Source organism: Pipistrellus kuhlii, unplaced genomic scaffold (assembly GCF_014108245.1).
Source record: "Pipistrellus kuhlii isolate mPipKuh1 unplaced genomic scaffold, mPipKuh1.p scaffold_m20_p_2, whole genome shotgun sequence".
NCBI classification, from domain to species: Eukaryota; Metazoa; Chordata; class Mammalia; order Chiroptera; family Vespertilionidae; genus Pipistrellus; species Pipistrellus kuhlii.
This window is the reverse complement of record NW_023425515.1, coordinates 99395968-99540146: the sequence shown is the minus strand read 5'-3', so window position 1 is coordinate 99540146 and position 144179 is coordinate 99395968. Positions and strand designations below refer to the sequence as shown.

Here is a 144179-nt window from a genome sequence, read left to right as displayed (position 1 = left end):
TTAGAGGCCCAGTGCATGAATTTGTGCATGGGTAGGGGCTGGCCAGCCTGGGTTGGGGGTGGCGGGGTGGGAAGGGAAAGGAGGGGGGGAAGGGGTGACATGGGCAGTTGGCCAGCCTGCCTGCTGGTCGAACTCCTGGTCAAGGGGAAAATTTGCATATTAGCCTTTTATTATATAAGATATATCAAATACACTGAGTGGCCAGATTATTATGCTTTCAGAGATCATAATAATATGGCCACTCAGTGTACATTCTCTAATTAGTGTTTGTGCTTGGCCAGAAAAACTAGCAAACACTCATAATCAAGCACAAAACCATCCCTACATTCTAATGTCAGTTTGAAAACAATTCTGTCACCTTGAGCCAACAGTATAACCTTGAAATGAAGATAACTCCTACTGTAACTCTTTTTCTATAGCTTTGTATGGGTTAACTGAATTGTAAAGAAATTTGAAGATAAAAATCTGTTTTTAATTGCTGTTACCCCTCAGATTAAGCGCCAAATCAGGAAAAAATATATAAAAATCACCCAATTCCCAAATTTTGCCTTCTTAGAAATGATTGCCCTGAAGTAGCATAATGACTTAGTCAGTGGTTAGCAAACTCATTTAGTCAACAGAGCCAAATATCAACAGTACAATTATTAAAATTTGTTTTGAGAGCTGAAAACTGACTTCTGCGCATGGGCCACAAAGTTTCCTTTGCACTGTACATGTGCGCCCGCACGTGGTGTTTTGTGCAAAAGCCACATTCAAGGGGCCAAAGAGCCGCACGTGGCTCACAAGCCGCAGTTTGCCGACCACTGACTTGAGCTAAACAGTTTTTTTAAAAATATATATTTTTATTGATTTTTTTACAGAAAAGAAGAGAGATAGAGAGCTAGAAACATCAATGAGAGAAAATCATCGACCAGCTGCCTCTTGTACACCCCCTACTAGGGATGTGCCCGCAACCAAGGTACATGCATGCCCTTGACCAGAATCGAACCTGGGACCTTTCAGTCTGCAGGCAGATGCTCTATCCACTGAGCCAAACCGGTTTTGGCTAGCTAAACAGTTTTTGACTGCAAACACTTGCAGGCAGGATTTATGAATGGAGACATATGAAGGCCACTCTGACCAGCTTTGAAGCCCCATACTTTCTTCTAAGGCTATTTATAGAAAGTGGCTAGCCAGTGGAAAAGAACACACTTATTTTTACAAGCCAGTCATGACATGACCAAAGAATTCACTTCCTCTCTCAGGGAAGGCTATCTTCTTCAGCTGAGGATATAGCTTCAAGGCAGGGAGTAAAGGGACCCCTGTTAGTCAAATGAATCAGCCTGTCAGCCCCAGAGACCAACCACACAGGGTGATAGGCAATAAGTCAAACATCCTCATTTCCCAGGTATGCCTGTATAATGCTGCTCCTTGAGATGTCATCTAGATTATGACAAACGTGTAAAAATAAAATGCATTATATAATATACTTTAAAATTCTATGCTTTCAAAATAGGTTTTACAGAGATAAAGAAGTACACTCTTATTTATCATTTATCCTACATTTCAAACAGCTAAAAGTAAAACTGAATTTTAAAGGAGGTGGCAAAATGGAGAGTTTGGAAAATATTTTAAAGCTATTTTATTCTGATAGCCATATTACCCCTGAAATACGTAATATACCTGAATAGTCCCATGCAAATTTGGAGACTTTGTAAATATTTGCTGATTCTAAAATTTCATCATTTACCTTGACAGAAATCTGATATAATTTAGCAAATAACATATATAGTTTTACAAACGCCCCTGAACTTGTGTAATGTTCACAGTACCTGTTTGCAAATATGAAGTGAAGTGAAACCAATGTTTTCAACTAGAACATCCTGTTGTCAATGGTATATGTGGTGTATAAAAATTAAGATAGCATGGGAAAGGGAAAGTGGAGAAAGGAAACTTTTGAAGAGAAACTGGAATCATAATCATTTGATAAAGATGTGGGTGTAATTTTATCCTTTACTGGCTTCTTTTTAAGAACAAAGACACAGGGCAAGAAGAAAATTCTGTTTGCAGACTTAGATCTACAACAAACAAAAATTTTAAATGACAAATACCAGATTTATTTCTTGTTCTCAAACTCAAGCCTTTTTAGAAGGCTGTCTCCTTAAAGTTCCTTCTGAAAAGGGAGGTCCCATTTTACACAGAAGCTAGAAAATACTCATCAAGTTGTCTTTAGCTTCTTTTGAGACTCTAGAAGAAACAATGATGACATGCAAATAACTTTGCAGGTGGAAATATCCTGTCCCTGAATGCATGTACTGAATTAAGTAACAGGTGAGGAATGACATCTGTATTAGACACAAATTTTCTGCCTCTGTAACTTAACAGAAATCTCCTTGCATGTTGCAAAAGTTGAGATACTGTCACCCATTAGCAAACCTGCAAAGATGAGACACAATCCCCATTAAGAAGCTCTAAATTAAATATAGACATATACAAAGTTAACTTCTATGTGAAAAGTTACATGCCAACATACTGGTTTCTCCAGAGAACTGTGCCAGCAGTTTATAAATATAGTAGTGATCAAAAGCACAAACAAAAGCAGCAATATATTAAGGGGGCACCAGCCTATCAGTGCTGAGGTGAATGTTCACCTACTTTATGTGCTTGATCTAAATTATACCATGAGATCAATACTTCCCAATCAATGACTTATTTGGCTCCTAACCAAGAGGACTTCTCAGGAAGTGTGATGAGTATTTAAATAAGCTACCTCAGTGGTTTGTGTTAATCTAAGAATGCCATCTCAAATACAAATTAACGTTTATGAAAATGTCTTAAATAATACTGGCCAATGTGAGTTTTAGAAAGGATCTCAGGAGCATGTTGACTCATTTCTCCATGATTTAGGATGACCAGCGTTCATTACTATATTCTACATCCAAATGAGACTTCAGTGTAGTTAATTAGGCAAAGGTAATTCTATTTAACTCAAATATTTCAGTTACAGTTTAAGTAATATGCTTCTGCCTGTTACACTATAACTACTTAATTTATTCCTGAGTATTATATTTTAAGCAACAATAGATGGCATCAGTCTAGAACAGTGTCCTCTCACCTTCCCCATCAGCTTCAATAGGAACTACAGCCACATTAGTGGGTTGGCCCCTTTTCCTAATAGAAAAGTCAGATGCTCTGCATGTCCTAGTAAGCTACTTCCGGTGCTACCAAAAATTTGAAACCAATTCCATTTTCCTTCCTTCCTGGGTGGAATGTTAAACCCTGATTTGCAGTACAGTAAGACAAAGTTTACTCCAACTGCTCTACCCTATATTTGAGGACCAGTCATTTGGGCATTGCTTCAAAAGGCACATTTATTCCAGTGGTAATTTAAATAAGTAGAGAAGGAAAAAATCAGATTAAAAACAAAACAAAAATAGGATAGGTTTTGTGGAATACATTACAGTAAATGGGTTACTGGGATCTACCCAGACCACTGAGTTCCTCACCAGTAGTCTAACCTGAGTCCCTATAGTAGAATAATTCACATTTAAGTCATGGCACACAGGCCTTCATTAAACACTGTTTAAGAAAGTAGTTGAGAATGCTCAAGCAGCTTGCCCTGATGTCCAGTTCAAGTGTATGCAATGCAGAAGGGCTGCAAAATTCATAACTATACCACAAAATTCAGTGCATATCACAGGCTTATGAAAATTATTGTATATATTACTATTTAAATAACATCTGAGAAACATTTTGAAATAATTAACTTGTGTTGTTCACATTCCATGCATTTTCTAGTATGTTAAGCCCTGTACTTATGTCTTTGTGCCCATTTCCAATAAAGCTCCATTCTTTTTACAAATCCAAGCACTCCTGAGACTGTAATGGAAGTACCCAGGGATTTTGTCTACTTACCCTCTTTAATGCATACCTGACCTCACAAGGGCTACTTGTTATTACAGCTGGCACAGAAGACGACTGGAAAATATAACTGTTTTGGGTTTTATTTGGGATTTTATTTACTACCTTCAAAAACTCCCTGGATGTCACAGACACCATCTGAATGCTGTCCATGGGCAAAAAACCATGGCCTTCTCCCTCCTGCTTGACCCACTTCCCTCATCCATAGCCCCAAGTGCAGTGGACCCCCACCCTCATCATATTGGACTTTTCCCCTGTGGCTCTGCAGCACCCTTCTTGCGCAAAGAAGGAAACAACAAAACTGGAAAACAAACCAACAACAGTAACAACAGAAAGTACAAACAGGTGCAAACCAGCAGCCTTCTGCAAGGCAGAGGCTCACTTTTTACTGCTGAATTCAGAGCTGTTCAGGAACTTCTTGATGACCAGCCCCAGACAGATGACCAGCAGCAGCATGTAGCCCACGGTGCCCGAAAAGGTGGGAGCGGCAGGGGGCTCCTTGAGGAATTGACGCAGGCCCTCCTCGACGTAGTACACCTGATCGTAGATGCTGAGGAAAGTGAAGATGTGGAAAAGCTGGTGACTGTGGCCTATGATGTCAAACAGGCCAGGTTGGATGCGCTCGGGGATCTTGCTCACATTGAAGAAGGCGGCCACCACCAGCCAGAAGTAGCGTCGGTAGAAGTGCACGAAGAGCGTGGGGTTCTCACCTCGTAGATCAAAGAGCCAGCTCTCAAGCATGATGGGGCAGGCCATACTGAGCGGCATGACGAAGACGAAGGTGCGCAACGCGAACGGATAAGAGCACCAATCCGTGCGGCTCTTGCAGCAGGCCACGGTGCAGGCCACCGCCAGCACAAAGGCCACAGGCAGCACGAGTGCACGGTAGGCGGCGATGAGGCGTGTGCAGTCCACATGCCAGCCCAAGCGCTGCTGCACGTAAGGGGTCATCACTCTGGCATCCAACAAGCTGAGGCCCGGCAGAAGGTAGTAGTAGTAGGCCACCGTGCTGCCGAAGCCATAATAGCTGATGGAAGCATAATCCAGGTAGAAGAAGGCGGCTCGCAGGCGCAGTGACAGGCAGCTGAACACGTGTGCCGTGCAACTCATGGCAAAGGTCAGCAGCACGCCCGACGCGTAGCACCACAGTGGCAGCAGCCAAGGGTGGTGGAAGGGTACGTCGCGGCCGCTCAGAAAGAACAGGCGGCAGAACTTGCTCAGGAACAGCAGAAGGGGAATGAAGTGCGTCCAGAAGTTGAGCGTCTCGTTGGTGGGCTTCAGCACCGAGGCTAGGCACTCCTGCACAGTGCAGGGCAGCCGCCGGTAGCCCGACAGTATGAAGCACTCCACGAAGTCGTCGGGCACCTCGTCCCAGCGCAGCAGCGGCTTGGTGGAGGCCTGAGAGTCCACAGAGGCTGAGGGATGGGGGCGCGAGGAGGCCTCCAAAGTCGCCTCTGTCGTGGCCCCTGGGCCTTTTGTGCCCGCGCTCCGGGGCTGTAGGCGTCGCAGCATGGTGCCCCGGGCTTGGCTAGGACGCCAACAGGCGACCTCTGGCGCGGGCTCCGGGGAACAGGCGACCTCTGGTGCCTTCGTCCGCGCACTCAGCAGTCCCCGCCGGCTGCTGTCGGAGTCTTTGTGTTAGCCCAGGGGCGTCGCTGTGGGTTCAAGAGAAGACCTGAGCCTCTAAGCAGCCGTTCCTAAAAATAAGCAAATAAATAAAAACAATCAGTTTGTAAGCAGTCAGCGACTGGCAGGAGCGCGCGTGGCTTGGCGACCCCTTCACCAGGCTTCCTGCTTTCGGCTCCCGGCGGCCAACGCTGCTGCAGCTCCAGCAGCGGCGCGGCAGACTGCTGCGGCGGCTGCGCTGCCCCGGTGACTGGGCATCGCGTGGTGCGGGAGCAGCCGCCGCCGTCCCCAGCGCGGGAGGCGGGGATGTGGGAACTGAAGCGCTGGAGGGAAGAAGGGAGGGACTGGCTCACCAAGGGAAGGCGGGGGGCCTCCCAGGCTAGTGTTTCAGGGCCGCCTCCGGGGATAGAGTTGTCCCCTGTCTCAAGTTCCTTACCATCCCCCCTCCTCGGGCTGCAGCAGGCGAGTTGGCCCGTTAATGATTGATGAGGGGGCAAAGGCTGCGCCAGCTACTCGGCTTCGGGTGTCGAGGGCGAGGGTCGGTGCTGGGGTTCCAAACCCGACAGCCACGCCGGCGATCAGCGATCGGCGACCGAGAGGACACTGGGGAGCCGCATTTGCTGGGGGCGGAGAGTTGTGGCTGCGGTCGCGGGGGCGGGGTAGAGTGGGGGAAGGGATAGCACCAGTCGCATCACAGCTTGGCGGGGCGGGGAGATGCGCTATTAGTCCCGAGGTAGCAGGAGCAGAGGCACTCTGGAAATCGGGGAGAGCTTAGAGACCGTGTCCGGATCAGGGTGTCACTGTCAGAAACCTGGGACTACCCCTCTTTTATCTTGTGTGTCCGTGCGCGCGCGGGAGCGCGCACGGCTCTCGCTGTGTGTACCACAGATCCTTAGTTTAATCTCCTTTCGTGTAGCAGACTTACTCGAGTGCGTCATTAACCTCCCTTTTCCCTAGTCCTTGTCTTATTCAAGCCCGTAGCTGGCCTCTTGTCGCATTCACCAACCGTTGGGGCCCGCAGTTCCCACATCCTCGTGTTCTTGTGTCTTTAAATGGGAATCTTATTTGGAGCTCAAAGTCCGAGAGAACTCAAGACCAGGCAAGTCAGAAAGACTGATGATCTGCGGAATTTATTAAAAAGGGCTTCACTGGCAGAGCTGTGCCAGAGTCGAAGACTTATCATAGTGGAGGGCTAGTTGAAGGAGGACTTCAAGGACAGATGAATGAACTGAAAAGAGACAGAGACAATTTTTAGAGACTGGGAGGCAGTAGCTTGGGAAAAGCTTATGCATAATTGACCAGAAGAACAGGCGGACTTGGGTGGCTAGAGACCAAAATAAAGGAAGACTGAAAAATGGAAAAATGGTTTGATACACTGCATTTGAAATTATGCCTTTGAACCTTGTAAAAGAGGGAGCTAAAAAACCTGCCTGCTCTAAAATGTTCACCATTTCACTAAAGTTTATCTTAGTGATTTCCTGGGGTATGACTGAGTCTACCTGCAATATAGTAGTGTCATGGCAACAGGGGCTAACTATAAGGGATCAGACACTGTTCTGAGTACATCACAGCTTTTAACTCTTTAATATATTACTAGAGGCCTGGTGCATAAAATTCATGGAGAGGGGGGAGGAGGTTCATCTCAGCCAAGCCTGCACCCTCTCCAATTGGGAACCCTCACGGGATGTCCAACTGCTGGTTTAGGCCTGATCTACTGGCAGTCAGACATCCCTATCACAATCCTGGACGGCTGATTCCTAACTTCTCACCTGCCTGCCTGTCTAGTTGCCTCTAAGTGCCCCCCAGCACTCTAATCACCCCTAAATGCCTCTGCCTGCTGGCCTGGTCACCCCTAACTGCCCCCCCAATCCTTTTCCAGTCTGGTTGCCTCCAACTGCCCCCTCCCCCGCTGGCCTGGTCGCCCTAACTGCCCCCCACTGCCAGCCAGGTCACCCCTAACTGCTCCTGCTGCTGGCCTGGTCACCCCTGATCACCTCTAACCACCCCTGATCACCCCTAATTTCCTCTGCCTACCAGTCTGGTCACCCCCACACAGCCTGCTGTTCAGTCATTTGGTCACCCCTCACTAACCTCCCTACTGGCCTGGTCATCCCATGCAGCCTGTCCAGTCATATGGATTTTTCCCATTTTTTTTCTTTTTTTTTTTTTTACAAATAAGGAAATGGAGGCACCATGACCATAAATAACATGCCAAATTGGTAGAAGTGGGACTTGAACCTACACAAGCTGCCTCTATCTCATGTACTTAAACCAGAACATTCAACAAGCTTTTTTGCTCAAAGGAAACTGGAAGGACAGTTGTATTTAGGAAAAGGCTTCCATTTTATAAATGAAAGGATATCTTCATCATGACAGCAAATCTTATAAGTAGATTAAGAAAGATTTACTTAGTATGGCTCCAGGAGGACTTAAGTTGTGGGAAAGAATCATTTATTTATAATTAAGAAATAATTCAGTATTGTAAATATCTAAAATTACTAAAGGTAATAGAAGCAGTCTTGTTAGAAGTTTTAGCCTTCTCTGTGAAAAAAAAAAAAAAAATGTTTTCCACTTAGCAAACTCTACACAATTAGGCCAAAGGTACATTGCATCTTATGCTTTTATGAGCTATTCATAAATTCCTGGTTGATGGATTTTAAATTAATGCTATATTGCTGCAGTTACTTAGCTAGTATTTTTTTTTAGTATTTTCTATTTTTCCACTTCCATAGCTTTGTTATTTTAAAGAAAAATCTAATTTCATTTCACATCTGGACTAAAGACCAGGCTAATTTGTAAAAGAGAAAGATTCAGGCATTTATAAATCAGGCCTAGGAATGATAAACCTGAATAGACCAGATCAGAAATTTTTTTTTCATATTCTCTTTGTTACTCCACAAACAACCTGAACAGTTATCTGTAAAAAATGTTCATCCTTCAATAATTCTCATATTTGCCAAGCTGTTAGTTGCATAATCAGCTCACTTACATAATTGGGAAAAATATAATAGAAAGTTTAAGTAAAATAACAGAATTAACTGTAAATGAATGTATAAAACTCTAGATAGATAAAATAACATCTTATCTAATAAAAGAGTAATATGCAAATTGACCATACCTCTGCTAACACCCACAAGCCACATCCACCAACCATGTTCACCAGACAATCAGAGCAAGTATGCAAATAAACCCAACCAAGATGGCTGTGGCCACAGAGAGCAGGAGGGAGGCTTGGGTTTCCCAGGCAATGGAAGAAGCCAAGCTTTCTGCCTGCCCTAGACACCTAAGCCTCCACTCAAGACTACAAAGTTTCAATTATAGAAGGTAAACAAAACCAAACGGAAATTGCGGCTACCAGGGAGCAAGCAGAAAGCTTGGCTCTGCTCCAGGTTACAAAGTTTCAAGTGTAGAAGGTAAATAAACTCTAGATACCAGGGCCTCTGCTTAGGTCGCTCCGGTCATGGCTGGCCTGGAAACCACCACAGGTCCCTCATCTAGGCCGCCCCATGCCCCAAGGGAACCCCCACCCTGATCCGGGACATCCTCAGGGCAAACCAAGTGGCCCCCACCCATGCACCAGGCTTCTATTCTATGTAATAAAACAGTAATATGCAGATTGGCCATCATTCCAACACACAAGATTGCTGTCCCCATGTGGTCAAAGATCCTGCCCCCATGTGGACACAAGATAGCCACCACAAGATTGCCATCAGGGGAGGGCAGTTGGGAGGGACCAGGCCTGCAAGGGAGGGCAGTTGTGGATGATCAGGCAAGCAAGAGGGTGGGGGGGAGTTGGGGGGGACCAAGCCTGCAAAGGAGGGCAGTTGGGGATGATCAACCTTGCAGGAGACAGCAGTTAGGGGTGACCAGGCTGGCAGAGGAGGAAAGTTGGGGGCAAACAGACCGGCAGGGAAACAGACATCAATCAGGCTGGCATGGTAGTGGTTAGGGGGTAATCCGGAAGGCAAGCAGGCTAGCAGTTGGGAGCCAGCAGTCCTCAATTGTGAGAGGGATGTCCAACTGCCCGTTTAGGCCCAATCCCATTAGGGGTCAGGCCCAAATGGACAATCAGACATCCCTTGAGGGGTCCCAGATTGGAGAGGGTGCAGGCTGGGCTGAGGGACACCACCAACCCTCCCTCACCTCACCTTTCCATGCACGAATTTTGTGCACCGGGCCTTTAGTTTATCTTTATAACTAAGAGCACTGAGACTACTATAATATGGTGTTGTTTAAAACACTCAGTATATTACAAAGTCAAAAATCTGTTGTAACCTTAATATAAATTTTTCAGAAAGGCATTGAGATTTCTTCTTTTTTCTTTTCTCAAACTTCTCCCACCCACCTCACATGAGGCACAACTCAGTCAATGCCATGAAGTGGGATGGGGTTCATGAAAGTTCTTTGGTGTCAACCCAGACAGCTGTTCTTGCTATACCTTGGCAAATACAAGTAAAAATGAACTGAAGAAACAGGAAAACTTATTTTTTATTTATTTTTAATCCTCACCTGAAGATATTTTTAAATTGATTTTTGGAGAGAGTGGAATGCATGGGGAGAGACAGAGAAATATCGATTAGTTGCCTCTCACATTCTCCCCAGGATCTAGCCTGCAACCAAGGAATCGAACTCAGGACCTTTTAGTCTGTGAGCCAACTGAGCCAAACCAGCTAAGGTCTAATTTTATTTTTTAAAACTTTAGCAGTATGACTTCCTTAATTGCTATCATAGAATAATTTTTTCTTATGTTTTTTTTTATATGTAAAAATATGTTAAAAAAAAAAATGTGTCCTCCAAACCCTCAAGCTGGGATTTGTAGTTTGTTGTGTAACTCCAGTAAACTAACTGCCTCTTGTCAGTGAGAACCATGCTCACCTCCCCTGGGCTTGGCTAAACAGATAGAAGCAGCAGGCTTGCTGCCATTCCCTGAAGGTACACTGGGAGATAAAGCATCTCTGAGACAACTAGGGCTGCCTACCAAGTTCTTGGCAGAGAAGAATAGCCAGGTGACATTGAAAAGCTAGTACCAGCATTTAGAACCAGAAACCAGCTAGTTATCTCAGTTGAAGGCTTATTAAACCAAAACACAAAATGTGGTTTGGGTACTTCTGTGGAGGCCCTGTACAGTTGGGAGCTGAGGGACCCTGCCTGCAAAATACAGTCATATATAAGAACTAGAGTAAACAGGACAAATAGTTTGCTTTGATGATGTTCTTACAGGCCAATGATAGGTTTATTTGTACTTCTCTATACAGTAATAACACAGCACATATATTAAAATACCACAGCAAATTTGATGTTCTCTAATAGGAACAATGAGCTATATGTAAAGTCTGCATTAAAAATATGCTATATAACATTTACAGATAATACACCTGTTTTAAGAGGAAATAATTTTTTCTAGTCTCATATATAGCCAAGACCAACCAAACAAACAAAACTCAGTGCTCTATTGCACCCATAACTCTATACAAAGAGAGCTCTATAAGGTTCAGTCCCTCTTCTCAAAAGATAGTTTAAACAAAGTGCTTTTCTTCTCCCCAAATTAAAAACAGCCACCACCTGAATAATGTTATCATCCAAACTGTTTCAGATCAGATATGATTACTACCAGATTATGGAGTCTGAGTTTCCTAACTGTAGAAAACCTCCTAGCAGTGGCATCAGGTATAACTATGGCAACCTTTGAGGAAAAAAAAGGAATCCAAAAGGCAAGTAGAGGGCTGGAAGCTAGAAAGAGAGTGGTGGGCAATATTCCTGCCTGTTTACTGAAGTGATTATAGCTGTTCTTCTTTTGAAGAACAGCCAAGGAAAACTTGTTTGGTTGTTTTTTCCTTTTGAGATTCTATGTAGGGAGTAACAACTCCATACTCCAATCCCTCCCAACAGTTCATTTGTCCTTTCCAAAGCAGGGTACACACAAAGACTGTTTAAGATGAAAAATAAAATGTTACAACTTCTTTTTAAAAAAATATATTTTATTGATTTTTTTACAGAGAGGAAGAGAGAGAGATAGAGAGCTAGAAACATCGATGAGAGAGAATCATCGATCAGCTGCCTCCTGTACACCCGCTACTGGGGATGTGCCTGCAACCAAGGTACATGCCCTTGACTGGAATCGAACCTGGGACTTTTCAGTCCACAGGCCAATGCTCTATCCACTGAGCCAAACCGGTTTCAGCTAAAATGTTACATCTTCTGTTTCAATAGATATCTTTTTAAATTCTATAGTCTGTGAAGGTTTTCACTTAATATGCAGTACATGAAGATAACTTATAAATAATACGTTAGAGCAGGGGGGCAGGCGTCAAAACCCTGGCAGATAAAAGGTGTATGATAAAAACTTCATTGACTTCTTCCTACAGTCCATTGCTCTGTTTGTCCGATCTGCTTCCATATGTTCTCATGGATCCAAGATGAAATTCCCCTTTCCTGGCCCTCAGGTTGTTATAAAAGGTGTTTTGGAGTCACCATCTGTCAGCCAACAGTCCCTAAGCTCTGATCTGATCTGCCCCTGTCTTCAGCCTCTCCCATAGCTTTCCTTTCCTGCATATTCTTTTCTCTAAATCCTTGCCAACATTGTTTCTTGTCTCTTTGATGATAGCAACGCTAAGAGTGTGAGGTGACATCTCATTGTGCTTTTGATTTGCATTTCCCTGATGATTACTGATGTTGAGCATCTTTTCATGTGTCTGTACATTTATATTTTAATATGATGAGTTTCCTTTTCTTTGAGCTACAATATCTGTTGAGCTACAATATCAGCATAATTATCTAAATGCCAATCACTAAGCTAGTTGAACGATATATTATATACATTGAATTAAAAAAAGAAAAAAAAACAACAACAACCTTATGACAACACTGAGGAATAGAAAGTTTCATTAAAAATAATGTTTTTTCTTCAATTATAGTTGTACAATTTTATATTAGTTTCTGTATATAGTGTACACCAGTAATTAGACATTATATAAATTATGAAATGATCACCCTGCTAAATCTAGTACCTACCTGGCCTCATACATAGTTATTATAATATTATTGGCTATAATTCTCTATGTTGTACTTTATATCCCTGTGACTGTTCTGTAACTACCAATTTGTGCTTCTTAATCCCCGTGTGGGGCATGCAGAAGACAGCTGATCAATGATAGTCTCCTCATTGATGTTTCTATCTTTTTCTCCCTCTCCCTTTCTTTTTTACCCCAACTCCAAAACATCCCATTTTCAATTTTAGGGGTAATGGATCCACAATGTTATATTATGTTATGCTATTTTGACTGCATGTATGTATGTATTTATTTATTTATTTTTCATCACCATTTATCCCCTCTACACAGTGATAGAATATAACCACTTTGAGATTACTTATTTAATATAGTCATTTTGAAATGAAAAGCATTTCAATGCTACTTCAAACACCATTAAGCTTTCAGTGGTTTTCTTTTAAGTAATAGATAGACACCCTCACCCCATATTTGACCCCCCCATCCAGGGAGTGCAGGGTTTGGGTGAGGGTTAAGCATCATCTGACAAGCAAACCATGTAAAACTAAGCAAGTCAACTGTGCTTGTTTATCTCAAAGATTTGTCAATCTTGGATTATTTATCTATCCTTCGACTTTTGTCTCACTTTTTCTGATTTCTCTTTTCCCATAACAATGCTTATGTTCACTGACTTTTGATTGACAAATAGATTTGAATGCCAGAGAATGGAACTTAACTTTGTTTTATTGTTAAACTGGGTGAGTGTCCATGGCAGTATCTTGGAGGCTCCCCTAGTTCAGTTGGGTCTGTGTGCGGAGTAGAAGGTAGTAGGAATGAAGCAGCTCTTCGAGCTACATTTCTATCTCATATGCCCAGCTCCAGACTGCAAAAAAAAATCCTCAAATAACACTTCTAACAGGTTTTTCAGCAATGTACATATCCTCTCTACAGTCATCAACTCTTTTATAATAATCACTTAAGGGAGATAGGCTAACTAACCAAGGTCTAGTAGATGTCAACATCATACAGCAGAACAACTTTGTTTTCTCAAATTATTTTTTAAAATAATATTGATACTCAGATGTGAGCTTGTCAAAACAATAGATTCAGAAAACATTTAAACAATCCAAAAATAAAGCAGAAAATAAAAGTCATAAAAAAAGGCATTAAAGATCTCAGAAAACCAAGATGGCAGCATAGGTAAACAACTAATCTGCCATCTCGCACAACAATTTCAAAACTACAACTAAAAGGGGGAGAGGACAAAATGGCAGAAGAATAGATAGCGGATTCTGAGCCTTGTCCTGAAGCAGAAAGAAAGAGCAGCTGAGGGTTGTGCTGTGAGTGTTTATTAGCAACCCAAGAGACAGACAAACACCAGAAGAAACTGCTGGGGTGCCGCTGACCAGGGTGCCCCTCACAGGGAAGCAACCATGGCGGGGCTAGGTCTCTTCCCAGAGCTACCTACCGGCTTGGACGGGGAAATCTCATCATCTTGAGAGGAAGATTGGATTGTGTCAGAGGCCTGAATAACCACAGCTGCAGTGACCACCAAGCAGCTGTGACCCCCAGAACCCTGATCCCAGGCGACGCGAACACTTGGGCTCACAGGAGTGCCCCACTGCACGGCAAAAACGTCAGATTTCGCGGTGAGAGGGTGAGTGAGCACTCGTGGCGAAGACAAAAGCCTGTGCACATAGGGCGTGTGGAAACTGGAGGACAGGGGCAGTGATTACAAGTAGAAACCCCGGCTGTTGGGCGGGAGTCACCCATGAAAGTGTATGGGGCTCCTAACGGGAGATATCTGAGGAGCAACACATTTGGATCTGACTCAGAGGGATATCGGAGAATTACAGGAGATTACAGTTGGCTCGGACTTGCCCTCTCCCCCCCTCCATAGATCAGTGCCACAGAGAGGGGGGAAAAAAATTGGAGAGGCTTTAGAGCAGGGGTGTCGAACTCAATCAGAGAAGGGGCCAAAATCTAAAATCCAGCCTAAATCACGGGCCGAATGGTTTACTGAACAGTCATAAACTGACAATGTTAACCAGAAATGTGAATTTAAAATGAGTGGAACAATCTTTTCCTTAACAGTGCTGTTAACCAACTCACATGCTATCAAGCAAAACAGTAATATTGGTATCAAGCAAAACAGTAATATTGGAATGTACCTAAAATGCTCATTGTTTTGTTTTCTGGCTAGATGTCTGACACCGTTTTCCCCGGATCAATGAGTCAATGTTCAGTTTTATTTCTTGGGCTGTAGAACCCGCAAAACAGCATGGAGGTTGTCATCGGTAATGCGTGATCTGTGCTTGTTTTTGTTCAGATTCATTATTGAAAACATCTGTTCACAAAGATAGGTGCTCCCGAACATGGATAGAATACGGGCAGCATGAAGTCGGAGCTCTGGCATTGAGTCAGGGGCCAGTAGAGGGTAGAAGTCCTCAATTTCAAAATCCTGAAACCTTGATTTCAGGCCACTGTCAGACTGAAGCTCGATTATCTCCATCTGAAGGTGATGGGGCACATTGTTGACATCAACTGTAAAAGGATTGGCAAAGATGTCAAAGCCTGAGTGCTGTGTTCTAAAGTCAGAGAAGCGCCGCTCAAATTCACTTAGTAAACGGCTAACTTTGGTAGCCAGCCGACTGCAAGGAAAAGTACCAGAAATAGTGGTTGAGATACTCAAACAAACGGGAAAGTGGGCAAGATTGTCCTGTTCCAGTTGGGACTTCCATAGTTGAAGTTTACGCTGGAATGCTGTGATCATGTCAGACATCTTCGTGATGACTTGTTTGCGTCCCTGCAGCTTCAGATTCAGTTGGGCGAGATGCTCGCATATGTCACACATCATAGCAAAATCACATAGCCAGGCGGGATCCGACAGTTCAGGCAAGGGCTTTCCTTTACTTTCCATGAAAAGAGCAATTTGTTCTCTGAGCTCAAAAAAATCTTTTGAGGACTGCGCTCTTGCTCAGCCATCTTACTTCTGTGTGGTATGGCACGTCTCCATGCTCTGCACCCACCTCCTGTAAAAACTGCTGGAACTGGCGATGATTCAGGCCACGTGCCCGTATAAAGTTAATAGTTTTAATGACTGTGGTCATTATGTCATTCATGTCCAGAACTTTTCCACACATAGCCTCTTGGTGGATAATGCAATGATAAGTAATCAAGGGTGTGTGGCAGTGACTTTTTTGCATTCTTTCCTTCATTAGTCCAACCAAGCCTTTCTTTTCTCCGCACATTGAAGGTGCGCCATCGGTAGTTAGCCCCACCAACTTTTCCCAGGGTAATTTAAAATTATTTATAGATTTCTCCACAGCCTCAAATATATCTCTACCAGTCGTCGTCCCATGCATGGCAGCTACATCCAAAAGTTCCTCAGTGACAGAGAGGTCAGTCTTCGTAGCATGTATAAAGATGGACAGCTGCGCTGTATCACTGTTGTCTGTGCTTTCATCGATAGCAAGTGAAAAAGCGAGATAACTGCATGCCTGTTCGGCCAGCTGTGATGATAGATTTCCTGAGAGTTCTTGAACTCTATCTGCAATGGTGTTTCTTGACAAACTGACATTTTGAAAACTCTGTATCTGGTCTGGGCATACTTGCTCACACACTTTTAGCATGCATTGCTTCAAAAAGGCACCCTCTGAAAAACACCTTGAAGTATGGGCAATTTCTTCAGCCACTATAAAGCTTGCTTTCACTGCAGCATCATTTTTCGCTGTAGCCTTTGTAAACATTTGCTGCTGTGATTGTAGTTTGCCTTTTAGTTCTTTAACAATTTTATGCTTTTCTTCCAAAGTATATTTGCCATACTTAACATTATGTTTGGTGTCAAAATGACGACGTATATTGTACTCTTTCATCACCGACACTGTCTCATAACACAATATACACACTGGTTTGCCCTCTCTAAGCACAAACATGTATTCATTTTCCCATTTGTCATTAAATTGTCTGCCTTCACAGTCAACTTTTCTTTTCCTGGACATTTTGGGATCAATATTGGCAGTAAAAGATGTAGTTTATTGGAAATCTGTGTTAGAAGGAAAAAGTTGAAAACTGCACAGGGATAGCTTGATTTGGCAGATGGAGTGGAGAAAAAAAAAGTCAGTCAATAAATGCTTGGCTGGGTACAGATAGCAGATTCTGTTGCGATTTTTATGCCTGCACTTTATGCCAGGAACTGGCAGCTTCTGCTGTGTATTTTTTATGCCCGAACACTCACTCTCTCCTCTGCTCTGCCACCCGCACAACCACATCAGATGCCGGACTATAGGTCATGCCTCCTGAATCTCGCGTGACTAGTTATCTATGCGCATGCGTAATAGATAGCAAGTATGGTGGCTGGCGTGGCGGCCGGCGAGATCACAAGCCTCCTATGTCACCGCACGTCATTGTGATGGAACGCAGCGGAGTGCAGTGATGAAAGTGCAGTGCAAGCCACATTGCAAGACCTGGCGGGCCGGATTTGGCCCGCAGGACTTGTGTTTGACATGTGTGCTTTAGAGCCTGGGAAGTCAACCTAGAAACACTGCTACCCAGAGGCTAACTCACAAATTGACTCTAGTGTAATAAAAGCAAGAACTGCTTAAAAATCAGGACTGGATTACAACAGAGGAAGCGAATGACCTGCATCACTGCAAATTTTATTTAAATTAAAAAAAAAAATTTTTAATTTTTTAATTTTTGTTTTTTATTTTTGTTGTCATTATTTGCAACGTTTACTCAAGAAACTATTTTTTTCTTTTTCCTCACTTGATTTTACCATTACAATTATTACATTGTATATGTAATCAACATTACTACTACTATTTTACCTTTTTTATCTTATTTTCTTTTGTTTATTTTTATTATTTTTATTTTATTTTATTTTTTTATTTCGGGATTACAGTTCTACAGTTTATATCTATCTTTTCTTCTCCAATGCTTTATTCTATCTCAAACTTACCTTTATGCCTTCACTATCATTCTAAGCTTTTCCTTTAGTGCCCTGATTATCTTAACCCTTTCCTGCTCTAGATTTTCCCCATTCTTTCTATTTACCCTCTCCTAAAATTTCACCCTACTTGTGTATATATAAATTCTAACCCCTGCTTCAATCCCATTCACAACTCCCTCATCACTGTCTTTAAAAAAAAAAAAATTATTTCTCTCTATCCCTTTGTACTTTTATGTTGAATGTTAACTATATTGAAGTTTTATGCTTTTTGTGTAAGATTGATTTGCCTATTCTTTTTCTTTGATTGTGTGTTTTTGTTAGCTGGGTTCTAGTCACCTTTCTTGGAGGTTATTAATATCACAAACACATTTCTACTCAGTGCCTTGTGTGTTGTACCTGGTTGTGTTGTATTTTGTGCCTTTAAATCAAAGCAGGAGAGAGAGAACTAAACAACCAGACAACTTAAAAAGAGAAATCATGGGCAGACAAAGAAACAGCCCACATATGAAAGAAAAGCAGGCATAACCAGAAAAGGAAGTAAACGAGTTAGAGGCAAGCAATTTACCAGAGCAAGAATTCAGAGTAATGATCATAAGATGGCTAAAAAGAATGGAAGACAAATTTGACAATATGAGTAAGACCCAAGAGTATGATGAACCAAAAATAAATGAAAAATGACATCTCTACTGTAAGGAACTCAATAGAAAGCATCAAGAGCAGACTAGAAGAAGCAGAGGACCGCATCAGTGAGCTAGAAGACAAGATGGAAAAAAAATACCCAATTAGAGCAGCTTCTGGGGGAAAAAATTAAAAATTAGGAGGAGAGTCTAAGGGAACTTTTACAAAGCAAAACAATATTAGAATAATAGGGGTTCCAGAAGGAAAGGAAACTGAGGAAGACATGGAAAACGTATTTCAAGAAATAATGACAGAAAACTTTCCTGAGATAGAGAAGAAAAAACCCACACAAATCCAAGATGCTCGCAGAGTCCCAAGCAAAATGAACCCCAGAAGGCCAACCACAAGGCACATTATAATTAAACTGGCAAACACCAATGACAAAAAAAGAATTTTAAAAGCAGCCCGAGAGAGTCAGAAAGTTACATATAAAGGAACCCCCATCAGATTAACAACTGATTTCTCCACAGAAACTTATCAGGCCAGAAGGGAATGGGATGAAATATACAAAGTCTTGCAAAGGAAGGGTCTGAATCCAAGAATACTGTACCCAGCAAGGCTATCAATCAAAATTGAAGGTATAATCAGGAGCTTCACAGACAAAAACAGACTAAGGGGATTTATCTCCACCAAACCTGAAATGCAAGAAATGCTAAAGGGTCTATTGTAAAATTAAAGAAATAGAAAGTGTAGAAGGAACACAGGGGTTATAGAATAAAAATGGCATCAAATAAGTACCTATCAATAATAACTTTAAATTTAAATGGATTAAATGCTCCAATCAAAAGACATAGGGTAACGGATTGGATAATAAAACAAGACCCAGGAGGGATAGGTGGGAGAATCCAAGATGGCTGCACGGGTAACACCTAGCCGCAGCTGCAGACAATAATTTAATAAAATATAACTAAAATATAAAATGGACATTACCCAGAACTACAGGAAAGTTGACTGACTGGAAATTCTACAACGAGAAGCAAGGAGATAACCAGAAGGAAGAGCAGAGGAGCTGTAAAAACCCTAAGGTATGGAGGCATGTGGCACCCGCAGAGAGGACAGAGCCAGAGAGGAGGGAGGCTGAGTGCCAGGCTGTCATTCCCTAGCAGGAAGGAGATAAAAGCTCCGACTGTGCTGGGCCCCAGTTCCGACTGCTCTGAACCCCAGTTCTGGGCCAGACCCTCGGGACTCAGGCTCAAACAGAGGGAGCTGGGCTTTAAGGCAGAACCCCGGGGGAGCGGTGAAAGGAGGTCCCGGAGGTGCGCACATTGAAAGCAGAGAAGGGACGGTTGGCTGTGCCACAGGATTGCCCTGGCGGGAAGGAGACAGGGGTTCTAGACTGCTCTGAACGCTACCTCCAACTCCACTTCCAACTGAACTGAACCCCATTACCAGGCTCATTGGGGGAGAGCCTAGACTGTTTGGTAGCAGGAGAAAATCAAGGGCAACTTTCTCTCAGAGGCACTTGCAACGAGTATTGAAGGGCCTGCATAGGGTGGGGCTGATGGAAGCCAAGGCTGTAGGCTCCACCCTGAAACCCCGCCCCATCAGGGAAGCTGGGAAAATGCTGAGAGGAAATAGATCACAAAGGAAAGAAATGGAGGACAAAAAGCAACTGGATATAGAGTTCAAATATACGCTTATAAGGTTTTTCAAGAATTTTCTAGAAAAGATCGATAAGACCTATGAGGATATGAAAAGGGATCAACTAAAATTAATAAGGAATCAACAAAAAATGATAAGAGATCAACAAGAAATAAAGAATACATTATCTCAAATAAAAAAATATTATATAGAGTCCTAAAAACAGAATGAAAGATCACAAGAATCAAGTAAAAGATCTGGAACATAAAGAGCCAGAAGACACTCCTCCGCAGAAGTTAGAAGGCAAGAGAATCCAGAAAATTGAAGATAATGTAAGAAACCTCTGGGACAACTTCAAGCGAACCAACATCAGAATTATAGGGGTTCCAGAAGATGAGAGCAAGATATCGAAAAAATACTGAAAGAAATAATGACAGAAAACTTTCCCAACCTGGTGAAAGAATTAGACTTACAAGTCCAGGAAGCACACAGAACCCCAAACAAAAGGAATCCAAAGAGGACCACACCAAGACAAATCATAATTAAAATTCCAAGAGCAAAAGACAAAGAGAGAATATTAAAAGCAGCAAGAGCAAAGCATGTAGTTGCCTATAAAGGAGCACCTATATGATTGTCAGCTGATTTCTAAACAGAAACCATGCAGGCCAGAAGGGAATGGCAAGAAATATTCAAGGTGATGAATAGTAAGAACCTACAGCCAAAGATAATCTATTCAGCAAAGCTATCACTCAGAATCGAAGGCCAGATAAAGAGCTTCACTAATAAAAAAAAAAGCTAAAGGAGTTCATCACCACCAAACCAGGATTATATGAATTGCTGAAGGGGGTTCTTTCAGAAGAGAAAGTAAATAAAGATAAAAAATTATGAACAACAAATACGTAACTATCAACAAGTGAATCTAAAAACCAAGGAAATTTAAAAAAATCTGAGGAACAATATTAACTGTTGAATATAATAGAATCAGAAGTATGGAAGAGGAGTGAACTGATGATTCTCAGGGAAAAGGGGAGAGGGTGATGTGGGAAGACACTGAACATAAACTGTGCACCTATGGATGAGGACAATAGGGGGTGGGGAAAGGGCAAAGGATGGGGTGTGAACATGGTGGAGGAGAGCAATGGAGGGGGGTGGGGGGAAAAAGGAACATTTGTTAATATTATGAACAATAAAAAGTAATTTTAAAAAATAAAAATAAAATAAAACAAGACCCATATATCTGTTGTCTACAAGAAATCCTCTTCAGAAAAAAAAAAAATGCACACAGACTGAGGGTGAAGGGACAGAAAAATGTTTTCCAGGTGAAAGGAAATGAAAAAAAACCTGGGTTAGCAATACTTATATCTGACAAATTAGATCTCAGAGTGAAGGACATAAAAAGAAATAATGAAGACCACTTCATAATACTAAAGGGAGCAATCCAACAAGAAGAAATAACCTTTGCAAATATATATGCACCCAAAATGGGAGCACCCAAATATATAAAAGAAAACACACACACACAAACAAACCAAAACTGCTGGAGGACATTAAGGGAGAGATTAATAGCAATACAATCATTGTAGGAGATTTTAATACACCACTGTCACCTTTGGACAAATCACCTAAACAAAAAATCAGCAAAGAAATATCAATCTTAAATGACTCACTAGACCAGATGGAATTAATTGACATCTTCAGAACATTCTACCCCAAAGCCACAGAATATACATTCTTCTCAAGTGCACATGGGTCATTTTCACAGATAGATGACATGTTGGGACATAGGCAAAGTCTCTTCAAATTCAAGAAGATAGGAATCATATCAAGCATCTTCTCAGATCACAGTGGCATAAAACTGGAAATTAACTACAATAAAAATAATCCAAAGAAATCAAACACATGGAGACTAAACAGCTTGCTATTTAACAAGGACCAGAGAAATCAAGGAAGAAATTAAAAACATCCTGGAAACAAATGATAATGAAAACACAACAATCCAAAATCTATGGGACACAGCAAAAGCAGTTTTGAGAGGGAAGTTCATATCCTTACAAGCCTATTTCAAAAAACTAGAAAAAATGGTTACAGATCATCTAACTCTACAACTCAAAGAGTTAGAAAAGGAGCAACAAGAAAAGCCCAGTGTAAGCAGAAGGAAGGAAATAACAAAAATCAGAGCAGAGATAAACGACATAGAGACCAAAGAAACAATACATAATATCAACAAAACCAAGAGCTGGTTCTTTGAAAGAATAAACAAGATAGATGGACCTCTAGCCAGGCTAACCAAGAAACAAAGAGAGAGGACCCAAATAAACAAAATCAGAAATGAAAGAGGTGAAATAACAACAGACCCCACCGAAATACAACGGATTGTTACAAAATACTACGAACAACTCTATTCCAACAAACTGAACAACCTGGAGGAAATGGACATATTCCTAGAAAAATACAAACTGCCAAAACTCAATCAGGAAGAATCTAAAAATCTCAATAGACCAGTGACTTGGGAAGAAATTGAAACAGTCATCAAAAAGTTTCCAGCAAACAAAAGCCCAGGGCCAGATGGCTTCACAGGAGAGTTTTACCAAACATTCAAGGAAGAACTAAAACCTATCCTCCTCAGACTATTCCAAAAAATACAAGAGGAAGGAACACTTCCAAACTCCTTCTATGAAGCCAGCATCACCATAATACCAAAACCAGATAAAACAACTCAATGAAAGAGAATTACAGGCCAATATCCCTCATGAACATAGATGCCAAAATCCTCAACAAAATTCTAGCAAATAGACTCCAGAAGAACATCACAAAGATCATACACCATGACCAAATAGGATCTATTCCAGGAATGCAAGGATGGTACAATATCCACAAATCAATAAATGTGATACATCACATAAACAAATTGAAAAATAAAAATCATATAGTCATATCAATTGATGCAGAAAAAGCATTTGATAAAATCCAACACCCTTTCCTGATAAAAACTCTTAACAAGGTGGGAGTACAAGGATCATACCTCAACATAATAAAAGCCATATATGATAAACCCACAGCCAACATTATAGTCAATGGGCAAAAACTAAAACCATTCCCTCTAAGATCAGGAACAAGACAGGGATGCCCACTCTCACCACTCCTGTTTGACATAGTACTGGAAGTACTAGCCATTGCAATTAGACAAGAGGAGGAAATAAAAGGCATCCAAATTGGAAAAGAAGAAGTAAAGTTATCCTTATTTGCAGATGACATGATATTGTACATAAAAAACCCAAAAGACTCCATTAAAAAACTAATTTACTTAATAAATGAATTTGGCAATGTAGCAGGATACAAAATTAATGCCAAGAAATCTATGGCATTCCTATACACCAACAGTGAAACTACAGAAACAGAGGCTAAAAAAGCAATTCCATTTACCATCGCACCAAAAAAATTAAGATACCTAGGAATAAATTTAACTAAGGAAGTAAAGGACCTATTTGCGGAAAACTACACGACACTGAAAAAAGAGATAGAGGAAGATTTAAGGAGATGGAAGAACATACCATGTTCATGGATTGGTAGAATCAACATCATCAAAATGTCCATACTTCCTAAAGCAATCTATAGGTTCAATGCACTCCCCATTAAAATACCAATGGCATATTTCACTGACCTAGAAAGAACTCTCCAAAAGTTCATTTGGAACAATAAAAGACCCTGAATAGCCACAGCAATCCTGAGAAAGAAGGGTAAAGTAGGAGGGATCTCAATATCAGACTTCAAACTGTATTACAAAGCCACTGTTCTCAAAACAGCCTGGTACTGGCACAAGAACAGACATATAGATCAATGGAATAGAATTGAGAACCCAGATATCAACCCAAATCACTATGCTCAATTAATATTTGACAAAGGAGGCACAAATATACAATAGAGTCAAGACAGTTTCTTCAATAAATGGTGTTGGGAAAATTGGGCAGACACATGCAAAAGAATGAAACTAGATCACCAACTTACACCATACACAAAAATAAACTCAAAATGGATGCAGGACTTAAACATCCGCTGGGAAACCATAAAAATAATAGAAGCAGCCACAGGCAGCAAAATCTCAGACGTATGCCAAAAGAACTTCTTCACTGATACTGCCCCTAGGGCAATGGAAGCTAAAGAAAAAGTAAACAAATGGGACTACATCAAAATAAAAAGCTTTTTTACAGCAAAAGAAACCATCAACAAAACAACAAGAAAGCCCACTGTGTGGGAGAACATATTTGCAAATAACACCACTGATAAAGGTTTAATCTCTAACATCTACAGACAGCTGATACAACTAAATAAAAGGAAGGTGAATGATCCAATTAAGAAATGGGCAATGGACCTACGGTAAATAGAATATTTTCAAAAGAAGACAGAAGGAAGGCCAAAAGCCACATGAAAACATGCTCAAAGTCACTAATTATCCAAGAGATGCAAATCAAAACAACACCTGTCAGAATGGCCAACATCAACAAATCAACAAATGACAAGTGTTAGCGAGGTTGCGGAGAAAAGGAACCCTCGTGCACTGCTGGTGGGAATGCAGACCGGTGCACCCACTATGGAGAACAGTGTGGAATTTCCTCAAAAAACTGAAAATGGAACTCCCATTTGATCCAGTAATCCCACTCCTAGGAATATATCCCAAGAAACTAGAAACACCAATCAGAAAGGATATATGCACCCCTATGTTCATAGCAGCACAATCTACAATAGCCAGAATTTGGAAACAGCCTAGGTGCCCCTCAGCAGATGATTGGATCAAAAAACTGTGGTACATCTACACAATGGAATACTATGCTGCCATAAAAAAGAAGGAATTCTCATCATTTGCAGCAACCTGGATGGAATTGGAGAACATCATGCTGAGTGAAATATGCCAATCAATGAAAGAGAAACACCACATGACCTCACTAATTTGTGGATAATAAAGATCATTATAAACTGTTGAACCAAAAGATAGATATAGAGACAGTAAAGCAACAAGCAGATTGTCAAATTTCAGCAGGGAGGGGAGGAGGATCTGGGGGAGATAATAGATCAACCGAAGGACTTGTATACATGCACATAAGTACAACCAATGGACATAAAACTGTGGGGAGGGAGGGGATGTGTGGGAGGTAGGGAGGGGGGCAAAAAAATCAATAAAAATATGTAATAAATAAATAAATAAATGGTTTAAAAAAAACACAAAATAAAATAAAATAAAATAAATTTGACTCTGCAACATGAGGTAGCGTGGCCGAGCAGTCTAAGGCGCTGGATTAAATTTGACTCTGCAAAGTCTAGATTTAGTTGTGTGGATAACTTAATTAAATTGAAAGCAGAAAACTAAACTCATTTTAATGTGCTCTAAAAGAAAGGATGCATCATAAAGTAAATAGCCATTGGGATTGGTTAATAAAAGAAATGGCTGATTTATTAAATGATCTAAATTTATACAAAATTTTCAGAAACTGTCACAGGATATGATGATCAAGGTCCTTCCTTTGCAGGGTGTCCTTTGGCCTGGTCATGGTAAACCAAGGTCTCTGATGAGGCCTGGGAAGCCCTTGGAGAGTTGGGAGATTATCTTCTGAGGGCATTTTTTCCCAATAGGACTGGAAGTTCAGGTCAGAGTAGGATAAGTCAAGAGATCTGAAGACTAGACTGCCCAGCCATGCCCAGTCCAAATTTTGAAGACACAGAATTGTGAGTTACATGAAATGGATATTGTATTAAGCTACTAAGTTTTGGGTGTTCTGTTATGCAGCATTAGGTGTGAAAACTCCCCATCAGCAGGCAGTATCAAGCTTTTTAATTTTTACTCATCTTACAGGTAGGTATATACTAGGTATACTAGTAAATGATATCTTAAGTTGGATTTCTTTAAAATTTAAATGAAATTAAGTATCTTTTTATATGGTTGGTAGACTTTGGGCTTCCTCTTCTTAAAGTTGCTATCTTTTTCTTGATATATTCTAAATGTTAGTACCTTTCCATTTTAGGTACAACAAATATCTTCTACTACCCTGTAATCTATGGTCTTTGCTCATGATGGCCTTTGTTGAATAAAACTCTTGAATTTTTATGTAATCAAACCTATCAGATTTTTGCCTTATGGTTTGTGTTTGTAAAGTTTTATTTAAGAAATGCTTTCCAACTCTTAGGGTCACAAAGATATCTTATTACAATTTCTTCCATCTTCCTTAGAGTTCTTAGACCATTAGATCTTTCATTCATTTTGATAGTTTGGAAAGTGCATTCTCGAAAGGGCATTTTTCCACTATGTGATCATGATCCCATGGTCTTGCTTTGGCACATGGTGTTAGATATGGGTCAGGTTTTCTTTTTCTTCACAGTGAATCAGTGTATCATCTATTGTACAATTCACCCTTTCCCCCCATTGATTTGTTGTGAATCAAGTTCCCTTTGCAAATTGCACTATGTTAGAGATCTTTCTTCTATCTAATTGGCAAATCTGTCTAGGGAGCTTAATGTCTAAACAGAAAAATGACAGTATAATAGTTGAAGATCTATATGGAACTAAGTATAAAATACAGGCATAGTCCAAAGGAGTGAGAGACCAATTTACCTGGGATGCATATCCAGGAACAAAATTTCTGGATTCAAGGGGCAGGAATGAGAGGGGGTTGGGGTAAGAGTGGGCTGTGTCAGTGGAAGAATTAGGGAAGAAACCTGGGAGGATAAATATTCAAGTTGAGAGGATGTTTGAGTTAAGGGACAGAGCTGGAAAACAATAGGCTCCAGTTGGGGACTGGAACATCGGTGAGGTGGAGCACAGGGTTGTAAGGCCAAGAGAGGCAGATGATGAGGCTGAAAAGAAGGCATTTTTCCTGTTTTCCCAAAAAAGGTAAAAGAAAAGAGAGTCTCTTTTTTCATGTGAAGTGATGTGATATGTACCCAAAAATTTATTTGTGAGTAATTAACAAATGCATGTAGATATAGAAAAAAATTAATATGTGAATGTTAGAAATAGTCCTTTAAAATTACTGTTTATTGGAGGGATTTAAAAATGTAATTTTTTGAATAAGCATTATATTAAAAAAGACTAAAGAGTATACAGTAAAAAGTAGGTTTCTTCTTACCTCTGATCCCCAAAATTTTAAATTTCCTTCCCCAGTGGCAAGCACAATGGTCAGTTTTTAAGGACACATATTGCATAAACAAACATAAATCTTATACTAGTTACCTACTGCTGTGCAATAAATTGCCCCAAAACTTAGTGGTTTAAAACAACAAATATTTACTGTCACACATTTTCTGTGGTCAGAAATCCAGCAGCTTAACTGAGCCCTCTGGCTCAGGATCTCTCATAGGTCTTTCAGTTGTTGGCTGGGGCTACAGTCACTTCACAACTCCACTTAGGAGGATCTGCTTTCAGGTTCACTTAAGGCAGGGGTCCTCAAACTTTTTAAAGTGGGGGCCAGATCACGGTCCCTCAGAGAGCTGGAGGGCCAGACTATATGAACTACTAATTCCTACCCACACTGCACATATCTTATTTCGCAAAAAGGTAACAAATACAATATAAATAAAATGAAGAACATTTATAAATAAACAGATCACTTACCAGTATTTCAATGGGAACTGTGGGCCTGCTTTTGGCTGGGGCGGCATGCTGTCAGTCTCAATTCTTCCACAAAGAGACTTGGTCCAAGTCCCCCCCCCCCCCCCTCACATGGCAGAATTTTGATTTCTCATATCAGCACCGAACACCTTCCCCCCAAAACTGGCAGAATTTTCCATATGGGCAATTCAGTACCGAAGCCCTGACCTCCCAACCACCCCCCACCGCCCACCCCCCAACTGGCAGAATTTTGATTTCAGCACCGAACGCCCCCCCCCCCCAAAGGGGAATTTTCATATGAGTCACCATCCCCCAACCCCCCAATCGGGCAGAAACCCCCCAACTGGCAAAAATTTCTTTCTATGGCACTTTCGACCGACCTTTGGTGAAGGCAGTGGAGGGAGAGGAGGAGAACCTCACTGACAGGCAGGCACAGCACACAGACACCACGTTGCCTGGGGGTGAAGCGGGCGCCTTTTTACATCATTGCCGCGCAGCACAGCACAGACGTGCCTGTGCGGCGGCACATCGCACGCTCTGAGCCCAGCAGGCACTGTGCTCTTAAAGAGGCAGAGGGGTCAGAGCGGCCGTGCAGTGACAGTGTATATGCAGGTCCTGGCGGCCGAACTGTAACACCTCGGCTGCGCTCACTGCCCAAAAAACCTGGCGGGCCGGATCAGACTCCTCTGCGGGCCGCATGTGGCCCGCGGGCCGTAGTTTGAAGACCCCTGACTTAAGGGGTGTTGGGAGATTTAGTTTCTCACAGGCTATTGGCCTGAGGCCTCCTTCAGTTTCTTGCCACATGTGCCTCTCCACTGGGCACCTCACAGTATGGTAACTGATATCATCAGAATAAATAGGTGAGAAGAGCTAAAAAAGTAAGGGAAGAAAAGAAGCCAATGTTTGGGGTTTTTTTTTGTTGTTGTTGTTGTTGTTGTTTTTAATATATTTTATTGATTTTTTTACAGAGAGGAAGGGAGAGGGATAGACAGAAACACCGATAAGAGAGAAACATCGATTTGCTGCCTCCTGCACACTCCCCACCTGGGATGTGCCCTTGACCGGAATCGAACCTGGGACCTTTCAGTCCACAGGCTGAAGCTCAATCCACTGAGCCAAACCAGTTTTGGTGAAACCAATGTTTTTTTATAACCAAATCTCAGAAGTGACATCTCACCTTTGCTGCAGTCTTTTAATGGACTAGATTGAGCCCACACTCAAGGAGGAATTACATAGGCCATGGTTACCAGGGCTGAGAGATCTTTAGGGGCCACCTTAGAAGCTGCCTAACACACATGTATGCTGTATTTCTACCTATAGGTACCTTTTTATTTTTAAGCTCAAAGATTCACACCTTGCTTTTATCATGCAGCAGTGTATGTTTTGTAAGTCTGTCCATAAAGATCTTTCTCATTCCCCCAGCAGTGGCAGGGCTTTTTAGCCCTGCTTCCATACTGACATTCTTTGAATGGGCCGTACACCAGTAAATAGCTCCTTTCTGATAAACCTACATTTAGGGCTTTTTTGTGTGTTAATCCCCACTGGAGGATATTTTTTCCATTGATTTTTAGAAAGATTGGAAAGGAGGGGGAGAGACAAAAAGAGAGGAACATCAATGTGAGAGAGACATATAGATTGGTTGCCTCTCACACATGCCCTGATGGGGGCTGGGGATCCTGCCTGAGTGCCTTTGACTGGAAACAAACCAGAGACCCTTCAGTCCATGGGCTAACACTCTAACCATTGCAACTGGCCAGGGCGATTAGGGCCTTTTTTTTTTTTTTTTTTTTTTTTAAGAAACATTCTTTATCTTTTTTAAAAAATATATTTTATTGATTTTTTACAGAGAGGAAAGGAGAGAGATAGAGAGCTAGAAACGTCGATGAGAGAGAAACATCTACCAGCTGCCTCTTGCACACCCCCTACCGGGGATGTGCCAACAACCAACGCACATGCCCTTGACCGGAATCGAACCTGGGACCTTTCAGTCCGCAGACCGACACTGTACTGTTGAGCCAAACCGGTTTCGGCGATTAGGGCACTTTTTATCTTTTGCTACAATGACTTGCTGTACATGTTCTTTATTGATGTGAGAATGCATCTGGAAGGCAAATCCCTACAAACAGAGTTGCTGAGTCTAAGGGTAGGTGCACTTTCCATTTTGATAATTGGTTGAATTACCTTCCAAGGGAGGTTCACCAGCTTATTTTCCAACCCCAAAGTGTAAACTTTGTCTAATTCACCACACCACCTTCATTCATTGTTTTCACAAGTTTGGATGAAAAAGAAAAAGAGGAATGAGAAAAACTGAAAACAGAAGTTTAATAAATAGCACAAATTGGAACAGGAGCCTATTATTTGCTAATTTGATCTGGATTTACCAAGGTATTTTCCTAGTGTAATATACAGATGAGATTAGGCCCCAGTGTACCTGGAGACCTGCTGTGGCTACTATCACTATTATCTCAGAGAGTATTTCCCTTCTGAGGCATGCAGTTCTCTAAGAGCTCTGAACAGTTCATCAGATTCCAACTTCTTCTGGAGGAGATGACACAAATGTCAAACAAAGTTTATACTGATTTACTTTGGACACTATAGCTTCGGTAATTTTTGTCTTTTCTACTGATATACTTCAAGCATCAGAAAGACAAAGACAGTCTTGATGAAGTCCTGCCATATCCTGCTTCAACAATGCTTGTAATATTAATGAAAAAAAATCATTGAAATGTGTATAGAATTTTTGTGAGTTTATTTGAGCCAAACTGTCAACATATGCCAGGAAGCAGAACCTCAATGAATTGAGATAATGCTCCAGAGAATGGAGGGTTACAACTGTATTTATACATTGCAATCCAAGAAAAGGAACCTAGGTGAGTTACATGAAATTCATTGGTGATAGTTAAGAAGGTGGGATAAAGCAAAGCTGGAAAACCTGTGGGATAGGGTAAAAAGTGAAATGATGGACAAATACTTTTTTCAAATATTTTCTTCACCAGTCTCATGAGGAATACATGAGAAACTGATGAAGCTGCAGGGCCACTGATGTGGTGAACCTTCCTTCAGGTTCTTGGAACCAGGCCCCAGGACTGGAAAGGGGGCTGGATGTCATGGGGTGTGCATTACAATAAATCAAATAGAACAGAAAGACAGTGTTGGGGTAAAAGCAGTTTTAGAGCCTAAGGATAGCTATCCTCCAACTCCCTTCACAACTCTGGAAACTTTTTGATAATCAGCCAGCTTCTGTCTATATATTTTCACTGAAATACTGATTTCATGAAGGTAGATTGTTCCTCTGTAAAACAGTTTAGAGGTTAAAAGTTATTTTGTACATTGAGTTGAAATGAGAGAAATCTTTGCTCTTTGTCTGCATCCAGTGCTCCCTCCCCAGCACAAGCACAGGGAAGTTTTTGTTCTCTGAAACAGCTCTCAGAGCCTCCTCTAGGCTGCCTTCCCCCAGGCTGCCCACTTTACTCTGCGTTATTCCTTGTTCTCAGGAATTTATTTTCTGCTAATCCCCACAGGATAGACATGTGCTTTTAGGGCCATTGGTTGAGAGTTTGCATGACAAAGAGCTGCTGTGATTTAAAAAAATGCTATGACAATATTCATAGCAGCACGATTCACAATAGCGAAGAGCTGGAAGCAACCCAAATGTTCCATGCATAAACAGATAAACAAATAGTGTCATAAACATAGAGTGGAATATTATTTAACCTTAAAAAGGAAAGAAATTCTCACACATACTACATCACAGATGAAGCTTGAGGACAATATTCTAAGTGAAATAAGCCAGTCACAAAGGGACAAATACTGTATGATTACACTTATATGAGATATATAGAATTATCAAATTTATAGAGACAGAAAGTTAGAATGGTTTCTGATAGATCCTGATTTGTAAGTCCCTAGGTCCCTAATCATAGGCCTTACATGAAACCACCAATCAGCATGAGCTGAGTACCCTAAACCCCGTCCCCTCTCTTTCTCTGGAAGCAGCCGGCAGTGGTACTCTTCTCTTCAATAAAGCCTGTGTCCTGGCATCCTGATCTCGGGCCAACTCTGTTTCAGTTTCTAACCTCTTATCCAACCATCCAGGTCCCTGGCTTTCACTACTCCTTTCCTTCTTTTTCCCTACCACTTTAACTTCAGTAATCTTAATCACTCATCTGTCACCTCTTATTGGTAACACCATGGTGACTACTCTCTCAGCTAGGAGTATGGAACTAGAAAAAGGAATCTCATACCCTTTAGCCCACCTCTTCTTCTTATACCTTTCAGCTTGTCTCCATGCTAGAGATTTTTCTTTCTCTGTGGGAAAAACACATACATCTGTCTCCCCATCAGCTGACAGGAACCTGTACTCCCATCTATCTCTCATCCAATGTAGATACAGCCTCAATAATCAGTCTTTACTGTCCCCGTATCCATCATATCTGTCAAAAGAGGATTCCAGATCATCCCTCTACTTCTAACCCTTGACATCACAGCAGGAGTTGGAACTTCCATAGGGAGCTTAACCACTGCTCTACTTACTCTGAAACCCTGTCTTAGGACTTACAGGAAACATGTGGATTCCCAGCAAGGGGCAAAACTGGGAAAACAAGAACCTTACCACCAGGGCAACCTGTTCTCCCCTTTCATATCACTGATAAGGCAACTGAGACCCCTACTCTTTTCGCCCTAAAAATAACATCTAGGTCTCAGTTGTATTTTAGCTTTTGGCTCAGAAAAGTAGCAAAACCAGACAAGTGACACTGTGGCAGCCTCAGGACCAGCTTTTATGTCCCAAATGACTCAACAGGATCGCTCTCAAGAATTCACCAACCAGTCTCTTGGAGAAATCATGCTGCTGCACACCCCAGCACGGAAAAACTACCTGTTTTTAGCTCACTTACTCCATGGCTCCTCCCACTATTAGGCCCATTAGTATCTATATTCATTATCTTGCTCTTTGGCCCATGTCTCATGCGTTGTTTCACTAGTTTCTTGCAGAACAGAATGCAGGCGTTCACCAACCAGAAGGTGGGAGAGATCTACCTGGCACTGAATTCAGAACTGAACACCAGAATCTTTGAAACCTTGGGTAGATGCCCTTGACGACGCCCCCTCTCAGCTGGAAGCAGTTACGGAAGATTCACCTTCCCCCCCTGACCTTGCCCGGACTCTCAAATATTTTTTTTTTAAATATTACCGGAGCCTGGAATGATAGATCTTCCCTTCCTCCAATTGATGGACAGACATAAACTCCACCTGCAGCCAGACATTCCTGAGCACTGAACCACCAATCAGCACCTGCCAAATACCCTAAGCCCCTAGGTCCCTAGTCATAGGCCTTACATGAAACCACCAATCAATGTGTGCTGGGTGCCCTAAGCCCCATCCTCTCTCCTCTCCTTAAAAAGTGCATGAACCCCAGCCCTTGCTCTCTTTCTCTGGAAGCAGCCGGCAGTGGTACTCTTCTCTTCAATAAAGCCTGTGTCCTGGCATCCCGGTCTCCTGCCCACTCTGTTTCATCTTTCAGTTTCCTGGGGCAGTAGGCAAGGATGAGGGTGAAAAATGGGGAGTTAGAGAGAACCAAGATGGCGGCCTAGGTAAGCACCTAAACTGCTGCCTCCCACAACAATTTCAAAATAACAACTAACAGACAAAACAGACATCATCCAAAACCACAGGAAAGCTGACTGAGCAGGAAAACTACACTAGAAAGAAGGATAGAGGCTCACGGATCAGATTAGGAGCTGCAAAGTGCTGAGGTAGGGAGATGCTGTGCAGAGAGGAAGGGTTGCTGAGTGTCAATCTGGTAGGAGGGGAAAGGAAGCCCCCAACTACATTGAACCCTAGTTCCAACTGCACTGAACCCTAGCCCCACCTGAAACCCCATGTAACTACGCTCTTACAAGGGGAATCTGGACTGTGAAGCGGAAGCTTAGGGGATCCATGGAAAGCAGAGGTCTGAGGCATGCACAAGAAGACTGTCGGCTCAGACCTGAGATTCTGCCCCATCCAAGCTTAGCTCCGAGGCTATTACAATTTTGCAAGTCTGATCCTATAAGACTGTCTCCAATACAGAAGGTATCCTGGTGTAGACACAGCTGATACTCACATCCAATAGGCCTGGAGGTCAATCCCTCCCAGTGACACCAACAACAATCAAGACTTAACTACAACAAGGCTGTACACTCAATACACAAAGAGGAGCACCAAGAGTGTCTACCTTAGGTAACTGGGGAGGCTGACCCACTAGGCCATATAGGACACCAAGCACACAAAGACACCCTACCAACTCAGGGAAGCAGTGAAAATGCCGAGACAAGGGAAGAGATCTCAAACAAAACAAAAAAATGGAAGAGAACAAAAGACTGGATATAGAGTTCAAAACCACGGTTAGAAGCTTTTTCAAGAATTTCCTAGAAAAGGCCAATAAATTTAATGAGACCCTCGAGGAAATGAAAAAGGACCAACTAAAAATTAAACATACACTGATGGAAATAAAAAATATTATACAGAGACCCAACAGAAGTCTAGATGAACACAATAATCAAGCCAAAGATTTGGAATATAAAGAATACAAAAGCAAGAAGAGAAGAGAATTCAGAAAGTTGAAGATAGTGTAAGGAGCCTATAGAACAACTTCAAGCGTACCAACATCAGAATTATGGGGGTGCCAGAAGAAGAGAGAGAGCAAGACACTGAAAACCTATTTGAAGAAATAATGACAGAAAACTCCCCCCACATGGTGAAAGAAATAGACTTACAATTCCAGGAAGCGCACAGAACCCCAAACAAAAGGAATCCAAAGAGGAACACACCAAAACACATCATAATTAAAATGCCAAGAGCAAAAGACAAAGAGAGAATCTTACAAGCAGTAAGAGAAAAACACTTAGTTACCTATAAGGGAGCACCCATATGATTATCAGTTTCTCAACAGAAACTATGCAGGCCAGATGGGAGTGGCAAGAAATATTTAAGTGATGAATAGCAAGAACCTACAATCAAGATTACTGTATCAAGCAAAGTTATCATTCAGAATTCAAGGGCAGATAAAGAGCCTCACAGATAAGAAAAAGCTAAAGGGGTTCATCAATACCAAACCAGTATTATATGAAATGCTGAAAGGTATTATTTAAGAAGAGGAAGAAGAAAAAGGTAAAGATAAAAATTATGATCAACAAATATATATCTATCAACAAGTGAAACTAAAGATCAAGTGAATTAAAAAGCTGAGGAACAGAATAAACTTGTGAATATAATAGAATCGGGGGAAAAGAAAGGGAGTGGCTTGATAATTATCAGGGAGAAAGGGGTGCTGGGGGTGCAGGAAGAAACTGGACTAAAATCGTACACCTATGGATGAGGACAATGGGGTGGAGGAGGTAAGGGCAGAGGGTGGGGTGGGAATCAGTGGAAGGGAGCTATGGGGGGGAGAGGAGAAACAATTGTAATAATCTGAGCAATAAAGATTTATTTAATTAAAAAATTAATAAAAATGGGGAGTTAGTGTTTGAGGGATCAGAGTCTTTGTGTGTGTGTGTGTGTGTGTGTGTGTGTGTGTGTGTTTAATCTTTATTGTTGAATTATTACATGTGTCCTCCTTTTTTCCCCATTGACCTCTTCTAGCCCATACCCACTCTCCACCCCAGGCCTTTACCACCCTATTGTTTGCTTAATCTCTTTCACCAATCCACTCACCCGACCTTTCTTCTGAGATTCAACAGTGGGAATAAAGTTTTAGTTGGGAAAGATGAACTAGTTCTGGAGATGGATGGTGGTGATGATTGCATAACAATGTGTGTGTACTTAATCCATTAAACTGAACACTTATATATTATCAAAATGGAAAATTAAATTGTATATGTATTTGAAACCCATTTCTCATATACTGAGTAATTTTGGCTCACATTCCCTGTCCCAAAAATATTCATTCATTCTGGTAAGTCCCTGGGAGCCACTTCCCTGAGCTCAGATGATTAGACCAAGAACAAGCATCTAACCTGAGCTCAATTATTCAGAATCCATGGCTGCAATTTTGGAATTTGGTTTCAGGAACTTCTTGTTAGTTTCTGTGTGGGGTGAGACAGAATGTGTTTTATATAGGTGGGAGCTGCACAGTTGCTATCTCCATGTTGATTCATTTTTTATTTCATAACTAGGGGCCCCATGCACAAAATTTGTGCATTGGGGGTGGGGGGTCCCTTAGCCCAACCTGCCCCCTCTCACATACTGGGAGCCCTCAGGGGATGTCCTACTGATGGCATAGGCCCGCACCCCACAGGAAGTGGGCCTAAGCCACAGTCTGGCCTCCCTTTGTGGGAGGCAACCTGGATGATCAGGGGAAGGCACCAGCCCCATCACCCCGCTGCTGCAGCCACTGCCAATCAGCGCAGCCACCAATGTGTTTTCATCAACACGGACTCCAGTCCCTTCACCAAGAAAAATGACAGATTTCTTTATGCATTTTCAAGATGTGTCTTTCATAGAATATGCATTTCTTTTTTATCCTCACCTAAGGATATGTTCCCATTGACTTTTAGAGAATGTGGAAGAAAAAGGGAAAGACAGAGAGAAACATCAAAGCGAGAGGAACACTTTGATTGGTTGTCTCCTGCATGAGCCCTGATCTGGTCCCCTGCAACTTTGGTACATGCCCTTGATCAGACTTGAACCCAGACCCTGCTGTCTGCAGGCCAAGGCATTATCCACTGAGTCAAACTGGCTAGGGCAGGATATGACATTTCTTAGCCCTCCAGCAGCGAACCTTCATTTTTTTTTTTTTTTTCCTCCAGAAGTGTGGTGGGAAAACCCTAGATCACCTTTTTGGATTCTTATTACCCAAGTTACTAAGAATATTACCAGTGGCGCTAAAACCGGTTTGGCTCAGTGGATAGAGCATCGGCCTGTGGACTGAAAGGTCCCAGGTTCAATTCTGGTCAAGGGCATGTACCTTGGTTGCAGGCACATCCCCAGCAGGGGGTGTGCAAGAGGCAGCTGATCAATGATTCTCTCTCATCGATGTTTCTAACTCTCTATCCTTCTCTCTTCCTCTCTGTAAAAAACCAATAAAATATATTTAAAAAAAAAAAGAATATTACCAGTGGCATACAGGAAGCTTCGCCAATGTGCCAATGTGCAGTCAGAAAAGGCGTTTCCTCTATAGTTCACACCAATAGAGGGCTGGGCTCTGCCCAGGCCTAAAGCCTCTGGCAGAAACTTTAGGCCTGTGCAGGGCCCCTCCAGCTCTCTCTGATCACCGGCTCAGCCCCTGCCCAGGCCTGCCCAGGCTGAAAGCCTCTTGAGCAAAAGCGGACCCCCAGCTCCCTGCAATCAATCGCAGGGGGTACCTGGCTGCGATTTTTCCCAGGCTGAAAGCAGACCCCAAACTCCCTGCAACTGATCACAGGGAGACTGCTCCTGCCCAGGCCTTACCTCACAGTAACCTGTGTGCCAGGATGTTCCTGGGATACAGGCCCTGGGTGCCTCTGTATGCAAATTAACCGCCATATTTTTTGGTTAATTTGCATAGTCACTCTGATTGGCTATAGGAGTAGTGAAGGTATGGTCAATTTAGATATTTGTCTATTATTAGGTAAGATGTTTACTGTTCACCTGTTGTGTGCCGAGCATGCTAATATGTGCTGAGATTCAGCTCCATTCTTCCTGGAAAAGCAGAGTAAAACCTGGTGCAAAAGTATTATCTCTGATGTTATCTATAATATTTCTATTATCTCAAATATTTTGTTCTTACCTAAGTGAGCATCATAGTATACCTCCTCTTTTTCCACATTTAACTTACCCTTCTAAATTATTTTAGCACATTTTTCAGACCAGCACTAGCACAATCAATGTATTGGTTGACAATGACAGGATATTAGATTTAATTGTAATAAATGTGATAAGAGCACTAAGATTATTCATGGAAGCTCTGCATATATTCACTGGACACGAATAAAGGATGGTAGGTGTTTTTTGCTTACCAGTGGCAGCAGCGCCACCATGTGGCAAAATAATAAACCACATTTGCCGTCCCTGGAACCTGCCTGCATAGAAATTCCACAATTAGTTATTTTTTTAATTTGAAGATATAATTAGTTTTTTTTTAAGTGATTCATGGATTGGGCTACATTTCATCTAGCAACTAAAAGGGCACTCCCAAAATCACACAATTCTTGGGGGAAAAGTTTTTTATTGGGGGGTTGAGAAATGCACATTATTTCAAAATTTGTACAGAAGGAAGACTTTAAAATCTGTTTAATATTAGCAAAATTTTCATTTTTTTAAAACTAGACAACACTGTGCCAAGGTTTCTATCCTCCTCTCTGAGCAGTTCTAGTGACTCTTAGAGTCAGCCCCAAAGGAAGACTCTTATGAGCAGAACACACCCCTCAAAGGTTCTACAGCATCCTTTATGCAGTATCATGACTTTTACTAAGCAGTACCAATCTTTTGTGCTCCCCCAAACCTGCCCCTGATGTAGGATTTATTCATCAACAAATATTTATTGAGTGCCTACATGGTGCTTACTCTGCTCTTGACTCTGTAGATACATCAGTAAACAAACTGAATTAAAATTTCTCTTCACTGCTTACTCTCTGATTATGACACATCTGTTTCCTTTACACCTTGGAAGTCAAAAGAGACCTGTTTCATCCCACCTTTACTGGAACCACACCATCTACCCACTGAAAAATTTCAGAACTCAGCTGATTTGAAATGATTGCATTTATTAGGAGCATCCACCTATCAGTTTTATTGTGGGATCAAAGCTGTGCCTGTCAGCCAGGAACAAAATACAGAAGTAGAAAGTTCATTTTAGACCCTATGGCCAGTAAATAATAGTCCTTCAAAGAGGACCACATCTTTATGCCCAGAACCTTTGTACATGGCAAAGGGACTATGTGAGTGTGATTAAATTAAAAGTCTTGAGATAGGGAGATTATACAGAAATGCCCTGGTGAACTCAAAAGTAATCACAGGGTCCTTTTTAAGAAGAGGGAGTAGAGTGAGTCAGAGAGCAGACAAAAGGATGAAGCAGAGTCAGAGAAGAAAGGAGATACTATGTTGCTGGCTTTGAGATGAAGAAGGGGACTACGAGCCAGTGAACTCTAGAAGCTGGAAAAGGCATGGAAATGGATTCTTTTCTAGAGCCTCCAAAATAAACAGGCCTGCCTGAACATTTGGATCTCTGACCTCCAGAACTAAGTCAATTTGTAATGTAATGTACATAAATTTTATATAATAAAAGCCTAATATGCTAAATGTCTGATCGACCTGTTGATTGTTCAACCAATCAAAGTGTAATATGCTAAGGCTGCTCAACCGCTCATTATGACGTGCACTGACCACCAGGGGACAGATGCTCCAATTGGTAGGTTAGCTTGCTGCTGGGATCTGGCCAATTGGGATTGGGCGAGACAGGCGGGACACACCCTGGAACCCTCCCATGGTCCCTCCCCAGCTGGCCAATCTCCTGCTCTCTCTCTGCCCCAGGTCCTGTGCCGGTGTGGTTTCTTGGCCTGGCCTGTGTCCTCTCACAATCTGTGATCCCTCAGGGGATGTCAGAGAGCTGGTTTCAACCCAAACCTGCAGTGGGAGCACTGCTCAGCCAGAAGCCAGGCTCACAGGTGACGAGCGCAACAGTGGTGTCAGGAGCCTCTCCCACCTCCACAGCAGCACTAAGGATGTCTGACTGATAACTTAGGTTTGCTTCCCAGGGAACAGGCCTAAGCCATCAATTGGACATCCCCCGAGTGCTCCTGGACTTTGAGAGGACACAGGCTGGGCTGAGGGACCCCACACTCCCCAAAACATGAGTTTTGTGCAGTAGGCCTCTAGTGTTTAAATATAAGCCACTAACTTGGTGGTAATTTGTCATGGCAGTAACATTACACTAATACACATATTTACCTGTCCTCCCCTAAATAGGTCCTTCCTGCTGCCCACTTTCTCTGGTACACAGAGCAGGACACTTCTAATATGTTCCTATTTTCCAAAATAATGGAGTTGTCCTGCTTTATCTCAACACAAGCCAATAACTGTGCTTCTCTAACAGGGTTGTCCTTTGGCATTCTTTGGCATATACCAGAGACTTTGAGTTTTCTTTGAGAATTAAAAATTCTGTATATTCAGTTACAAAGTTAACTAAAACATTAATATATAATTCAACTTAAAACCCAGAGTCAGCCTCACCTTTATAAGAACACTCAAAGTGTTCTCATGAAAGTCAGAAACAAGATAAGGGTATCATAATCAGCACTCTTACAGCCATGCTGGAAGTGCTGGCTAATGTCATCACACAAGGAAAAACAAAAGATAGAATGGGACAGAGGAGGTAAGCTTGTATTTGTTTGCAAATGATATAATTATATACCTGAAGGTCCAAGAAGAAAAAAACTAAAAACAATACAAACAATAAAAGAATTCAGAGAAATGGCTTGGTACAATACTAATGTATAGTAATCCTATCTAATAAATAGGGAATATGCTAATTGACCCTCACACTGTCACAAAGATGGCAGCACCCATAGCCAGTAAGGAAAGAATATGCTAATTTACTGCCACACCTTCAAAGATGGCGGTGCCCACAGCCATAAGATGGTGGGACCCAGTTCCTTCAGCCCCACCGGGGTGGCAGGCATGCAGCAAGGATGGGCTCAGCCTTGCCACAAGTCTGCCTCTGGAGTCCCCTGGTTCCCTCAGTCCCCCAGTCATCCAGGGCCAGCCCAAGGTGCAAGCAAGCCTCGGATGTTGACTGCCCAGCTGACACCCGAGGGGCAGGCAAGCCTCGGATGACGGCTGCCCAGTTGCCCAGGGCTGCTCGAGGCTCAAGTAATCAGGGCCAGCCAAGGCTTGCACTGCCAGCAGTGGCAGCAGTCTGGTTGTGGGGCATTTATTTGTTCACAGCATGTGTGTGGTGTCAGACATGTGAACTGGAGTGCTCAGCCTGATTTTTCCATTTTTCAAGAAAAGTTGGAAATCCTGAGTATTAAAACAAGTAAATTCTCCCAATTTAAAAATGCCAAGTCAGATTTCAAAGAAAACAAAATCTCACTGCTTGAGCCAAGCAAAACCTCTGGACTGCATCTGGCACTGCTCTGTGGTTGATGTTGAGCACAGATGCAGGGAGAACCCTAAACAAATAGATGGCAGGTGTGGGGCAGACAAGTGACTTGGTTTTAGTGCAATTGTGAAAAAGTAATGCTAATTGTAGTAAATTGTATTATATCCTTACTATTTATGTATAGTCCCTTGGCAACAGTAGTTTTGAGTCTAATTAAAAATTTAATATTCTGTAAAAATTCCACTTGTATATTCATGCTCTCTCATCCTCCTTAATTTGTGGTTTGAGTAATAGGGACAAGGTTTCATGATATATATATATATATATATATATATATATATATATATATATATATATATATCTATCTATCTATCTATCTATCTCCAGGGGAATTATGCTCATTGCTGTGACTCTGAGTTTTTATAAGTATACTTAATTAGGCCTTAATAAAGGCCTAGGTATTACTTCTAGTCAGATCACATGTGTCTGACTTCCTTCAGGACTTTATTGTATGAAAAAGAGAGGGAAGAAGTTTGCAATAACTTTAACTCTTTTGGGGTACACATTTAGTAAATATTATTTTTATGAGAAGCAGGATTTTATCCAATAGGAATCTGAATGAAAAGCATGCATATCATATACTTTATAGAGACCAAGTTTGATGGGATAAGTTCTGTCAAGTCCTAGAGGAAGTACAATCTTCAATAACAGTAGTCTTCAATTAGAGGCCAGCATGAGGATGGGAGATGAAGCTCAAAACTGAAAAAGCAAGATCTGAGATTGAAAATAAATTCAATTGGACTGGAGGTTTCTAATTATTTGTTTATAATTTTTTCTATTTGTTTATTATTTGTTCTTCTAACCCCTCCCTTCACACAGGAGCCCTAGCCCAGTGGTTGGCAAATTGTGACTCGTGAGCCACATGCAGCTCTTTGGCCCCTTGAGTGTGGTTCTCCCATACAATACTACCACGGCCTGGCGAGTCTATTTTGAAGAAGTGGCATTAAGAAGAAGTTTAAAAATTTGGCTCTCGAAAGAAATTACAGTAGTTGTACTGTTGATATTTGGCTTTGTTGACTAATGAGTTTGCCGTCCCAGACCTATTTTCGGAATTTAAGTAAAATCCTGTCCAGCTGATCAGTGCCTTTCTTCTTTAAGGAGTTGTCTCCTCCTCTCCAGGAAGCAGAACCCGCTCGCACCTATCAGGGATTGGCACTTGAAAAATAGTTAAGTATTGGCAGTCCCTGAAAGCCAGAACCAGAAGCTTCTTTAAATTCCTGGGTCCAATAACATACCCAGCAACCGAGACAACCAGAAAAACCAGTATAGTGGGCGGTGCCGGGAAAAGGAGAATCCGGAAGTCCTAGGCACAGGAGACTGAATACCATCTCCGCAGTTGACTATCCAGCCTTGCAGACGTTCTGGCGGGCTCCGCTGCGATCCACTCTTTCGGCGCTCGACTCGCCCGCGCTGCCGCCGCAGGCCGAAGGAGGGGCAAAGCTCAAGATGGCGGACAAAACGCTAGGCGGCTCTCAGAAGGCCAGTTCAAAGGTAATTTCTCAGAGGACTGCGTAAGTCAGCGAGTCTCCCCTGGTCGTCTGGGGCCTGCAGATGCTCCAGGGCGGCGGGAGGGGTTGGGTGGGATTCTGCATTTCGGTTGCAATGGCAGGCCGGGCGCCGACGCTCCGTGGTGCGCAGGTTGAGAGGCCTGGCGTCCCTCCTAGTCCCAGCTCCGACTCGGCTGGAGACTGGTAGGCCCCGGGGTGGCTAGGGCTGCCGTGAGGAGTCCGGCCTACGCCTGGCACTGCATGAAGCCAAGTGTTTAGATTGGGGTCTGAAGCGGCGAAAATGCTCCACGGTGTCTCACCTTGCGCGCTGAGGCCGCTGATCACAGCTTGGGAGAGGTGATCGCTTCCCAGCGATTACATCCCTGCCCAGCTTTTCGGTTCTTTGGTTTTGGGTCTCACGGTGCCAGCCTCCCTTCATTTCCTTCAAGTCCTCCGGTGCGACGGGCAGTTGCGAGCGGAGGACCCACCGGAGGGCGCGGGCGGTAGGCGCGGGCCGGGCGCAGCGGGGCTGCCTACCGAGGTTCACGCGCTGCACGTGGCCTTGCCGGCCTGAGGCTGAGCTGAGCGCGTATCTGGTCGCCGCACTTCCGCGTGCGCTTTACTGAAAGGGGTACTTCCTGGGTTCGAGGCTACCTGGATTAGAAAGTCGCCTTGGAGTTTGCAGGGAGTTGTGTGCGCCAGTTGGGAAGCCTTTGAGCTGGAGACGTTTGGTGTTAGGTTGTGTTTAGCAGCATCTGGTCTAAGTTGCCACATTGGGCGGTTTTTTGTTTGTTTTTTAGTTCCTCATCTCGAACATGAATGATATAGATATTGCCTGCAGTAGCTGTTAAGTTTTTAATGGTGATGTAAGAAGTTTAACACTTAACGCTCTGTTACATCTTAAAGCCACTTATTTAGGAAGTTAAGTGTATGGTAGACCGGGCGGACGTGCCTTGTGTTTATAGTTTGTTGTGACAAACATTAATAACCAGTTTTGTAGTTGCTGTCTCAGTTTATAATAAATAATAACCTTGTGTCATTTGAGGAATGATGTTAACAATTAGTTTGCAATTACAGTGGCTTTACCAGACATTTTTTTAGTTCTGTAAAACTATGGTAGAGGGCCAGTTTTGGTTCTTTACATTATGCATTTACTCTTTGTCATTTTCTTCCCTCCCTGGTACATTTCCCCTTGGGGATTAGGGGATAAGTTGGATACTTGACTCACTTTCTAGAAACAGTCTCCTGACAAAAACTGCCTTGCTTACTATAGGGAACTGTTGCTAAAGCTAGTTAAATCTATAATAATTTACACATAAATGTCACAATTTTTTGTTTCTCCAAATAATATTTTAAGTATCTCCTAGTTTGAGGCCTTGGATACATTTTAATATCTGTTTAATCTTCCTTCTATATAAAATAGGACTTCTCCTGCTTGTGTGTGACTGTTACCTATAATTAAATTGTTGGATCTTCCAGTAAATTCTTTTGTTTTATTAATCCTTACAAGAGGATATTTTTCCATTGATTTTTAGAGGGAGTGGTTAAGGGAGGGGGAGAGACCGAAACTTCGAACTCACAAGGATTGATTGCCTCTTGCAAGCTCTGCCTGCTGGGGATCAAGCGAGGGTCATGCCCTTTAATGAAATTGAACCCACCACCCTCAAGTCTCTGGGTCTGACACTCTATCCACACCAGCTAGGGCAAATCTTTTTAGGTATATTGTTTTTGTTTATCATCGGTTGATATCATTAAGAGATACTCTGATGACTGTAAAAGGAATTAATATCTCAGGATTCAAATAATGTTATATAACATGATTTTCTCTATTAATATAGAGGCTGCATGATGTAAAATATCTTGGATTTTGATAAAAACAAAACAAAACTAGATTTGGTTCAGATCCTGTGTTGGTAATTAATTTTATTTGCAGTTTTAGGCAGATTTTATTACCCCCCCCCCTTTTTTTTTAAACTTGACCTTAAGAAGGAAGGGAGAGAGAAAGAGAAATGTCAATGTGAGAGAGAGATACATCAATGTGTTGTCTCCTGAATCCTCCCTGATGGGATTAAATCTGAAATCTAGGTATATACTCTGATGGAATCAAACCCACAACCTTCGAGGACACTCCAACCAATGGCCATAACTGGCCAGGCCAGTTGCATAAGCTATTGAGTCTCAGTTTCTTTTGTAATATGGGTACAATTCATCGCTTTTTTACGAGGTTGATGTAAGGATTAAATGAGCTAATGTTTATAAAGTACACTAGAGGCCTGATACACGAAACTCATTGCAAGAGTGGGCTTCTAACACCTGGGACCAGAGCTTCCCTCGTAGCCCCAGCTTCGTCTGGAAGGTTGTCTGGACTGTTGTCTGGACATTGGTCTAATTAGTATATTATACTTTTATTATTATAGATAATACTAGAGGCCCAGTGCACGAAATTTATGCATGGGGAGGGGGGTCCCCTCTGCCCAGCCTGCACCCTCTCCAGTCCTGGACCCCTTGGGGGATGTTGGACTGTCGGTTTTTGGCCCGATCCTTGGGATCACTGGCTCCTAACTGCTCATTTGCCTGCTTGCCTGATTGTCCCTAACTGCCCCCCCTGCCAGCTTGATTACCCCCAACTGCCCCCCTGCCAGCCTGGTCGCCCCAACTGCCCTCCCCCCCTGACCTGGTTGCCCCTCACTATCCCCCTCTGCCAGCCTGCTCACCCCTTACTGACCCCCCCCCCCCCCCCCTCCAGCCTAGTTGCCCCCAACTGCCTCCCCGGCTGGCCTGATTGTCCCTAACTGTCGACCTGCCAGCCTAGTTGCCCCTTAGTACCCCCCTGCCAGCCTGTTTTCCCACAACTTCCTCCCCACCCTCAGCCTGGTTGCCCCCAACTGCCTTCCCCCCCCCCCCCCCCCCCCCCCACTCCCCATGCAGCCTGCTGGTCAGTTGTTTGGTCCTCCCTTGCTAACCCTCTTGCTGGCCTGGTTGTCCCATGTAACCTGCTCGTGAGTCGTTTTGTTATCCCTTGTTAACCCCCTTGCCACCCTTGTCGCCCCATGCAGCCTGCTGTTTGCTTGTTACTGTGAGGGTGTCATCATCAATTTGCATATTGCCCTTTTATTAGTATAGATTAGTTCTTTTCCCTTATATTAGTTAATATTCTCCTTTTTATGCTTAGAGGAAATTAAAAGTACTTTTCAAAATGTCAGGATAATGTCTAATCCTGAGGTTTAGAATCTTAAGACATGAACTATAATAATGACTGCCCAGGTTGTTGCTTTTTATTTTTAACACAAGTCCAGAAATGATTAGAGAGAGGATCAGACCATTTTTGGCTAATACTACAGTATTTGGAGTTTCTAGCCTTTGATCTCTGGTTTGATTTCCCTTTCTCTTGTGACAGCAGATGAGTGACATTCTACAATACAGATGAGATTATTCTGTTTCATGTTCATTCTTCTTCTTTGCTGCTTAAATTCTCATTGATATCGGAAGGGATGTTTGTAAATCATTTCTAGACAATGAGAAAATTTTTAATTAAAAAATGTACAATATACTAATTTTTGCATAGATAATGGCAAAATTATTTGACATGTCTTAGTTATAAAATACAGAAGTTATGTTGGATAACTTCTACAGTTCCTTCTAGCTTTAAAAATTACATTTTATGTATGCATAAAATGACTTCCTTTATGTGTAGTTGTGCCTAGTGAAGAGATCCCCTGCCCTTTTGTCTTCTGTTTAATTTTTTAAAAGTATATTATTGATTTCAGAGAGGGAGGGAGAGGGAGAGACAGAAACATAAATATCCTTGATGGGAGAGAACCATTGATTGGCTGCCTCCTGCTTGTCCCCTTGTGGGGATGGAACCTTCAGCCTGGGCATGTGCCCTTAACCCGAATCAAACCCGGGACCCTTCAGTCCACAGGCAATACAATGTTCTATCCACTGAGCCAAACTGGCTGGGGCTCTTCTGTTTAATTTTAATTAAAATTAAAGCCTGGCAACTATAGAAATTCAGAAATGTTTTAGGAATGAGCTAAGATTTTCTTATGCATTATTCCTGTTTATCACCGGACTAAAATACTACTTTGGGGGAGAGGGATGTTGACGCTATATTTGTTTTTGAGAGGAGAGACAAAGACAAGTTTATAATTATTTGCTTATAAACTTGTTAAACATTTTCTTAGAATTTACCAAATTATATTAAGAGGGTTTTTTTGTTTGTTTGTTTGCTTACTCAGCAAATATGAGGATGTGAAGAGAATGTGATATTTTCTTGGCTTCTGCATCTCCTGTGCTGTAATATCAATATTGAATTGTGTGCCCTGCTACTGCTCTCTAACAATGCTTATTTTTTCCCACATTTCAAAAGTTGGGTTACATAGGTAAATAAACAAAACATTGCTAGCTTCTTTGACATTAAATACTAAGTTGGTTTGGGAACAATTTTGATTGATTGCTGATTAACCAAGTATTTCACTTATAAGAAATAAGTAAAATGAGCATTCATCCAAGGCTTGTGATCCTTAGGTATTAATTACTGCCTATTTACACTTTTTTTGTTGTTCCTGAAAATACTGTATTTTCCGGCATGTAAGATGACTTTTGAAACGAAAAAAAGTCAACCTAAAATCGGGGGCAAAAGACCAAAATTGCAAAAAATTACCTGCAGATCTTGACGGCAAAGTAAGTCTTTTCTTTGAAGTGGGGGGTAGTCTTATACAGCGAATATAGGCCTAAATCTATGTTTTAACTGTAAAATTACATACGCCGGAAAATATATGTAAGATTTATATACAAAAATCTGCAAACAAAATACAAACCTGGAAAATTAGGCTCTGCAAAGTTTCCAGTTTTATTTATTTATTTTTAATATATTTTATTGATTTTATACAGAGAGTAAGGGAGAGGGACAGAGAGTTAGAAACATCGATGAGAGAGAGTCATTGATTAGCTGCCTCCTGCACACCCCCCCACTGGGGATGTGCCGCAACCAAGGTACATGCCCTTGACCGGAATTGAACCTGGGACCTTTCAGTCCCCAAGCCAACGCTCTATCCATTGAGCAAAACCGGTTTCAGCAAGTTCCCAGTTTTAAATTAAACTGAATTTTTATTATAATGTGGTCATAATCTTAAAATATAAGGTGATTAGTTTTATGTGTGGAAGGTTGTGTTTTGTTAAATACCTTAAAAAAATTTTTTATACACCAGGTATGTGCTAGAAATTTTGTGGAAATAACCTTTTTGAAAGCAAGAAATATTTGCCTGGAGCACTTGAGACTATTTGGTAGTTAGAGGTCTCTTTGAGAAGTTTAAATTTTTTTCACTAGGCTTTTCCTCAGTTTAGATAAATTTCAGGACACTGAAAATGTAGTTACAACTTTCCATGTACTGTTACTGGTACTGTTTTGGATGTGATTTTAAAGATTACTTCAGGTTTGTTATTTAACTTTATTATACATTAGAGGCTCGGTGAATGAAAATTCATGCACTGGAGGGGGTTCCCTTGCTCTGGCATGCCCCATCTCACAGTCCAGGGACTCTCAGAGGCAGGAGGCAACCCAGTAATCCGGGGAAGGTGACACCTCTGCTGCTGCCACTGCCGGCAGTGCAAGCCTTGGCCGGCCCTGGTTACCTGAGCCTTGGGCAGCCCTGGGCAGCTGGGCAGTCTCCATCTGAAGCTTGCCTGCACCCCAGCCCTGTCCTGGGTGTCTTGGCAGCTGGGCAGCTGACATCCGAGGCTCACCTGCACCTCAGGCCATCCCTGGGGGACTGAGGGGACTGGGGGACTCCTGAGTCAGGTACGTGGAGTGGCTGGACCCGCCTACGGGCAGGCCCAGCTGAGCTGCACCTGCCACCTCAGAGGGGCTGAGGAGACTAGGTGTTGCTATCTTTGAGGGCATGGCAGTCAGCATATTCCCTCCTTATTGGCTGTGAGCACTGCCATCTTTGTGAGGGTGTGATGGCTAATTAGCATATTCCCTCTATTATATAGGATAGTGCATGTCTTAGTGATCGCATGGAGTTTTTTTGGTGTGGCTTAGAGAGTGGTATTAAGCTAGATAGCTGTTCCATGTTAGTGAGTGGACAGTATAGTACATAAACAGTGTATATTGCCAGTTTAGGCCTATATTCGCTGTATAAGACTACCCCCCACTTCAAAGAAAGGACTTACCGTATTTTTCAGACCATAAGACGCACTTTTTTCCCCCCAGAAGTGGGGGGGAAAAGTCCCTGCGTCTTATGGTCCAAATATAGCCTACACATATACTTTAAAAAAAAAAGTTTTTTTACTTGCCCGGCTCTGTGTGGTCTCTGTGTGCTTGCCCGGCTCTAAAATGGTTCTAAATGCTGCTGTTTACTTTACAGTAGGGGTGTCGAACTCAATCAGAGAAGGGGCCAAAATCTAAAATCCAGCCTAAATCGCGGGCCGAATGGTTTACTGAACAGTCATAAACTGTCATTGTGATGGAAACGCAGCGGAGTGCAGTGATGACAGCGCAGTGCGGGCCACATTGCAAGGCCTGGCGGGACGGATTTGGCCCGCGGGCCTTGTGTTTGACACATGTGCTTTACAGGGTTGATTACATGTGTTTATGACTGTGATGTTGGGTTTTAATGCACATAAAATATTTTAGGACACTATTTGTTTCAGAATCTTTTTTCTTCATTTCCCTTCTCTAAAAACTGGTGCGTCTTATGGCCCGGATCGTCTTATGGTCCGAAAAATACGGTACTTTGCCGTCAAGATCTGCAGGTAATTTTTGTGCAATTTTGGTCTTTTGCTCCCAATTTTCGATTGACTTTTTTTCATTTCAAAAGTCGTCTTATACGCCGGAAAATATGGTAGGTTAAGCCAACAAATATATCGAGTTCCTGTCACTTGCCAGGACTTGTGCTTGGTTTTGAGAAAAAAAAACATTAAATAAGATGCTAGCCACTTTTAGGGGAGCATGCTGTCCAGTGAAAGAGAAGAGTCAACATCAATAGGTTGGGTGAAAGAAGTGACAGCTGGTTGAATGGAGGGTGGGTGGAGGAATCTTTAAGAGCATAGAAGAATTTGACTGAATCATTTTGAACAATGAGAGTTTTGAAGGATAGAGATAAGGGCCGTATAAAAGAGATGGGTGAGGTGAAGAAAAAGAAATCTCAGGGAAGTGGATAAGTGGTCTTGTATAGATACAGTGCTTGCATACTATCTAATAAAATATACAAATTAACCATCACTTTGTTACACACTAGCCACGCCCACCACACAATCAGGAGCAAGTATGCAAATTAACCCAACCAATATGGCTGTGGCCACGGAGTGAGCAGGGGGCTTGGGTTTCTCTGGCAATGGAGGAAGCCAAGCTTCTTGCACACCTGGCCAGCCCAGGCCTCCACTCAAGGCTACAAAGTCTCAATTACAGAAGATAAATCCCAACAAAATTGGCGGCAGCCACGGAGCTGGAGAGAGCAGGAGGCTTGAGTTGCCCCCGGCCATGGAGGAAGCCAAGCTTTCTGCACACCCTGGTGGGCCCAGGCCTTCACTCAAGGCTACAAAGTTTCAATTATAGAAGATAAATAAATCCCAACAAAAATGGTGGCAGTCACAGAGTGAGCAGAAGGCTTGGCTCTGCTCCAGGCTACAAAATTTTAATTATAGAAGATAAATAAATCTAAGATATCAAGGCTTCCCCTTGGGTTGCTGGTGGGCATGGCCAGCTTGCAAACTACCACAGGCCCCTCGCCCAGGCCATTCCACGCCCCAGGGGAACCCCCACCCTGATCTGGGACACCCTTCAGGGCAAACCAGTAGGCCCCCACCCATGCACCAGGTGGCTTTATTATTCTATCTTATCTAATAAAAGAGTAATATGCAAATTGATTGTCACTCCAACACACAATATGGCTACCCCTGTGTGGTCAAAGATCCTGCCCCCATGTGGACACAAGATGGCCACCACAAGATGACCAGCAGGGGAGGACAGTTGGGAGGGACCAGGCCTGCAAGGGAGGGCAGTTGAGGGCAATCAAGCCTTCAGAGGAGGGCAGTTATGGGTGACCAGGCCAGCAAAGGAGGGAAGTTGGGGGTGACTGGGTCTGCAGAGAAGGGCAGTTGGAGGGTACCCAGGCCTGTAGGGGAGAGCATTTGGGGGGGACCAGGCCTGCAGAGGAGGGCAGTTAGGGGCAACAGGCTGGCAGATGAGCAGTTAGGCATCAATCAGGCTGGCAGGGGAGCAGTTAGGGAGTAATCAGGCTGGCAGGCAGAAGTGGTTAGGGGCAATCAGAAAGGCAGGTAGGCAAGCAGTTTGGAGCCAGCAGTCCTGGATTGTGAGATGTCCCAGTAGGATAGGGCCTGAATGGGCTGTCGGACATCCTTCGAGGGGCCCCAGATTGGAGAGGGCCCAGGCTGGGCTGAGGGACAACCATCCCTCTCCTGTGCACGAATTTCATGCATCAGGACTCTAGTATGACATAAAAGGAGCTGAGATGGAAAGGTTAACCCTACCAGACCGCTGTACTGATCTTTTGGTAATTTCCAAATCTTCCAATATACCGCTGTACCTAATTTTCAGTACTTCGCCTAGTATGTGAAAAAAATGTGTCACAAACTAAAAATAACCAACCAATCATGTCTGACCTCATGGTTAGCCATTGCAAATGTCTGCCCCCATTTGTTTAAATTGACTTTGTGTGGTTTGACATGAAAAAATGCTGAAAATTCACAATGAAACGCGTAGCTGATGAACCAAGCACTTCAATAGGAAAGGGAAGTGGGTCTAGGCTTATCACAATCCAACAGGTGATCTGTACTTTGGTTGATTCAGACCCTGAGGAGTCAGAATTTCATCAAGAATACGTTTCCAGTTCAGGTGACACAGACAGTGAGAGCTCGAGTGATGAGGAGAATCTTGAACCTTATAGAGCTAGAGCGATAGTAAGAGAAGGGGGGTGTGTCCCTCAAACAGCTGATGGGGGAGATCTAGGTGGTGATGAAGGTTGGACAAGGAATTTTGTATCACCAAATACAGATCTGAATTTTAGTGAGGATGGAAAAGGCCCAGTGAACATTCCTGGATCTATCATAGAGGAGAGTGAACCAATTGACATTTTATCTTTGTTTTTGGATGATACTTTCTGGCAAAATTTGACAGGAAAAACCAATCTCTGGGCCCACCAATTACATATAGCAAAGCCCAACTCCTACAATGCCAAAAATTTCAAGTATGTCACAATGGAAGAAATGAAGGCTTTTCTTGGACTGAGGAATCTATATGGAATACTTATGTATAAAGCCCAGCTTTCGGGATTATTGGACAAATGAGGGCCCTGACTTTGTTGGGTTTACTTCTGGAATTTGAAATGTTATGACTCAAGATAGATTCTTGGCCCTTTGAAGTTTTTTTTCTTTAATATTTTTTATTGATTTTTTTACAGAGAGGAAGGGAGAGAGCTAGAGAGCTAGAAACGTCAATGAGAGAGAAACATTGACCAGCTGCCTCTTGCACACCCCCTACCGGGGATGTGCCCGCAACCAATGTACATGCCCTTAACCGGAATCTAACCTGGGACCTTTCAGTCTGCAGACCGACGCTCTACCACTGAGCTAAACCGGCTTTGGCCCTTTAAAGTTTTTTATATAAACATAATTAATGAGGAAAACACAGATATCGATAAGATAGATAGAATATATAAAGTTAGGCCTTTCTTGGAAAGTCTGCTCCCCAAGTTTCTCCACTTCTATCTGCCAATACAACATTTGAGCCTAGATCCTGACAAAAAAACGCTTGGTCATCAAGCAGTATATCAAGGATAAGCCCACAAAGTAGGCATCAAGTCTTTCCTTCTCTGTGAAGGTGAGACTGGCTACATTTTGAATGCAGAAATCTACACTGGTGCTGCACCAAGACTTATAAAAGACTTGGGCGCAGTAGGAAATACAGTCGTTCGTCTCCTGACCTCATGTGCAATGGAAAATAAATCTCATGTGCTTGTCATGGACTGGTTCTACAACTTTGTAACCCTTGCTAAATATGCACTGTCAGAATTACAGGAATTGTGGGAACCCTGCAGCAAAACAGGAAGCAGTGTCCTAAGTCGCTGACAAGTGTAAAAACTTGGGGTGATAGTCGCTACCTATGTCAAGAAAGTGTAACATGTTTAGTTTGGCAGGATAGAAAGCCCATTGCATTTATTTCAAATTACCATGATCCAGCCCAAAATGTAGTAATAAACAGAAGAAATAAAGATGGCAGTGTGCAAGAAATACAGGTGCCACAGCTGGTGAAGGACTATAATAAATATATGTGTGGCAGTGACAAAAATGATCAGATGACCCACTTTCACCAATCTCGTTATCATTACTGCTGGCCCTGGCGGCTTTTCATAACATTTTTTTATGTGGGGCCACTTATAATTCTTATATCTTGTATTCTTCAAAGCAGCAAGCTGCTTCAAAAAAGCCAGCTTATTTCACCAGATATATTCAGAAACTGTGCCTGAAACTTATTGGTGGATATAGGACATCAGCCCACCACCACCCACAAAAGGAACCCTGCTCTCAATGGATGACCCCAGGCAATCATTTTCCAGAGATTCCCTCAGGACATCGTCTAATTATATCTGTGTTGTGTGCATGGAAAAGCACTCCAGGTACAAGCAAAATCCTGGAGTGTCTTACAAAGACAATCCATGCAATAAGGTGAAGAGCAACATTTGGTGCTCACTTTGCAAGAAGTACCTCTGTGTGAAACAAGACATCCTGCAGGGTGGATTGGCACACAAAGGTGGCATATTGGCGCTAGATGAAAGGTAGACCTATTTTCTACAATGTCTCCAAGTTCCATCTGATTCTAACCACTTGTTTGCATGTAACTAACATTTTTCTATACCATGTTGATTATTTCTCTTTAATGCTCAGGAGTCCAGGTATAGGGGACAGTTAGGTTCAGGCCTCAGGTCTGGTAGGGTTAAGTTTTAGCTAAATTGTGGAGGGCTTTTGAATTCTATAGAATACAATTAAAGAGCAATTCTGGAGGCAGAGTTTAAGAAGGATTTGGAAGTGAGGAGGATCAACTTGAAGATTATTGCAGTGCTGATATTAAGGATTGCTTCAAAAACCTCAACTCAGATTGTTTCTGGGAAGCTCTTCCTGACATCTTCCTCCCATTAATATTTGCATCTGCTCTTGTGGCATAGCCACGTTTTCACTTGTCTTTATTAGCTCCTAATTACATGAGCTATGCCATCTATAATGCAAGGCATTAGTACCAGTAGATGGTTGCCCAGTAAGTGGTCAAATAAAGGGGAGATTTTAACCACAATGGTGTCTTTAGCAAGGGAAAGGTGTTTTTGTAGAAGAGCTATATTAGAGGCAGGATGAACAGAATTTTACTTATGGTTATAGGGGTTAAGGAAGGAGTCCAGGATGACCCTGTTGTTATGCTGCTGCTGGCTAACACTTATTGATTAATTATTATGTACCAAACACTGAGTGCTTCACTTGTATTTATCTTTTACAATTTAGGGGTGTCGAACTCAATCAGAGAAGGGGCCAAAATCTAAAATCCAGCCTAAATCGCGGGCTGAATGGTTTACTGAACAGTCATAAACTGTCATTGTGATGGAAACGCAGCGGAGTGCAGTGATGACAGCGCGGTGCGGGCCACATTGCAAGGCCTGGCGGGACGGATTTGGCCCGCGGGCCTTGTGTTTGACACATGTGCTTTACATTATTGTGGAGGCAGGTGCTATTCAGCTTTACACATGAAGGAACTAGTCCCAAGGCTACAAATCTGGTAAATCTGATTCCAGAATATGCGCTAGTAACATTTCCAGATTATGAGTTATTTAGAGTTACCACCTAATGTAAGAAGTAAGATCCAGAGGATAAGATAGTTTGTGAGTCAGTTCACATCTATTGGTTTTGAGAATGACGTTCCAGGAAGCGGTTTGAGAACAGACTGAAACCTATGAGAGGACTGAGGTTAAGATCAGGAATTGGCAGTCATCTCAGTGCAATAAAGGTGTTGATTTGCTTTCTGTGGGAGAGATTGTTAAACTTGGTGGAGGTGTAAGTAGTAGATGCTTTAGACTCTAAAGTCATCTGCAAGATAGCAATAGGAATGGAGAGCTGACTAGGCAGAATGTCAGCACTGGAGGGATGTTACTGTGGATAGCTTGCTAATTTGAAAACCCAGGTGTGGAGGCCTTTCACTTAAAATAGGAGCAGACAGGAAGAAAAAAAGTTTTTACTCTCAGTCACCAAGATACAGGGTCATATGGCATGAGTATAGTTGGCCTCACCTTTATCTTGTATCCTCAGCAGCTATCAGAATGATCCTTTTTTCTTTGGGATTTTTTTGCTGTCCTTCTCTACATCTGTACTGTCGTTTGATAAATTGCTCTTTATCTGAATCTTTATTTCCTCAAACCACCCTTATTCTGCCCTTGCTTTTGGATCTTTTCATTTGGATGAGGAATTGTTCTGTAATTTCAGAAGATCTTTAAGCATTAATTTGTTGTTTTTATGTTCAAGAGAAAATAAAAACCCAAATAATATGGTTCAGTTCTAGGTTAAGAAGAGGGAGAAGCTCAACTTTTGAAGTAGCATATTTACAGTTTACCTGGACCACTAGCTTAAGAAGTTGGCTATTCTTTTAAAAATCTTATTAACTACTATTTGAATTTAACTTGTCTTAAATATTTGGTTTGCACTAAATATGATCAGTGCCATCTTAGTGTATTTGAAATCAGCTAATGTCTCTTCTTAAGCCAGGCTGTTATTTTTAAATCTTAGAAATGATGTTGTAGAAAATTAAAGACATGCTAGCACTTTCTTAGATACTCTTGTATGCTTAATATTCTGGGTGAACTTTAGAACTATTTTTTTTGTTACTATTATGAGTAGGATATTATTTTTATTACTTAGGTTAGTAAATAAAGCAGGTGATTCCCTCCCCTCCCCCTCAGACCATCCAGTCTTGACTGAACATTTTTCATTTCTAAGAGGAATTATTTATTTTCTTGGATTTTCTCACTGTCTGCAAATGGGCATATTTCAAATTATTTTTGAAAGTGTGTTTCGTAGAGATAATGTGTGTGTGTGTGTGTGTGTGTGTGTGTGTGTATAAAAGCCTAAGCAATTGTTGCAACTGAAACAACCAAATAGATAACTGAACAGGCTGCATGGGGCGACCAGGCCAGCAGGGGCGCAGTTGGGGGCGACCAGGCCAGCAGAGACAGGCATTGAGGGGCAGCCAGGTTGGCGGCGGGGGTGTGTGTATGTGTGTGTGTGTGTGTGTGTGTGTGTGGTGTGTGTGTGTGGCAGATTGGAGAGAGTGCAGGCTGGGTTGAGGGGACCTACCTGTGCACGAATTTCATGCACTGGGCTTCTATTTAAATGTAAAAAATTTCTTCTTCCATACCATCTTGCCATTTAAGAAAGGTTAGCTGGGAGAAGAAAGTAAATGAGGACCCAATAAATGTTGGAAAAAGAAAAGCAATGTATAGAAAGAACAGAGGTAGGAAGTATCTCCATGATTGGTTGTTTTGGGCTGATTTTGACTAGGATCCAGTAGAGTTCAGTGTGAAAATATGACCTGCTGTTCTTAGCCTTATGTTTAGATGAGATAAATAAAGTAGTACCGTGTGGATCCGAATGAATCTTACTTAAATAGTCTTGCAGCTTGGCTTTTTTGTCTTTAATAGTACAAAACCAATAAAATGTTATCTGCTGAATATAAACTGTAGATTAATGGGAAAAAATATATAAAATTTTGAGAGTTGACATTGTTGGCAAGTGCCATGACTTGAAGTTGAAGCGGCCCCCTTAAAACGAGTTGCAGGGCCCTGGCCAGGTATTTAGTTGGTTAGAGCATTGTCCCTGTATGCCAAGATTGTGGGTTCGTTCCCCAGTCAGAGCACATACAAGAAATAACTAATGAATGCATAAATGAGTGGAATAACAAATCTCTCTCTCTCTCTCTCTCTCTCTCTCTCTCATCAGTCAATCAATCAATAATTTTAAAAAGCTGCAAATGGAGGCCTAGTGGGGATTTGATAATAGGATTTTGTTTTTCTTTAAAGTTATTCTGCAGAATTGTACCTTTTGCTATATATCAAGAGTTTATATGTGTATTTTCTTGCTATTAGACTCTGTTTATATGACTTTTGGGTGGTTGGAGAAAGGAGAAGTTTTTTTTGCTGTGTAGTAAGTTGCTGCTAGGTCGGTGTTACAGCCGTGATGTATCATTTGTATCATATTTTGGGAAATACACATTCTGAATATTAAAGAATGGACTTGCACATTTATTTTGGATCACAACTTTTTCATATTAGAGATTTGCCTTTGGTTTTATTAGTTGAGAAGAAATTGCTACAAATTTGGAAAGATTAAGTCTGAAAAGTTGAGTACGAGAAACACTTGTTTTGTTAGTATAGGAAGACATTTTCTGATTGTTTAATATTGACTTACTTTTCATACTTGCAGATAAGATCATCAGATGTTCATTCATCTGGATCTTCAGATGCACATGTGAGTATAAAAGGCATTTTTGTGTATTTTTAAAAAATGTCATTTCTCTTTGTTTATATTCCTACCCTTATGATTTCACTTGATAAATGCACTTAAAATGTATTAGTGGCCTGATGCACGAATGAAGATTTGTGCAAGAATGGGCCTTCATTCCCCTGGCTGCCTGCACCAACTTCACTTTGGCGGGAGCTGCCTTTCTGCCTTGGTCAATTAGCATGTTACTCTTTTATTAAGTAGATGTGCCTATTTGTTTTTATCTTATTTGTTAGATGCCCTTCTCTTTTTGTTCCGTTCAGATAAGTTAGAACAGAACATGTTAGAAACCCAATATGTATATTTCCCTTTTTTTAAAAAATTATGCTTATAAAATTTTATGCATACATAAAGGTGTATACTTGTACGTTAACTATGGCATTGCACTATACACTCTCATTCTTTTCTCATTGCGCAATATACCTATTGAAATCCCTGTAAGTTAACAGGAATAGCTCTAGTCTAGTTTTTCAAATGGCTCAAATCTGAGCATCATAATGTTCCACAGAAAGAGGTACAATTATTTATTATGGTATTTCTCTGTTGATTGGCATTTACTTTTTCTTTTCTTTTTTTTAAAAATTAATCTTTATTGTTCATATTATTACAGAGGTTCCTCATTTCTTCCCCCCTCCACCAGGTTCCCACCCCACCCTGGGCCCCCTCTCCATCCCCCATTGTCCTCATCCATAGGTGCACAGTTTATGTTCAGTCTCTTCCTCCCTCCCTTTCCCCGATAGTAAATCCCTTTTCAGATAGTAAATCAGTTACTTAGCATTTTCTCATATCAATAATACCTCCACATGCCCAATGATACACTTCACACAAAAGACATTTCCAAATAGGTCAACCAGCCTCATCCAGGCCCCACCCAAGGCACTCACAGATCAACACCCCAGCGCTATACTAACTCAACACATCCAGATCTAAGCCTTCATCACTTGATTCAGCAGACCCTCAAGTTCCCGCAAAAGTTTCCAGCCATGTCTGAGAGGCAGCCATGGGACAGGGGCAGGCGCGGAGCAAGCTGTTCCGGGCCTGGCTGCTCCGGGCCTGGCCTCTGTTGCTCTGGTTGGTTCCACAACCAGCTCCTCTGGGTCTGGTCATTGCCGCTTCCGACCTAGTTGCTCTGGACTTGGCTGCTGCTGCTCCGGGCTTGGCCACACCCGACCCGGCTGCTCTGGGCCCGGCTGCTCCGGACCCGGCCGCTCCGGGCCTGGCTTCTCCCAGCCTGGCAGCTGCTGCTCCGGGCCTGGCCACACCAGACCCAGCTGCTCCGGGCCTGGCTGCACCCGACCCGGCTGCTCTGGGCCTGGCCGCTCCCAGCCTGGCAGCCGCTGCTCCGGGCCTGGCCGCTCCCAGCCTGGCAACCGCTGCTTCGGGCCTGGCCGCACCAGACCTAGCTGCTCTGGGCCTGGCCGCTCCCAGCCTGGCAGCTGCTGCTCCGGGCCTTGCCGCACCCGACCTGGCTGCTCCGGGCCTGGCTGCTCCCAGCCTGGCAGCTGCTGCTCTGGGCCTTGCCGCACCCGACCTGGCTGCTCTGGGCCTGGCCGCTCCCAGCCTGGCAGCCGCTGCTCCGGGCCTGGCCTCACTAGACCCGGCTGCTCTGGGCCTGGCCGCACCCGACCCGGCTGCTCTGGGCCCAGCTGCCCTGGGCCCAGCCACTCCAAGCCTGGCCGCTCCCAGCCTGGATGCTCCGGGCTTGGCTACTGTTGTTCTGGGCCTGGCTGCTCCCACCCCGGCTGCTCTGGGCCCGGCTTCTCCGGGCCCGGCCACTCCGGGTCTGGGTGTTCCTGGACTGGCCACCCTGGGCTTGGCCGCCTCCGCCTCAGGCCTGGCTGCCACTGCCCCAGGTCTGGCTGCTCCAGGCCTGGCTGTTGATGCTCTGGTTCTGGCTGCTGCTGCTCTGGGGCCTGGCTGTTGCTGCTCTGGGCCCGGCTGCCATTGCCTTGTGCCTGGCCACCGCTGTTCCAACATTCTGTCTTTTTTTTTTTTTTTTTTTTTTTTAATGCATTTATGTTGCAATGTTGGCTGGTGAGTTGAGTTCTGACTTAGTCTTTGATTTTTCAAGATCTTCTTTGTATTCTTTCTTAGGTAATTTTACTATCTTTTGCTCTCACTTGTTTTCTTCACCTTGAGAACTTCTTTGGTTTCTTCCTCCTTGTCCTGGGAGCTCAGCAGGTTGGCCTGTGGCACCCCTTTGTTCTCCGCGGGCTCCTGCGCTGCTTCAGCCTGTTGCCAGGGTCGGCGCTGCCCAGGAAGCAGCCCCCGGCCTTGGCTCCGTTGCCCGCGCTCAGCGGTCGAAGGCTCAGGGGCACCCCTCCCCGGGGGCTCCGTCGCCCGGCTCCTTGCTGGTGCCCGGCTGGCTGGTGTCTGGCAGCGGCTCCTGCTCCCTGTCACATTCCTCCAGTCTGGAGCTTTTTTCCTCCTTCCCCCTAGGGGCGTCTAGCATCAGAGTCAACAGACTGTCCTCTGCATGCAGTGTGCATGACTGGGGGCTCCCCTTTTCGCCGCTCCCCTGGGATTCCGCCTCCCAGTCCCGTCTCCCCCTGCCTGAGCCTGGCTCCCCAGGGTCTGGCCTAGGACTGGGGTTCATAGCAGTCGAAACTGGGTTCCCAACACGGCCGGGGCTCCTGTTTCCTTCCATCCAGGGCAATCCTGCATCAGAGTCAACATTCCTTCCCTTGCAAGCAATGTGCGCGACTCCGGGGGCCCGGCCTTTGCCACTCTCCCAGGACTCCACCTCACAGCCCCGTCTCCCTCTGCTTGAGCTTGGGTCCCCAGGGATTGGCCTAGAACTGGGGTTCAGAGCAGTCCAGACTGAGGCTCAGCGCCGCCGGAGGCTTTGTTTCTTCCGGCTAGGGTAATCCAGCATCAGAGTCAACATTCAGTCCTCTGCGCGCAATGTACGCGCGACTCCGGGGGCCCTGCTTTTTGCTGCTCCCCTGGGATTCCGCCTCACAGCCCCATCTCCCCCTGCTGGAGCCTGGGTCCCTAGGGTCTGGCCCATAACTGGGGCTCAGCGCTGCCGGTTCGGGGGTTCAGCCCAAGCTGGGGGTTTTATTTCCTTCCTGCTAGGGGACGCCAGGCAGCACCCAGCCCTCTCCTCTCCGGCTGCGACCTCTCCGTGCACACATGTGTGCGGGTGCGCAGCATGTCTCCGTACCTTAGGCTTTTTTTCAGCTCCTCTGATTTTCCTTTTGGTTTTCTCTTTCCTTCTGTTGTAGAATTTTCAGTCAGTCGACTACCTGTAGCTCTGGGCGATGTCCACTCTACATTTTAGTTGTATTCCATTGAAATTGTTGTGTGCTGCTGCGGTTAGGTGTCTACCCGAGCAGCCATCTTGGATCCTCCTTCCACATCTATCTACTTTTTCTTGAAAGGGTTTTGGTATTTTGGATAGTATTGCAATGAACATTCTTTACATGTTATTACAGCGGTACTCAAAGTATGGTCTTCATACCCCTGAGAGTTGAGAATCTTTCAGGGGGTAAGTGAGTTCAAAACTATAACACTAACACATTATTTGCCTTTTTCACTGTGTTGACATTTGCACTTAGGGTGAAAAAAACAATTGATGGGTAAAATGTTGGCATCTGAGCATGGATCAAGGCAGTGTTTCCAAAATGTATCAGTAGTCATTGTATTATTTTTTGTAGGCACAGAAAAATATGCTCGTTTCTCTTAAGACTGTTTTTGATGAAGCAGTAAAATTATTATTAGATTTTGTCCTTTTATATGAGTCTTCTTAATGTTATATACGATGAAATGGAGAGTACCTATAAGGCAGTTCAATTTACCAAAGTGTAATTTGAGCTTTCATTGAAAACTTTCCCCATAAAATTTGAGCTTTCATTGAAAACTTTCCCCATAATTAAGGACCTTCCTGATGAAATTAGTGGTGATATTAAGGGAGGAGTGTTTTGATAGCGTATAATTAAATTTGTCAATATTTGGACAATGGGTTTATTTCTAGTTTTCAACACTACATATACGTTGAAACTTATGAAAAAACTTATTTTCCTATTCCTATAAAGATGGATGCATCTGGATCCACAGAAAGTGATATGCCAAGTCGGACACGACCTAAGAGCCCAAGAAAACATAATTATAGGAATGAAAGTGCCCGTGAAAGTCTTTGTGATTCTCCTCACCAGAATACTTCAAGAGTAAGTTGTTGATAAAAGTAATATAGTTAATTAATTTTTAAAAATTGATTTCAGAGAGGAAGGGAGAAGGAGAGAGAGATAGAAACATCAATGATGAGAACCATTGACAGGCTACCCCACATCAGGGATTGAGTCTACAACCTGGAATCAAACCCGGAATCCTTCAGGACACAGGCCAACGCTCTATCCACTGAGCAAAATTAGCTAGGGCTAGTTAATGATTTTAATCTGTCCTTTAATTTGGTGCTTGAATATCTTGGTTTTGTACTTGTTTCATCTTGTAGTATTTGAAAATAGCTTTTTTTTGTTGTATTTGAATTAACGATAAACTTAAGTTCATCCAAGGAAATGGTTTTTAGTTATAAGTGAGGCATGTTTTATTTAAAATTTTCTTTTAAAAATCAACGGGTGTTTTGGATGTAAAATTGTTAAATGGTCACATTTATTGTTCCCTCCCCACCCCCCCATTTATACCACTCATTTACTGAACCATGTGCAAATGCCAGTCACACACACAGATGTTTAAAAAATACATGGCTCTTGCTCTCAGCTTATAGTCTTGCCTTGGGAAGTAGACAGACAGGTGCTATTCACATTGGCTAGTGCATTATCCAGGGCAATACGAGAACCCAAAGAAGGAGCTTCATTATTGCATGTGTCTGAAAAGTGCTCTTTTTTCCGTTTTAAATATTTTCTTGTGACTAAATTTTGAAAACAATAATGAAGATAATTAGCACCAGCCTATTAATATTGATAACGCTTAAAAACTTTTCCTTGAATATTTCTCAGCATAAAAACGTTTTACTTTCCTGAGATCCATTTTACAGGAACATACTTAAAAAATATTCTGACTTTAGTTCTGATTTTTTTTAACTTTTGCAAAACAAAAATTTTAATGGATGATTGCATTTCTTTGCATGAATAGACCTTAAGTATCTTAACCATTTCCATTGTGGGTTTAGCTCTTAGGCTATAACTAAAAATTGAGCCCAAACATTTTGTTTTATAAAATTATGTCTTCCATTGCATTTATATGTGATTTTATAATTTATTTAAACTTTTTAAGTTGAAACTTAAGATGTTGACTGAATGATGGCAAAACATTTTTCTTCCTATTTCAGTCAAAAAATTATCTTGAATCTGTCCCTGAAATCCAATGTTGACTTTTGGGTTATAAGCTGCTTTATTTGTTTTTCAAAAGGAATTTAATGTAACTTTAAAATAGTTTGCAGTAATATTACTCTTTCATTTTGCATATTGCAAGGGCAAGCCTTTTTAACTGGGATTGATAAAGTCTAATTTTGCAGTTGATTAACTTCTCTTTTAGTAGGAGCTATGAAACCTTCAGATTTAATGGCAGATTAATATTTTCTGTTGTATTTAATAAACATTTATTTTAAGTTATGAATCATAAGCTAACATTCAAATTAACTGAACAACTAAAGGTCTATAATTTATTCAAACCATATTTCAGAAGATAATACTATTTCCTCACATTCAAAAGTAAGTAATTGATGAATGCTTACTTGTGCAAAAACCTGAAATACTGTTTATGATATATTCCCAGTAAAGAAAATGATTTTTATAAACATCACTATTGTTGATGAGGTGATTTCAGATGCCCCTCAATAGATAAGTAGAGAAAAATTAGTAGTACTTATAAACAAGGGACTATTACTTAGCCATAAAAAAATGAAATTTTATAATTTGTGACAGCGTGGATGAACCTAGAGGATATTATACTAAGTTAAATAAGTCAGTCAGAGAAAGATAAATACCTTATGCACTTACATGGAATCTAAAGAACAGAATAAATAAATAAGCAAAACTACAATAAATAGAGAACTGAAAACAGACTGATGCTTGCCAGAGGGGAGGAAGGTGAAAAGGTGAAGGGGTTTAGCCTGCACCATTTCTAATCTGAGGCCCCTCAAGGGATGTCCGACTACCCGTTCAGGTCTGATCCTACAGGACATCCTTCTCACAATCCAGGAGTGCTGGCTCCCAACTGCTTGCCTGCCTGCCTGCCTGCCTGCCTGCCTTTCTCATTGCCCCTAACCACTTTTGCCTGCCAGCCTGATCACCCCTAACCACTCTGCTGCCAGCTTGACTGACACCTAACTGCTTCCCTGCTGGCCCGATTGCACCTAATTGCCCTCCACTGCTAACCTGGTTACCTCTAACTGCCCTCCCCTCCCAGCCTGGTCACCCATAACTGCCCTCCCCTGCTGACCTGGTTGCCCCTAATTACCCTCCCCTACCGGCCTGGTCACCACCAACTGCCTTCCTCTGCTGGCCCGATCACCCCTAATTGCCCTCCCCTGCAGACCTGGTCCCTCCCAACTGCCTTCCCCTGCTGGCCATCGTGTGGTGGCCATCTTATGTGTTGGAGTCACGGTCAATTTGTATATTATCTCTTTATTAGATAGGATTATACACATAATTTTATCTAATAAAGAAAGAATATGCAAATTGACCCTCACACCCTTGCTGGCAGGGGAGGACAGTTGGAGGCGACCGAGGCGTCAATCAGGCTGGCAGCAGAGTGGTTAGGTGGTGACCAGGCTGGCAGAGGAGGGCAACCCCCAGTGCATAAATTTCATGTACCGAGCTCTGCCCTTTATTATAAAGAGGAAATATGCAAATTGACCATCATTCCAACACATGATATGGCCACACCCATGTGTCCAATGGTGGCTGCCCCCATTTTCACACAAGATGGCCGCCACATGATGGTCAGCAGGGGAGGGCAATTGTGGGCGATCAGGTCAGCAGGGGAGGGCAGTTGGGAGGGACCAGGTCTGCAAGGGAAGGTAGTTGGGGGGAACAGGCCTGCAGGGAAAGACAGTTGGGGGTGATCTGGCCAACAGAGGAGGGCAGTTAGGGGTGACCAGGCTGGCAAGGAAGGGCACCTAGGGGTGACCAGGTCAGCGGAGTAGGGCATTTGGTGGCGACCAATCCTGAAGGGGAGGACAGTTAGGGTGACCAGGCCAGCAGGGGAGCGGTTAGGTGTTGATTGGGCTGGCTGGGAAGTGGTTGGGGGTTGATCAGGTTGGCAGGCAGAAGCGGTTAGGGCCAATCAGGCAGGCAAACAGGCAAGTGGTTGGGAGCTAGCAGTCGTGGATTGTGAGAGGGTGCAGGTTGGGCTGAGGAACACCCCCCCACACACACACAGCCCTCCCTTCTGGTGCACAAATTTCATGCACTGGGCCTCTAGTAATATAATAATGGGAATGTAAAGTGCACCATAGGAAATATAGTCAAGAATTTATAATAATAAAAATGTAATATGCTAATTAGAGCAGACATTCTTCCAGACGAAGCCAGGGCTGCAAGAGAATCCCAGGTCCTGGGTGCCTGCCAGCAGCCTGAGGGGTCCTGGCAGCTGGGGGAATGAATTTTGTGCATTGAGCCTCTAGTACTGTAATAATGATGTATAGTGCTAGGTGGGTACTAACAATATCAGGGGGGAAGTGAACATTTTGTAAAGTATGTGATTAATTGCTATACTATACACCTGAAACTAACCTATATATATATAAAAGCCTAAGTGACCATCCGACTGTCTGACCAGTAGCTATGATGTTCAGTGACCACCAGGGGGCAGATGCTCCAACCAGTAGCTATGGCCCACACTGACCACTAGGGGGCAGACGCTCAACACAGGACCTGCCAAGCTGCAGTGACTTGACAGCTGTGGTTCTCAGGTGATGCATCGGAATCAGAGAGGAAGGAGCCTGATTCCCAGGTGTATCATCCGAGAATTGATTGCCCTCTTGCAATCTGGGACCCCTCAGGCAATTTTGGAGGGCCAGTTTCTGCCTAATACCTGCAGGTCAGGCCAAGGGATCCTACCAGTGTACTTGTCTCTAGTAAAAGATAATATTGAATGTAAACTGTAAGTGAAAACAACAACAACAAAAAAATAGAAATAGAAAAGCATTGAAGGGGGGAAAAAAAGATTGAGGTAATTTACTGAATTCTACAAGGAAGTGATGCAATTTGTGGTACCTGAACTGTTGGTTATAAGATTTCTGCTTAACCATGGAAATGTATGCCTTTTTCTTTATTCAAAATGTCTATTTTCTATACTGCTTGTTTTACTGGGAAACATCTGTGCTTTCCCTGCTCAGTTGCTTTTTTTATTCTTGCTGCTAACAAGCAAGTTGAATGAGTTTGAAGCCTTTTGTAAAAAAATCTTTTGTATGTTGGTAACCTTCAGCTAATAAATGAAGCTGTCCTTTGCTAGCTGAAGATAACATATATTTACAACAGATTTTAACCTTTAAGGTATGCAGGTACCTGATGCATAGCATACTCTCACTTTTTTTTTTTTTTTTTTTTTTACAATGATTTTTTTTTTTTTTTTTAAGTTGTCTGTTCTGAAGATTTGGTTATCAGTTTAGGTCTATTAAGTTAGAGCTAGTATTAAGACTATGTAAAGGTATGCTTTTTTATTTTTTTCATAGCCTCTTCTAGAAAACAAACTTAAAGCATTCAGTATTGGAAAAATGAGTACAGCTAAGCGAACTTTAAGTAAGAAGGAGCAAGAAGAATTGAAGAAAAAGGTAATGTTTAAAAATGTATTTTGAGTGATCCTTGGAAATAAATGTATCCAAAGGGACAGTAAGTGTATGGGCAGTAGAAATATGTTTTTCAGAGATTTTTGACTTCCAGGGTATTCTTAGCTGCTGCCTCCAATTCAAGTCTATAACCCAAGGTCTGGTTAGAGGAGTCTAGCTTCTATCCTTGTCTCCTTCTATCCCTGTTTTCTTTTTGGTCTATTCTTTTCTATAAGCAAGTGTGTACATCTGTATTGTACCCTATCCTCTTAGGTGCACAGTAGCATATAGTTTACCTTTTTCATCTTGATTTTTTTACTTAACATTATGTCTCAGAGATTAACAAGAATATTGAGATATTTCTCTCTTTTTTTAAGTATTTGTATAGAAATGCAATTGTTTATTCAATGAAAATTCTATTTGTTTTGGTCTTTTGCCATTTCAGATATTGTTGCTATGGATAATTAATGTGCATATGGTTTTTTCTTTGCTAGTGTATCCTTGGAACATATTCTATAAGTGAGACTACTGGGTTGGTGTTAAACATGTAAATATAGCTCTCTAAATATTGTCAAATTGCTCTCTCTCAGGGCAGGGCCAATTTGCTTTCCTGTCAGCTATTACTGGGAGTTTCTTCATAACCTATCAACAAAGGGTGTTATCAAAGTTGTTCTGCCAACCTGGCTAGGTGAAAATAGTATCTCAATTTAGCTTTAAATTTGTATTTTTTTGTATAACTAAATAAGGTTGAACAACTTTTCTTGGTTTTGTTTCTGTGATGGTCTGCTCCTAACTAAACTAATCATTCTATAAGTTAGTAGGCTACCTATATTTTTAGAAACCTTGTATATTATGTATATTAATACTTGGTCTGTGATATACAATGAAGTGTTTTGTCCCAGTTCCTCAATTGTCTTTTTATTTTGCTTCCAGTGTTTTGTCATATATAAAGTACTTATTATGTAATCAGATTTATGGGTCCTTCCTTTAGGGTTCTTTTTTTTTTTTTAGTCAAGATTTTCCCATTCCCATCTTATAAAAGAATTTCCTCACTTTTTCCTAATACTCACATGGTTTTATTTTTTTAAAAATTAAATCTGTGTATAATGTGAATAATTGGTTCATATATTTTATTGATTTTTTACAGAGAGGAAGAGAGAGGGATAGAGAGTTAGAAACATCGATGAGAGAGAATCATCGATCAGCTGCCTCTTGCACACCCCCCACTGGGAATGTGCCCGCAACCAAGGTACATGCCCTTGACCGGAATCGAACCTGGGACCTTTCAGTCCCCAGGCCAACGCTCTATATCCACTGAGCCAAACCGGTCTCGGCCATTTTTATCTCTTTTAAAATCAAGGTAGCCCCCACCATCATTCATTGAAAAGTCCATCTCTTCTTCGTTGATTTGAGATGCCACTTTTATTGAATACTAAATTTGCACATGCTGTTGGATTTATTTCTCTACTTTCTATTCTGTTCCAGAGGCCTTTCTATCCATACATTATGAGGACATTTAGCATAGTTTTAATGGAAATTGTCAAGGTTCTGAGCTTCTTTTTTTTTTTTTTAATGCTGTCTGGATATAATACTGCTTCAATTTCTATTATTTTTTTTTATTAAGGTATCATATATATACACATATCTTACCATTGTCCCCTCAACCCCACTGTCATACATGCTCTCACCCCCAATATTTTGCATCTGTTGATTATTCTTATATTATTCAAGTCCTTCAGCTGATCTCTCTCTCTCTCTCTCTCTCTCTCTCTCTCTCTCTCTCTCTCTCTCTCTCTCTCTCTCTGTTTCTTTTGTTTTGTTTTGTTTTGTTTTGTTTTGTTTTGTTTTCCACCTATGTTTCTGATCTGGGCACTACCAGGGGCACTTACTGCCCAAGCCAGTGAATCAAGACCTGCAGATTCTCTCCGAGAACTCTAGCACACCAGGACAGTTAGTTGATCTCTTATCTCACACACCTCTCCCTAACCTTCCTGCTATAATTTGACAGTTTGTTTGATGCTTTACTGCCTCTTATCTTTTTGTTCATCAGATTATAATGTTCTTTATTATCCATGAATGAGTGAGGTCATGTGGTATTTTTCTTTCATTGACTGGCTTATTTCAATTAGTATAATGTTCTCCAATTCCATCCAGGTGGCTGCAAATGATAAGAATTCCTTCTTTCTTATGGCAGCATAGTATTCCATTGTGTAGATGTACCATAGTTTTCTGTACCATTCATCTGCTGATGGCCATTTAGGCTGTTTCCAAATCTTAGCTATTGTAAATTGTGCTGCTATGAACATAGGGTGCATATATCCTGTGTAATTGGTGTTTATAGTTTCTTGGGATATATTCCTAGGAGTGGGATCACTGGGTCAAATGGGAGTTCCATTTTTAGTTTTTTGAGGAAACTCCATACTGTTCTCCACAGTGGTTGCACCAGTCTGCATTCCTACCAGCAGTGCACCAGGGACCCTTTTTCATCTTGTCATTTGTTGATTTGATGATAGCCATTCTGATAGTTGTGAGATGGTACCTCATTGTTGTTTTGATTTGCATTTCTTGTATAATTAGTGACATTGAGCATGTTTTTATGTGTCTCTTGGCCTTCTGTCTTTCAAAAAGATTTTATTTAGGTCCATAGCCCATTTTTTTATTGGATCATTCATCTGCCTGTAGATGTTAGAGATTAAACCTTTGTCAGTGATAACATTTGCAAATATGCTTTCCCATATAGTGGGCTTTCTTGTTATTTTGTTAATGGTTGCTATGCAAAAGCTTTTATTTTGCTGAAGTTGCATTTATTTTCTCTTTAGCTTTCGTTGTGCTAGAAGCAGTATCAGTGAAAAAATTGCTTTGGCATATGTCTGAGATTTTGCTGCCTGTGGATGCCTCTAGTATTTTATGGTTTCCCTTCTTATGTTTAAGTCCTTGATCCATTTTGAGTTTATTTTTGTGTATGGTGTAAGTTGGTGATGTACAATAGTTTCATTTTTTTGCATGTATCTGTCCAATTTTCTCAACACCATTTGTTGAAGAGTCTGTCTTGACTTCATTGTATGATCTTGCCTCCTTTGTCAAATATTAATTGAGCATAGTGGTTTGGGTCCATATCTGGATTCTCGATTCTATTCCATTGATCTATATGTCTGTTCTTGTGCCAGTACAATGCTGTTTTGAGAACAGTGGCTTTGTAATACAGTTTGAAATCTGGTATTGAGATCCCTCCTACTTTATTTTTCTTAGGATTGCTTTGGCTATTCGGGGTCCAATTTCTAATATTTTTGTCTTCAGTGGTTTGGAAAGGAAATCTTTGTATTTATATTCACTGAATTAAATCATTGTGCCTTGGAACCAATATAAACATTAATATAATAATATATTTTCTAAAGTCAATTGTTTGAAGTCAGTTTGACCTTAGAATTGCCTCTAAACAAATTTACTTAGTGGGTCCTTTATTACTTCTACCAATTATGGTCAAACCTCATTTCTTAAATGTCTCCCATCTAGAAAAATTCAGTTCTCAATCAAGTTGTTCACAGAAAAGATGTGGACTAAAACTCAGTTTTCCACCTGACAAACCCTTTCACGCTGATACCTCATAACAAAAAGCTTTCCTCGCAACAAAGGGAAGAATGCTTTTGTTGCTGGCCAAATCAGTCTATGATTAGCCCAATTTTAAAACATGATGACACCATCAAGAGTGCTAATGTTGCTAAAGGTGTGAAAGTGCTCACAAAACAACTATCACAGGCTTTTGAATAGGTAGAAAACTAATTGATTGGATAAATGAAGAGCAGGTAGCAGCCATATATGAAAATTTTGTTTAAGGCTAATAGGGGATGGTTTGACAAATTTAAGAAAAGAATTATTTGTAGATTATACAGTATATTAGACATGTACTGTGTATAAGAAAGGTTAAAATGGAATAATTTGAGGGTCTGGAACTGATTAATTCAGTTTACATTATTTCTAATGGGAAAAAATGATTCGATTTCTGAACAAATCACTTCTTAATCTTTTGGAATGAATTATGTTTGAGAACTGAGGTTCCACTGTACCAGTAGAAGAGCAAAGCCTCTTAGTTTCAGTGTTAATTAATATGTAATATTTGTCTTAGATTATCTATTAAGACTGCTTAACCTACTTTCCCCAGCAAAGGGAGAAGTTTTGTTTACATTATGCCTTGATGAGTTTAAGCCTACAAACAATAATAATTTTTTGTATTAGGCTATATTAAATTATTCATGTGTATTTAGGAGGATGAAAAGGCTGCTGCTGAGATTTATGAGGAATTTCTTGCTGCTTTTGAAGGAAGTGATGGTAATAAAGTGAAGACATTTGTTCGTGGAGGTGTTGTTAATGCAGCTAAAGGTAAGCATGAATATTATAGCCCTTTTGTAAACTCAAAAGCCATGGTTGAATGACCAAGAGAATTATGAAAGAAGTTTGATTGCTTTTGAATTTAATGTTTCCTTTCTATCAGCACCCTCTAGTGGTATTATTAAAATAAGTGTCCAAATGTGGATTAATGAGAATTGGAACTAAATAAGTTTTAAAAATATTTACTACCTTCCAAATTTTAAGATAGCAGAACACTCTGCAAAAACATTAATATTCATTTTTACTATAAAATTATAAACTCAGTATTTTTGAGACTATTATGTATTAGGACTAAAAGCATTTTATTTTTAAATACAAATAGCAAGTAAACAAAATTCAAATAATGTGGAATTAATATTGAAACTTAGTATTTTAAATTTCAGAAGAACATGAAACAGATGAAAAAAGAGGCAAAATCTATAAGCCATCTTCAAGATTTGCAGATCAAAAAAACCCTCCGAATCAGTCATCCAATGAAAGACCACCATCTCTTCTTGTGATAGAAACCAAAAAACCTGTAAGTCCTTCTTAAATAGGATATCACTTATGTTGAGATGACACTGTCAGTGGTACTTTAGTACTTCCACTGTAAGCAGGACTTTGGTTTCTTTTTAATTCTTTTGTGACTAGATGTTGAGTTTTGGACCTTAAGAATAATTTAGAATAGGACATGTAGATAATAGTTCTTGCTCTTTGAGCACTGAGCATTTGCTATTACAATAGTCATAGCATTGAAAAGCAAGTGAAAAGTTGACTAGTATATTTTAGTTGTAAATATAAAATAATGGGATTGTATTTTTAAGCAATTCTGAACTGAGATATTTGTATACTCATTGGAAGACTAAATATGTCCCATGTCCCACAGTGTGTCTGGTGCTTGGTACATTTTTGGAATTTATTTGGAATTACTACCAGAATTAGTGACACTTCTAAGTATCCTCAATGCTATAAAAGTTTTTATTTTTTGAGGGTAAGCTTTTTATGTAGGAAGGTAGGTAGATATCATTTATTTTTTTTAGATAGATATAATTTAAAAGTCATCCTTATAAAGTATACAATTCAGTGATTTTATGTTTTTAGTATCTTTAGTTGTATAGCAATCACTGATCTCTAATTTCAGAATATTTTTATTGTTCCAGAAAGAAACTTTATACCTATTTTTAGTCTTCACCAATCCCTGGCAACCACTAATATACGTTCTGTCTCTTTGGATCTGTCATTTCTGGACATTTTACACAGATGGAATCATACAACACAAAAACTCAGCCATTTGTTTCTGGGTTCTTACATAATGAGTTCATCTATGTTGTGGCATATATCAGTACTTCATTCTTTTTTATGGTTTGATGATATTCCATATTATGGATATATCCCATATTGTTTATCCATTTATCTCGCTTTTTTTTTTTTTTTTAAATATATTTTTATTGATTTCAGAGAGGAAGAGAGATAGAAACATCAATGACGAGAGAGAATCATTGATCAGCCGCCTCCTGCACGCCCCACACTGGGGACTACGCCCACAACCCAGGCATGTACCTCCAACTGGAATCGAACCTGGGACCTTTCAGTCTGTGGGCTGTTGCTCTATTTATCTCTTGATGGACATTTGGATTGTTTCCACTTTTGGCTATTATAGTAGAACTAGAGATCTGGTGCATGGAATTTGTGCATGGGGAAGGGTGGTCACTCAGCTTGGCCTGCACCCTCTCCAATATTGGATCCCTTGAGGGATGTCCGACTGCCAGTTTAGGCCCAATCCCAGTTGGATATCCCTCTTACAATCCGGGACTGCTGGCTCCTAATGATCGTTCGCCTACCTGCCTGCTTGCCTGCCTGATCACCCCCTAACTGCTCCCCTGCCAGCCCAATTGCTCCCAACTGCTCTCCCTTGCCAGCCTGGTCACTCCCCGCTGCCCTCCCCTACGGGCCTGGTCATCCCCATCTGCCCTTCCCTGCGGACCTGGTTGCACCCAACTGCCCTCCCCCCTGCAGGCCTGGTTGCCCCCAACTGCTCTCTCCTGCTGGCCATTTTGTGGTGGTCATCTTGTGACAACGTGGGGACAGCCATAGTGTGATAACATCATGGCGGCCATCTTGTGATGATGTCCTGGGACGCCACCTAGGCTTTTATTATATAGGATAATGCTAATATAAACATTCACATATAGGCTTTATTGTGGACATGTGTTTTCAATTCTTTTATCTATACCTGGAAGTGGATTTGCTGGGTTATAAGGTAACTATTTAACTTTTTGAGGAACTGCCAAACTCTTTTCCAAAGTAGCTCTATCAACAATGTATGAAGATTCCATTTTCTATATCTGTAGCAACACTTGTTGAAATTGTTTGTCTTTAAATTTATTATAGTCATCTTAGTGGGTGTGAAGTTGTACCTAATTGTATTTTTTTTTAATTTACATTTTCCTAAAAATGCAGAACATTTATATATTTATCATTTATTTATAATATTCTGTGGAAATGTCTTTACGGATTCTTGGCCCATTTTTAAATTTGATTATTTACATTTTTTTGTTTGATTATAAGAATATTCTACACTTTTGGAGTCAAGTTTCGTATCAGCTATATGATTTGCAAATATTTCTCCCATTCTGTGGATTATTTTTGCCCATTCTTGATAATGTCCTTTGAGCCATAAAAGTTTAATTTACTTGAAGTTCAGTTTATCAGTTTTTTTCTTTTGTCATTGGTGCTTTTGGTGTCATGTCTAAAAAATTGTTGCCTAAGGTCATGAAGATTCATTCTTGTGTATTTCTCTAAGAATTTTATAGTTTTAGCTCCTACCTTTAGGTGTGTGAACCAGTTGAATGAAATTTTTTATACAGTGGTGGGCAAAAGTCGGTTTACAGTTGTGGTACATAAAACAGCTTATTCTTGTATTTTCATTTATTGTATTATAACCATACACCTACTTTTGTTCACCTCTATATGGTGTGCAGTAGAATTCCAACTTCATCTTTTTTGCATGTGCATATTCAGCTGTTCTGTTACCATTTGTTAAAAAGACTATCCTCCTTTGAATTATTTTGGTTCTTATAAAAGGTTATTCTAAAAGCACTTTTGAAAATAATTTTTTTTAGGACTATTACATGCAACTTTATACACACACACACACACACACACACACAACAGCCATATTTTTTAAATAATTCTTTATTGATGAAAGTATTACATATGTCCCCTTTCCCCTCTTATTGACTCCCTCCAACCCACCAGCCCCAGGCCTTCAGTACCCTATTGTAAGTGTCCATGGATTATACATATGTGTATATAAGGTCTTTAGTAGATTACCATCCAACTACCCACCCTCCCCCATCTTCCCTCAGATTCCCCACTCTCTTCCATGGTTCTGTCTCTAGACCCACTTTGTTCACTAGTTTATCTTGTTACTTAGATTCCACATATGATTGTGATCAAGTGATACTTTTCTCTAACAGACTTATTTCACTTAGCATGATACTTTCCAGGTCCCTCCCTGCTATCTTAAAGTAAGATACTCTTTTTTTTTTTTTTTTTTTTTTTTTTTTTTTTTTTACAGCTGCCTAGAATGTACCACAGCTTTTTTTATCCACTCATGTACTGTTGGGCACTTGGTCTGTTTCTAGATCTTAGCTATTATAAATTGTGCTGCTATGAACATAGGTGGGGTTACATACATTCTTTCTGATTGGTGCTTTGGGTTTCTTAGGATATATTCCTAGAAGTAGGATCCTGGGGTCAAATGGCAGTTCCATATTTAATTTTTTGAGTAAACTCCATACTGTTTTCCATAATGGTTGCACCAGTCTGCATTCCCACTGGCAGTGTACTAGAGTTACCTTTTCTCCACATCCTTACCAGCATTTTTGTCATTTGTTGATTTGTTGATGATAGCCATTCTGACAGGTGTGAGGTGATACCTCATTGTCGTTGTGATTTGCATCTCTTGGATGATTAGTGACTGAGCATTTTTTCATGTTTCTTGGCCATCTATATGCCTTCTTTGGAGAAGTGTCTATTTAGGTCCTTTGTCCATTTTTTTATTGGCTTTTTTTGTCTTCTGTTAAGTTGTATAAGTTCCTTATATATTTTCTATATTAACCCCTTATGAGATGTGCCATTGACAAATATTAATATGTTCTTCCTTACAATGGGCTCTTTTTTTCGTTTTATTGATGGTTTCTTTTGTTCTGCAGAAGCTTTTAAATTTGATGTAGTCCTATTTGTTTATTTTCTCCTTTGTTTCCTTTAGTTTAAGCAATGTATCTGTAAACATACTGCTATGAGAGATGTCTGAGATTTTGCTGTCTATGATTTCTTCTAGGATTTTTATGGTTTCCTTAGATTTAAGTCTTTTATTTATTTGAGTTTATTAGTGTGTATGGTGTAAGTTGGTGGTCTAGTTTAATTTTTGCATATATCTGCCCAATTTTCCCAACACCATTTATTGAAGAGACTGTCTTTACTCTATTGTATGTTCTTGCTTCCTTTGTCAAATGCTAATTGAGTGTAGTGGCTTGGGTCAATTTCTGGGTTCTCTGTTCTAGTCCATTGGTCTATATACCTGTACTTGTGGCAGTGCCAGGCTGTTTTGATTATGGTGGGTAGTATAACTTGAAATCTGGTATTGTGATTCTTCAACTTTTTTCTTTCTCAAGATTATTGCAGCTATTCGAGCTCTTTTTTGATTCCATATAAATTTTTGGAGTATTTGTTCTAGGTCTGTGAAATATGCTATTGGTATTTTAATGGGGATTGCATTGAATCTGTAAATTGCCTTGGGTAGTATGGACATTTTAATGATGTTGGTTCTACCAATCCATGAACACAGTATATTCGTCCACTTGTTTATGTCTTCTTTTATATCTTTTTTTCAATATCCTATAGTTTTCTTTTGCCTCCTTGGTCTAGTTTATTTCTAAATACTTTAAAAAAATTTGTTGCAATGGTAAATGGGATTATTTCTTTAGTTTCTCTTTCTGAGAATTCATTATTGGTCTATAAAAAAGCCATCAATTTTTGGGAGTTGATTTTGTATCCTGCTGCATTGCTAAATTCATTTATTAAATCTGGTAGTGTCTTAGGGTTTTCTATATACAATATCATTTCATCTGTTAAATAATTTTTCAAAAGAAAGTCTAAAGATAGTAATTCATATTCTCCCAAGGTAATTGTTTTGAAGAGTGCATATATTTGGTAGTTTTGTTCATGGAAGTTCAGTTACTTTTGCACCCCCTCTTCCTCCCCTCGTAGCTCAGTTGTATAGAGCCTCATCTTAATACCCCAAGGTTGTGGGTTCCACACACCCCACAAACCCCCCAGTCAGGACACATTAAAAAAATCAACCAATGAATGTGAATGCATAAGTAAGTGGAACAACATACTCCTCTCTTCCCCTCCCCTCCAAGTCAATAAATTAAAAATAAAAGAACTTACTAAAAAAAATTTGCCTTACTTCTTCAACAATACTTAGGCTTGATTATTACAGACTTTTGAGGGCTAATATTAGTGGTTCTTTTACTTTAAGACTGATAGTTATCATTTTGTTTTTATTTATTTTTAAGATTTAATTTAATATTTTTCCATCATCATTTATCACCTCTATATCCTCTTCAAACTCCCTTTACTCTTCTCCCTCCACAATCACCAGCCTGTTTGTTTTTAAAATTGTTAAATACTTAGTTTGAGAGATCAGAAAGGGAAACTGATAATCGAAGCATTCATTCTAATTTAAACAATTAAAATATAATGGCACTAAAGTAAAAATTATTTAAAATGATTATTGAACCATTGGTTTTGTTTAACTGTTTTTTGTTTGAAGTATAACTTGTCATATCCTTCATAGCCACTGAAGAAAGGGGAGAAAGAAAAGAAAAAAAGCAATTTGGAACTCTTCAAAGAAGAATTGAAACAGTAAGTTTACTAGGGCTGAGAATGGCTATCAGAGGTATACTGAGCTGATACCTACAAGAAGACAGGTATGAAGTATGGAGCATACCAGTTAGCTACTGCTAACTGGTTTACCATGAGGTTTCTTGAGATATTATAGTGGTATTTTGTGGAGTATGTTTGAAAATGTATCATCCAGCATTTGGGTTGCTTGCATTATGTGGATGCAATTAAATTAATTAATGTCCGGAGTCCTGTTTGCAGTGGAAACAAAAGTTACTGAAGAGTGGGGATAAGAAATGGTCAGACTTGGCCAGAAAAGAACAAATTCTTGGTTTTAATATTGAATTTCTTCCTCACCTTCAAAGTGGGCGTTGTAGTTCATTGGTTATATGATATATCAGAAATTTTCTCAAAACTCTGTTATAGCTGAGGGTCTCTAATCTTATTTGAAGGTAATATCTGGAAAAGTTCTGTTTTTATTAAATGTGAACAAACAAATTTTGGCTCATTATTGGTGATTATAAATATTTTCAACAGAATTCAAGAAGAGCGTGATGAGAGACATAAAACAAAAGGCAGGTTAAGTCGATTTGAGCCTCCTCAGTCAGATTCTGATGGTCAGCGGCGTTCCAGTAAGTGACATTTATTTTAATGTTTATATTTCTGATTGATTATTCTGTAAACTAAAATTGTTGTTGTTTTTTTAAGTGGATGCGCCTTCAAGAAGAAATAGATCATCTGGTGGTAATACCGTTTTTTGCTCTTTTAATTAATAAAAATTGTCTAGACTTGTGTTTTTCAAATTATAATTTTTATTTTATAATTTTGCTCTTTGCTTAGTTCTCGATGATTATGCACCTGGGTCACATGACGTGGGAGATCCAAGCACTACTAATTTATACCTTGGGAATATTAATCCACAGGTAATATTAGGAAAGTATAATGAATGTTGGTTTATATGCTTTTATACTTTTTTTAAGAAAACTTCTTTGTGAATCAGTAAAAAAGAATAAAGTGAAGCCGAGACTGATTTGGCTCAATGGATAGAGCGTCGGCTTGGGGACTGAAGGGACCCAGGTTCGATTCCAGTCAAGGGCATATCCCCGGTTGGGGGTGTGCAAGAGGCAGCTGATCGATGACTCTCTCTCATCGATGTTTCTAGCTTTCTCTCTCCCTTCCTCTCTGTACAAAATCAATAAAATATATTTTTAAAAAAATAAAGTGAAGAATCTGATGTAAGCAAATTTGATAGAAGTAGTCTTTAAAGTTATCTTGCTGGTATGGGCTGAATTGTCTTGCTATTCTTTTTAAATATATATTTTATTGATTTTTTACAGAGAGGAAGAGAGAGGGATAGAAAGTTAGAAACATCAATGAGAGAGAATCATCGACTAGCTGCCTCTTGCACACCCCCTATTGGGGATGTGCCCGCAACCAAGGTACATGCCCGGAATAGAACCTGGGACCCTTCAGTCTGCAAGCTGACTCTCTATCCACTGAGCCAAACCAGTTTCAGCTGTCTTTTTTATGTTAATTCTTTTTCCCACATCAGCGTTAATTATATTGTGAGGGATTTATTATATAATTATACATATATATATATATATATATATATATATATATATATATAAAGAGTATATTCTTTCTTAAAAGTTATATATCTTCTGGGACCTATTACATATTTAGTATTTTCTCTGTTTTTGATTACACTGGTAGCTGGGTGCTGGAAAAAGAAAAGGTGATGAGGTTTTTTTGTCTTTCTTTCATTGCCAACAAATAAAAAATCCTTAACCTAAATGTGGTAATTACTGCTGCCTGAGAAAAGATTCAGCAATGCCCAAACAGACTTATTTTAGATGCACGGATCTCCAAAGGAGAAATGGGAGGTAGAGGTGTGCTTTTGATTTTTCTAGCCACTCAGCCTCTTTACCTAGACTACTTGTTTACATAAAATAGTGAATGTCTAATATGAAAAGATTTGGGAATGCCCCATAAGGGGAGGATTTTATTTGTATAGCAGTCCTAGTGCTTGAATGAAAAAAAAAAAAATGTAGCATTAATATGTCTCTTCATTTTGCAAAAACAATAGTTTGCTCTCTGTTGTGTAGAATTCTTTCTTCCCTTTTTGGCATTCAAAAAACTCTTATGCCTTTGAATAGATGAATGAAGAAATGCTGTGCCAAGAATTTGGAAGATTTGGACCATTAGCCAGTGTGAAAATTATGTGGCCTAGAACTGATGAAGAAAGAGCAAGGGAGAGAAATTGTGGCTTTGTGGCCTTTATGAATAGAAGAGATGCTGAAAGAGCTTTAAAAAATTTAAATGGTAAGAAGGTTTTTACTTTTCATTTATAGAATTCAGACTTTTTTTTTTTTTTTTTTTTTTTGGAAAGTATGATATAAAGCTTTTGGATAAATAAATGGACCAGAAATTGAAAGGTTAAAAAATTCATTTAAATTCCTGAAATCTTTTATTTTCTTTTGTGAGTTATTGCCAAGGTGATCTTTCTTTTTTTTTCTTGTAGGAAAGATGATTATGTCTTTTGAAATGAAGTTAGGTTGGGGAAAAGCTGTGCCTATTCCTCCACATCCAATATACATTCCGCCTTCTATGATGGAACATACGCTTCCCCCACCTCCATCAGGACTGCCATTTAATGCGCAGCCTAGAGAGCGGTTAAAAAACCCCAATGCTCCCATGTTACCACCACCTAAAAACAAGGAGGATTTTGAGAAGGTAATTTAAAAAAATGTACATAGGACACATATATTTGTAAATACTAAATCTGTGGTAGTATTTCTTTTCAACTATTATATAGAAAATATGTAGTTCTGTTTGGCAACTCTTAAGTAGATGTGTGTTCCCTGCCTTAGCCCATGGATATCCTATTTGAAATACTAGGTCCTTTTTTTTTTTTTTTTTTTTTTTTTTTTTTTATTGTGGCTACCATTTCTTTTTGACCACTTATTAAGTCCAGCTCCCCCCACTTCCTTATTTGTCCATTCTTATATCCTGGTTTGCTTAAGTACAATACATAAATTTACTTTGTTCTGAGAAAGTGATACTTTGTATTTAGTTAGTGACTTTTCAGTTAGAAATACCTCCTAAATAACTAAACTGTTTGGATGGCAGCTAGCTAACATAGTTCTCAAGATATGAGGTATTAGAATATTTGAGAGCATTTGTGATTTTTAAAAACATTACTCTAGTAAAAGCAAAGGGTGAGTATTTTTTTTTTTAATTCAACATAAAACCAACTTAATTTCAAGTTGTAAGAATTTGTTGGTTGCATTATGAGTTTGCAACTGGCTGGTTTTAAAGGCTTGGGAACTTAAAATGACAGGGCTGGTTTTAAAGGCTTGGGAACAAAGTAGCAAACTGTTATGGTCAGAAGCAAAAGTTAATTATTTCACAAATTAAAATCTTTATCTGATAATTCTCAGTGTAGTACCTAATTCAGTGCATTGATGTGCATTCTGGCAGGAATGTTCTGATTCTTTGCATTTGGTGAACATTTATTGTTCACTGGACACATCCATTTGATTTTATGTAATTGCTTAGTGTATAATTAGTTCAAAAGCAGTGATTGCCTGCAAAACTTGTGATTAGATGTGTAGTATTTTCATTGCATATGTATATTTTTGCTTGTTACTTGTTAACAATACTCACATATTCTATGTTTATTATCTGATGTGACTTCATATACAGACTCTGTCGCAAGCCATAGTCAAAGTGGTTATCCCAACAGAAAGGTACATGTTTTTCTTTATTATTACTGATCTAAATATAGACAATATCCCCTTCTGAATTAAAAGAAAAAATGGTGTTGAGGAAAAGGTGATATCTTGACTGAGCAATGGTTCCTTCCCATTCCTTTTTTGGGGGATATGTGAAATTTAACAAGTATACTGTGTAATTTTATGTCATCTGTTTTGCTTTTGTTACCATTGTAAGGATTTTTATAGCTTGGTAGTTAGAATGTGTTTAATAGATTTGATCTGGTATTTTTAGTTTAATTGCATTAGATTATTATGATGGAAAAGTAAGGATTTTAAATGTATCTTAAATCTTAGATAAATTTCTAGTTTGACCTAATCTGTTATTTTTCTTTGTTTCTGTGTTTAATATGCAACCTTAGTTTGAGTTTCCTTATTGAAGACATAGCTTTGTTTTTTTTTTCTGATTGAATTTAAGAAGAAATTCCTATTCGTTTCATGACCACTAAACCTATTAAGAACTTTTAAAATGATGATTAAGTTTTTTGGAATTCTTTTATTTTCCTTTCTTTTTTCTTTTCAACATAATGTTGAAGCAGAAGAATTCATGCTGTAGGTATGCTCTTGCTCAGTCAAGTTAAGCCTTTTCCCAAACACAGGAACACAACACTGGTTGAATAATAAATGAACACAAAAGAATACCAAATTCTCTTTGACATTGGCCTTGGTGAGCAACACCAGCTGAACTGTCTGCGGCAGCGGGGGACCAGGAAAACATCATGGGATGGATTGGGAAAGTATACAGTTTTTGACCAGACATTGGTACGATCAATTGCAATAAATGTGGTTTTATTATAACTGAGAAACATTTTTTTGTGTGTTTTTTTTTGGTTGTTGTTGTTGTTGCCCAGAATAAGATAATTACCATTTTAAAATAAAATAGTACTTAAATATATCACCTTTTTGTACTACACTGTTTCATTCTGATAGTAAAGTCACCCTTCTAAAATAAGAAACACAATCTTAAGGAAAAGAGTGTGATTACAGTTATTTAATAATGTTGGGTTCAAATTAGAAATAACTAATTGTCAGATTCTGATTTTAAATAATTATATGCAACATTTTTAAACTTTAAATTTTCTAAAAATAAATTTTATCAGTTACAAGCCTATTTAAAACTATAAGTGGGTTTTTTCTTCCACTGATAAATCATTCACAGGAAAGTATATTGTAGCATTCAAAAAGCATATATTAAGTAGTAGCTTTACATGTGGCTCAGCTTTTTTGTAAACAAAGTTTTGAGTACATTTTGCTAAATATCTTGACACATTATTAGAACGAATCCTTTGTTTTAAACTTGCTAAACCATTTTTAAATCTATCTTTAATACTTAAGTCAAGTTAGTTTTTACTTAATTCATACAAGTTTCTGAATGTATAGCATTTATCCACCTAGAAAGTGACTTTATACTGTATATTGTGACACATAAGATTTCTCTGTATTGTAATTTGACACATAGCAGTAGGAGTTTTGGAACTGAATCATAACTTTGCACTAACTATAGATCTGAGAATATGTTCATTTTCATTTGGAAATCAGGAACTGCAGATTTGTAGAGCAATTAATATTTCCGTGAAGGAAAAAACAACTTAGGTTTAAAATTAAATAATGCTTTTTGTTTTAACAATTTAAAGTTGAATCAATAGTTTATAAGTACGTAGTTCCCCTTTGGAAAGATTAAACCTTTATAGAATTTTTTTTACCTTTTTTAGGTTCTTTTAGGAGGTGAAAAAATTCCCCCACCCACTATGTAGAGATTTTAGTGTCCAGTTAAGTAGGTTTGTTTGAAAACTGAGAGAAAATAATTATAATAAGCATGAGATAAATTATATTACTATTCATGTTCTCTGAATCAGACATTCAAGAGCAAAAAAAAATTGTCTTATTTAACTAGATGTATATTCTGGCAGTTACATAAACTTAATTTCTTGATTTGAGCTGGGAATGCTAAAGGTGTAATTTTTGTGTGCCTTGTACCAAGAGCCAATATCTTTTTGCTTTTCCCAATTATTATTTGCTAATTCTATACTGGGGACTGGTGAATGAGAAATCAAGAGTAGCTTATAGTAAGTTGAGTCATTTTGTCTGACATCATAACCAATGTCTAAAATTCTATTTGGAGTCTAATAAGGTATGATTTTAGAACCCAGCTACAGATTTTAAAAATAAAGACTGTCTATGAGCCCAACCCATAAAATGAATATATTAAAACGTTGCAAGTTTATTTTTGGCTTAAATATTGGAAAGTAATTGAAAAATATGAAGGGTATCCCACCATGTCCCTTATTTTGAAATATTTTAGAAAGAGGACTCCATTTATTTAAGGCTTTGTCAATATAATTGCTTCATTGATTCATAATACACAGGCAGAATTATATATGTCATGAATTGTGTGAAGTAGTTTAAAGTATAGTCCAAAGAGATGTCTCATTAAAGGTTAGATTCAATAAAAACTCTATCTGCTATATGTGTACCAGAAAAGCACAGGAGTTGGATAGAGTTTTTATTAAGTCAGGCCTTAAATTTGTTAAATAGTTTGGCATTTTTATAAGTGATAGTCATGTACATAACATTTCAACACCACAGAAAGTGCTTAGTTTAAGAATATTTTAAAACTGAGATAGTGTATAAGATTTTAGATGGTTGTGATAACATGTAAGGTCTAAATTAGTGACACTATATATTTGCAGCTTTTAGTTAGTTGTGATTCATAATTTAATGTTTTGCATTTAGAAAATTAAATCTTTATTGTTATGAAGCTGTGTTGTGATTTTCTATCCTTCCTTTACCATTCCTCCCCCACCCTTTCCCCTATCCCTCTGTCCTCACTCCCTCTTAATGCACAAGGCATTAACATGCTCCAGGTTACTTTTTTTGTATAAAATTCTGTATTAGCAGAATAATTTTTTTCTACACAATATAGTAACTTATGTCAAGTGTAGTTTTATATAATGTTAGGTCTGAATCCATTTTCTTTAACTGTGTTGTTGTTGTAGGAATTTGCTCGCCTTGATACATCGAATGATAGAGTTTGTTGTACGTGAAGGGCCAATGTTTGAAGCTATGATTATGAACAGAGAAATCAACAATCCCATGTTCAGGTGTGCATTTTTTGTGTGTGTGTGTTAAAATCCTATATAATAAAAGGATAATATGCAAATTGACCAAATGGCAGAGCAACCGGTCGCTATGACATGCACTAACCACCAGGGGCAGATGCTCAGTTCAGGAGCTGACCCCTGGTGGTCAGTGCTCTCCCACAGTGGGAGCTCTGCTCAGCCAGAAGCCTGGCTCATAGCTGGCGAGCACAATGCCTGTGTGGCAGGGCTAACGATGTCCAACTGACGGCTTAGTCGGACATCCTCTTAGGGCTCCCGGACTGCGAGAGGGCACAGGCTGGGCTGAGGGTCCCCCTCCTCCCCATCTCAGTGCACAAATTTCGTGCACTAGGCCTCTAGTATATATATATCAAAATTTACCATTTTTAAGTGTACAGTTCAGTGGCATTAAGATTGTTATGTAACCATCACCAGTAATTTCTTTCCAAAACTCTTTTCCATAATTGAAACTTTGTGCCACTTAAACAACTCCCCATTCCTTGATTCACCTAGGTTCTGATAGTCACCATTCCACTCTCTTTGAATTTGGTTACTCTAGGTACCTTATATAAGTGGAATCAGATGTACTTTGGTGACTGGTTTATTTCACTTAATATATTGTCTTCAAGGTTTATGCATGTTGTAGTATTTGTCAAAATTTCATTACTTTAAAGTCTAAAATATATTCCATTGCATGCTTTACCACATTTCATTTATAATCAGTATGAATTTTAAAGTACTTCTCATTTTTGGAATTAAGATATAGTTCCAAGAATAAAGTTACAAAAGTATCAGGTTATTTTTGCAATGAGATGAAAAGGCAGATTTAGTAATTGAACTAGAATGTATTTTGGTCAGTTTTCCATCTGATTTTGCCTTAGTTAATAAAAAAGCATGGTTTTTAGCATTCTTTAGGAGGAAAATGCATTTCATTATGCTTTTCAATGAGTTTTTCATAAGTGATATATAGTAGGATAAATGAGGTTTATAGGAAATTTCTTATCTTCTAAGACATTCATTTAACATGTGTGGGGGGTTTTTGTGTGAATGAATCAAAATTATACCGATTTCATTTAACACTCTTAAGTAGTTTTTTAAAAAAAACACCGTTTAAAATTATGTCTTGGGAAAATATCTTTATTGTCAGACATAGTACCTGGCACATTTTATCGAACAATACAATTGTAAGATTTAGCAAGATTCATATATGCCTTGTGAGTATTAATATCAGTCATGAAAGCAGTCTGGGGCTGGGTGAGGAAGGATATAGATGGCACATAACATGAATAGGAGTTTCTCTTCAGTGAGCTTTGATTTTGGTTTTATTTAGAACTAAGTAGGCAGATATTTTTCATTTGATAATAATTACTTGAATGCAATTCCACCTTAAATAATCTGATGTTTGTTTTATTTTAGATTCTTATTTGAAAACCAGACACCAGCCCATGTTTACTATCGGTGGAAGCTTTATTCTATTCTTCAGGCAAGTAGACTCAGTTACTTTGTTAATTTTGACTGAGGTATTGGAGCTTTCTAATAACATTCTGGATGTTTATTAGGGAGATTCTCCAACTAAATGGCGGACGGAAGATTTTCGTATGTTCAAAAATGGATCTTTTTGGAGGCCACCACCATTAAATCCATACCTGCATGGGATGTCAGAAGAGCAAGAAACAGAAGCTTTTGTAGAAGAGCCTAATAAAAAGGGAGCACTTAAGGAAGAGTAAGATTTTATTTCCTTTCTTTTACATATTCAAGAAAGTCCTTTAGTGATGCTTTAATTAATAGTTTTAGTAAGTTGTTAATCTTAAAGTTTTTGAATGTGCTTAAACATCTTAGCAAGAGTAAATGTGTATTTTATTGACCTCTTTCTACTGATAAATTGGTAATAAAATTTGTGATGATTTTTTAAGCAGTGATTCTCTAGCAGTGGAATACTTCATATTCTTATAGAAATTATCTCAATAGACTTAAAATTCTTGTCTCTCTGAATGCAACATTAAGAGGAAAAATTGTTGTCTGGCTTAGTAAGGTCAGATTGTTGACTGTTGAAACGTCTCTACAGTGTACAGTATATGGCCACCATAGGTGTATATGTTCTTAAGAGTGCTCTGCCAGCTCTGGGACAGTGAAATTAGCCTAGTTTAAGAAGCAGAAACAGCTGGGACCGGTTTGGCTCAGTGGATAGAGCGTCGGCCTGTGGACTGAAAGGTCCCAAGTTCAATTCCGGGCAAGAGCATGTATCTTGCTTGTGGGCACATCCCCACTAGGGGGTGTGCAAGAGGCAGCTGATCGATGATTCTCTCTCATCGATGTTTCTAACTCTATCCCTCTCTCTTCCTCTCTGTAAAAAATCAATAAAATATATATATATTTTTTTTTTTAAAAAAAGCAGAAACATCAACAGTACAACGACTGAAATTTCTTTTTCAATTGCACTGTATGTGTGCGCCGCAAATGGTATTTTGTGGAAGAGCCACACTCAAGGGGCCAAAGAACCACACTGCCCTAGGATATGAGGGACCTCCAGAGGCTGTTATCCAAGGCTACAGGCACCATGGACAGTAGTGGACTGGGAACAAAGAAAGGGCCTTAGTCACTGCTGTTTAAGAAACGCCTCCTAAAAGGTTTAAATGGCTCTAAGCTGTACAAGCATAGTTTGCCTATGACCTACTCATTCTTGAGAACTTTGGGAAATCAGCAGTTAGAATAGCAAGTTCAGTTTCATTACTTACAAGTACATTGGAAAACAAATTTAAACTTCCCACATGGTCAGGTAGTGTATTCTGCAGCAGTTAGGAAGTGAGTGAAGGCTTTGGGTCAGGATGAGCCTGATGTCTGAGCTATCACATGCTTAGACTGGGTTGGACAGCATAGGAGTCACAGGCATTGCCCTTGCATCCTCCCTGTACCTTGTGATCGGAAATGAATAAATTATTTTTAAAGAAAAAAAATGTAACTACTAAATGTTCAGTGCAAGTTCTGTATACCTCATGGAAAAAGAATTTTTAGCATATAGGATTATATACTGCATAGTCTATATAAGTCTGAATCTAACTGCATTGATGCATTGTTTATGAGAACATTTGGTAATGGAGAACTATAGTATTTGAAGTATATTTGCTTCTGAAGATGTATGTTTATTATTGTGACTAGGGGTCCACCAACAGCCCACAGGCTTAATCTGGCTGTCTTCTGTTCTTTTTTTTTTAAATATATTTTATTGATTTTCTACAGAGAGGAAGAGAGAGATAGAAAGCCAGAAACGTCGATGAGAGAGAAACATCGACCAGCTGCCTCTTACACACCCCCCACTGGGGATGTGCCCGCAACCCAGGTACATGCCCTTGACCGGAATCGAACCTGGGACCTTTCAGTCCGCAGACTGACGCTCTACCACTGAGCCAAACCGGTTTCGACTGTCTTCTGTTCTTATAAAGATTTTTTTGTTGTGTTTTTTTGTTTTGTTTTGTTTTTTAATATATTTTATTGATTTTTTACAGAGAGAGGGATAGAGAGATAGAAACATTGATGAGAGAGAATCATAGATCAGCTGCCTTTTGCACACCCCCTACTGGGGATGTGCCTTCAACCACGGTATATGCCCTTGACCGGAATTGAACCTGGGACCTTTCAGTCTGCAGGCCGATGCTCTATCCATTGAGCCAAACCGGTTTCGGCTGTTCTTGTAAAGTTTTATTGCAACATGGTCATGTCCATTCCTTTCCATGCTGTCTATGGCTGCTGTGGTGGTGTACTAGCAATCAAGTAAATGTGACAGAAACCATATGGATTGCAAAGCCTAAACTATTTACTCTCTGATTCTTTACTTGAGAAATTTATCAGTCCTTGTTTTAGCCTTTCCTAATGCTAAGTAGAAATGCTAAAGTAACAGACTCCCTTCAAAGCAGGGTAAAGAACAGGAAGGTTCTTTTTCAATGGAGTGATTTAATTTGTAAATTAAAAGTCACTGGAATGTTTGTTAGTTTAAGGCCAGGAAAATTATTCTATTATATAATTAGGTCTAGTAATAATTAATGTCGTTTTCTAATACTTTTTTAAATCGAATTTATTTAAACAATACAACAAAATTTAATCAACAATATAGTTGCCGTTGTTTTCTACTACTTGTGCCCAACGCTCAGGAAGCATTTTAATCCCTCTATTGTAAAATTCTTGTGATTTTGATGCAAAAAATTCGGTCAATGCATTTTTGAGGCATTCTTCATTATTAAATTTTTTTCCAAGAAGAAAGTTTTGCAAAGAACGAAACAAATGGTAATCGGAAGGGGCAATATCAGGAGAATATGCAGGTTGAGGGAGAACTTCCCATTCCAACTGGCGCAGTTTTTCAGCAGTGATTCTTGCAGTATGCGGTCGTGCGTTATCGTGGTAAAGAATTAGGCCCTTCCGATTAATCAGCGCGGGTTCTTTTTCTCTTAAAGCTTGGGCTAACCTTTCCAATTGGGCACTATACACTGCACTTGTAATGGTTTGGGTAGATGGTAAAAGTTCATAATGAAGAATTCCTTTAAAATTCCACCAAACACACAACATCACTTTTTTCGCATGCAAGTCAGGTTTTGGCGTGGGCTGTGGAGCCTCATTTTTGTCCAACCATTGAGGCCGCCTTTTCAAATTAACGTACAGCACCCATTGTTCATCTCCGGTAACAATTTGCTCTAAAAACGGCAAACGGTTTTGACGAGAGAGGAGCGAACTGCAAATTGTGACTCTTTGATTACTGTTGTTGTCAGTCAACTCATGAGGAACCCATTTTCCAAACTTTTGGACTTTGCCAAGTGCACGCAATTGATTGGAAATTGTTTTTTGTGAACAATTTAAAGTTGTCGTGAGCTCTTGTTGGGTAATTTGAGGATTTTGCACCAAAAGAGCTTGAAGAGCTTCTTGATCAAAATTGGACACACAGCCTCGACCACTCTTGTCATCTAACGAAAAATTTCCCTCGCGAAGTTTCTCAAACCAACGCTGGCATTTTCTGGCGCTAACTGCATCTTGACCAAGAGCACTACAGATGTTTTTTGCAGCCTCACTTGCTTTTCTTCCTAATTGGAACTTGTAAAGCATGCAGTGCCGAATATGCTCTTCATCTGCCATCTTCTTAGCCCTAGTTTTGCATCAAAAACCAAACCAAACACAAACTTTTTCAAGCAAAACTTGTTAATTGCACTTCACACGTTCTGTAGATACCACGAGTTTGAAGGTTATGTCAATACAAGTCAACGCCAAGCAAGATTTTAAACGAATGTTAAAAAACGACATTAATTATTACTAGACCCTCATATAAGAGGTACCTCATATAAGTTCTTTAAAAAAAACAAAGTAACATATTTGGGGGACTTATTACAAATCAGATTTAACTCACTTTAATTGTCAGAATTATTTTACTGATTGGGTTTTAAAGAAATTAAGTTTATGAGCAGTAACTATACTAACATTTGAAATTTGTATTTAGACAGAGGGACAAATTAGAAGAAATCCTGCGGGGGTTAACTCCAAGGAAAAATGATATTGGAGATGCAATGGTTTTCTGTCTAAATAATGCTGAAGCTGCTGAAGAAATAGTGGATTGCATTACTGAGTCCTTGTCGATTCTAAAGACACCCCTTCCCAAAAAGGTATGATTTTTGTTTTTTTTATGAAACCATTTAAGCAGTTGTTTATTCTGATGGACTTTGGTTAATATTATTACATTGTTAATTTTTAAGTCTAATTACAAAATTCAAAAATACACATTTTTAAGAAAAGAAAGTAATCATATGGATTATATAAACCACTTAACTAGTTAACTGTTTATAAGATACTACTGAATTCCTAACTGAGTAGATTATTGAGTTATATATCTAATTTTAAAATTATAATCCCTCTTGAATTTAGAAATTCTAAGAAGTAAAAGAAGATCTGCTTTTCATTCCTAGATTTTATCACTAGCTAACTAGTCTTGGTTGGCTTGTAAGTTAAAATGAATGCTTACTTTGCCAAGGTTCCTCATCATATAGTAATTAATGAATCAATTTGTCATTCATTTAGACATCATTTATTGAGTTGTGTGCCATCTGTTTTTTCTTAATAGATTGATTAGATAAAAGGGGAGATAATAGTTGACTCTTTGGATTGAAATTGGTTTCCTTTTTTATATGAAGAACTTGAGCCAGGAAATCTTTTCTATTGTAGTCTTGTTATGTTAATTGACAGACAAGTTAACAGGTTGAAATATAAATGAGTTAAAGTTTTATCCCTGCGGAAATCATGATTGTGGAATTTCTTATAACTGTTCTAATTAGTCATGATTATTAAATTGTAAACATTAGCCTTATTACACTGATTCCAAAAAATTCAATATGGATTTTTTTTTTAAGATATGTTGTTTGCTGATTGTTTTTTTTTTAATTGGTTTTATGTTATCTTTTGGTATTCTAGATTGCCAGGTTATATTTGGTTTCTGATGTTTTGTACAACTCTTCAGCAAAAGTTTCCAATGCTTCATATTATAGGAAATTGTAAGTATAATTATGTAAATTGATATTTTGGAAATAAAATACTTCACGGTAAGGAGTTCAGAAGAGAGCACTGTCTTGTTAACACCCTCCAATAATAAATAATTTGAATCTCTTTGTAGTCATAAAATATCCTAAAAAATTGGATTGCATTCATTGAACTAAACCACTTTCAAGCTAAAGTAGCAGTTTTTTTGAAAGGTTTTATTGGTTAACTTGGTAACAAGACAAATAGGACCAGTTAAAAAGTAACTTTATAATAAATAAACTGAAACAATGGCAAACAAAGGAAGAGACAAAAAACAAAGCATTAACTATCTAATATGTGTTTTCTTCTGATCATCATTATGTTGTTGTAGTTCATTGCTAATGCTTTCCTTGGCAATAGGAAATTATGTTGCTTAATTTAATTAATTTAGAACTCTTTCATAATTCCCCAGAGTTCCTTTTGGTGTTTATTTTATGAATTAGGGGAATTTTTTTCTCCCTTAACAAACTGAGAGGAAATTTGGAGGTCTGGGTTCTAATCTTTGCTCTCCCTTTTTTTTTTTTTTTTTTTTGCCTTGGAAAAGTCACTTAACTCTTTCCTTTTTTATAAAACAAAGAGTTCAGACTAGGTGGCTCAAGGTGTCAGATGTAAAGTTCCTTGCTAATCAAGGAACTACTACTTATGACTCTTTTGGGGATTTTGCAGGAGAAAAATTTAGGAGTAGGTGTTAAAGCAGTTGAATTATAGTTTTAGAGGTAAAGCACCTAATTCTTCATTTTTATAAGATTATTTAATTTATTGGTAGGTTTTGTTGTTTGTTTTTTTAGGTCTGGGAGGGGTTTGAGTGAAGTAGATAAGGATTTTTAAACAAATTCTGTTTTAAGAATATATTATTTCAATTTCAGTTTTGAAACAAAGTTATGTCAGATATTTTCAGACCTCAATGCTACCTATCGTACAATTCAAGGCCATTTACAGTCTGAAAATTTTAAGGTATGTTTACTGTTTTATTATTTTTGCTGTCTTAGTGTTAATATGGGGATGGGAACTGAGAAGCACATTGGAGGGCTAGAAAAGTATATATATAAGATATACTAGAATTCGTGCACCGGTGGGATAACTAGGTCTGACCTGTGTGATCTGGCTGAAAACAGCTCTCTGACATCCCCCAAGTTGTTGTGGATTGTGAAAGAGCATAGGCCGGGCCAAGGGACCCCACTGATGCATGATCAGGGCTGGGGAGGGATGCAGGAGGTTGGCCAGCCAGGGAGGGACCTCGGAAGAACTCCAGGGTATGTCCAGTTCATCTTGCTCACACCCGATCAGCTGGACCCCAGCAACGAGCTAACCTATTAGAGCGTCTATCCCCTGCTGGTTAATGCATGTCATAACAGCTGGTTGAGTAGCCTTAGCATATTGAATGGCTGAGTGGTCAATCGGACACTTAGCATATTGGACTTGTATTATATAGGATATAAAACATAACTTGCCTGATTCAGAAATTATTCTGAAATTTACTGTGATGTTACCTTCATTTCAAAATATACCTGAGATTTAAAATGTATTATCTAGTGTTATTTTGTCAATTGTTTTAGTTTTAAGTACTTTTTCCTGAAAATTAGTCTGCACTTTTCAAAAACACACCCAGAAGATCACTTGTTTTGCAATGGTATACAATAATGCATTATAAGACATTTCAGTAAAAAATAATGGTGGGCCCTGGCTGGTTTGGCTTAGTGGAAAGAGTGTCGGCCTACAGACTGAAGGGTCCTAAGTTCTGTTCTGGTCAAAGGCATATACCTGGGTTGCAGGCTCAATCGCCCCAGTCCTGGTCGGAGCATGTGCCAAGGCAACCAATTGATGTGTCTCCCTCATATTGGTGTTTCTCTCTCTCTCTGTCTCTCTTCCTTCCATTCTCTAGAAAATCAATGGAAAAATATCCTCGGGTAAGGTTTAACAAAAACAAATAAACAAACAAATAAATAAATAATTAAAAAATATATAGTGTTTTTTCCCCGGACCTTCATCTTCATGGTGGGGCCGGGGACCAACATTCCATAACCAAGATGTCCAGGTGAGGTGCCAGGCCGCTTCCTGGAGCCCAAGATACCCTCCCAGAACCCAGATCTACATCCGGGTCCCAGAACTTTATGGCCAGGCTGGGAGGGCCTCCCCAGTTCTTGGGCACAGAGTGCAGTCTTGAATCGGGGACCAGATCTCCATCCATATACAGACCACCAGTCCATAACCCAGATGTCCTTCTCAGGCACCAGACCTTCCCAAGGGCCCTGGGGGGGGAGGGGGGAGAATATACATACACACATACACACGCACGCACATACACACAGTGTTTCTTCCACAAGATTACAGTGGAACTGAAAAACTCCTAGCCTAGTGATATAACGACTAGTGCAGTATCTTTTCACATCTTTGTAATAATGCTGGCGTAAAAGTGCTGTCAGTCACATAAAAGTATGTTATATACTATTATGTATAATCATAATACTTGCTAATGATAATAAAAGACATACTGGTTTATGTATATACTTAACTTTTTTATTTTTGGGGGGGCATTAATCCTCACCCTAGGTATTTTCCTATTGATTTTTAGAGAGTGGAAAGGAAGGAAGGATTGGGAGAGAGACAGAGACAGAGACAAAGACAGACATCAATTGGTTCCCTCCACACTTGCCCCAACTTGGGGCCTGGATCAAACCTGTAACCCAGATATGTGCTTTTAACTGGGCATTGAACCCATGACCCTTTCGTGTGTGGGCTGATGCTCTAATCACCAAGACACGTCTGCCAGGGCACTTTTATGGTTATTTTACAGTATACTCTCTGCTAAATAAAATGTTTGCTGTAAAATAGTATGTCGTGTTACCTGGCAACAGCCTCATAAATCTCTTGAATATTGTTCTCTTGTGCTTGATTTAATCTTACGTTTTGTACAGTAACATGCTTACACAGGTATATAGTCCAGGAGCAATGGACTATACCAGTAGTCAGCAAACTCATTAGTCAACAGAGCCAAATATCAACAGTACAACAATTGAAATTTCTTTTGAGAGCCAAAGTTTTTAAACTTAAACTTCTAATGCCACTTATTCAAAATAGACTTGTGCAGGCCGTGGTATTTTGTGGAAGAGCCACGCTCAAGGGTCCAAAGAGCCACACATGGCTCGCAACCCATAGTTTGCCGACCACGGCTCTATCCTCTATAATAAAAGAGCAATACGAAAATTGACCATTCCAACACACGATGGCTTCCATAAGATGGCCAGCAGGGGAGGGCAGTTGGGAGGGATCAGGCCAGCAGGAGAGGGCAGTTGGGAGGGAAGAAGCCTGCAAAGGAGGGCAGTTGGAAGCGATCAAGACTGCAAAGGAGGGAAGTTGGGGGCAACCGGGCCTGCAGGGAGGGCAATTGAGGGGGACCCAGGCCTGTAGGGGAGGGCAGTTAGGGGGGACCAGGCCTGCAGGGGAGGGCAGTTAGGGCCAATCAGGCTTGCAGGGGAACAGTTAGGCATCAATCAGGCTGGCATGGGAGTGGTTAGGGGGTGATCGGGCTGGTAGGTAGAAGCGGTTAGGAGCAATCAGGAAAGCAGGCAAGCAAGCAGTTGGAAGCCAACCGTCCTGGATTGTGATTGGGATTGACCCTAAACAGGAGTCGGACATCCCTAGATGGGTCCCAGATTGGAGAGGGTGCAGGCTGGGCTGAGGGACACACACCCCCGTGCACGAATTTTGTGCACCAGGCCTCTAGTAATTGAATAAATAGATATTTTTTCATTGAAGACTTTTGTAAGGAAATCTTTTAGCTTGGAAAGATGCCCAGTGACAGCACCATTTTGGGGATTCAAACAAACCAACAGCACTTAAAATATTTTAATCTTAAATGACCATAAGTCAAGAGTTTATATAGAGGTTTAGGGATGGGGGGGGGGGGGGGGGGGAAGTATTATCCAGAATTAGGAAGTACTTCATTGGATGATAAAGGAATTTGGGTCCTATCTGACATACCTTGATATCCAGCTTTCATAAGTTCCTAAGATAATGTTTCCCAGAATGTGTCCTCATGTGTACCACTAGTGATATGTATGGGACAGTGATCTTAGGTGATCAAGAGCAAATAGTGCTGCTTTTTCATTATATTTAATTAAATAATGACATTGATTTGTTTAAAAACATGGCAATGATAGTTATTTTCTTCAAATTGTAAAAAGAATTTTAACTTAGTGAAAAATTCAACAAGTTGTGTTATTTATTTTCATGAGATGAAGTTTGAGACGTTGTCATAAATAATTTGTTATGTTTTCCTATTTGTTTAGCAACGGGTAATGACTTGCTTCAGAGCATGGGAAGATTGGGCAATTTATCCAGAACCATTTTTGATCAAATTACAAAATATTTTCTTAGGACTTGTAAATATTATTGAAGAAAAGGAAACAGAGGTAGGTACTCAGTGTATTTGTGTGGTTATTACCGTATTTTTCGGACCACAAGACGCACTTTTTTTCCCCCAGAAGTGGGGGGGAAAAGTCCCTGCGTCTTATGGTCCAAATATAGCCTACACACATACTTTTAAAAAAAAGTTTTTTTTACTTGCCCGGCTCTGTGTGGTCTCTGTGCTTGCCCAGCTCTAAAATGGTTCTAAATGCTGCTGTTTACTTTACAGGGTTGATTACATGTGTTTATGACTGTGATGTTGGGTTTTAATGCACATAAAATATTTTAGGACACTATTTGTTTCAGAATCTTTTTTTCTTCATTTCCCTTCTCTAAAAACTGGTATGTCTTATGGTCCGGAGCGTCTTATGGTCCGAAAAATACGGTATATTTTACTAGAGGCCCGGTAAACAAAATTCATGCATTGGATGGGTGGTCCCTCAGCCCAGCCTGCAGCCTCTCCAATCTGGGATCTATTGGTATTGGGCCTAAACCTCACAATCCAGGAACTGCTGGCTCCTAACCACTTGCTTCCCTCCATGCCTGATTGCCCCTAACTGCTTCTGCCTGCCAGCCTGATCACCTCTTAACTGCTTCCTGCCAGCCCAGTTGCCCAACTGCCCTCCCCTGCCAGCCTTGTCTCCCCCTCCCATTCTCTCCCCCCCCCCCCCCCAAATTGCCCTCCCTTTCCAGCCTGATCGCCCCCAACTACCTTCCCCTGCTGGTCTTGATCTCGCCCCAACTGTTCTTCCCTGCTGGCCTGATCTTGCTCCCAATTGCCCTTCCCTGCTGGTCTGATCACCCCTAACTGCCTCTGCTTCCCTGATAACCCCTAACTTCCCTCCCCTATAGGCCTGATCTCTCCCCTAACTGCTCTCCTTTGTCGGCCAATTTGGTTATGATTGGTCAGTTTCTATGCCAGTCAGTGTCTCTGGGTGTGTATCAGCAGGGCTGATCACTAGACCCTGTGGCAGCCTGGAAAGAAATGGAGGTGCAGTTGCTGATCAGTCCTAGAAAGAAAGAGAGAAGCAAGTGCTGATCAACAGCTGCCACAGAGGCTATGGATCAGACCCTCCTTCTCTCTTCAGGCCTCTCTCCGGGCCTGTTTCACAGCCCCCTCAGCAGTCAGTGCTGGGTCTCCATGGCAACCCATTGCTGACTGCAGGACTGACTTCCGGTTGCTAAAGCCTCCCAGTCATTGCGGATGTGACAGACCCAGGGTTTTTACATGTTAGGATGGTTTTTATTTATTTATTTTTCTTTAATATATTTTATTGAATTTTTACAGAGAGGAAGGAAAAGGGATAGAGAGCCAGAAACATCAGTGAGAGAGAAACATTGACCAGCTGCCTCCTGCACACACTCCCCTCTCCCCCCCCCCCCCAAGCGGGGATTTGGCCACAACCAGGGTACATGCCCTTGACCGGAATTGAACCTGGGACTCCTCAGTCTGCAGGCCGATGCTCTATCCACTGAGTCAAACTGGTTAGGGCTGTTAGGATGATTTTTATATGTTGATTTCAAAGAGAAATAGAGGAAAGAGAGACAGAGAAAATATTAGAAATCTTGATTTATTATTCCACTAATTTATGCATTCATTGGTTGATTCTTGTATGTGCCATGACTGGGGATCAAACCTGCAGCCTTGGTATACTGGGGTGATACCCTGAACCAGCTGTGCTATCCCGCCACGGCCTTGTCTGATTATTTTAAAATTTACTTCTGGGCATGCTATGGAGGTGTGATATGTTACAGATAAAACATTTCTTCATGAAAATATTTACTTTTTACCACTAAATAGTAGATTTTGTTGCTAGAATTACTAGAACTCACTAATTGAGATTATTTGTCACAGAAATTCTCTGTTTTGTGTCATATGAAAATCAGTGACTGGTTTTTTATTTGATGTTATGAAAAGATACTGTATACCAGTAGAAAACAAGTAATTCAGAATCTATGTAGTAGGATTTTATTTTGTTAGACTAAAGAATCCTATGTAATAAAACCCTAATATGTAAATTGATGGGACAGCAGAAATACTGGTGGAACTACTGGTTGCTCTGATGCGCACTGACCACCAGGGGCCAGACACTCTATGCAGGAGCTACCCCCTGGTGGTCAGTGCACTCCCACAGCTGGAGCACTGCTCAGTCAGAAACTGGGCTCCTGGGTGGTGAGCGTAGCGGCAAACCAAGCAGGTAAGAGCTAGAGCGAGGGGTTCCGGATTGCAAGCGGGTGCAGGCCAGGCTGAGGGACCTCTTCCCCATCATCCCCACATGAAGCTCTAGTAACTATATAAGTATGTACATGAGAAGATGTACCACAATGATAGTGGATTCTTTTCATCACCATTCTGTTGCTTTTTACCTCCTTAGTAGTTTTTGAATCCTTCATATTTATAATTCTAACCCAGCTGTCATATTTTTACTTTCTTCCTTACAAGATACTCCTTTTTTTAAAATATATTTTATTGATTTTTTTTACAGAGAGGAAGGGAGAAAGATAGCGAGGTAGAAACGTCGATGAGAGAGAAACATCGATTAGCTGCCTCTTGCACACTCCCTACTGAGGATGTGCTCGCAACTAATGTACATACCCTTGACCGGAATCGAACCTGGGACCTTTTAGTCTGCAGACCGACGCTCTACCACTGAGCCAAACCAGTTTCGGCTCAAGATACTCCTAATTGGCATCCATACTCCAACCACCTGGTCCTTGTGTCAATTTCTTTTTATTTTTTCTTCAATGTACAATGTTTCCTCGTACCATAGCCCTTTCCGGAACATCTTTTTTATTTTACCTGAGATCCTCAGGCCTCAGTTTAAGCTTAATGTCAGAATATTCTCTGATCTCTTTAGGTGAAACTACTTATTATGTACTCTGATAGTATGATGTACCTCCTTATTTTAGCATTCATCCTAGTTGCAGCTATATATATATACTAGAGGCCCGATGCATGAAATTTGTGCACTCGGGGGGTCCCTTAGCCTGGCCTGAACCCTCTTGCAGTCAGGAACCCTCGGGGGATGTTTGACTGCCAGCCCAGGGAGTGGGCCTAAACTGGCAGTTGGAATTCCTTAGCGCTGCTCCCGTCACTGCCACTGCACTCACCAGCTGTGAACCCAGCTTCTCATTGAGAGGCAGTTACCCCTGTGGGTGGGCACTGACCACCAGGAGGCAGCTCCTGCACTGAGTGTCTGCCCTCTGGTGGTCAGTGCGCGTCATAGCAACTGGTCATTCTGCTGTTGGGTCGATTTGCATATTAGGTTTTTATTATGTGGGATTGTATTATTTTCCATACAAACAACTGTAAACCTACTTTTGCTACTCTCTTGTCCTCACATTGGACCTGGGAATATAGGTATCCATTTGGTTGGTTTATTCTATACTGCGAATTCATCTTTAGCAATATGACTTCAGTAAGTTGAAAACATTACTGTTGTGTGTGTTTCCATAGGATGTACCAGATGACCTTGATGGTGCTCCTATTGAAGAAGAACTTGATGGTGCACCTTTGGAAGATGTGGATGGAATTCCTATTGATGCTACTCCCATTGATGATCTTGATGGAGTCCCTATAAAAAGTTTTGATGATGATCTTGATGGAGTGCCTTGTAAGTACAGACTTCAGACTGATTAAGTCTAAATCTGTTAATACCTAAGTTTTATTCCAAAACTCTTGAATGTCCACACAAGCTGATATAGAAAAAGGTTATAATTTCTGAATAAGATGTCAGTCATTGACTTTTTTCTTTTTTATTTCTGCCTTTTCCAAATTCAAATACAAGTAATACAATTGACTATGCGAAGAAAAGATATTCTTCCTAGTCACTTTTGTTGTTGTTGTTGGGACAGTTAGCCTATTATATTAACAAGCTTCTCTTTTTGTATTTTTTTAAAATTATATTTTTATTGATTTCAGAAAGGTAGAGAGAGAGAGAGAGAGAAACATCAGGGATGAGAGAGAACCATTGGTTGGCTGCGTCACAACCCCCTCTGGAGATCAAGCCTGTAATCCGGGCATATGCCCTGACCATTGAACAGTGACTGAAACATTGATTTGGTTGCCTCCCCACATGCGCCATACACAGGGTTGGGATCAAGCCTGCAACCATTATATGTGTGATCATGGTTGGAATCAAACCCGGGACCCTGAGACCCTTTAATCTGCAAGCTGATTGATGCTCTATCCACTGAGCCAAACCAGTCAAGGCATAATTTTTGTTTTTGACACTAGAATTATTAGTCCATGTGTGGCCTTATTTTTATTATTATTATCTTTAATACATTATAGAGATTTTCCACCCTTTTCATCTCATGGCATATACATAAACTATAATTACTAAAATTGTGCATCAGGCATACCAAAAATACCATTTTATGCCACTCTGACAAAAAAAAAAGATATAATTTTGATTCATTCACGCTAGACAGCTATTGTCAGCTATTGTGTTATTTGTTGTTGTTTTCTAATTTGACAATCTAAGAGAAAAGAGGTCAGGTATTGGTGTGTTTTAAAAATAGCTGATACAATGAATACCCACAAACTCCTTAATTTAGGTTATCCCCCAGAAGTCAGGTTTAATGGCTTATGTTTCCTCATAGTGGATGCCACTGAAGACTCAAAGAAGAATGAGCCTATATTTAAAGTTGCTCCATCTAAATGGGAAGCTGTAGATGAATCTGAATTGGAAGCACAGGGTGAGTAAAAATCAAATAATGAATTTTAAAAAATTCAGTACTTAAAAATCAATCAACTTTAAGACCCAGTGTTACCAAATTTATGCCCAGTGGCTAAGTTTTCATAGTGGTACCTGTTATAATTTCCTTAGATCTTTCCATTTTAATGATTTGAGAGTAATTAGAGAAATCACTAAAACCCTTTCAGGTTAAGGCATTTCAATAGAAAAAGTAGATAGGAGTCTGTACCTGTGTGAAATCTACTTAGAAGTCAGTTTCAAAGAAACCAAGGTTTGGTCCTCCCATAGTGCTTGTCTTAGATCTGCCTTTCATACTTACTTGGACATGTATCCTGCTGCTTATAATCTGTATTTGTTAATATTTGTAGGTTCTAATGAAATAAATCTTACCATCTAGCACAAAAATAAGGATAACATTATTTGTCATTTCATGAATTTGAATAAAAATATAGTGTAGGTGTGAGGAGGAAAGAAAGATGTTTTTGCATATAAATGGCCAAATAATAAATAAACGTAGATAACCTCTGTAAAATAAAATTTCAGTTTCTACTCTGGGCTTCTACTAAGCTTCTGCAAAAATGCTAACTTACCTTACGGAATTAGACCTTTTTTTCCCCTTTCATCCAGCTGTAACAACTTCTAAATGGGAGTTATTTGACCAGCATGAAGAATCAGAAGAAGAAGGAAATCAAAAGTAAGAATCTAAAGATCTAAGTTTTTAATATACTCTGTTTCTTATTGCATATGTGCTCCCTTTTTTCATTTTACTGCGTAGTAAAGAGGAAAACTTCACTGTTAAAAACCTTTTTATGAGTATCAGTTTTAGTTATCCATTGGTTTACCAGTGAGTCAGGAGCTTTAGATTTCTGGTCTTGCTGCATCTGGTTTCACTTTGTTGTTGAGTTTATTTTTCTGTGCTAGGTATTACATTCTCACTTTGTAGTTACTAAATGGTCACCCGCATATATTTTAAATCATTTTTTTTTACTTCACAGAAAATTATTTATTTAAACTAGAGGCCTGGTGCACAAAATTCGTGCACGTGGTAGTGTCCCTCAGCCCAGCCTGCACCCTCTCCAATCTGGGATCCCTCTCACAATCCAGGACTACTAGCTCCCAACTGCTCGAATGCCTGCCTTCCTGATTGCCCCAACTGCTTCTTTCTGCCAGCCTGATCACCCCCTAACCACTCCTATGCTAGCCTGATTGATGTCCTACTGCTCCCCTGCTAGCCCGTTTGTCCCCAACTTCCCTCCTCTGCTGGCCTGGTCACCCATAACTGCTATCCCCTGCAGGCCATTTTGTGGCAGCCATCTTTGTTCACATGGGGGATCTTTGACCACATGGGGGAAGTCATCTTGATCTTGTGTGTTGTAGTGATGGTCAATCTGCATATTACTCTTTTATTAGATAGGATAAAGGCCTGGTGCATGGGCGAGGAGCCTGTGGTGGTTTGCAGGCCAGCTATGCGCGCTGCCACCACACACCACCCCCCCCACCCCCTTCTACAATTGAAACTTTGTAGCCTGGAGTGGAGCCAAGACTTCTACTTGCTTTGTGGCTGCCACCATTTCAGTTTGGATTTGTTTACCTTCTATAATTGAAACTTTGTAGTTTTGAGTGGAGGCTTAGGCTGGCTAGGGCAGGTGGAAAGCTTGGTTTCTTCCATTGCCTGGGAAACCCAAATCTCCCTCCTGCTCTCTGTGGCTGTAGCCATCTTGGTTGGGTTTATTTGCATACTCACTCTGATTGGTTTGTGGGCATGGTTTATGGGTGTGGCTGGTGGGTGTAGCAGTTGTGTGGTCAATTTGCATATTAATATTTTATTAGATAAGATGTGAATAAGAAGCTTATGCTTTTCTTTTGAATTGTACATTTCTGGGAAAATACATATTCAATCTGTTATGTTATTTAAATGTAAAAACTTCAAAAGAACTAAGATTAAAAGGAAAAAAATATTCCTTAGTGCATGAATAAATTGTAATTTTGAGTTTTGCTTATTGCTCATCACTCCAAAATTGTTTTTGCATTTGACACCAAATGTAACTATAGGAATCCCTGCTCCCAAATTCTGCAAGTTAATATTAGTAGTTTTTCCATAGCACTTGACACCTTTTTTAAATAATTGCACAGGAAGTTAACTTTTTAATTAGGAAAAGATATGGCCTCAGAAACACAAGAAATTTCTGATTTTTAAATCTTTGGGGTTTTTTTATTGCTATCAAATGGAAGAGTGAACAAAGGGACCTTTGTGTTCCAGCACAATTTGAGCATTTGTATGGATTCAATAAATGGGTATTAGCAGCATTTAGATTGTTAAGAAAATATGATTGATTAGCATTTGTAGAAGCAATTTTTTAAAAATTTTTTATTGATATCAGAGAGGAAGGGAGAGGGAGAAATAGAAACATCAGTGATGAGCCGAAACCGGTTTGGCTCAGTGGATAGAGCGTCGGCTTGTAGACTGAAAGGTCCCAGGTTCGATTCCGGTCAAAGGCATGTACCTTGGTTGCGGGCACATCCCCAGTGGGGGGTGTGCAAGAGGCAGCTGATCGATGATTCTCTCTCATCGATGTTTCTAACTCTATCCCTCTCTCTTCCTCTCTGTAAAAAAATCAATAAAATATTTAAAAAGAAAATGAAACATCAGTGATGAGAGAGAATCATTGATTGGCTGTCTCCTATTGGGGATCCTATTGGGGATCAAGCCCACAACCCAGACCTGTGCCCTTGTCCTGAATCAAACCTTGGCCCCTTCAAACTACAGGCTGATGCTCTATCCACTGAGCCAAACCAGCTGGAGCCACTTGTGGAAACAATTTGATATAATGAGGAAAATATGCCAACAGTAATATCTTTACATAAATATCAGTGTGGTCAGAAGTCAGCAATTGTTATCACAGAGAATTTAAAAATGTAGATGTGGTTTGTGGAAATGCCTATCTGAGACTGTTTAGGAGGAGTATAGGAATTGGGAACAATGGTTTTCTTAACTGTTTTTATATCTATAATCCCATTAATAACATCTTCCAACATTGTAGAATCACTGCTGTAGAATGAATCTGTATACTCATAGAATGATTATTTAATTTAGAGTAAAGAAAGAGTAGAAAAGCCATTATAGAGTTCAAATACTGTTTAATGGGTTTTATTTATAAAGGTGTTAATTTTTTTTGCATAAATTTGGTATTTGTGTTAATGTTTGGAATAAATGCATTCTAGTATTGAGAATAATCATATGTTCATACAGTAAGGCATGGATTACTGAAAATATTTATATTTTTTATTTTTATAGGAGTTCTAAATAAATCATCAGAAAAATAATTTTATGAAAGTACAAAGCAAGGAAATTTTCCCCATACAACTTTGAGTCTTAAAATTTTCATATGTCTCACTACTGCTCTCTAGTGGCTGACTCCAAAATTCCTTTTTACTAAGGAACTGGTGTTTGAAACTAGTAATTATTGGTATTTGTGGCAGAAATGTGATTCAAAAAATACATAGTATCACAAATGCTTAGGATAAAGGTTCTAAATAGTAATATAACTTCATTTGTAATGAATTCTGTATGTGTTTAGAGTCTTGAGTTTCTATTTCTTTAAAGAGCAAGATGAAGTTGTGATAAGATCTGAACCTAGAATTGATAATTTAAGAGTTAAAGTCATAACCAATTAAAAACACACTGCTTGGGCCTTGAAAAATTAAAATGAGAATTCTAAAATATATCTTAAATTATTGAAGTATAGTGTGTCTCATTTAATAATAGGCTTAATAATATAATTAATGTTTAGTGTCCAGCCATCTAGATCCTTTCTCTGTATATGTAAAAACATGCATATAATTTTTAAACATTAATCATAGAATACTGTACATACTATTCTATGACCTTTGCTTATCACGCTAGTGTCATGGGTATTATTTCATATCAATCAACTTATTTAGCTACTCTGTAGTCATCTGTATTTATAAGCAGTCATTGAGGTAAGTGCACAAGAAAGTTTACCACGAAATATTTGAAATCTTTAAAAAAAATCGAAACAAATAAATAATAGCCTGGAATTTAAGTAATTTCCATTACGCAGATGGCACAATTTAATTAACTGTGTAACGTCCTTATTGATAGACCCTGTCCAGAATAATCCTTCAGTAAACACCTGTGCTGCGCCAGCACAGCCAAGGGTTCTGCGAGCCTGAGGGAGGGTGGTTAAGGATGGAGAAAAAAGACAAGAGAATAAGCTGGGTATAGGTGGATCTTTTGTGCCTTGCTGAGGCCACAGAACAGATTCAAACTGCAAAGCTGATGCTTTATTTATAGTCAGGGAAAAACAAGGTAATTTACAACATTCTTGTAAGTTTCACTTATTTTGGCAGCACTTGCTGCCCCTCCCACAGCCCACTAGCTACCCAGGAAAGATCTAGGGAGCAGTTACAAGATGAAGCTTAATTATGCTTAGAGGACTGTGCCCTCCAAGCTGGGACTTGTTTGCGACTTTGCCGGCAGGTCAGTCTGAAGCTTAACCCTATAACCGCTTCCTACAAACACCTACATTTATATGCGTGTACGGTTGTGCACATATACACGTACACACACAATTGGCTGTTTAAAAGCATCTGAAACACTGGTAAAAGTTTTATGTACCATAAAACAAATTCTTGTATTTAAAAAAATTAAAAAATATGTTTAGGAAGTTTATGACAGATTAGTGAGAAATATTAAGTGAAAAGTTTATTTCCAAAAATATAGTTTGTTTAATAGTTAGCCTTGATTTTTTTCTTCTTAAGTATTGTATTAAGTTGTATACAGTACTAATGATTTGTGGGTTCCAAGAGTCTTAAGTTTATAAAAGCATAGTAGTTATACACTGGAAGGTACCTTTTGATTAAAATTAAAAAGCTAGTTTTCTTTAAAAAAAAAAAATGCCAATTTTCTTTTAGTATCACATCTTTTTTTTTTTTTTTTTTTTTTTCCCCGAAGTTGCCAGTACTTTATTTTTCTCTGCTTTGCTTATATTTTTCTCATTCAGTGTACAAATCTTATCAGACTCTAAAATAATGAAATTCTTATTTGGAAAGAATTTGTTTATAACTGTTTTTACATTATCTTGGATAGTTTTCTATATACTAAAAGGACTCCTACTTATGGTAGAATGTATTTAGTACCCAAAAACCAACATATAAGAACTTCTCAGCTGAGACTTTAAACATTAAAGATATATGGCATATTTGCTAATATTGTTTTACAATATTGTTTATAAGGAATTTTAAAACATTCTGAGATTGTTTGTACATGGATAACTTGCTTTGCCCAAGATTTAACATATACACACACACACAAAGCCCAGACGGAGAACACACAACTTTTTCTTAAGTCCCTTCATTTTTTGTGTGCTTAAAGGACATTTTTTTAATCATGTGGTGGTAATCATACACATGGTTGCCTGCCTCTCTGTTTCCACTAGATTGTAGTCAGTGGGATGGACAGGCGAAATTTCTTGTTCGTATCCCTACCCATGCTAGTCACTTACTTTTTCATTTTCTTCTTATCTAGAACTAGCACAACTTTAAGTATCATTAGTGTGTGCCAGTATTTAAAATTTACACATTGTTTTCTTTATTCCTAGAGTTATATGCTAATCAAATAATTTTTCTACATGCTGCATTGATTGTTTCATAGTAAATCTGTGTGCCTTAAACTGACGTTTCTTCTTGTTTATAGGTTCTGCTGAGGAAGGGTAAACCCTTGGCTTTTTAAACGTTAAGCTGGTTGAAGTCACTCTGAACTGTGATTTCATTTAACTGCTGCAGGCAAAGTTTGGTGCAGAATGAAAGGCACACATAACATTACCATAAACAGAATTTTTAAAAATATAGTTATATTTAAGCCCCAGCTTTTTCTGCAGAGGAAACAGTTTTATAAAATTGTCTATATTATTTGATCAAATATTTTGTAAAAAATGTTTTTGTGATGAATTTCCCTCTTATATTTTGTTAGTGTTATTTAAACTCTTAACGTAGTTTAAGACAGACTGTTAAATTTAACTTTTGTTTGCTGTCTTGATACACAATGTATTCTGCTTATTTCCAAAGTCAAGAAGAAGACAGTGAAGATGAAGAAGATACTCAAAGTTCCAAATCTGAAGAACATCATTTATATTCCAATCCAATCAAAGAAGAAATGACTGAGTCCAAGTTCTCTAAGTACTCGGAAATGAGTGAGGAAAAACGAGCCAAACTTCGTGAAATCGAGGTTTGTATTGCATTGAAATTGAAAACTGCACTGACCTTTCAGTTTTTCTACTGAACTAGGCTTCCTCTTGGCATCACATCTTGGCACATCCTATTCCCTCTCTGCCTCAGCTCACTTCCTTCAGGCCTCTTCGTTCAAGCATCCCTTCTCCCCCTATATCCTTTTTCTTATCTGGATTTTCTTACATCCCCCTATATATCTCTGTTATGATTAGCGATTATATTTTATGGTTTGTTTGTTTTTTTTTAATTTTTTTAAAATAAATCTTTATTGTTCATATTATTACAAAAGTTCCTCATTTTTCCCCCTCCACCAGGTTCCCACCCCACCCTCTGCCCTTTCCCCACCCCCCCCATTGTCCTCATCCATAGGTGCACAGTTTATGTTCAGTCTCTTCCTATACCCCCCTCTCCCCCTTTCCCCAAGAATCGTCAGTCCACTCCCTTTCCTATACCTCTGATTCTATTATCGATATATTCACCAGTTAATATTGTTCATAAGATTTTTTTTTAATTCCCTTGGTTTTTAGATTCACGAGTTGATAGTTACATATTTGTTGTTCATAGTTTTTATCTTTATTTACTTTCTTTTCTAAAAGAACCCCCTTCAGCAATTCATATAATTCTGGTTTGGCTGTGATGAACTCCTTTAGCTTTTTTTTATTAGTGAAGCTCTTTATCTGGCCTTCGATTCTGAGTAATAGCTTTGCTGGGTAGATTATTTTTGGCTGTAGGTTCTTGCTATTCATTAACTTGAATATTTCTTGCCATTCTCATCTGGTCTGCATGGTTTCTGTTGAGAAATCAGCTAACAATCGTATGGGTGCTCCTTTATAGGTAACTACCTGCTTTGCTCTTGCTGCTTTTAATATTTTCTCTTTGTCTTTTGCTCTTGGAATTTTAATTATGATGTGTCTTGGTGTGGTCTTCTTTGGATTCCTTTTGTTTGGAGTTCTGTGCGCTTCCTGGACTTGTAAGTCTAATTCTTTCACCAGGTGAGGGAAGTTTTCTGTCACTATTTCTTTTAATATGTTTTCGGTATCTTGCTCTCTCTCATCTTCTGGGACCCCCATAATTCTGATGTTGGTTCGCTTGAAATTATCCCAGAGGTTTCTTAAATCTTCAACTTTCTGGATTCTCTTGACCTCTTGCTTCTGTGGAGAAGTATCTTCTCGCTCTTTATGTTCCAAATCTTTGACTTGATTCTTGAGATCTTCCATTTTGTTTTTAGGACTCTGTATAATATTTTTTAATTCAGACAATGTATTCTTTATTTCTTGTTGATCCCTTATTAGGTCTTGTTGATCCCTTATTAGTTCTTGTTGACCCTTTATTAGTTCTTGTTGATCCCTTTTCATCTCCTCATAGGTCTTATCTACCTTTTCTAGGAAATTCTTAAAAAACCTTATAAGTGTGGTTTTGAACTCTATATCCAGTCTCTTCTTTTCTTCCATTTCTTTTGTTTGTGATCTAATTCCTTGTCTTGGCATTTTCACAGCTTCCCTGAGTTGGTAGGGTGGCTTTGTGTGCTAAGGTGTCCTATATGGTTCAGTGAGTCAGCCTCCCAGTTACCTGAGGTGGACAGTCTTGGTGTAGCCCTTTGTGGGATGGGTGGGCAGTCTTGTTGTTAAGCCTTGCTTGTTGTTGGTATCACTGGGAAGCGTTGATCTCCAAGCCAATTGGCTATGAGGATCAGAAGTGTCTCAGCTAGGAGGGTTTCTGTATTCTGCTTGGATGGACGGAGTCTCGGGGTGGCACAGACAAGCTTTATTGAATCCCACACAATGCACAATTGGTTGTAGGTGCGCACACCTCTTTGGTATAGGCGCAGACACGCTTTCGATTCCTGTCTGCCCCTCCCTGGTGTGGTCTTCTTTGGATTCCTTTTGTTTGTATTGGCAGCGAACGAGGAAGCTAGCCACTGGAAGGGCCTCTATGCTCTGCTTGGATGGGGCGTAGTCTCGGGTGGTGCAGACAAGCTTTATTCAGCCCCTCCCTACGAGGGCCTGGTTTCTGAGTCCTGCAGTAATGGCCGCTGGCCTCACACACCTCCGAAAGAGCTCTGCCCACTGCCTGACAGACTGGCCTCTGTCAGCGCAATAGGGTGGTTTTGTTTTCCTCCCGAACAAGAAAGCCAGCCGCGTATTAGCTGTCCGCCCTCTCCACGCGCAGGGAGTAAGCTGGTAGCGAACTCGGCCCGCCCTCTCCACGCTCTGCAAGCCAGCCGGCAGCGAACTCTGCGGCCGCTTTTTCGCGCACACAGTTTTCCGTACCTTCACAATTCCCGAGGTTCTCTCTCCTTCCCAGATGGTAGAGCCTCCCTTCAGCCAGCCGTCCGGTGCTTCAGGGTGATGTTTCCCCCGTTTTTCAGTTCTAAATTAAACTTGTTGTGGTAGGCTGCATTTGGGTGTCTGCCCTATGCCGCCATCTTGGTTGTCTCGCAATATGCAAATTCGGGTGTTTTTTTTTTTTTTGATTGCTTGCTTAATTTCTGTCTGTTTCCCTGTGCCTTCCTCCTCCCCAAGACCGATTTCCATGAGGCAAAGGACCATGTCTTTCTAGTGCCATGGAGAGATCTTCTGAAGATATTCTAATGAATAGATTATATCTGACATTATGAAAGTCATTACGTTTTGAGTGTACATAGAATATAACTCAGAAAAGTTAGCTACTTTGTGGCATGTTCAAGTTAGGTGTACATTTATTATATTACTAGAGGTCCAGTACATGAAATTCATGCATGGTGTGTGTGTGTGTGTGTGTGTGTGTGTGTGACCCTCAGCCCAGTCTGCACCCTCTCCAATTGGAGACCCCTCAAGGGTAGTCGGACATTTTTCTCATAATCCAGGACTGCTGGCTCCCAATTGCTCATCTGCCTACTTCCTGATTGCCCCTAATCGCCTCTGCCTGCCAGCCTGATCACCCCTTAACCACTCTCCTGCCAGCCCGATTGCCCGTAACTTGCCTCCTTTGCTGGCCTGATCACTCCTAACTGCTCTCCTGCTGGCCTGATCTCCCCTAACTTCCCTCCCTTGCCATCCATTTTGTGTCCACATGGGGGCGGCCATCTTGTGTGTTGGAGTGATGGGCAATTTGCATATTACCTCTTTATTATATAGGATGCTAACTTTAAGTGTCTGTATCCTTTAGTGATGGAGAGGAGAGACAGTAGACATTAAGTGGAGCTTAACAATAAGGAGAAAAATTTATATGAGAGTCCAAACCATCTCCAGCAGAATCTCCCCTCCTTTTATCCCTCTCCTTTTTTAATGCCTCTATTTATTATCTAAAGTATTCAAATATGTCAGGGAAGAATTCTATAATGGGAACCTTCCTTCCTGTTCCTTGCCACAAGGTTTTGAAACATGCCCGGTAAATAGTGTAGCAGTTAGTCCAGAATCTCAAAAGTGTATTTGATTGGCCCTGGCCTTTGTGGCTCAGTTGTTTGGGCGTCATCACATGCACTAAAAGGTTGCCAGTTCGATTCCTGCTCAGGGCACATACTCCAGTTGCAGGCTGCACCCTGATAGGGGGCATGCAGGAGGCAACTAATCAATGTTTCACATTCTCACATTGATGTTTCTCCCTCTCTCTTTCTCAAAAAAAAAAAAAAACATACCAAAAAAAATATACATGAGTGAATGTTAATACTCAGTCCATTTATTTAACAGTATTTATTTTTTAATGCATAATCTGTCAGTGCTATTCTTTTTTACTGATAATTCGTTACCTTATTTCTGTTTCTCCACCTACTCACTGTTGTGCTGGTTATAAATTCTTGTTCACCTCATTCTCAGATATCACCAAGCCAAAAAGTTAACAGAGAGAATTTTGTCTATTGCTTTACCCAGAATCATATGGTGGTGTTATAAGTTTAGAGGTGAGATTTCAGCATTAGGTTGATTCATTTTTTGGGGGATGTGTTCAGTTACACTCTCTCTAGAGTTTTTAGGGGTGCAAGGTGATGGATGTCAAGAATACACTTACGGATGCCCTTTTCAAGCTGCATGTGCCCCATTTTAATAGCCTTGCTGATCTTCGTCTTACTAACCTGATGGAATATTGGAGTAGAAACAAAGACTGAGTTCATTAAAAATATATTTCCTTGATAATTGAAGTGACATTTTGATAATTAAAAATGCCAAAACAGACTGATCATTCTTAAATGTTCTATTTCCTTATTGGCTTAAAGAGAAAAAAACCTAATTTAGCTTTTTTGTTAATTTCTATGTATTTGTATATATATGTGCTCTCTGATAATCTGACCTTTCCTTTTTTTACTAGACACTCGTCGATTGTTTCTTTTGCTCTTGTAGTGCCTGCCTCTCACAATTTAATCTTTGGGGATTTGCATTGTGAACTAAATTCTAATTTTAAAATGTAATTCTTTGGGGAACCAGATACCAACTTCATTATCATTTTGTTGAGATAAGTTCTTAAACCACATTCAGATTTTTTTAAAAAAAATATATTTTATTGATTTTTTTTAGAGAGAGGAAGAGAGAGAGATAGCTAGAAACGTCGATGACAGAGAAACATCTGTCTCTTGCACACCCCCTACTGGGGACGTGCCCGCAACCAAGGTACATGCCCCTGACTAAAATCTAACCTGGGACCTTTCAGTCCGCAGACCGACGCTCTACCTCTGAGCCAAACTGGTTTCGGCCACATTCAGATTTTTGAGTCATCTTATACAGTTTTACGGAGATCATGTGGGTGCATGCTCCATCATTTCAGTTCTGCCTAGTTGGGCTTGTCTGACACATACTACTTTGCTATATTTATGTTTTTCCTTTTAATATGCTTGTTTCAAAGAAAATACTTTTTTTTAAATTGAATTTATTGGAGTACAGGTTTCAAGTGTATAACTCAATAAAAGATCATTTACACACAGAATCATGTGCCCCATTGCCCCAAGCAAAGTCTCTTTTCTGTTCCTGTTTCCCCTCTTTACCCATTTCTACCACAGTTCCCTTTCCCCCTGGCCATCACTACACTGTTGTCTGTGTCTATGTGTTACATGTTTAGTATGTGTGTGTGTGTGTGTGTGTGTGTGTGTAAAAATGGGGGGGTTTACTTAATCACATCACCTTATTTCATCCAGACTCCCTGCCCCCGTCCCCCTTTGACAGCTGCCAGTCTGTTCCATGTATCTATGCCTCTGTTACTATTTTATTCATCAAGCAGTACTTGAGGAACTATAGTGATGAAAAAATTTTGTCTTCACAGCTCAAAGTTATGAAGTTTCAGGATGAATTGGAATCTGGAAAAAGACCTAAAAAACCAGGCCAGAGCTTTCAGGAGCAAGTAGAACACTACAGAGATAAACTACTTCAACGAGTAAGGAATAGAAAATTATTTGTTTGACTCCCTAGCATATTGGTATCTATACTAATAAAAGAGTGATATGCTAATTAGATCGGAGACCCTTCGGAGACCTTCTGGACAAAGCTGGGGGCTTGGCCGGCCTGCAAACCACCTCCAAATGGCCCTCAGCCCCTTGCCCAGGTCAGCCACACCCCCCAGCAGGAACCCCCACCCCGATGGGGGCGTGGAAAGCCTGCAAACTGCCCCAGCCCCTTGCGCAGGCTAGCACCATCTCCAGTGGGGACCCCAGCCCAGTGAAGGTGTGGCTGGCCTACAAACTGTTCCTCGCCCAGGCCGGCCCCATCCCCTAAGGGGACCACCTTTAGGGCAGATCAGCCAGCCCCCATCCATGCACCAGACCTCTATCTTCTATACGAGTGTTTCCCAAACTTTTGGCATATGTGTACCCCTTCTATAGTTTTCGTAACGCTGAGTACCCCTTGTAAAAAAAAAATAAAAAAAAATGGATGTATAAGGTACAGCTAAGCATGGTGCAGTGCATATCCCCACCAAACTCCGGTGCAGTATATACCCCCCACCAAACTCTTCCTGTACCCCTGGGAGTACATGTACCACACTTTGGGAAACACTGTTCTATACTAATAAAGGGTAATATGCTAATTAGACTGGGAGACCTTCCAGACAAAGCCTTGCTTGGTGTTGGGGCTGAGGCAGAGGCAGATAGGGATGATCAGGCCGGGAGGGGAAGACAGTGGGGGGCGCCGGGGGGAGGGGGTAGAATTTGGGGGTAAGCAGGCTGATGGGGGAGATCAGGCTAGCCAGGTGGGCAGATGGGGGCGAGCAGGCCAGCAGGGAAAGGCATTTGGAGGTGATTAGATCGGTGGGGGGGAAGCAGTTGAGGGTGAGAAGCCTGGCAGTGGAGGGGTGGGGGGGTGGCGCAGTTGGGGGTGAGCAAGCTGGCAGGCAGAGTGGTTAGGGGCGATCAGGCAGGCAGGCAGGCAAGCTGTTAGGAGCCAGTGGTCCTAGATTGCAAGAGGGATGTTCGACTGCCCAATCCTGTGGGATCAGGCCTAAACTGGCAGTCGACATCCCCTGAGGGTTCCCAGATTGGAGAGGATGCAGGCCGGACTGAGGCGCCCCCCTCCCCCCATGAATTTGTATACCACACCACTAATATTGATATATTAAGGAAAATTAATTCAAATTGCATCCTTTGATGTATAAATGCTGGATACTGGTAGACAACTAGGAAGATTTGAAATCTCATGTTTTACAATTATTTCAACTTGTAAAAGGGTTAGGGCCACAGCATAATATTTTATTGTAGATATTACCTATACATAAGAAAATTCTGCTAAGAATATGATTTCAAAACTGGAATAGAGTTTTGAAATAGAGAAAAAACCCTATAGAAAGAGTATTTGTGACCATGAGATACCAGAAACCATGAGAAGTGGCATAGAGACAAAAAGATGGAGTTAGGCTTTAGAAAGTTTATGTAGGACTCCTTTTCAATTATTTTCAAGGAGGGACAGCAAGTGGTAGACTACCTTATCAGTGAACTCTAAACTTTTGAGGGACCTGATATTCTTGTTCATTAAAAAATATCTAGGGATACACAAAATTTTAGGATAAGGAGACCCACATGATAATTGTTGAGAGAACCCAGGGGTTTTATTGGGACTGCTATATTTTTATTTAAAATATTTTAACTCTAGTTTGATTTCTATAAATTATGCATGAGGAAACTATATTTTGCAGACCGTAAGCCTCACTTTTAAAATTTCTACTCTATATGATATATTTTGAATAAAGATCATTTAGATTTGAAAAAAGATGTTATGTATCTGTACCACGTGAATCCCTTTGGAGATGGTGGCAGGTGTTTGATCTTTATGGAATACTCCTCTACTTTGGAATGCTTACTGGTCCTGATGGTAGTAAGATATGTATGTTTTAGTCTTCTGCATTCCAGATTGCATTTGTGGAGGAGGGTTTGTTTCTTGAAGATGTATAGGGTTGGCAGAATGTACCATCACCTCATTTTGTAAATAAACATGGCTCACAGCCATTCTCCTTTAGCAGAGTTGAATATTTTTAACCATCTTTGTGTGGCCCACAAAGCAGAAGATATTTTATATTTTCTGGCTCTTTATAGGAAATGTTTGCCAACATCTGGTACAGGCTTTTTATAGCTATCAGAAAGCTTTCTTGACGCACAGAAATCTTATAGCAGTTAAATTCCCTGTTAATGAAGATCTGAGTGGGCTTTGTGGGTTCATTGTCTATAGCTACTCCTTTAATTAAATAATCAATAGAAATTATAATTTCAAGTGAGAAGTGGCAATTATAGTATCTGAGGATAAGGATATAGTTTTTCTGGTTTATATAATTGTATAGTCACATAGTTTTTATTTTCATAAATTAGGATTTAAAATTTGCAATACAATTGGTACTTATCTCTTACTAATAAGATTTTCTGATGGATAGTTTTTGTGAATAGCTATTTCTCCTTTTCAGCCTTTTGCTTTGTCAAGGCTCTCTTGATTAAATCAACTTGCTGTGCAATAGTATCACTGCCATTTTATTGTTATCTGAAATGGCATGGTCAATGCGTTGTTATCTTATAAGGGACAGCACTCTGCAGGTGGTAGTTACAAACCTTAGCTCCAGAGCTTGGGCTCAAATCCTGACTTTATTCTATGTGACCAGGGGCATGAAACTTAAACTTTTCTGAGTTTCAGCTTTCATCTCTAGAACCGGGATAAAGGTACTACTGTGGGTGTTTGGAAGAAATATATGAAATGGTGTGTGAGGATTGTTTACTAATTATCTAGCCTATGGTAAGCACACAGTAAATGTTTGGCTGCTATCACTGGTATTACTGTTATTCATGGTGAGTAGAAGAAATGGCTAGCTTTTTTGGAAGAGGAGGTGGTTTTTTTTTTTGTTTTTTTGCTGCTGCTGTTGGTTTTTTTTTGTTTGTTTGTTTTTTTAATGTTATTTGTGATTTAAAAATTAGTTAAGTAGAAGAGAACGTATCATTATATAAATGAGATTAACCCAGATTGGTTTTCATGACAAAATATTCTTTCTTTAAAAAAAAAATTTTTTCACAGGAGAAAGAGAAAGAATTAGAAAGAGAACGAGAAAGAGATAAGAAGGATAAAGAAAAATTGGAATCTCGGTCCAAAGACAAGAAGGAAAAAGATGAGTGTACTCCAACAAGGAAAGAAAGGTATAACATTTCTAATTTAATAACTATACTGGTTTAGGATTTAGAATGATGTTCCATGTTATAATATTTTCAACACCGATTCCAACAAACTAGAAAATAATTTTTCATGATAAATATGTTTGGCTCTTGCCTATCGGAGGCAGAACTAACTGAAAAATGGGACCATTAATTAGCACTTGGCTTAGTTAGCTAAGCCATCATCCCTTTATATCCTTTCACATGGTTTGCAAGTTACCTTAACCTTAGTTCAGTACTAAGAATTTAGTTACCATACTAGGTATCAAGCTTAGGCTTAAATAACTAAACAGCTTGCTAGGTCTTTCTTGTTGTCTCTAATATAAGCATTCTGTGCTGAGTCTGCTACATGTAAACTTGATTCTTCCAGTCCTACCTGGGAAGGAGATTATGCACATGGACTGTAAGGACTTGCTACTTACTTTATTTTCATTCCAATAAGCATTGCTTCTCTTTTAATTTTTATTTTCTATGTTAATAATCCCCAAATCTGATTTAGTAGAGAAAATTGCTTCTATTAACAGTTAACTTTTTCCTAATAAAAACCAAGTGAATATAAATTTAAAAATTTTGGCTTAGTTACTATACAAATAGTTACAAATAGCATAGTTATTAGTTAAATAGTAAATCTATTTTTCTTTTTTTTTATTATTTTGATATTTTAGATTTACAGAAAGCTTGCAAGAATGGTATAAAGAATTTCCAGATGTCTTTCATCCATGTTCCCCAAATCTTAAATATTTCTACTTTTGCCATATTTCCTTCTCCTTTCCCCTTCCTCCAAGAATTTCAGAGTAACTTGGTGCCCTATCCTTCCTATATAATAAAAGGCCAATATGCAAATTGTCCCCTCCACTGGGAGTTTGTTCAGGGGTTGGGGCTTGCTGGCCCTGCCCCCAATAGGCCCCGCCACTGACCGCTCTCCACTGGATCCCCATTCGGGCGTGGGACTGGCATAAAATAGTGCACCAGTGGGGTCCCTCGGCCTGGCCTGCGAGGATCGGGCTGAAACTGGCAGTCCAAAATCCCCTAAGGCATCTCAGATTGCGAAAGGGCACAGGCTAGGCCAAGGGACACCCACCAGTTATGGGCCTCTAGTCTAACATAAACCACAATAAAAGTTTCAAGATTGTGAAATTAACATTTAAAAACCTATTTAATTAGAGACCTAATAAAATTTTGTCCATTGTCTCAGTAATCTCTTATATAATAGCAAAAGAAAATCCAAAATCCTTGATTTCAAATTTTGTTTTGGTCAGTCTTTAAGATTTAATTGGCTTTTGGTATAAAAAGCTTTGAATGTTTTTGGAAAAAAACATCAGTGAGGTTAGTGAAATAAAGTTAGTACAATCCGGTAGGAATTAATAGCTAATTTGGTAGCAGGAGCTTGAATGCCTGATACTTTACTTGTTTTTGGGCTTTGTCCCATAGGAAAAGGCGACACAGTATGTCCCCTAGCCCATCTCGCAGTAGCAGTGGTAGACGAGTGAAGTCCCCATCACCAAAGTCGGAGCGATCAGAGCGATCAGAAAGATCTCATAAAGAGAGTTCGCGGTCCAGATCATCTCACAAAGATTCTCCTCGAGATGTTAGCAAAAAGGCCAAAAGGTAAATGCAAATCATTTTTGGCAATATTTGAAATACCAATTTCCTTATCATTCTACCACCTTTTGATAATGATTTGGTGGATAGCTATGTTTTACAGCAAGCATGTCAAACTTAAAGGCTATCACTGGCCAAATAAACAAGGTTTAAGTTTATGTGGGCTGCAAAAAACCAAAAGCTTCAATTTTCATAGAAATGTAGGTTTATTTCAATACTGATATGTTAAATACAAAGGGCTGAAATAAATGAGTAATCTATACTAGTAAAAGGGTAATATGCAAATTGGTCAGGATGCTTGTACAATAACACTGAACAGCAGGCTGTGTGGGGCTACCAGGTTGGCAGAGGAGTGCAGTTAGGGGCCACCATGGTGGCGGGGGAATGGGGAGGAGTTGGGGGCAACCAGGATGGTGGGGGTGCAGGGTGGGAGCTGATTGGAAAGAGTGCAGGCTGGCCTGAGGAGACACCTCCTCGTCCCTGTGCACGGATTTTGTGCACTAGGCCTCTAGTCATTAACATAAAATAATGGAACATTTTAATAAAAATTAATATTTTTTCTTGAACATTAACTTACCAGATACTGAATAACTACACAAATTAATAAGTGTACTGAAAGCAAAATATTTCCTGTTGCACACACCAAACAAGTCAGTCCAAGACTAATCACATAGCAATTGCCTGCTAAAATATTCACTGCTATTATTAGTGGAGAGAAATGCACATACAGGAAATGAACGCAACATGATTATAGTAATCAGTCATTAATGGATGCTATAGTTTGTTATTAAATAATTACATATAATAGGATACTGTAAAAATTAAGTTACAACTTTTTTATTTATTAAGAACATTTCTTACATACTGTTATATTGGCTGGGCCTCAAAATACCTATTGTGGCCATGAGTTTGACGTGCTTGTTTTACAGGATTTTAGAAAACCAAAAAGAGATACTTTCATTTTAGATTATGCCTTCCCATCTCTCAACACCAGGCTCATGACTATAACACAAGAAGGCTCCCAAAAGTAAAGCCAGCCAATAACTTTACCATCATATCCAGTGTTTCCTATGGAATAGGGATAGCTGCATTACTTTTCATTCTGTTCTTTAATTTCTATAGAACATTTTTTTATTTTTGTCAAGGCTGAAAGAAAAAACACACCCTCCTTGCTCCCCATATTTCTCCTGCAATCTTAATAGTAAGTTTTTGGGTAGAGACTTGTGAAAATAAACACCATTTCTTCAGTGTATGATTTAGTGTATACTTGTTTTCTTGTAGTTCCAGAAAAGTGGTTCAAAAATATTTTATCTGGTGTTATTTTCCTAAGAGCTAAAACTTTATCTCCTAAAATTTTATTATTGTAACCATTTTTAGTAAAATCTTTATAGAACAGATGTTACTGGTGTACGTATGTTCACATTGCGCACACGCATGCACATACATAAATGCATTATTTATTTACTAGGGGCTTGGTGCACAAAATTTGTGCACTGGGGAGGGGTTCCTCAGCCCAGCCTGCCCCCTCACATACTGGGAGCCCTCAGGAGATGTCCTACAGATGGCTTAAGCCCACTCCCTATTGGGAGTGGACCTAATCTACAGTCTGGCCTCCCTTTGCTTGAGGTGACCGGGCTGATCAGGGGAAGGCGCTTGCCCCATCACCCTCCTGCTGCAGCCACTGCCAGTCACCACAGCCGCCAAGGTATTTTCATCAACACAGACTCCCGTCCCTTCACCATGAAAAAATGACAACTTTCTTTAAGCATTTTCAAGATATGTCTTTCATAGGATATGACATTTCTTTTTCTTCTTTTTAAAATATATTTTATTGGTTTTTTACAGAGAGGAGGGGAGAGGAATAGAGAGAAACATTGATGAGAGAGAAACATCGATCATCTGCCTCCTGCACACTCCCTACTGGGGATGTGCCCGCAACCAAGGTCCATGCCCTTGACCAGAATTGAACCTGGGACCCTTGAGTCTGCAGGCCTATACTCTATCCAATGAGCCAAACCAGTTAGGGTGGATGTGACATTTCTTCCTTCCTCCCTTCTTTCCTCCCTTCCTTCCTCCCTTCCTTCCTCCCTCCCTCCCTCCCTCCCTCCCTTCCTTCCTTCCTTCCTTCTTTCCTTCCTCCCTCCCTCCCTCCCTCCCTCTTTTTAATTCTCACCTGAGGATATGTTTCCATTGATATTTTTCCCTTCCCTCCAATCCCAAGCTCAGCCCCTTCCCAAGTCAAAAGCCTACGCCCCAGGCTTTAGGCTTGGGAAGAGGTTCCCCCACTCTCCAATCGCAGGCTCGGCCCCTTAAAGCCTGATTGAGTTCCCTCCCACCACCCTCACCTCTTCAGGGGGGGAAGTGAAAGTGGGGGGCGGGAGCACTTGCTGCCACCACCCCTGTGCACCTCTCCTCACATGCCTGACAAGCACGCCTGTCTCGTCTGTTGCCGCCACCTCTGAGGCTGCGCGCAATGCTGCTGCGTGCTCCGAGCCTTTTCCCTCAGGAGATAGGCTGCAAAGCTTCTTTTTTTTTTTTTTTTTTTTTTTTTTTTTTTTTTTTTGTGAATGCTATTAATTAGATGTCATTTTGAACTTTATCTTGTAGATTCAGACTTAGAAGTATATCACTAACTTGGGGAAATTTTAAAACTTCAAATCCTCAGTTCTGCTTTGAGATTTTGATTCAGTAGAGCAGTGTGGTAAGGCTTAGGATCTGGCTTTTAAGCAAGCGCATTATTGATGACAGATGCAATGCCCAAGTAGTATAAAAATCTGTGTATGAGCATGTAGGCAGAGTGTAGACCTGGGAAATTTACAATCTTATGTATTTCAATGACTTTTGTTGTGTTCAGTTAAAGCTTATTTAAGGAGTCAATTATGATCAGAGAGTACTGTGATAAATTGTTTTTGTTTCCTCAGATCACCATCTGGTTCAAGAACACCTAAAAGGTCTAGGCGATCACGGTCTAGATCCCCTAAAAAATCAGGGAAGAAATCCAGATCCCAGTCTCGATCTCCACACAGGTCTCATAAAAAGTCAAAGAAAAACAAACATTGACATACATTTTTAAGATGCTGTCACTTATTGGAAATGCAATTTTGTTTTGTGCCTGAACGGTCTGTTTTTAAAAAAATCAAATGAAAGAGCATTCCTGGGATTTTTGTTTGTTTATTTGTGAAGCATGTATAAACTCATGAGTAACTGCATATGTAGACCTGTCATTGTTTTATATTGTGTAAATTACTTTCGTTGTAGCTGTTTTCAAGATGAAATTATTGTGGTAATGAATTTCATCAGAAATGTGTATAATGGATCTGCTAGCAGTAGTAGTATTTTGTTTTAGAATGCTGTGACTTAGCAAAACTAATACAGATGTTTTTTTTCCATTTTGTAGCTTTGGCAATTTGAATTAGATTTCAAATAAAATCTGAACAGAAAACCATAATGTTTTGGGTTTTTTTCCCTATTGGTAACATCAAGTCCCTTAAAGTCCTAGTCCTACTAAATGAGTTTAGCACTTCTGTTGTATTTGTATACCTAACGCACTATACCTAGCTCCATTGTTCACCCAGGTAAAGTTTTATATTTACTAAAAAGACCATAAAAATTAGGGAACCTGAGACTCTTATTTGGTAGGTTTGCCAGCCAATTTCTTCGATAAGGTCCTCTTGGGTATTACTAGTTCCCAGAGGTCAAAAGATGAGGTGAATGTAGAATGGTCTATTGCTGGCTCGAGTAAATTTTATTTTTTCAAAGAAGCAATGTGATTTCAGAACACTCAACTATGTCCTGAGCAAAGTAGAAGAAAGAGAGAGAAGCATCACTGTGAGAGAGACACATCAATTGGTTTGCCTTCTACACTTGCCCGAACAGGCCAGGAATCCAGCCTGCAGAGCTATCTATCTTCAAACCTCTAATGTTAATACATTTCTATAATATTCTGTTAAAGTGCGTGTGTGTGTGTGTGTGTGTGTGTGTGTGTGTGTGTGTGTGTGTGTTTAAAGATTTAGCTTTAAGTAAAGTTTAAAAATAAAATAGTTTTAAGGAAATTTAACACCCAATGGTTTGTAAATTCAAGGTGCAGAAAGTTGATGAAATGATTTGCAGAGTTGAAATCTGTTATGCAGTGGGAGAAACAATGCTGCCATCTGAGAAAGAAATAAACCTTGTATGATGTTGATCACAGTATTGTTATAAATGTGATGGGATAAAGGGTTTTGTAAATGGAACCTACTTTGCTCTTTTTGAATCTATCTCCATTTCACATTTAGGTACTGATTTGATGAGGGGGTGGGAGGAAAGGGTGGTTTCCCCTTAAAAGAGAGAGTAGAAAACGATCCCAAATAAAAAGTTGTTTGAGTCACTTGCTTTTTAAAAATCTATTTTCAATTGTTTTACTTAATCTTGCCTATTCACCAAATAAGTTGTACATTTGGAGGGAGTTAGATATATTAGATGAGCAGTGAGACATGCTATTTCCAAACTGGTCAAACCCACAATAGCTTTAGAAATGAGCCAATTATATTATTTTACTTAGTGATTATTATCAACATGCAGTCTTGTTTGGAAGTTATTCTTTTATTGTTTACTTTTTTGTTCATATTTGTTAATTTCTAAATGTTGCTCAGAATAAGCATGAACATTTGGTGCTGGTTTTTAAAAATTACATATGCAGCCATTTAAAAAATTATTATTTTCTTTGTTCATTGTTTGAGAGAATATTATACAACCAGAGGCCTGGTGCACAAATTCATGCATGGGTGGGGTCCCTTGGGGTGGCCTGCGGAAATGGGGCCCCAGCTTGCACCATCTCACAGCTTTGCCTGGCACCCTGCTTGGCCTGGTGCCATCATCTCACTGCTCCACCATCCCAACTGCAGGGCAGTTGGTCAGAGCCCAGCCCCTCACCTGGCTCCCTCAGTGCCTGGGAGCCAGGTGGTAGCCCCACCTCCATCTACCACTGCTGGTCACCACCATCTGTGGAGCAATCAGGCCTCAGCTTACCTTGGACTGGCACCGCCCGCTCACCTGTTCCAACATCCTGTTGCAATCCCATTCTCGTTAGGGCCCATCAGGGCCAGCAGCACCTCCACTGTCACCCACTCCTAGCACCACATCACTTATAGCCACCATGTTCCTCAAAGCCCCGTCGTGGTCAGTGCACGTCATAGCAAGCAGTCAAACTCCCGCTCTCCTGGTTGAACGACTGCCAGAGGGGACAGTTTGCATATTAGGCTTTTATTATATAGGATTACTTTTTTTTTTTTTTTTTTTTTTTTTTCAAAAATAATGTTGAGTTTCTGCTGATTTGGGCATTCCATCATTATCTGGTATCTAGTATAGGCTTAGAAGTGAGTCAGGTAATGGTTTTGCCAGTCAAGTTGCAAGGAATGCTTATCTTTTAAAATATATCTGGGAGAAGTAGAAGTGAGTAGAAGTTGTTAGTTCAGTTGTGGGTGTATATTTGTAGTATTTTTTTCTATTGCAATGGGATTTAACAGTTCTTTTAATGTGGAACCAGATACGGTGAACATAGTTTATGTCACAGTGGGTAGACTGGCTTCCTTTTGGATGTTTGGGTGGGATTGCTTAGTCTTGAACTATTGTTAGATAAATTTTACTTACTGAAAAAATATCTAAAGTAAGCCTGTTTAGTTCTCCATGTATTTCTATGAAAATTTAAGTGGATCCAGAAATTGGTGAATAGTAAGGGGGGAGATAGTCTACCATCCTATCTAATAAAAGAGTAATATGCAAATTAACCATCATTCTATAACAAAAAGGCGGTGCCCATAGACACAGGATGGTGGTGCCCAGTCCTCTCAGGCCCAGGGAAGGTCTCAGAGGCAGCATGAGGTCCTGGCTTTTGGCCTTGGAGGTGGCTGTGCACCCCTAGTGCAATCAGCTCCCAGCTCCGACCTGAGCCGTAGGCCTGGGAGGTGGCACACAACCCCTTCACAATCGGCTCCCAGCAGCAATCCTAGCCGAGGCCTGGGCAGTGGCTGTGCCCTCCCCACCCCACCCCCACCCCCACTCCTCCACTCCTCTATCCCCCACTGCTGTGCATGATCTGCTCCTAGCCTCGGCCTGGGCTGAGGGCAACCACCACCCCCACCACCCCCCACCCAGCAATCAGCTCCCATTTACAGCCCTGTGGGGGGGAGGGGGCAGTGTAGGACTGGGAGGCAGCTGTGCCCCCAAGAGCTATCCCTTCCCTGGGGCAGGCTGGGCTGTCAGCCTCCAAAGGGTCTGTGCTCCCATGGAGTGATTCCCCCCCCCCCCCCCCCCCCCGCCCCAACACCAATAGCCTTGGAATTTCCTTTGCCCCCAGCAGAGTTATTAGAGACAGAAAAGGAATAAAAGGAGAAAAGAAAGTACAAAAGATGAAACATCAAGAAAAAGAAAGGGAAGGAAGAAAGGAAGAGACAACCACATGATATCACCTTTCTAAGGTCTCACGAGATTCCTGTTTAACGAGTTTATTTTATGACACTTTTAGTTTGGGTTTACATTTTTACTGGGTTGTCAAGACCATGGCAGGTACACTGTCCAATATGTTAAAAACCCTATCTAATAAAAAGGGAATATGCAAGGGAGGGCATTTGGGGGTGACCAGGCTATCAGGGGAGGGCAGTTGGGGACTATCAGGCCAGCAGGGGAACAGTTAGGCGTCAATCAGGCTGGCAGAAGAGTGATTAGGGGGTGATCAGGCTGGTAGGAAGAAGTGGTTAGGTGGTGATTAGGCAGGCAGGCAAGCAGTTGGGAGCCAGCAGTCCTGGATTGTGAAAGGGATGTCTGACTGCCTATTTACCCCTGATCCCATAGGCAGTAGGACATCCCCCGAGGGGTCCCAGATTGGATAGGGTGCAGGTTGGGCTGAGGGACAACCCCCTCCCACAGTGCACAGAATTTGTAATAATTAATGTCGTTTTTTAACATTCGTTTAAAATCTTGCTTGGCGTTGACTTTTATTGACATAACCTTCAAACATGTGGTATCTACAGAACGTGTGAAGTGCAATTAACAAGTTTTGCTTGAAAAAGTTTGTGTTTGGTTTGGTTTTTGTTGCAAAACTAGGGCTAAGAAGATGGCAGATGAAGAGCATATTCGGCACTGCATGCTTTACGAGTTCCAATTAGGAAGAAAAGCAAGTGAGGCTGCAAAAAACATCTATAGTGCTCTTGGTCAAGATGCAGTTAGCACCAGAAAATGCCAGCGTTGGTTTGAGAAATTTCGCGAGGGAACTTTTTTGTTAGATGACAAGAGTGGTCGAGGCCCTGTGTCCAATTTTCATCAAGAAGCTCTTCAAGCTCTTTTGGTACAAAACCCTCAAATTACCCAACAAGAGCTTGCGACAACTTTAAATTGTTCACAAAAAACAATTTCCAATCAATTGCGTGCACTTGGCAAAGTCCAAAAGTTTGGAAAATGGGTTCCTCATGAGTTGACCGACAACAACCGTAATCAAAGAGTCACAATTTGCAGTTCGCTCCTCTCTCGTCAAAACCATTTGCCGTTTTTAGAGCAAATTGTTACCGGAGATGAACAATGGGTGCTGTATGTTAATTTGAAAAGGCGGCCTAAATGGTTGGACAAAAATGAGGCTCCACAGCCCACGCCAAAACCTGACTTGCATGCGAAAAAAGTGATGTTGTGTGTTTGGTGGAATTTTAAAGGAATTCTTCATTATGAACTTTTACCATCTAACCAAACCATTACAAGTGCAGTGTATAGTGCCCAATTGGAAAGGTTAGCCCAAGCTTTAAGAGAAAAAGAACCCATGCTGATTAATCGGAAGGGCCTAATTCTTTACCACGATAACGCACGACCGCATACTGCAAGAATCACTGCTGAAAAACTGCGCCAGTTGGAATGGGAAGTTCTCCCTCAACCTGCATATTCTCCTGATATTGCCCCTTCCGATTACCATTTGTTTCGTTCTTTGCAAAACTTTCTTCTTGGAAAAAAATTTAATAATGAAGAATGCCTCAAAAATGCATTGACCAAATTTTTTGCATCAAAATCACAAGAATTTTACAACAGAGGGATTAAAATGCTTCCTGAGCGTTGGGCACAAGTAGTAGAAAACAACGGCAACTATATTGTTGATTAAATTTTGTTGTATTGTTTAAATAAACTCCATTTTAAAAAGTATTAGGAAACGACATTAATTATTACTAGGCCTAATATTTTTATAATAGCATATTGCATGATATTAAATTGAATAGCAAAATTTCTACAGGTTGATTGAAATGTTAATAGGCAAGGCCTGCTAGTTACAGAAAATGCTCTGTTTTGCTGGCTCTGTGATAGACAGTTGTTACTATCTTCTGCCATAGTTATCTGCCCATCTTATAAAGGGTGTGGTGTAAACTCTTTACTCTCTAACCCACATGTGTCAAACACAAGGCCCGCGGGCCAAATCCGTCCCGCCAGGCCTTGCAATGTGGCCCACACCGCACTGTCATCACTGCACTCTGCTGCGTTTCCATCACAATGACAGTTTATGACTGTTCAGTAAACCATTCGGCCCACGATTTAGGCTGGATTTTAGATTTTGGCCCCTTCTCTGATTGAGTTCGACACCCCTACTCTAACCTATTTATACACATGTTTTCTTTACCAGGTTAATGTATAATAATAAAAGCATAATATGCTAATTAGATTGGTTGTCCTTCTGGACGCAGTGGGGGCTGCTTGTGAGGGAAACCTGGGTCCCTGGTGCCAGAGGGAAGTCAATGCCGGAAGCTGGGTGAAGGAAGGCCTGCACTTGCATGAATTTTGTGCATTGGGCCTCTAGTATCATATAATCTCCCTTTATTCTACAGGTGAGAGAAAGGAAGTAAATGGGATTCTATTTCTTACCAAAGAGAGACCTATGATTAAATCATGTTTGTGAATTTTTTTTGACACTGTTTACTAATTACTGTTAGTGTATGGACATTTCTGAACTGTAACATGTTGAGTACTTAGAGATTAAGGAACTAAACAAAAAGCCTTGATCCCAGAGAATGTTCTTATTTGTCTCAGGATATTTTTGGCTTTCCAGATAAAATTTGCAAAAGTTATTATACCCTGACCTAATTTTTCTTTATTGCATTCCTGTTGGCTTACCCTGAGACTTTCATCCTAATTTAGGAATCTCAGAGGGAGGAAAGATTTATATTTGCCCCCTAAACTTGAGTATTCTTGAGCACTTGAAAATACCTTTTAAGAAGTTCCAATTGTACCCTAGCTGGTTTAGCTAGGTGGAGAGAGCGTTGGCCTGTGGACTGAAGGGTCCCAGATTTGATTCTGGTTAAAGGCACCTGCTCGGGTTGCAGGCCCAGTCCCCAGTGGGGGCGTGTACAAGGCAGCTGATCAATGATTATCTCTCATCATTGGTGTTTTCATCTCTTTTTCCCTCTCTTAAATCAATTTAAAAAAAATTTTTTTAAAGCAAGTATTAAAAAAATGCCAGTTGTGATCTAATTGACGTTTATTAGAAATATTATGTACACATTTATCTCTATGGTGATATAAATTCTAAAAATTATATGGTCATGGTAATAGTTTATCATTTTGATCATTAAAAATGAGAGCAGAGAAACCAAGATGGCGGCATAAGTAAACGCCTAACTGCAGCTTCGCACAACAATTTCAAAAAATTACAACTAAAATACAAAATGGACATTATCCAGAACTACAGGAAAGTTGACTGACTAGAAATTATACAACTAGAAGGAAAGAGAAAACCAGAAGGAGAATCAGAGGAGCTGTAAAAGCCTAAGGTGCAGAGACACGGTGCGCGCGTGAGAAGAGGACTGAGCTGGAGAGGAGAGGTCGGTTGAGTGACTGACTGGCGTTCCCTGGCGGGAAGAAGATAAAAGCTCCAGACTGTGCTAAATCCCAGTTCCGACTGCACTGAACCCCAGTTCTGGGCGAGACCCTGGGGACCCAGGCTCATATAAGGGGAATCTAGGCTGTACTCAGGGGAGCAGGGAAAGGCAGAGTCCCGGATGCCAACACGTTGCGTGCAGAGGACAGACTATTGACTGTGCTGCTGGATTGCCCTAACAGGAAGGAGGCAAAAGATCCGGACTGCACTGAACCCCACTTCAAACCCTACTTCCACCTGCATGGAACCCCAGTTTCGGGCTCATTGGGGGAGAGACTAGACTTGTAGCAGGCGAAATTCGAGGGCACCTTTCTCTCAGAGGTGCTTGCAGCGAGTACCGAAAGACACTGAGGAACACTGAGACTCAGGAACCTCATAGGGCGGGGCTGACAGAAGCCAAAGCTGTAGGCACCCCCCTGAAACTCCACCCCATCCAAGCTGAACACAGAGGCTTTTGCAATTTTCCAAGTCTAGTCGAATAAGGCTGTCTCCTGGCATAGACACAGCTGATTTTCACAGCCAATTGGCCTGGAGGTCAGTTCCTCTCAGTGAAACCAGCAACAATCAAGACTTAACTACAATAAGGCTGTACACATAGTCCACAAAGGGGTGCACCAAGAGTGTCCACCTCAGGTAACTGGGAGGCTGACCCACTGAACCATATAGGACACCTTAGCACACAAAGCCAACCAACCAACTCAGGGATGCTGTGAAAATGCTGTGACAAGGAAACAGATAACAAATGAAAAAAATGGAGGACGAGCAACTGGATACAGTTCAAAACCACAGTTATAAGATTTTTCAAGAACTTCCTAGAAAAGGCCAATAAAATAAATGAGACCTATGAGGATATGAAAGGGGATCAATGAGATAGAAAGGGATCAACTAGAAATAAAGAATACGTTGTCTGAAATAAAAAATATACAGAGTCCTAAAAACAGAATGGAAGATCGCAAGAATCAAGTCAAAGATTTGGAACATAAAGAGCCAGAAGACACTCTTCCACAGAAGCAAGAAGACAAGAGAATCCAGAAAGTTGAAGATAGTGTAAGAAACCTCTGGGAATACTTCAAGCAAACCAACATCAATTATGGGGGTCCCAGAAAAAGAGAGAGAGCAAGATACGGAAAATATATTGGAATAGAAAACTTCCCTCACCTGGTGAAAGAATTAGACTTACAACTCCAGGAATTGCACAGAACCCCAAACAAAAGGAATCCAAAGAGGACCACACTAAGACACATGATAATTAAAATTCCAAGAGCAAAAGAAAGAATATTAAAAGCAGCAATAAAAAAGCAGGTAGTCACCTATAAAGGAGCACCCATACAATTGTCAGCTGATTTCTCACAGAAACCATGCAGGCCAGATGGGAATGGCAAGAAATATTCAAGGTGATGAATAGCAAGAACCTACAGCCAAAAATACTCTACCGAGCAAAACTATCACTCAGAATCAAAGGCCAGATAAAGAGCTTCACAAATAATAATAATAATAAGAATAAGAATAAGAATAATTATAATAAAAAAGCTAAAGGAGTTCATCACCGCCAAACCAGAATTATATGAATTGCTGAAGCGGGTTCTTTAGGAAGAGGAAGAAGATAAATATAAAAATTATGAACAACAAATACCTAACTATCAACAAGTGAAACTAAAAACCAAGGGAATTAAAATATCTGATAAACATATTAACTGGTGAATATAATAGAATCAGAGGTATGGAAGGGGAGTGAACTGACGATTCTCCGGGAGTGAGGGGTGCGGGAAGAGACTGAACATAAACTGTGCACCTATGGATGAGGACAATGGGTGGTGGGAAAAGGGCAGAGGGTGGGGTGGGAACCTGGTGGAGGGGAGCAATAGAGGGGGGGAAAAATGAGGAATATTTGTGATAATAATAAAGATTTATTTTTTTAAAAAAGAGCAAATTAATCTGCTTGCTAAAGTTGCTTAACCTATTTTCAGATGACAACACAGTATGATTTCTAAAAATATATATTTGTATTGATTTCAGAGAGAAAGGGAGAGGGAAACATAGAAACATCAATGATAGAGAATCACTGATCCTACACGCTCCCTACTGGCTATCAAAGCTGCAATCCAGGCATGTGCCATTGGCCAGTATCAAACCTGGGACCTTTCAGTCCACAGGCCAATGCTCTATCCACTGAGCCAAAACAGCTTGGGCCAGTATTATTTTTTTAGCAAAAAAAATTGTTTTTGAAAATAAATAGTACCACTTTTCTAATACTTTACATTTAAGAAATAAGAGCTTTTTTCCCCTTTGTTGTTTTTCTCTTATACTAGGTGTACCAGTTCATGGTGGATTTTGTAATCAAAGAAAATATGATAATTTCAAGAGAAATATCCAAAGTGCTTTATTCAAAGTAATGTCCATTGCTAGCTACACATTTTCCCGATCTTTCACGTAATTTGTGGATACCAGCCCAATGGAACTTTTCTTGTTTTGAGGCAAACCATTCAGAGACCCAATTTTCCACTTCGTGAGTTTTGAAGTGCTGCTCAGAAAGCGTGTGTGCCATCAATTGGGACAAGTGGTAATTTGAAGGAGCAAGATCTGGTGAATATAGCAGGTGGGTTAATACTTCCCAGTCAAGATCTTTTAATGAGTCTTTAACTGGTTTTGAAGTGTATGATGATGCGTCATCATGAAGCAAAATTATTTTGCCATATCTTCTGGCACATTCTGGTGGTTTCACGATCAAAGCGTGGTTCAAATTGATTATTTGTTGTCGGTAGTGATCAGTATTAACTGTTTCACCTGGTTTTAGAAGCTCATTCTACACCACACCTTCCTGATCCCACCAAACGCAAAGCATTGTCTTCTTTCCAAAGCCATTTGGCCTTGCAGTTGATGTTGATGGTTGACCTGGGTCAACTCATGATTATGTACATTGGAATTCTCAAAATAAATCCACTTTGCATTGCCAGTCACAATTCGATGAAAAAAAAAAAAAAGGCTTCCTTTCATGCCGTTTTACCAATGACTTTGGTTTTCCATTCATCTTCTGTTCAGTTTATGTGGCACCCATTCTCCTTCTTTTAATATCTTGCCCTTTGCTTGTAAATGATTGGAAATTGTTTGCTGAGCAATGTTTAATCTTTTTGCAAGTTGTTTTTGAGTATGACATGCATCTTCATCCAATAATGCTTGTAATTGTTGGTTTTTAAACTTTTTTGGTTGACTTGGATGTTCTTTGTCTTTCACATTGAAAGAATCACTTTCAAAGTATTTAAACCAGTGTTCACAAGTATCTTGAGATGGAGCATGTTTACTATAAGCTTCCTGAAGTATACAAAAACTTTTTCTTCAAAATAAAGTAACGAATTAGAACTTCCCGCAAATGCTCTTTTTTTGGCACAAAATTCGATATTTTTAAGTTTAAAAATATCTATGATGTTAATACCTTCAGCAAATTTGACATATGAAGTTCTGAAGCTTGCTATCAATGCAACAAAATAGCATATATATCAAATCGCATATATATCAACGTGTAAATCCATCTATTAACAAAAAATGAATTATTAACTGGTACACCTGCTATTTTAATGGGAAAGCTAATACAGAAATGTCAGCACAGATACTAATGAAGGCATTATTATAGGTTTAAAGGAACATGTAACTAAAACTCAGAGATTGGCTGAAACCGGTTTGGCTCAATGGATAGAGCGTCAGCCTGCGGACTGAAAGGTCCCAGGTTCGATTCCGATCAAGTGCATGTACCTTGGTGGCAGGCACATCCCCAGTAGGGGGTGTGCAAGAGACAGCTGATTGATGATTCTCTCTCATCAATGTTTCTAACTATCTCTCTCTCTTCCTCTCTGTAAAAAATCGATAAAATGTATTTAAAAAAATAAAAAGTAAAACTCAGAGATTGGTTTATTCACACTTCTCATATGCATGTTTTAGGATAGAGTTCAAAGTCTTTAATTCATTATATTTGTGGCTTTTTCTTTATTTTTTGTTACCAACTTCCCAGGACTTAGATAATATACAGATGCAAATCCCAGGGGAAGTGCTATGATGACAAGACTGGAAGCTGCTGCTACTCAAAGTGAGCCCTGTCCCAGGTGAGGATGTAGCAGTGCTCCATCAGTGCCACCACCTAAGCTTCCTGTACATGGGTTACATGCATAATTTGGTATCATAATTTTACTAGAAGCCTAGTACACAAAATTCGTGCACAGGGGTGGGAGGGGGATAACCCTCAGCCCAGCTTGCACCCTCTCCAATCTGGGACCCCTTGAGGGATGTCAGACAGTCAGACATCCCTTTCACAATCTAGGACTTCTGGTTCTCAACTGCTTGCCTGCCTGATTGCCCCTAACCGTTTCTGCCTGCCAATCTAATCACATTCTAACTACTTCCCTGCCATCCTGAATGATGCCTAACTGCTGACTTGCTGGCTTGATTGCCCCTTACTGCCCTCCCCTACTGGCCTTGGTTGCCCTTAACTGTCCTCCCCTGCTGGCCTGCTCAACCCTAACTTCCCTCCCTTGCCAGCCTGGTCGCTGCTCTCCCCTAACTGCTCTCCCCTGCAGGCCTGGTCATCCCTACCTGTCCTCCCCTTCTGGCCTTCTTATGCCATCCATCTTGTGTCCACATGGGACATCCATCTTTGACCTCTGGGGATGGTCATCTTGTGTTTTGAGTGATGGTCAATTTGCATATTACTTTTTTATTTGATAGGATAGTTGGAGAGAATGACCTCACTCATTTCACGTGTAATTATGCTTGGAGTATTTGTGATTTATCTTTTTACTTCAACAGGCTCTTATACATTTTACCTTTGATGATTTTAAATATCAGGAAACAGTTTTTCAGAAATGAAAATAGTATAATTGGAATCAGCTCAGCTGAAATGTTCTCTAGTGAGAATTTCTTTTGGGTGAACTGATGCTATGATTTATTCACTCTTGATGTCAGGATTAAGTATATTTTGGAACTGCTCTTCAGACTGTCACTTTATGGTTTTTCTGTATAAGGATTATCTATTTACAGACAAAGGTTGAAGAATTCCCCTTTTGTTGTTGTTTTTTTACTTTTGATTACTTTAATAAAAATATGTTCTTTTCATAGAAAACTGTAGACTGTTTCATGTAAATTTCTCTGTATAGTTTTCTAGTGCAAGCCCAACAACCATACCTAGTTTTTGGCAGCTTTCTTCCAAGAGAAGTAAGTGATGTGTCTGTCATCTTTATCAGTGGTAGCTAAAGTGTTGCTACATTTCACATGTTTAAACTACAGTAAAACATTTTCTTGAGAGATTATTCTGTTGATCAGGAAATTTTATTGTTGGTTCTTTCTTTTTTGAAGAATTACTTTGTTTTATTTCATTGAGGAAAATTTAAAGCATACAATTTTAGAACTAATACTCATCAACCTGCAAATATCAACCTACTAGTGTATATTTAAGTGTTTTATTTTTAAAGCATAACAACGGTATTATTACTACATTAAAAATAATTCATTGTTTCCTTTAAAATTAAAAAAAAATCAATTTTGAAATATTCAACAAAATTTGCCATCTTTAGGTATACAGTTTATAAGTATTGAGTGTATTTACATTGTGCAACCAGTTTCCACAACTTTTCATCTTACAAATCTGAAACTTTGCCTTAAACAATTCCACATTCTCCCCCATTGTGCAACCAGTTTCCACAACTTTTCATCTTACAAATTTGAAACTTTGCCTTAAACAATTCCATACTCTCCCCGTCCCCCCCACGCCCCCTGGCAACCTCCACTTTACCTTCCATGAATTTGATTGTTCCTAATGCCTCATGCACATGGAGTCATAGTATTTGACCTGTGGTAGGCAATTTTCACTCAGCATGGTGACCTCAAGTCTTGTTCATGTGTCAGCAGGTGCCCTAGTTCTCTTTTAAAATTCACTTTTTTTCAAGCTTCTGTTATTTACTTATAGAAATTTAAAAGGATTTTCCCCAAACAACATGTTAGTATTTTATGAGTAAAACAAGATACTGGTTTAATTTTGAACTAATTGTCCTAAAAGCATGATTAATTTTACTTATATAACAAGCAGATGTGAGAAAAAGTTTTAAAGTGGGAATGTTTTTTTTTTTTATTCTGACATGAACTTGTCCAAGCCACTCAGATTTTTTCACTCAGATTATTTTTTATTTGTATGTGCTTTGTAATGAAATGATGTAGTCTTTATTTTTGTCTATTCTATATAATAAAAGGCAAATCGACCAAACAGTGGTATGACTGGTCGCTATGACGCACACTGACCACCAGAGGGCAGACGATCAATGCAGGAGCTGCCCCCTAGTGATCAGTGCACTCCCACAGCGGGAGCATCACTCAGCCAGAAGTTCAGAAGCTGGGCTAATGGCTTGCAAGAGCAGCGGAGGTGGCTGGAGCCTCTCCCAGCCTCTGCGGCAGTCGGACATACCCCAAGGGTAGCTGCAGGGGATATACCAGTATGATTAAGAGTAGGACAGTTTAGTTATCCTTGATTATGGAATGTGCATATTAATGGGAGAAATCAGACAAGAAAATCAAATATTTCAGATGGTAAAATGTACTGGGAGGGAAAAGAGTGGTGAGACAAAATGGGTAAAGATTTCCTTTTAGACAGTGCAAAGAGGGCCTCACAGTGGTACCATTTGAGCTGAGACCTGAGTAATGAAGTGGAGTTGACTGTAGTATTGCAGGCCCCGGTAGCTGCATATATGAGTGTTTTAGGAGGGGGGACAGTGTTGGTGTTTGGAGGAATGGACAGCAGTCAGTGAGGAAAGTGTGGCATATCATGAGGTTAGGTAGAACTGGACATTTTAAGCGAGGAGAGTGGAGTCTTTTTGTTACAGAGAAACACAATATTCAAATACTGTTGGAGAGTTTGGAGTCACCGCAGTGGACTTAGAGAAAATGAATTCAAATTCTAAGCAAGGCTACAAGCAGAACTTCCCTTTTTATTAAGGAGCCAGCCTTATGTGCACTTAGTGGTTATCTTGCTGCTGGCCTTGAAAACAATACAGTTCTATCCAATTAAAAAATGCACCTGTCATGGCATTGAAATTATGGGCATATTTAGTCTCTGGCCTACAAGGTCAGACAGCTAAGTTTATCTTCCTCATTATTCAAGCAGGCTAGAAAGCAAAGTTGTTGTTGTTGTTGTTGTTGTTGTTGTTATTATTATTATTATTATTTAGAATAAAAGGCCATCTAAGAAAAACAGCAGAGAATTCCAAATAGTAGTTTTACAAAATAGGGGTTAGCCTTCTCAGTTTCAGCAAAGTTGTTGTTGTTGTTGTTGTTGTTGTTATTATTATTATTATTATTTAGAATAAAAGGCCATCTAAGAAAAACAGCAGAGAATTCCAAATAGTAGTTTTACAAAATAGGGGTTAGCCTTCTCAGTTTCAGATCATGGCTGCTGCCAAGAACATGGGAGAGGGGCAGGAGGAGAAGTGGGAACTAGCAAGGAAACTGTTGGCTGTGAAGAGTCAACAGGATCATGTAAGTAAGTGGTATTACCCCAAGCACATAGCAGCTTCCTAATAACTAATCCAACTACTCCTCTCATTTTCATGGCTCTTGTAGTCATCCAAAGATTAAGTTCACTTCATTCTTTTTCTTTTTTTATTAAGGTATTATATGTGTACAAACTTTACCATTGCCCCCACACTCCTATGCATGCCCTCACCTCCCCCCAACCCCCCTGAGTTTTGAGTCCATTGGTTATGCTTATATGCATGCATACAAGTCCTTCAGTTGATTTCTTATCTCCCCCATATCTCCCTAACCTTCCGGCAGTAATTTGACAGTCTGTTTGTTGCTTTATTATCTCTGTATCTATCTTTTTGTACATCAGTTTATAATGTTCTTTATTATCCATAAATGAGTGAGGTCATGTGGTGTTTCTCTTTCATTGACTGGCTTATTTCACTCAGCATAATGTTCTCCAGTTCCATCCAGGTTGCTGCAAATGATAAGAATTCCTTCTTTTTTATGGCAGCATAGATTTCCATTGTGTAGATGTATCATAGTTTTCTGATCCAATCATCTTCTTTCTCAGGATTGCTGTGGACATTTGGGATGTTTTTTTAAATTCCAGATGAATTTTTGGAGAGTTCTTTCTAGGTCTTTGAAATAGGCCATTGGTATTTTAATGGAGAGTTCATTGAACCTATAGATTGCTTTGGGTAGTATGGACATTTTAATGATGTTGATTCTACCAATCCACAAACATGATATGTTCTTCAATTTGTTAACGTCTTCCTCCATCTCTTTTTTTCAGTGTCCTGTAGTTTTCTGCATATACGTCTTTTACCTCCTTAGTAAAGTTTATTCCTAGGTATTTTAATTTCTTTGGTGTGATGGTAAATGGGACTGATTTTTTAGTCTCTCTTTAAGTTCATTATTGATGTATAAAAAGGCCATATATTTCTTGGCGTTACTTTTGTATCCTGCTACATTGCCAAATTCATTTATTATGTCTATTGGTTTTTTGATTGAGTCTTTTTGTTTTCTGTTGTTGTTTTTTTTATGTACAATATCATGTCATCTGCAAATAAAGACAGCTTTATTTCTTCTTTTCCTATTTGGATGCCTTCTATTTCTTTTTCTTGTCTAATTGCAATGGCTAGTACTTCCAGTACTATGTCAAATAGGAGTGGTGAGAGGGGGCATCCCTGTCTTGTTCCTGTTCTTAGAGGAAATAGTTTTACTTTTTGCCAATTGAGTATGATGTTTACTATGTGTTTATCATATATATTGATAGTTTTTATTATGTTGAGGTATGATCCTTCTATTCTCAAATTGTCAGGAAAGAGTGTTGGATTTTGTCAAATTCTTTTTCTGCATCAATTGATATGACTGTGATTTTTGTCTCTCAATTTGTTTATATGATGTATCACATTTATTGATTTGTGGATATTGTACCATCCTTGCATTCCTAGGATAAATTCTACTTGGTCATGGTGTATGATCATTCTGATGTAGTGCTGGATCCGATTTGCTAGAAATTTGTTGAGGATTTTGGCATCTATGTTTATGAGTGATATTGGCCTGTAATTCTCTTTCACTGTGTTGTCTTTGTTGGGTTTTGGTATTAGGGTGAAGTGTTCCTTCCTCTTTAATTTATTGGAATAGTCTGAGGAGTATAGGTTTTAGTTCTTCCTTGAATGTTTGGTAAAACTCTCGAGTGAAGCCTTCTGGCCTCAGGTTTTTGTTTGCCAGAAGCTTTTTGATGATTGCTACAATTTCTTCCATAGCTCCTGGCCTATTGAACTGTTTAGATTCTTCCTGATTGAGTTTTGGAAGGTTATATTTTGCTAGGAATATGTCCATTTCCTCAAGGTTGTTCAGTTTGTTGGAATAGCGTTTTTCGTAGTATTTTGTAACAATCCTTTGTATTTTTGGCAGAGTCTGTTGTTATTTCACCTCTTTCATTTCTGATTTTGTTTATTTGGGTCCTCTCTCTTTGATTTTTGATGAGCCTGGATATAGGTTCATCAATTTTATTTATCCTTTCAAAGAACTAGCTCTTGGTTTTGTTGATCTTTTGTATTGTTTCTTTGGTATCTATGTTGTTTATCTCTGCTCTGATTTTTATTTTTTCATTCCTTCTGCTTACACTGGGATTTTCCTGTTGCTCTCTTTCTAACTCTTTGAGGTGTAGGGTTAGGTAATTTATTACCATTGTTTCTTGTTTTTTGTTTTTGTTTTTGTTTTTGTTTTTTTGCAGTAGACTTGTAGAGCTATGAACTTCCCTCTCAAACTGCTTTCACTGTCTCCCATAGATTTTGAATTGTTTTGTTTTCATTGAAATTTGTTGCCATGATATTTTTTAGTTCTTCCTTGATCTCTCTGGTTACAAGTCATGGAATGCTGTTTAGTATCCATATGTTTGATTTCTTTGGATTGTTTTTATTGTAGTTGATTTCCAGTTTTATGCCACTATGATCTGAGAAGATGCTTGATATAATTTCTATCTTCTTGAATTTGAAGAGAGTTTGCCTATGTCCCAACATGTGGTCTATCTTTGAAAATGACCCATGTGCACTTGAGAAGAATGTATATTCTGTGGCTTTGGGGTGAAATGTTCTGAAGATGTCAGTTAATTCCATCTGGTCTAGTGAGTCACATAGGATTGATGTTTCTTTGCTGAATATTTTTTTTAGAGGATTTGTCCAATGGTGATACCGGGTTATTAAAGTCTCCTACTATGATTGTATTGTTGTTAATCTCTCCCTTGATATCCTCCAGGAGTGAGTGAGTGTGTGTGTGTGTGTGTGTGTGTGTGTGTGTGTGTGTGTATTTGGGTGTTGCTGTTGCTGTATTGGGTGCAGCATATGCTTACCCAAAAGATATGCTTACCAGAGTTATTTCTTCTTGTTGAATTTCTCCCTTTGGTATTATGAAGTGGCCTTCCTCATCTCTTGTTATGTCCTCAATTTTGAGATCTAATTTGTCAGATATAAGTATTGCTAGGCCATCTTTTTTTTTTTTTTTTTTTTTTTTTCATTTCCATTCTCCTGGAAAACCTTTTTCCATCCCTTCACCCTCAGTCTGTGTTCATCTTCTTTTCTGATGTAGGTTTCTTGTAGACAGCAGATATATGGGTCTTGTTTTCTTACCCAATCTGTTATCCTATGTATTTTGATTGGATCATTTAATCCATTTACATGTAATGTTATTGTATTATTGATAGGTACTTATTTGTTGCTATTTTTATTCTATACCCGTGTGTTCCTTCTTTGCTTCCTCTTCCTTCCTTCCTTCCTTTCTTTCTTTCTTTCTTTCTTTCTTTCTTTCTTTCTTTCTTTCTTTCTTTCTTTTTTTTCTTTTTCTTTTTTTTTTTTTTTTTTGCAGCCCACCCTTTAGCATTTCTTGCATTGCTGGTTTGGTGGTGATAAATTCCCTTAGTCCTTTTTTGTCTGTGAAGCTTCTGATTTCACCTTCAATTTTGATTGATAGCCTTGCTGGTACAGCATTCTTGGATTCATACTTCCTTTGCATGACTTTGTATATTTTATCCCATTCCCATCTGGCCTGATGAGTTTCTGTGGAGAAATCAGTTGTTAGTCTGATGGGGGTTCCTTTGTATGTAACTTTCTGTCTCTCTGGCTGCTTTTAAGATTCTTACTTTGTCATTGGTGTTTGCCAATTTAATTATAATGTGCCTTGGTGTCAGTCTTTTGGGGTTCGTTTTGCTTGGGACTCTGTGGGGTTCTTCGATTTGTGTGGGGTTTTTCTTCTCTATATCAGGAAAGTTTTCTGTCATTATTTCTTCAAACAGGTTTTCTATTCCTTGCTCAGTTTCCTTTCCTTCTGGAAGCCCTATTATGAGAATATTGTTTTGTTTTGTGTTGTCCCAAAGTTCCCTTAGGCTCTCCTGGTTTTCATTTTTTTTTTTTTTTCCCTAGAAGCTGCTCTATTTGGTTATTTTTTCCCATCTTGTCTTCTAGTTCACTGATTCAGTCCTCTGCACTTTCTAGTCTACTATTTATGTTTCCTATTGAGTTCTTTACAGTACTGATGTTATTTTTCAATTCTTCTTGGTTCTTCATTTCCTCTTGGTTCTTACTCATATTGTTGAATTTTTCTTTTATTCTTTTAAGCCACATTATGACAATTTCTCTGAATTATTGCTTTGATAGGTTGCTTGCCTCTAATTCGTTTACTTCCTTCTTTGGTGACACTTGCTTTTCTTTCATATGTGGGCTGTTTCTTTGTCTCCCTCTGGCTTCTCTTCTCAGTACCTCTGGTTATGTAGTTCTCTCTCTCCTGCATTGATTTAAAAGCACAAAATACAACACAACCAGGTAAAACACACAAGGAACTGAACAAAAATGTATTCGCGATATTAATAACCTCCAATAAAGGTGACCACCAAAGAAAGGCAAATTATGGGAAAAGAAAGAAAGAAGAAGGGTAAAAAGAAAGAAAAAAAGGAGTGTCAAAATGAAATTGGGAAACGGGAAAAAAAAGTAAGAGAGACTAGAATGAGACTAAGAAAAGAGGAACAAACTATATATATTGTTTTGCTTGTCCTTTTTTAGGTATTTATTTTTTTAGGTATTTTCTCCATATATATATATGGAGAAAATTCCAATAGAACAACCACTAATCCCAGCAAATGCCAGCAACAAGTACCTGGAGAATAATACAAATTACAGCACCCACTAATATCAAGCAAGGCAAGGGAAAACACAAGTAAAACACAAAAACAAAGCAAATAAAAAATACCTAAAAAAGGACAAGCAAAACAATCTCACAAAAAAGCATAAAAATTCAATATAATCAACATTCAAGCAAACAACAACAAAAGGACAGAGAGAAAAACAATTTTTTGATAGTTAAGTGATTGAAAAGAGTGGTGTGTTTGCACTTGGAGCAGGGGATTGGAAATTAGATATATAAGTAGGGTGAAATTTTAGCAGGGGGTAGGCAGAAAGAATAGGGAAAATCTAAAGCAGGAAAGGATTAAGATAAACAGGACACCAAAAGGGAAAGGTTAAGAAGAGAGTGATAGCATAAAGGTCGTGTTGAGATAGGGTAAAATGATACTAAAGGAAAAATGAAAATAGAATGTAGAACACTAATCCCAAAATAAAATAAAGAGAAAAAATGATACTTAAAAACAAAAAGAAAAAAAAGGTAAAATAGCAATAGTAATAATGCTGATTGGAAATAAAAATATAGTAATTAAAAAGGTAAAATCAAGTGAGGAAAAAAGAAAAAAATTCGTTTCTTCAGTAAAAGATGCAAAAAATGAAAATAAGCCAAAACTGGTTTGGATCAATGGATAGAGCGTCGGCTTGGGGACTGAAAGGTCCCAGGTTCGATTCCGGTCAAGAGCATGTACCTTGGTTGCAGGCATATCCCCAGTAGGGAGTGTGCAAGAGGCAGCTGATCCATGACTCTGTCATCGATGTTTCTATCTCTCTCCCTTCCTCTCTGTACAAAATCAATAAAATATATTAAAAATGAAAATAAAATAAAATAATAAAAAATTTAAATTAAAAAATGTGCAGTAGTGAAGGTCATTCACTTCCTCTATGTTTCTGTTTGGCATGCCTGTTTCTCAGTCCAGGCAATATTGCAGTTGCCTGCCTTCTACTTCTCAGTGTTGTAAGCCAGTCCTGATTTTTAAGTAGGCAGTTTCTTAATTTCTTGTATTCCTTTATTTTTGTTTAAATAAAAATAATAATAAAGTCAGTTTGTGATTCAGCCCCTAGGTGGCAGTATTTCTGGATTGACTTCCCAGTCTCTTTGGTTGCTCTAGCATTCTTTTTCTGTGGTACTCAATATCGGTTTGTGGAGTTGGGCTGCCTCAGAGCTGGCTCTCCGATGGTCTCTCCCCACTCTGAACCAGTTTCCAGAAAAGCAACTTCCTCCTGCTGTCTCCCAAGGTATGCCAAACTGGGTGATCCTTGCTTAGTAATCAGAAGCAAGGGAATGAAGAGGAAAAATCCCAAGTGTGTGAATGATGGGTCTGCGTGCAAGTTTAAGCAGCCTGCACACCTTTAAAATTCTTATGCTCTCCCTCCGTGTCAGATTGGAATGGGTTGTTTTTTAGAGATCCCTTCTGTTAGCAGCTCAGGATCCCCCTCCACATTCACGGATCACACCAGACCCACCAGCCACAGACTTTTCTAGGCACAGATTTCCCTGGTCCTCTAGGTCCCGCAGCACACATGTTTCTCTCTCCCACTGCCAGGACCCAGATACCTCACCTTATTCCTGGCAAAATCTGACCTTTTTGTGGTGTTGTGGAGAGCTCCCTTGATTCCAATTGTTTGTGCTGATTGGGGACTGGTGTTCTGAGACTCACAGCTGTTCACTGGTCACCACAGTTGTGGGTTTTCAGACTTCTGATAAGATTCACTTTCCCTTACAAGATGGTGCAGGTTTCTGTCTGAGCCTGTGGCTGTAGGAGAGGACCCAGCTGCAGTGTGGGCTGCCCAGTCAGGGGACCTCGTCTAGCAGTCCCCCACCTTCACCTAGAGTTTTGCTGTCCCTTAGCTTGCCAACAAACACTCCCCATGTGTCCCTCAGCTGCTCTTTCTCTCTACCCAGGACAAGGCTCAGAACACGTCTGTCTATTCTGCTGCCATTTTCTCCTCCCCTCCCCCCAATTCTTTTTCTTTTTAAAAATATATTTTATTGATTTTTTTACAGGGAGGAAGAGAGAGCTATAGAGACTTAGAAACATTGATAAGAGAGAAACATTGATCAGCTGCCTCCTGCATACCCCCCACTGGGGATGTACCTATAACCAAGGTACATGCCATTGACCGGAATAGCATCTGGGACCTTTCAGTCCTCTATCCACTGGGCCAAACGAGTTTCGACATTCACTTCATTCTTAAACATCTAATCAGATCAGGTCACAGCACCCTGTGGCTCCTAGGCTGATGTCTGAGGATATTATAAACAACTACAGAGCACTCTTTCCTGTCTTTAGTACCCACTGCTTGGCTACTTACTGCACTGCAGGGTGATAATAGGTGCTGCTTAAAAAAAATTGTGTCATCAAGTTTGGAAACAGGCTTCTTTGCAGTAACCCATCCCAGAACCTTGAATTTGTACTGGGTACCGGTACTCCCAGGTAGGAGATGACTTATTGTATTTCCCAAACTTACCTGTCTGAGAAAGGAGGGGTGTTATCCAAGGCATCCCTTGAGATAAATTTAACTGTGCAGGTATTCAGACATTTTAACACATTAAGCACCCAACCAGTTTTGTCTTTCAGATGGAAAGTATAGTGTCAGTCACCGGTGATTGACATGACACTTAATGTGTTAAGTAGTTGATAGTGAAAAGGCTAAGCCAGCAAGACCCAGGGTAGGCTTAACACTTAGGATCATTAAGAGTTATTGGGCCATCTGCCCTGACCAGTTTGGCTCAGTACATAGAACATTGGTCTTTGGACTGAAAGGTCCCAGGTTCAATTCCGGTCAAGGGCATGTACCCCAGTAAGGAGTGTGCAGGATGCAGCTAAATTGATGTTTTTCTCTCTCATTGATGTTTCTAACTCTCTCTCCCTCTCTATAAAAAAAATCAATGAAATATATTTTAAAAAGAAAAGAAAGGAAGGTCTCTAAATATGCTAAAAAATAAAAAAAAGTAACAGACAGAAACTTGGCTGACAGCAGCTGCCCTCTCACTGCAACAAGACTTGTTTGAGTTTTCTTGAACCCATGGTGTGGAGAAGTGGTTTTTTGATATCTAAATCCAGCCTAGTACCAGGATTGCTCAGGGCCTACTCAAAAAGGCAAATAATCCTTTCCACTAATATTTACAGGGTAAAATAAGATTGTTGTTAGAGTATTAAATTTGACAGTAAAATAGTAGTCAAGTTTTCAGACTAATTTAAATTGGCTAATTGAAATAAGAAAAGATTCTTGAAAAATTAATTGTACTGGACTAAACTAAAATTTTTATTGGTAGTTCATCTCATGTTAAAACTGTGTAACATGTAACAAATCTAAAGCAGTCATATTTTAGTGCAAAAAATTAAAATTTAAAAGCTATCAAGACTACATTGTAAAATTTACAAAAGCTTCTTAATATTTAAATTAAAAAGGGGAGATAATAGAAGAATATCATTTAAGGAAAATATCCTGTAAGTAAATTACATCTAGAAAAATTTTACTTGAGAAAGTTAACTTTCATTTATATTTCATTTTCATTTATAATTTATAATGCAAGACACCCATGAAAAACACACATGGTGTCAAATCAAGCCAAAGGAAAACTGTTTGGGCAAAAACTGAAAAAAGATCCCAAATCAAATTTATAGACAATATTCCTTTATTAACTTTTGGTTGAGAATAGGTTTGTATGTTTTCAGAAAACAACTCCAAGACCATGTGGATTCCTGCAATAGAGAGGAATTGGCAGGACTGTTCCAGCCATGAAGACAGAAGAGAAACAGTCCAGAGATGAAAGATGTTGCCAAAACCGGTTTGGCTCAGTGTATAGAGTACATGTGTCAAACACAAGGCCCGCGGGCCAAATCCGTCCCGCCAGGCCTTGCAATGTGGCCCGCACCGCGCTGTCATCACTGCACTCCACTGTGTTTCCATCACAATGACAGTTTATGACTGTTCAGTAAACCATTCGGCCCGAGATTTAGGCTGGATTTTAGATTTTGGCCCCTTCTCTGATTGAGTTCGACACCCCTAGTATAGAGTGTCAGCCTGCAGACTGAAAGGTCCCAGGCTCGATTCTGGTCAAGGGCATATATATTGGTTGTGGGCACGTACATTGGCTGTGGGCACATTCCCAGTGGGGGTGTGCAGGAGGCATCTGGTTGATGTTTCACTTTCACTGATGTTTCTAGCTCTCTATTCCTCTCCCTTCCTCTCTGAAAAAAAAAATCAATAAAATATATTATAAAAAGAAAAGAAAAGAAAAAGAAATAAAGATGCTGACAAAGCCTTGCCATACTAGCAGTCAGCAGCTGTGCATCACTGCAGGACCAAACCAGAGAGGGTTGGACTTGCATCACCACCATTTGTCCACCATTCAAAACTGAAATATCATTGCTGACATGTACACATAAGGAATTGTTTGACATTGAAATTGGGACTCAAAAGAACTATTGGCCCAGAATGAAACTCACTACAGACTGATTCATTTGCCTCCCAGCATAACTATGATTGCTTGTCTCATTTTTGGTTCTTATAAGTGTATTCCTTATATCACATGATCTCACTCATCTAGGGGAAATAATGGACAACATAAAATGATGAACAAAAACAGACCCAGAGACAGGGAAGCATTGATCAGACCGTAGAACCTCAGAGAGAAGATAGGGGAGGGTGGGGGAAACAAGGAGAGATCAACTGAAGGACTTGTATGCATACATATAAACCTAACCAGTGGTCATGAACAACAGAGAGGTGGGGGCATACATGGGGAGTGGTTTGGAATGGGAATCGAGGGATGAGGACAAATATGTGATACCTTTGTCAATAAATAAAATTTAAGAAAAAGTAATATGCCAATTGACTGTACCTTTACAATGCCCACCAGCCGATCAGGAGTGAGTATGCAAATTAACCCAACAAAGATGGTGGGTTAATTTGCATACACAGGTACCAAGAAGCCAGGGGCAGGACGGGAGATTTGCATCATCACCATGGTGACGATGCAGTCCTTTTGCTCCACCCCAGCCGCTCTGGACCTCTGGGCAGCATGGGAAGGAAGAAAGGCAGCTCCAGGCCGGAGGGTAAAAGCAGGTCAGGTCAGAGCAAAGGTGGTGCCAGCAGTCAGAGAAAGGAAGGCCCATTTTTGCACTAATATTCGTGCATTGGGCCTCTAGTATTATTTAATTAGTTATTTTAAAACTTCAGGGCAGTTACAAAGATAAGGGAAAGTACATTCTTCTCACCTTTCTGTTTCTTCTTTTTACAGCATTCTCTTTAGCATTTCTTGAATTGCTGGCATGGCAATAATAAACTATCTTAGCTCTTTTTTGTCTGTGAGGCTCCCAATTCCACCTTTAATTTTTTAAAAAATAAATATTTATTGTTCAGATTATTACAAATGTTCCTCTTCCCCCCCCCCCCCCGTTCAATTGATACCCTCCACCAGGTTCCATCCTATCCTCTGCCCTTTCCGCACCACCCATTGTCCTCATCCATAGGTGCACAATTTTTGTTCAATCTCTTCCCACACCCCACCACTCCCCTTTCCCCCAAGAATCGTCAGTCCACTCCCCTTCCATACCTCTGATTCTATTATATTTACCAATTAATATTGTTCATCAGATTTTTTAAAATTCCTTTGGCTTTTAGTTTCACTTGTTGATAGTTAAGTATTTGTTGTTCATAATTTTTATCTTTATCTTCTTCCTTTTTAAAAATTTTTAAATACATTTTATTGATTTTACACAGAGAGGAATTGAGAGGGACAGAGAGTTAGAAATGTCGATGAGAGAGAAACATCGACCAGCTGCCTTTTGCACACCCCCTTCTTGAGATGTGCCCGCAACCAAGGTACATGCCCTTGACCGGAATCGAACCCGGGACCTTTCAGTCCACAGGCCGACGCTCTATCCACTGAGCCAAACTGGTCCTGGCTATCTTCTTCCTCTTCCTAAAGAACTTTCTTCAGCAATTCATATAATTCTGGTTTGGCGGTGATGAACTCCTTTAGCTTTTTTTTTTTTTTTTTTTTTTTTTTGTGAAGCTCTTTATCTGGCCTTTGATTCTGAGTGATAGTTTTGCTCGGTAGAGTATTTTGGCTGTAGGTTCTTGCTATTTTTCACCTTGAATATTTCTTGCCATTCCCATCTGGCCTGCATGGTTTCTGTTGAGAAATCAGCTGACAATTGTATGGGTGCTCCTTTATAGGTGACTACCTGCTTTCTTCTTGCTGCTTTTAATATTCTCTCTTTGTCTTTTGCTCTTGGAATTTTAATTATGATGTGTCTTAGTGTGGCCCTCTTTGGATTCCTTTTGTTTGGGGTTCTGTGCGCTTCCTGGACTTGTAAGTCTATTTCTTTCACCTGGTGAGGGAGGTTTTCTGTCACTATTTCTTCCAATATGCTTTTGGTATCTTGGTCTTCTTCTGGGACCCCCCCCATAATTCTGATGTTGGTTCGTTTGAAATTGTCCCAGGGGTTTCTTATACTATCTTCAACTTTCTGGATTCTCTTATCTTCTTGCTTCTGTGGAGGAGTGTCCTCTGGCTCTCTGTGTTCCAAATCTTTGTCTTGATTCCTGTGATCTTCCAGACTGTTTTTAGGACTCTGTATAATATATATTTTTTTAATTTCAGACAATGTTTTCTTTATTTCTAGTCTATCCCTTTTTTATTTCTAGTTTATCCCTTTTTTATATCCTCATAGGTCTCATTTATTTTATTGGCCTTTTTTAGGAAATTTTTGAACAACCTTATAACTGTAGTTTTGAACTCAATGTCCATTCTTTTACTTTCCTCCATCTTCTTCCTTTGTGTCCTGTCTCTTCTCTGCATTTTAGCTGCTTCCCTGATTTGGTGGAATAGTTTTGTGAGCTAGGTATTCTGGTAGAGCCCAGTAGCACAGCCTTCCCAGTTTCCTGAGGTGGACAGTCTTGGTGTAGCCCTTTGTGGGCTTTGTGTGCAGTCTTGTTGTTAAGCCTTGCTTGTTGTTGGTATCACTGGGAAGCGTTGATTTCCAAGCCAATTGGCTGTGAGGATCAGCAGTGTCTCAGCTAGGAGGGCTTCTGTACTCCGCATGGATGGGGCAGAGTCTCGGGGTGGCATAGACAAGCTTTGGTGAGTCCCGCAAGATTGGTGGCAGGCTCACGCACCTCTTTGGTATAGGCGCAGACAAGCTTTGGATTCCCGTCAGTCCCTGCTTAGGAAAGTCTTATTTGCGGCAAATGAGAAAGCCAGCCTCCGGTAGGGCTTCTGTGCTCCTCTTGGATGGGGCGGAGTCTCAGGGTGGTTCAGACAAGCTTTGGTTTCCCATCAGCCCCTCCCTATGAGGGTCCTGTTCCTGATTCCTGCAATAATGGCTTCTGGCTTCACACACCTCTAAGAGATCTCTGCCCACTGTCTGACATTCTGGCTTCTCCCTGACTGGGGCTGGCTATCAGAGCAATAGGGTGGTTCTGTTTTCCTCCCGAACAAGAAAGCCAGCCGCGCATTAGCTGTCCGCCCTCTCCGCGTGCCAGGAGTAAGCCAGCAGCGAGCTTGGCATGTCCTCTCCGCACACCGTGAGCAAGCCAGCAGCGAACTTGGGTGGCTGCCTTTTTGCAAGCACAGTTCTCCGCACCTTCACAGTTCCTGAAGCTCAGTGTGCCTTCTCTCTCCTTCCCAGATGGTAGAGCCTCCACTCAGCCAGCCGTCCAGTGCTTCAGGG

The 144179-nt window shown here is 40.1% G+C and overlaps 2 protein-coding genes, 1 long non-coding RNA gene and 1 pseudogene across 18 annotated transcripts in view; 1 reads left to right on the top strand and 3 right to left on the bottom strand.

The window, feature by feature from the left end:
- Positions 1-6113, bottom strand: part of PAQR9 (progestin and adipoQ receptor family member 9) — a 9487-nt gene extending 3374 nt beyond the window's left edge. Inside the window, exons 1-2 of one of the 6 annotated variants that reach the window (XM_036444895.2) lie at positions 5963-6113; positions 4283-5597 (exon numbers count right to left, since the gene is read on the bottom strand). In XM_036444895.2, the coding sequence (XP_036300788.1) occupies positions 4283-5412 (1130 nt within the window). In that variant the 5' untranslated portion in view covers positions 5413-5597; positions 5963-6113. Of the gene's footprint in view, positions 1-1149; positions 1276-4282; positions 5809-5879 lie in introns of those variants that run through there. The other 5 variants (XM_036444894.2, XM_036444897.2, XM_045584118.1 and 2 more) reach the window with 5 other exon arrangements.
- Positions 6114-41470: 35357 nt separating this feature from the next.
- On the top strand, positions 41471-117886 carry LOC118722757 (U2 snRNP associated SURP domain containing). 11 transcript variants are annotated; one of them, XM_036444654.1, is made up of 28 exons: positions 41471-41927; positions 56399-56443; positions 60514-60645; positions 65115-65213; positions 69470-69584; positions 69977-70110; positions 75439-75506; positions 76023-76117; positions 76194-76229; positions 76326-76408; positions 77645-77810; positions 78010-78221; positions 79194-79237; positions 82258-82362; positions 83776-83842; positions 83919-84082; positions 87836-87998; positions 88801-88880; positions 89772-89859; positions 93195-93317; positions 96770-96926; positions 97915-98013; positions 98640-98706; positions 104100-104259; positions 109488-109598; positions 112706-112824; positions 114035-114165; positions 114271-114411. In XM_036444654.1, the coding sequence occupies exons 1-27, from the start codon at positions 41883-41885 to the stop codon at positions 114126-114128; spliced, it is 2871 nt and encodes a 956-aa protein (XP_036300547.1). In that variant the 5' UTR covers positions 41471-41882; the 3' UTR covers positions 114129-114165; positions 114271-114411. The 11 variants fall into 11 exon arrangements, with proteins under 11 accessions (XP_036300547.1, XP_036300542.1, XP_036300540.1 ...); XM_036444649.2 differs by lacking the exon at positions 114035-114165 and adding an exon at positions 117363-117886 and having other exon boundaries at positions 41472-41927; positions 76194-76226; positions 97918-98013; positions 114271-114447; XM_036444647.2 differs by lacking the exon at positions 114035-114165 and adding an exon at positions 117363-117886 and having other exon boundaries at positions 41472-41927; positions 97918-98013; positions 114271-114447.
- Positions 61220-85313, bottom strand: LOC118722758. Its single transcript, XR_004989117.1, has 3 exons — positions 85230-85313; positions 63817-63822; positions 61220-61231 (listed from the first exon to the last, which is right to left on the bottom strand). It is a non-coding gene; the product is annotated as an uncharacterized LOC118722758 (long non-coding RNA).
- LOC118725117 lies at positions 67060-67180 on the bottom strand (annotated as a pseudogene).
- Positions 117887-144179: the final 26293 nt, after the last annotated feature.

Excerpts from the sequence above, each read along its gene's own strand:
- LOC118722757 (XM_036444645.2), top strand. The coding sequence starts at position 41,883 with ATGGCGGACAAAACGCTAGGCGGCTCTCAGAAGGCCAGTTCAAAG. Across the intron at positions 88,881-89,771 it reads GCTTCATATTATAGGAAATT|TTTTGAAACAAAGTTATGTC; the intron begins GTAAGTATAATT and ends TTTCAATTTCAG. Across the intron at positions 98,707-104,099 it reads GAAGAAGAAGGAAATCAAAA|TCAAGAAGAAGACAGTGAAG; the intron begins GTAAGAATCTAA and ends TTATTTCCAAAG.